At 44.6% G+C, this 144,179-nt stretch overlaps 1 protein-coding gene across 1 annotated transcript; it reads left to right on the forward strand.

The window, feature by feature from the left end:
* The first annotated feature begins 656 nt into the window (after positions 1-656).
* dcbld2 (discoidin, CUB and LCCL domain containing 2) lies at positions 657-115,613 on the forward strand. Its single transcript, XM_086006989.1, has 15 exons — positions 657-1,135; positions 20,337-20,564; positions 23,284-23,421; positions 64,637-64,688; positions 69,619-69,691; positions 81,601-81,734; positions 88,324-88,364; positions 89,611-89,826; positions 94,410-94,534; positions 99,241-99,397; positions 101,585-101,704; positions 103,596-103,689; positions 104,151-104,200; positions 106,598-106,735; positions 108,383-115,613. The coding sequence occupies exons 1-15, from the start codon at positions 1,042-1,044 to the stop codon at positions 108,829-108,831; spliced, it is 2,109 nt and encodes a 702-aa protein (XP_085863115.1). The 5' UTR covers positions 657-1,041; the 3' UTR covers positions 108,832-115,613.
* The last annotated feature ends 28,566 nt before the right edge of the window (positions 115,614-144,179 follow it).

Below are 144,179 nucleotides of genomic sequence, written 5' to 3' on the forward strand. Positions count from 1 at the left end.
TTTTACAGGAAGTAATTCATTTTGTCATGCCTTGTACAAAACAAAAGTTTTCCTGTATTACTGTGCAACAACTGCGGCTTGATGGCAGATGGCAATTGAGGAGCTATTGGACCATATCTTTCCAAATATGACTTGAGTTCAGTTATTATGAGATGACGTAGAGCATTCAGATCATGGTTTTTTCAAAATCCAACACTCTGTGTTCCCCACCAATCAGGCTTTGTTATTCTTCCTCTCTTAATATAATTACTCATATTGGAAGGATGATATTCAGCAGCCTTTTCAATCAGAGGGGCTTCACACATAAGTCGCATCCTATCCACGTGTGCAACTCTCCAGCAATAGTACTGGGAAGAAATTAGGAATGGGAACCCTTTCTGATTTCCCCTGCAGAGCCTAAGGGTACTGAGGCTTGTTCACTCACTGTAGACCCCAACAAGCTATGCCAGAAACCAGTCCCCACTCCCACATTGAGGCCAATAACATCTGTACTTTGTCCTCATGGTTTCTACTGGCATCTTGACCATCCCCACCCTCCCCTCCCCGCTAGTTTGTCACATATTACTGACTATATAAATATAAATAAAGCAGCACAGATATTATAATGCGTTTATGTTGTCCAAGAAAAGTTAAAAGTGCAGCCCCAACTGGGCGAACATCTCTGCACAGTTCCCAAAGTGCTCAAAGATAGGCTTGCAGCAGATCCCTGTTACAGATGAATGGCGCGAATGTACCAAGGACAGGGGGAAAGGGTGCAGAGCTGAGCGGAGAGAGAGGTGGTTGGGGTTTTTTGCGGGGTGTCTCGGAGCAGCATGTCCACCCAGGGGGCCGGGCAGTGTGTCCAGCAGGCGGCCTGCATTGTGGGATGGGCGGAAGTGGTTGACCAGTGATTGAGGATTTGTGGCCAAACTGCAGCTGCGGCAGTGAGCGAGAGAGAGCGCCTTTCACTAAACGGCGGGGGACAGACTTGAGTGAGTGAGAGTGCCGGAGTGCGATCGCTCAACAACGCCGCCGCATTATGCCTTCCCTTCTCATCTCGGCATGGAGGCTGGAACGGTGAGAGGAAAACGCATCAGAAAGATCGGCATCCTGTTCTGCTTGGTTGCAACGTTTAGCAGTGCGATCGGACAGAAAGGTGGGTCTCAGAGAGAGAGAGAGAGAGAGAGGAGTCTGCTGTGTGTAAAACTCTGGGCTTTTCTCTCTACACTAGTTTCTCAGTCGGTAGGGACAGGGGCTGTTGGTGAGCTTTGATGACTTCTCTGGAGTTGGTTTGTGGTCTTTACGAAGTGTTTAGTATTTCTACACCCGCCCCCCCCTTTCCATGTAACAGTGAAGTGAGGTTTTCTGGAGTAGTTCAGAGATTAAGTAAAAGCTGGGGATGGGGGATGGGATCCACCGGGGCTCTTGTGAACATTTAAAGAGGTAGGATCTGGTTTTTTCTTGTGGCCTACAGGCCAATTTTCTTTCTCCAGTTGTTAAGCTTTCTGCTTTAATCTAATTCGAATGCTGTAAATTGGTTAGATGATAAAGAGATGCATTTTTTGAACAATTCGGTGTTTCGTGGTTTGCAGTTGTAATTTTTGAGTTTGATACTTCATTAATGTTACTTCCTCATTAATTTTATAGCTGTATCTGTAGGAGATACTTGCCTTCCTTTTCGGCAGTGTCAGTTCGACATAATTCTGGAACTGAGAGGTTTTTTAGTGGACTGGTTTTGTAACATAGGGAGGAGCCCTAAGAGAATATGTTCCCATATTGGGAGATAAATGACACCCTCCAAGTGTGTTCAAATGTATTCTACAGTCAAGAATATGCAATCTGTATATAAATGTTGCCCATCTTCACCTTTTGCTTGAGTTCTGCCAAGAGTAGGGTTTCTGTTTAAGTTTTGTCCCAAAAAGACTAGGTAAGTAGCTTTGTTCTGCTTTAGAACTGGATCCATTGTCAATAATCAGCAACCCATTGTCATTGATATATACAATAAACAAGATAGTGCTCGTCATGCAATTCTAAAAGCAAAAGTATGATGGCATGTACAAGATAAATTTATCATGTATCACTATGTTTGTGACATTTAGTTACTAACTGATAACATGGGTAGCTTTTTGAGTAAACTGAAATATCAAAAGGGTGAAAGTTTGCCACTCACTTTCACGGCTATAAATATCCATTGATTTAAATGTTACCTTGCTGCCAATTCTCTTCTCTTGCTCCTCCTGCCCAATCCAATATGCCGAAGCTCTCTTCTTGACTTCAACACTCCAGTCTCCGTTCCTATACTTGTACGTAGCTGTCAGCCATGGCTCAGTGGGTGCACTCTCACCTCTGAGTCAGAAGGTCATGGGTTCAAATCCCACTCCAGAGACTTGAGCACAAAATCTAGGCTGACAGTGCAGCACTCCCTCAGCGTCGTTTGTGCTGTCTTTCAGATGAGACGTTAAACCGAGGCCCTATCTGCCCTCTCAGGTGGACGTAAAAGATCCCGTGGCACTATTCGAAGGAGAGCAGTTCTCCCCGGTGTCCTGGTCAATATTTATCCCACTAATACAGATTATCTGGTCATTATCACTGTTTGTGGGACCTTGCTGTGTGCAAATTGGCTGCTGCGTTTCCTACATTACAACAGTCACTACACTTCAAAAGTACTTCATTGGCTGTAAAGTGCTTTGGTGTGCCCTGTGTACGGTGCTATATAAATGCAAATCTTTATTTTTCTTTTACATTTTTACTCCCATTCTTCCATAACCACAGTTGCTTTCTGATACTCTCCCTATCCAGCTCCACTGCAGGTACAACACCTGCTTCTCTCCCACTCCCTGGCTCCCAGTAGGCCTGACAGCTGCTGCACTCCTACAGATAGTGTCATCAACTATCTCTCTATCTTCATACCATTGAGCTACTGGGTCTCCCACCCCCACACTTCAGCCTTTGCAGTCAGCCAGAGCCAGTTCAACTGCAACCTCCACTAAACACCGATGCCTCAATCCATAGAAAATACAATCTATCCCCCAGCAGCCTCCCCTGTTTTTGATCCTTTTACATTACTGCAAATGTGGCGTCACTATCGCAGACCTGCACCAGCTCCCATTTACAATACATCAGTTGCCCAGTGCCGAATTAAACTCGAACAACCTGAATTTGAATACGCACAAGCAGCTACAACTCAAACATCAAAAACCCTTGGATTTCAACTGTACTGTGCCGTGTAGCTAAAAGTCTTGAGCAGCGCTCTGTTATGAGAGACCCTGGCATCAGTGACCAAGAGGCAGCAGGAGCCACTAATCCAGAACGCCCTGCTGATCCCACTCACTGCCCCCAGGGCCAGCAAAGTATAAACCTACTTTTTGCAAATAATTTCACCTCTTAAAACATTTTGAGAGTATTATTTCTCTTTTTAAAAAAAAAATTGTTCTGAGCCACCACACTTAAACTGCATGCATAAGATTACAAACTTAGTATCCATTAAAATCAGCCCGATCCGTAACATCCGCTCTATATTGTTCCTCCTCTCCCCAACACAGCCCAGCTCTGATTTGAAGGTGCTCAGGGAATTACCTGTATCCCACTACCCTTGTGCAAAATTCTTAAAGTCACATCAATAATTAACTCAGTTACTAACTATATTGAAAATTAATTAAATTACACATTGCAATCCAACAGTTTATATATTCAATACATTTAAAACTCCATACATGCAATATATTGGTCCAAAAATTCCTGTAACCGGTCAGTGAACAGAGTCCACCATTAGCTAGACTTGCCCTTTCCCATTTAATCGCCATGAGATTTTGCCCTGCAAGTTGCTGGAAGTGCAATATGGAAACAGCGCACCGCCCTCTACAGCGCATCCGACGCCTGTGTGAACAGGGCAAGCAACTGTGTATCTCCTTAACCAATCAGATTAAAGGATTGTGAAATGAAGAGAGCACGGTCTGAACAAGGAAGTGTAAGTTAGAGGGGGTGAATTTAATGTTAAATCGGGTACAGAAAGAGAAATAAGGAGAGGGAAGAAAAGATTGGATTAAGAGAGAGACAAAGAGTCAAAAAGTAATAAAAACATTGTAATTAAAAAAAAAAAATCTCTTAACAGCAGTTAAAACCTGAAGGAATGAGACTCCAAACTTGTAATAGTTAATTTTCAGTGCGAGAGGTTGACTGGCAACAATTAGCACTTCTCGCGGTGTTAAGAGGATACTTGGACCTGACTTGACTGAACTTTCTGTGGCGAGTTTACTTCATATCTACCGTGCAAGTACAGCAACTTCACGTCGCTCAATGCATTTGAATGGGGAGCAACGGTGCCCAGCGGTGGACAAAGCTAGCGGTGGAGCGGCGCATCTCCGACAGCAACTTCTTGATTTCCGGTTTTAATTGCGCATCTGCCCTTGCCTGAAATTGCTGTGGCATTTGCACTTAAATAACGGCGAGTGCTATTAGCCTTGCCATTATTTTGACAGCAGTTTTTGGGCCAACATATAAATGCAGCATTGACTTCCTCGCTACAATTTAAATGAATGAAATGAGAGAGAAATTTATCACTTCATATCTTTTTACAAACCTGCTAGTTTTCTGCATGAGTATCGTCGTGGGAGATTAGTATGTATAAAACTTGTGTGTCTGTCACTCTCCAGGCATCATACTTTGTTACAAATGAAAAATAATTTTGAAAAAATAGAAAGGCAGGCATTTAATTCTATGTTCCTGTAACTCGGTGCCTGAAATTTACAAGCAGCTACCCGCAGGGACCACTTGATCAGTGGCCTTAAAGGGACAGGCCAGATTAACAGTTAAACCTAATAACCTTGCTCCAGATTACTCATGAGCCATGCCACCGTACAATCCAGTGATATGAAAATTTAGGAACACCATTACATCTCCCGTGATCTTGCTTGCAGGCCGAGCGGTGGAGGTCCAGGGATGAGCAGGAGTGGTTTGGGGAGGGGCGCGGCAAGTGGTAGGTTATGGCAGAGGTGCTGGTGGCAAAGTGGCCAGTAAGATAATGGGGCAATGAGGAAAAGAGGTGGTAGGTCAACTTTTGAGATAAGTTAGGACCTGCCTCGTCGTTTTTCTATGTTTCCTGAGCTGGTTGTGGACATTTAAGCAGACAATTGTAATGGCAACAGAAAGAAACCTGAATTATTTTTCCTACTAATTGATGGTGTTTCTACTGTGACAAACAGAATAAATCAGAAAACTGGAACACTAGCTTAGAATGAACTGATCAGAAAGCTGGATCATGAGGCTACAGAGGCAAACATTGTTATTGGATTTATATACGCACACTAGGTGTAAAGAGGAAACTCATTAAAACTGACATCAGGTGTAAAATAAACCTGTAGTTTGATGTGTAATAAATTTCAAATTTAACTTATGTTGAAGTTGTTTTGTTATAATATAATATTGAATTGCAGCAAGTTAGATCCTGTAGCTCCTTTTCACCTATAACGTAACATTAGCTACTGAGCCACTTGGATCTTTGAGATTATTAAATGTGACGAAACTTGAGAGTATAGATTGTGTCTAGTGCAGTAAAAAATGTTTATAACGAAACTTGCCACTTGGCGAATCGGCCTTTTGTTACTTTGAGCGTTCCCAAGTATACTTGGCAGTTATAAATAAGTTTTACACTCCAGCTTTTAGTCAGAAGAAGTGAATCATCAATGGAATCAGATACATCTTTGATAAAGTCGGTAGGATATAGAAGAGCTGCAACAGGCCATGAGCAACCAGATGCAGTAGAAAGGCAGTGAGAAGCACATCGAATACCTGCAGGCTGGCAGGTTGCTTTGTTTATCAACTGATCAAAGCTGAACAGCGCCTTGTCACTCTCCATGTAGCCTGGGATGTTTTCCAGCTCTGACTCTGGCTGGTTTCAATGGCTTGATAGTGCCCTGTGTTACTGAGCATTGCTTCTGATTGCTCTGGACATATTAATTTATGATTGCAAATGCAAGAATGTGGAAGTTAACCTAACTTTACTTGGTGGGAGGAGGGCGATGCTGTTTTATATTTTGCTCACTTTTCTATATCCTTTCTCAGCTAGTATCTTCACAGGCCTTCCTCTGGCGTTTAAGCACAAGTTGCTGGGACTACAGACTAACTAACAATGAAGATTATTTCATACGGAAGCTGCAGAAAATCCTCTTTGTTTATTCTGTACGAGCCCACGTTGTTTATTCTGTACGAGCCCACGTTCTTTTATATAGTGTTTTTTTTATTTGTTTATGGGATGTGGGCGCCGCTGGCAAGGCCAGCATTTATTGCCCATCCCTAAGTGCCCTTGAGAAGGTGGTGGTGAGCCAGCTTCTTGAACCACTGCAGTCCGTGTGGTGATGGTACTCCCACAGTGCTGTTAGGGAGGGAGTTCCAGGATTTTGACCCAGCGACGATGAAGGATCAGCGATACACTAAGTCAGGATGATGTGTGATTTGGAGGTGGTGGTGATCCCATGCGCCTGCTGCCCTTGTCCTTCTAGGTGGAAGAGGTCGCGGGATTGGGGGGTGCTGCTGAAGAAGCCTTGGCGAGTTGCTGCAGTGCATCTTGTAGATGGTACACACTGCAGCCACGATACGTCAGTGGTGGAGGGAGCGAAAGTTTAAGGTGATGGATGGGGTGCCAATCAAGCGGGCTGCTTTGTCCTGGATGGTGTCAAGCTTCTTGAGTGTTGTTGGAGCTGCATTCATCCAGGCAAGTGGAGAGTATTCCACCACACTCCTTACTTGTGCCTTGTAGATGGTGGAAAGGCTTTGGGGAGTCAGGAGGTGAGACACGCCGCAGAATACCTAGCCTCTGACCTGCTCTTGTTGCCACAGTATTCATGTGGCTGGTCCAGTTAAGCTTCCGGCCAATGGTGACCCCCAGGATGTTGATAGTGGGGGATTCGGCGATGGTAATACTGTTGAATGTCAAGGGGAGGTGGTTAGACTCTCACTTGTTGGAGATAGTCATTGCCTGGCACTTGTGTGGCGCGAATGTTACCTGCCACTTATCAGCCCAAACCTGAAAGTCGTCCAGGTCTTGTTGTATGCGGGCATGGACTGCTTCATTATCTGAGGAGTTGTGAATGGCACTGAACAGTGTGGAGTCATCAGCGAACATCCCCATTTCTGACCTTATGTTGGAGGGAAGGACATTGATGAAGCAGCTGAAGATGGTTGGGCCTAGGACACTGCCCTGAGGAACTCCTGGGGCTGTGATGATTGACATTCAACCACCACAACCATCTTCCTTTGTGCTAGGTATGACTCAAGCCATTGGAGCATTTTCCCCCTGATTCCCATTGACTTCAGTTTTACTAGGGCTCCTTGACGCCACACTCGGTCAAATGCTGCCTTGATGTCAAGGGCAGTCACTCTCGCCTCACCTAGAATTTAGCTTCTTTGTCCATGTTTGGACCAAGGCTGTAATGAGGTCGGGAGCCGAGTGGTCTTGGCGGAACCCAAACTGGACATCCGTGAGCAGGTTATTGGTGAGTAAATGCCGCTTGATAGCACTGTCGATGACCCCTTCCATCACTTTGCTGATGATTGAGAGTAGACTGATGGGGTGGCAATTGGCCGGGTTGGATTTGTTCTGCTTTTTGTGGACAGGACATACCTGGGCAGTTTTCCACATTGTCGGATAGATGCCAGTGTTGTAGCTATAATGGAACAGCTTGGCTAGAGGCATGGCTAGTTCTGGAGCACAAGTCTTCAGCACAATAGCCGGGATGTTGTCAGGGTCCATAGCCTTTGCTGTATCCAGTGCGCTCAGCCGTTTCTTGATATCACGTGGTGTGAATCGAATTGGCTGAAGACTGGCTTCTCTGATGGTGGGGACCTCAGGAGTAGGCCGATATGGATCATTCACTTGGCACTTCTGGCTGAAGATGGTTGCAAATGCTTCAGCCTTGTCTTTGCACTCACATGCTGGGCTCCACCATCATTGAGGATGGTGATATTCATGGAGCCTCCTCCTCCCATTAGTTGTTTAATGGTCCACCACCATTCACGACTGGATGTGACAGGACTGCAGAGCTTTGATCTGATCTATTGATTGTGGGATCACTTAGCCCTGTCTACAGCATGCTGCTTCCGCATTTTAGCATGCATGTAGTTCTGTGTTGCAGCTTCCCCAGGTTGGCACCTCATTTTTAGGTATGCTTGGTGCTGCTCCTGGCATGCTCTTCTACACTCCTTATTGAACCAGGGTTGGTCCCCTGGCTTAACGGTAATGGTAGAGTGAGGGATATGCCAGGCCATGAGGTTACAGATTGTGGTGGAATACAATTCTGCTGCTGCTGATGGCCCACTGCGCTTTGTGGATGTCCAGTTTTTAGCTATTCTGAATCTATCCCATTTTGCACAGTGGTAGTGCCACACAACACGATGGAGGGTATCCTCAGTGTGAAGACGGGACTTCGTCTTCACAAGGACTGTGTGGTGGTCACTGCTACCAGTACTGTCATGGATAGATGCAACTGCAACAGGTAGAGATGCGGTCAAGTAGGTTTTTCCCTCGTGTTGGTTCTCTCACCACCCGTCGCAGACCCAGACTGGCAGTCATGTCCTTCAGGACTCAGCCAGCAGTGGTGCTACCGTACCACTCTTGGTGATGGACATTGAAGTCCCCCACAGAGTACATTCTGTGCCCTTGCTACCCTCCGTGCTTCATCCAAGTGGTGTTCAACATGGAGGAGTACTGATTCATCAGCTGAGGGAGGGCGGTAGGTGGTAATCAACAGGAGGTTTCCTCGCCCATGCGACTTCATGGGGTCCGGAGTCAATATTGAGGACTCCCAGGGCCACACCTTCCCGACTGTATACCACTGTGTGCCCTGCCGGTGGGACAGGACATACCCTGGGATGGTGATGGAGGAGTTTGGGACATTGGCTGAAAGGTATGATTCTGTGAGTATGACTATGTCAGGCTGTTGCTTGATTAGTCTGTGGGACAGCTCTCCCAATTTTGGCACAAGTCCCCAGATGTTGGTGAGGAGGACTTTGCAGGGTCGACTGATCTGGGTGTAGCCGGTGCCGAGGTCGATGCCGGGTGGTCTGTCCTGTTTCATTTTTTAAAATGTTTTTTGTAGTGGTTTGATACAACTGAGTGGCTTGCTAGGCCATTTCAGAGGGCAGTTAAGAGTCAACCACATTGCTGTGGGTTTGGAGTCACATATAGGCCAGACCAGGTAAGGACGGCAGATTTCCTTCCCCGAAAGGACATTAGTGAACCAGATGGGTTTTTAGGACAATCCGATAGTTTCATGGTTACCATTACTAGTAAATATTCCAGATTTATTTAAATTCCCCAGCTGCCGTGGTGGGATATGAAATGACGTCTGTGGATCATTAGTCCAGGCCTCTGGATTACTAGCCCAGTGACATTACCACTGCACTATAGTTCCCTGTGTTTATATTCCATAAAATCCAAAGTGGTTGTGCAAACACAGATAGTTTCCGGCAATGATCTCCGAGTTGAGTGGAAGGATTCATTTACAATGTCAAGATCTCAGTCTGTCCCACTAGATGAGCTGGAAAAGCAACTAGATCCAGCAGAAAATAGGTTATAAAATCACTGCTGGCAATGGGTAGCATGTTAGTTGTAAAATTTGCACTGAGTGTTCTGTGAATTGATGGTGTATCTGTGCGACAATGACTTTTGAAATCTTTGGTCCAACAAAACTGAACAGTTAAGCGACAGCTTGTATAGCAGCTGGTATGGAAATAGTCACTGTTCAGCTTGTTTTCCTTTACCTATAAAGGTGCCCATTTACTTTAATTCTTAAATTTAATTTACTATCAAACAGAAAATTTGCTAATGGATAGAGGGAGTATTGCTTTGTGGCGCTCCATGAAAAGGCAAGGAAAGTTATACGCAAGATATTCTCTTTTCATCTACTCTAGTTGCAATACTCCCATTTATTGCAGTCTTTTTTTTAAAAAAAAAAGCAAAAACATTAAAATGTAATCATGCACAGATGCCTTAGGCTTTTTGATGTTTTATTTCTTAGATTTTTAAATGCTCAGAACTTTGTAAAACAGCTTGATTTATTTTCTCTTGCAAATCTTTCCTATGAAAACTACGGATTTTTAAAGCAAATTCAACTGCAACCTAAAAAGGCAAACCAGTTTACTTTTTTTCTTTTAAAACCATATACTTTCCGAGCCTCGGGGCTTTTTGTTTTGTGGCCAACTTGGCTCAATTTTTTTTAAAGTTGATGTATCTCACACAGCTTTTATGTAATTATTCACCATTCAGCGAAAAGATTGAGAGATATACTTAATAAGGGAGAAATGGCATTGATGTTTTGCAGAACTGTCTAGTGCTATTAAAATGACATCTTCACAGTATAGCGAGGTGAAAATATTGTTCATGTTAATGTAGTTTGGACAGGAGGAAGACCCTGGGTCACTGAAGGCTATGATGTCCTATGGTTGCTGCTCAGGAAATGTGCTTTTGCTTTTCATGTTTCGTTCTGTTGTCATTGAATCAATTTAACCAATTTTTGGTTTGGGATTTAATTCTGTTATGTAAATGGTCTGGGTGTGTGCACATTTCGTTGACTCCAGAACCATTATAGCTGACATACAAAATTCTTACAGGGGTAGATGCTGAGAGGCTGTTTCCCCTGACTCGGGAGTCTAGAACCAGGGGTCATTGTGTCAGAATAAGGGGTCGGCCATTTAAGACCGAGATGAGACATTTCTTCACTCAAAAGGTTGTGAATCTTTGAGCATCCACACCCCTCTAAGGTAGAGGATTCCTGTCATTGAGTATATTCAAGACAGAGGTTGATAGATTTTTTGGATACTACGGGAATCAAGGGATATAGGGATAGTGCGGGAAGGTGGAGTTGAGGTAGAAGATCAGCCATGATCTTATTGAATGGCAGAGCAGGCTTGAATGGCCGACTCCTGCTCTTATTTCACATGTTCTTATGACATCTTGTTATTTTGGGGGGGGGGGGGGGGCGTTATAGCTTTCATAGAAAGCTCCAGTGTACCAACAAAGCTTTGCTTAGTAATAGTGCTAAAATGTATCTTTTTTTACTACAGGTTGAGCGTCCCATATCCGGCAACTTCGGGACCGAGGCCGAGCCGGTTTTCGTGTTTTTCCGGACTTCGGAAAGTGTTTCTGATGTCCGAAGTCTGGAAATATCGCAACCTGGGCTCGGGTGTTTCCGGACTTCGGACATCAGAAACGCGTTCCGAGTCCAGAAATGTCTGGGCCCAGGTTGCGGTTTGACAGGGTGTTCGGATTCAGGAACATTTTACAGATTCCGGATGACCCTGCCACCAATTGTCCCGGATTCCAGAACTTTCCGGATTCCAGAACTCCGAATTTTGGACGCTCAACCTGTACATGAATTGTTGGAGGCCTGGGAAGTGCAGTCATGGAAAGCAGAGGCTGAATTTGCAGCTATTACAAATTCAACTCGTACAATACAAAAGATTTTTGGTGGGCTCCCAAATTCGATATGTAGCTGCCTCCATACTGATTATCCTGTGTAGGACTGATGGGAGAATCCTAACATTGCAAATCAGGGCTTCCATTCCCCAAAATCCCTCAGACTACTGACTGGAATTTGTAGATGGCTTTGGTGTAAGATTGACTTTGAACTGACAAATTCCTTGTTGCTCACCATTGCGCCAGATGTCGGAATGCAGTTCGACAGTCTGATTCCTCATTTATATTTACAGTACGATATCCAGAGGTTGCCCTGATTCTGGAGACAAAGCTTGCAGTATAAATGAGGCACCAAGCCTGCTCCTGGGGACGGAAAGCATCACACGTTGGAAGTGGTTTAGTTCTCAGTCTCCAGAAGCAAAATGCTGCCAGTGATGAATATAAATAGGTTTTTTTTCTGTCACCAACTACAGAGAGGCTGAATTGTCAGCACCCCCATTTTGAACACGGCGGCTGCATTGCATTGCTAACAATAGACTCTTGCTCTGAATATAGTCCAGGTCTTCATTAGTATTAAGACACCCAAATACTTCATATGCTCACGGCACAGTTGAACCTACATAGGAAACAATCCATTCTGTGTGTGGAGAATGGCGCACACATTGTTGGATTTATTTCAGGAGGAGGCCCAGGTAACACATTTGCCACAATAGTGCATCGAATCTAGTAGATTATTCTTATTTATTTTGTGGAGCTATTTTTTGTCAAGTATGCCTATGTTTTCTGTTGAATCTCGATGTGGACATGAGAGCACAACTCCAGTAGATCATTTGGCCCAAACGCCTCCACTCCGTCATTTGTGAGCTGTCACTGGACCACTGGATATGGTCGTTGATAGATTAACATGTATGTAATACGTTCACTTCTGTGAAATGATATGAATTTCGTATCAATAGAATAAGAAACTTTGTCTCGGGAGCCTAATGCAAGTTTAAATGCAAAAATGTTGGATTTGATTGGAAATGACCTAAAGCTGTTCCACCCTTCTCCAGCTGTATCACTGTTTTGACTGAATACTGGGATTTAGTTTGAGGACCTAGTTCTCTGTTTAGCACCCTGGCTAAGATCAGCAGTTCATTGTGTGGGAAATTTTAGGCACCAAAGCACGGCCTGTTTACCTGCTGCCCAGTGAGGCTTCTGACATAAATTGGATGATAATCCTGTGGGACATGTTCAAGTGGGAGCTAAACACTGAAAGCAATGGCATAAGGTGCTAAAGCAATCCAGATTTTAACACCTGACGCAATAGCTATTTGTGTTTCATCCCCTAAAAATGATGAATAAAGATTTTAATGTAAGTGCCCTCGTAGGGCATTAGGTACTAACATATTGTGCATCGCAGTGAGTAGGTATCTGGGAGTACACCGTTCCGAGTCCCAACATGTCCAGGATCTGATTGCTTTGGGGCTAAAATCTCTCTGGACATTAATACTTTCTCAGGACACTAAAGATGACAAAGTTCCAGTGTGTTTATTTAGAGGAAAGCAATATTCTGCCGTTCCATCATGTATTTATTTGTAATACACATTAGGCTGTGGGGGAATCGATACAAATCAGGTATGTTTGATGTAGCAAACCAAAGTGGTGCTGTCCTTCTGTTCCAGTGACTTATAACATCAGTGCAACTTTAGAGCAGGGTTATGATGAGTGTCCCAAAACCTTGTTAACTATTCATAGCTCATTTATTCCCCTACCTGTGTTCTTTTTACTATTGGTAAATTTTGATTCTGATAAATGGAGAGGTAGATTTTGATGGTTGGCAGGTTTTGGTTGGGCTGGCTGGCAAAGCACAGCCATTGGCCGCCCAGAAGTCCCGACAGGAGGCCTGGTCCATTTGGAGAGCCGGGCCTTATTAGAATTGGGCCGGGGGGCTGCGGGCAGAAAATGAGCCGGCAATATTGAGCAGCCCAGTCGGCTTCTAGTCCAGAAGAAGGTAGGTCCGGAGAGGGGGGGGGGAAAGGACTCAGTGCAGCAGAGGTCCAGCTTGTTTTTGTAGAGCCCAGAGGAGCAGTCCAAAAATAAGTTCAAACTTATCTGCTGGGCTCCTCTTCAGCTGGACCACCAGCTAATATGAGGGGTAAATAGCTCATCTGCTGAATCCCTCATCCATGCCTCTCTATCTCCAGACCCGATTATTCCATTGCTCTCCTGGCTGCCATCACACCCCCTACCCTCTGTAAACCTGAGCTGATAAACTCTGCTGCCCGTATCCTTACTTGCACCAAGTCCCATTCACCCATCAACCCTCTGCTCGCGGAGCTACATTGGCTCCCAGTCCAGCAATGTTTCGATTTTAAAATTCTCATTCTTGTGTTCAAATCCCTCCATGGCCTTGCCCCTTCCCTCTCAGTAATTTGCTCCAGCCCTACAACCCCCTGAAATCTCTGCACTCCTCCAATTCTGAGATCTTGTGCACCCACGATTTCCATCACTCCACTATTGGCGGCCATGCCTTCAGCTGCCTAGGCCCCAAGCTGTGCAAATTGGGGTCCTATTACCCCCACCGTGCGAAGCATTCACAGCACACACTCTGCCTAGTACTGTTCTAGAATGGCAATCAGGCTTTTGCTTCTGGTTAAACACAAGTTTATCCCTTTGACTCATATGGTTCAGATTAGGAATTTGGGGAGGAATAAGTATCTGCCTTAAGCATCATTCCAACTGGAGCACACCCAGTAACATCAGCATCATCATCATCATATTAAAGTCATCAGCATGAAATGTCTTATTAAATATGCAAGTACTGTTTAAACCATTCCACACAACCACAAACAACTTACTGAAGGACGCACAGCATTTTTATTATTAAATATATATATTGCTCTTATTAAAATGAAAAGGACACACTGTGACGGTCATGTTCTAAGAAGAGCCAGCCAGTCCTCAACTCGTGGGGTCAGGCACATGATTTAGTTATCCTCAGAGAGCCAGCAGCAGAATAGCCACTGCTTGAGAACAAGCTGCTCTTTCCGGAATAGGCCAGCACTGCAATACCGATTTTCATCTGGTGTAATTGGTGCCACAGTTTCGGCTGTAAAGTTGTAAATAATCGTGCAGTTAACATCAAATAATTATTTGTGGGTTCGACTGTCTCGCAATAAAAATGTAATCCCATTAAATTAAATTGTTTGGCCAGCGATCTTACAAAGGACAATAAGGTGAATCATTAAGATTATATATAATGTTAATACTGTTGGATTTGCATATCCTCAGATTTCCCACAGCAGTATCAGGCTTGTTAAATGATCAGATTTTTCCATTGCAAATAGGAACATAGGAATTGCCAGAGTAAAAAAGACCAGGGTCCATCGAATTCGCTTTCTACCATCCTGGTAGTTGCATGATACAATGATAATGGATAATCATAGCAATTAATCTCTATCAATTAGTCCACAACAGACCCAGACATGATGTGAGGAAACCCACAGTGGGAGAGAGCTCTGGGAACTATATGACCACAGTCTCCTGTTCCTCCCAAGCATGCTACACTCGCCACGTCATGTCTCAAATTACTCACATACCGAATCCCAAAATGTTATTTTTTGGAAGAAATCTGTCTAATATTCATTTGACTGAATCAATACTAACTGCTCCCACCGTCTCCCTAGGGAGCCTGTTCTACAGATTGACCACTTGCTCACTGAAATATTATTTCTGCAGATTCGTTTTGAATTTACCCCCCTTCAAGCGCTGGCAGTGCCCTTTAGTTCTACTGTTCTGGACAATGTGAAATAGCTTGTCATGGACTGCATTATCTAGTCCCTGTAGAATCCTAAAAACAGCACTTCTATCACCTCGCAACATAATCGCTCCTCATAATCTAATCTTTCCATCGCCTTAATCATTCTGGTTGCTCTCTTCTGTATTCTTTCAAAAGCTGCAATATCCCTTTTTTGTACTGTGGCGACCAGAATAGTACACATTCTAAGTAAGGTGGCAGGATAATCTCACAATTTCCGCTTATAATTGACCTTTTAATACATCTCAACATTTGATTTGCTTTACTCCGTACCATCGAGCATTTTTACGATCGCTTCAATTTATTGCCAATCAGGACCCTCAGATCTCTCTTTCATTTTCCATGCACATTATTTTCTTTCCATTTAAGTAATAGTCCCTTCCTTTATTTTTTGTCCCCACTTGAAGCACTTTGCATTTCTCTACATTGAATTTCAACTGCCACCTGTCTGCCCAATTCCCAAGTATATTCACATCCTCTTGTAGCTTATCCTGTTCAGCGTTGGAGTCTAGCGCCTACATTTGCTTTGTATCATCTGCAAATTTAGCCACTGCACTTGTGACTCCTAGGTCCAGATCATTTATAAAGATATTAAACAAAAGAGGTCCCAAAACAGACCCCTGTGGGACCCCACTGGTAACATTCTCCCAGGCTGGTGACAGTCCCTATAGGTCAACCAATTACACAGCCATTGTAAAATATTTCCACTGATTCCCACTTTCTTTATTTTTTGTACTAGCCTTTCCAGTGCAACTGTATCAAAGGCCTTCCTGAAAGCCAAGTACACCACATCCACTGCATTACCCCTATTATGCTCCATTGTCACAGCCTCAAAGAAAGCCAGTACATTAGATTGGCAAGAGCTCCCCTTCGTGAACCAATATTGGCTATCTTAGGATTTTATTTCCATCCATGATATTCCCTTAAAGGTTTCCAGAACCAAACGCACAATGGAGGTCAAGCTCACGGGTCTGTAGTTTCCTGGGTCACTTTTGCTACCTTTGTTTTAAAAAAAAAAAAGGAGTAATATTTGCTTTCTGTCACCCCCAGGCACCTCTCAAGTAGTGATACTGCGAGCTTTTTTTAGTTTGTTGTGAGGTCCTACTCTTAACTGTAGATGCAGATGTTATTTTAAAATTTTCTTCCATGCAGTTACCCAAATGTGTTTTCAGTTCCTCTCTATCTCCACTATGTCATATGTAAACCAGGAATGGTGGAGTTGAGAGAAGAACTGCCATTGATCCCAATAAAGAAGTGAGCTTGTTTCCCACCTGCAAGCAGTCTGCTTTATCCAGGGAAAGCAGACTGAACATTGAACTATGAGCACTCTACTCTATTGACAGTATATGCTGTCTCCTGCTATGGCTGTTTGAGTCCTAATGTAGCCACACTAGATATTACTGCTATAGGCCGGCTATAATGTTACATTCGGGGCAGCTTCTTTGTCATTTATACAGCATAATAATCAGTGATATGTGTATCCTGCACTAATAGATGCCCTATTTTCTGTATTCCACTGCCACCTGGCTATAGACGTAGTCGGTGTCCCTGTCCTACTGTCCTCATTTTAAAAGGTTTTAGCTGCATTTTGTTCACATTTCACAAAATTGGAGGGGTTAGTTGCTCTTAACTTAATGCTGTTAGTCCCGCAGTCTGTTATAATGCAGTGTCACTTGAACTGATGTATTTAATCAACAGGACCGGCTCTCGCATTGGCAAGTTCTATAAAGTTACAATATCAGGTAGAGAAGGTAAATCCTGAATATAACACTTTAAAATAAGGCAAAATAGTAGCACCCAAGAACATACATATAAACTAATGAAAAGTCAATTTAGAAGAGAAGGTACTTCTTGAAACACAGGGTAAAATATTGGACCGGAATTTGTGGTTGTAATGACGGCAAAACTGTCAGTGCTTGCCAAAACGGCAAAACTGCCTTGTAAAACTGACAGCAACTACAAGCATCTACACATGTGCAGTTAAAAGTGGAAATCCAGAAATTGCTGTCAGTGATTCCCCACTCCTCTACAGGGTGCGCTGTTGGAGTGCTCGCAGATAGAAATCACTTGAATTGACGTGAACTTCCACTTTTTACACTCTAATCTCACTGTAAAAACCCCTGAAAAAGTTAAGCCTTGTTGAATGAGGTGTAACTGGGTTTTTAATAGTGTACTAAGTCATAATTACTGCTGAACAACTTCTCTGGCCCTGAAAAACTAATTTTATATTTGTGGAATGTCAAATTTCTCCATTATGATATAAATTCCATAGATTTTTAAAATAATTTTTTTAAAGGTTGTTTATGATATTTCAGCCTCTACCTTATTCCAGTGTGTATGTCCCAATCTTTATTTCACTCTCTGTAAAATGTTTAAAAAGTGATGGATAACCTGTGCTTTATACTTCCTGGTTTGCTGTCTGTGAGAATTCTTCAGTGTGATTGGCTGCTTAGCCTGCTTGATGATATCACTCTTGCTGGACGCCGGAGATCCCCTATAGATGGTGCTAGAATGAAATTAACATTGGCAAAGGTGAAATCCACATCACCGAGCTCGCTAGATCTTTGTGGGCAGCTTTCTTTTGAGATCGGAGGCGAACGATGTCACTTCACCGCTGACTGCAAAGTCCGGGCCTATATGTCTGGAATAATCAACCAAGCAGCATAGGAAATTGTGGGGGTGTTTAAAACGCAGATGATGTTGGCCCAGGAGATCTAGAGTATTAGAAGGATGTGCTCGGTGGGGCAAATGGCCCTTTCTCCTCAGCCTATGTTCTTCTGAAAAAGAAATGTTGCAGAGATCAGAACAGGCATAACAAAAGATGGACACGTGCAGGAGAGGATCAAGCCATGGAAAAATACTGGGTGTAACTTAGGAAGGAAGTGAGTGACTATCACAGATGGCCAGCAAGCGATAGATATTATAGTTTTAACATTTATTAGAACTTGTGGTTTTATTTTATGGATAATTCACCACAAAAAAGGTCAGTGAACATATTTTTGGAGAAAATGCTGAAAGGCGTAAGGGAGTTCCATTGATGAAAATGAAGACTAGATACGAACGTGACCATGAAGATCTTTACATTCGTCACACTTGTAATATTTGAGCAGTGCTTCTGATTGTGGAAATGTTCCCAAAAGTTCCAATTGGTCTCATTTTAAACCAATTCAGATCAACTGGTTTGAACTGAATGATCCCATCTTTGATTTGTCTGAGGTATCATTTGTGGAATGGAGAATTAGCAGTCTAGTGTAGTAGTACTGCTAACACATTATAAGAACATCCTTTTGTCTGTCCCTTTGGTGTGAAAGGTTTCTATCTACAGTATTCAGCCTTCAGGAAATTTGTAAGAATTCAGTTTTCCCTACTGTTGGGACGTGGCTCTGCTTCGAGCCTTCCAGCTGCAAACAGCAACTTAACATGGAGAAAAAGGGGCACAAACTGGCATCCTAGTACTCTGTGGCACAGCCTGGAATTTGTATGCCCAATCCACTTGTGTCATCGTGAGGTAATGCATTAGATTTGACCTGTGCTGTATCTGTTCTTTATAGTTCATGTTCAGTCAGATCAGCTAGCTAGCGGCCATTATAAAATATCTGTCGTATAAATATGAAATAAATACAATGTTGTCACTGGGCTTATTTAGCTTATTAGTACCAATGCACTGTAGGAAAATTGCTTTTAAACTAATATACATAAAAGTTGTACAATGTACTTCATTTGTGATACTCTTAATTCACCATCTCAAATTGCATAACACCTATACTTTCATATTGCTCAAGACGCTCTGTCCAGCCACAACCCAAGTTTGGAAAGCAAAAATCTATAGTTGTGATACTATTTCATTTCTGCAGTATGATCCTAGTGATAAGAGCAGGTCAGAGGCTGGGTATTCTGTGGCGAGTGACTCACCTCCTTTCCACCATCTACAAGGCGCAAGTAAGGAGTGTGGTGGAATACTCTCCACTTGCCTGGATGAGTGCAGCTCCAACAACACTCAAGAAGCTCGACACCGTCCAGGACAAAGCAGCCTGCTTAATTGGCACCCCATCCACCACCTTAAACATTCACTCCCTCCACCACTGGCGCACTGTGGCTGCAGTGTGTACCATCTACAAGATGCACTGCAGCAACTCGCCAAGGCTTCTTCGGCAGCACCTCTCAAACCCGCAACCTCTTCCACTTAGAAGGACAAGGGCAGCAGGCACATGGGAACACCATCACCTCCAAGTTCCCCTTCAAGTTGCACACCATCCTGACTTGGAAATATATCGTCCTCCTTTCAGTGTCGCTGGGTCAAAATCCTGGAACTCCCTCCCTAAGCACTGTGGGAGCACCTTCACCACATGGACTGCAGCAGTTGAAGAAGGCGGCACACCACCACCTTCTCAAGGGCAATTAGGGGATGGGCAATAAAATGCTGGCCTTACCAGCAATACCCTCATCCCGTGAATGAATGGGGGAAAAAAAGAAAGAACTTGCATTTATATAGCACCTTCCATGAGCTCAGGACATCCAAAAGCACTTTATAGCCAATGAAGTACTTTTAGAATGTCGTCGCTGTTGTAATATTGGGAAACATAGTAGCCAATTTGCACACAAGAAAGGTCTCGCAGAAAGCAACAAGTAATGATTAGATAATCTGTTTTTCAGTGATGTTCGTTGATGGATAACTATTGGCCAAGGCACCAGGAGAAGTTCCCTGCTCTTAGCATTTTTTACGTCCACCTGAGAGGGCACACTGGTCTCGGTTTAAAATCTCATCCAAAAGACAGCACCTCCAACAGTGCAGCACTCACTCGGTACTGCACTGAAGTATCAGCCGAGATTGTGTGCTCAAGTCTCTGTAGTGAGGCATGAGCCTACAACTTTGAGGCAAGAGTGGCACCACTGAGCAATGACTGAAATATATTCTGCACAGTTAGGGGCTACAGATCAGTCACTGGATTTCCTTTACTATATAAGGCTGACCTGAGAGTTCTCCGTGATGCTGAGGTGTATTCGTGGCACTCTCTCTGGTAAACTCCAATCCCTAAAAGTTACAAAATATTTCTGTATTGAGGGAACTTATGCTACGTTGTGAGGCAATTTTCTACAATTTGTAATTTGCTTATTACAACTTTTAAAAATATTTATTATTCTTTTCAGGTGATGGTTGTGGACACACTGTTCTTGGTCCAGGGAGTGGAACTCTTGCTTCAATAAATTATCCCCAGACTTACCCCAATAACACCGTTTGTGAGTGGGAGATCCGGGTACAGCCCAGTCAGAGAATTATTTTTAAATTTGGGGACTTTGATATTGAAGACTCTACCTCTTGTCACATGAGTTACTTAAGACTGTACAATGGGTTTGGTCCAAGCCGAAGTGAAATTGGTAAGTAAAGCGTCACTTTTTAGTTGTAGAGTAATGGAAGAGTGACATTATTTATCTGGAGTATATTGAGTACATATGGTTTACTTAATAGTGGTGTGATTAGAAAGTCTGAACAGTTTCACTCTGATTGGGACTAAGTCATCAAAATAGTGAAAGTCTTAGAAGGATAGAAATTACTGAGAGCAAGATTTTATATCATTATAAATGTGTAATATCTCATCAAATTCCCCAATGCCATTTTAATGGGGGAGTTAACCATTTTTTAAAAAATGGGCTAATGTCATCATTAAAATAGCGAAGAGGAATTTGAGAGTGTGCATTAAGCATTTGTATGGTAAAATTTCATCGTCATTTCTACTCTTAAAAACTTGATTTGTAGAGAAAGCTTGTACTCTTCCATGTGTAATGCTCTTGATTTCTAGTTAGGAAGAGGGCACTGATGGACTGTGACATCAGGGCACAAGATACCTTGACCTAGTTGCCGCAGCAATCCTTATTTCTCCTTCCTCCCCCTTCACATACTATCTTGTGACATATTTTATGAGGGGGAGATTAGAGCAGCGAGTGTGATAGAGAAACAGATAGGGGGCTATAACTGGGATCTTCAAAGGATTTGGCATAGTGTGGTGATGGAGGGAATGTAAACGTAGAATGCTGAAATGAATGTCAACCAAGTGGAATGTCAGCCAAGTGTTGCAAAACCATCTAACAGTGGTTGGTTATTATCACCCCTCCAGCAGGTGGTCTCATAGCATGTTCCCAAGTATGCTTTGAGTGACTTTACCTCCAAATTACAATACTTTGTTTGCACTGGCATGAAGTTGAAACTGTTCTCATTGGCACAAGCTGTGTATAACTGGTCAATGATACATCAGTCTACAGTGTAAGCCTTTAAGAGGGAACAGTAGCATGGAAGACTGGATTATTATGTCCCCTGTGTGTTTGCTCCTTTATAAAAATTGTTGCCCGATGGTTTAAGAGTTAAATACGGTGGTCCCCAGGGCTCCTTTGAAAAATGTGGGAATTCTGTTGCATTCCTGTGAATTCTGCATGGTGTTCATGATGTGTGCATTGAATGCAGTTAGTTAGCTTGCCTCATCAAATCTCTGAATAACAAAGCAGAGCATCTGGTACCAGCACTGATCTTATCGGTTATGTTTATTATTAGGTTAGAGGCAACCAAGATCTTTACTCAATTAAAAAATGAATAGCTCAGTACAGTGTTGCCACAAAGTAGATGAGAGTGCTATCAGGAATCGAGTTGGAAAAGTGGATTAAAGCAATAAATTGTTTTAACTCTTTAGAAGATGACAATAGTTAAAATTTATTTGCATTTAGTTTTGTGCTCTTTTGACGATAGTTATAATTTATTTGCATTTAGTTTTGTGCCCCTTTGACGATAGTTATTTATTTGCATTTAGTTTTGTGCCCTTTTGACACATCGCATATTACAAATGAAATTGGGTTACTCAACGAATGCAATTAATTAAAAATGACTTTTGGGGGGGCATTTGCTAAGATGATTTTGCTGCCTCTTTTACATACTGAAATCTGGTTGAAAGATCTCCTGGGAACTGGGTTAGAGCACTCTCCCTCGACTGTAAGACTAGACTTTGAATACAGCCCTGTCTCGACTTTGAATACAGCCCTGTCTCTTTGCTGTTAAGCAAGGATCTGAAATCCAAAGTAATTTTTTTGTAACAAAAAAATTAAATTATTCAGTAATTCGAATTAAGCAATTCCAATCAAACGGCAATTTTGCTTGAAAAATAATTTGAATGAAGAGGAGCAGACTCCTACAGAATACGGCCTATACAGAGCTGACACTGCCTCATTCTGCAGCACTGCCTTGGCACTGCTTGGCTAATGGATGATGGTACATGGCAGGATGACCCCAACATGGCAAATGAGAGTTGAGTGTTTGAATAATCCCAGAGTATTTCAGCTGAGGATATTCAAGGAGAGCTGTTCAGTTCAGGTTTTATCCCATGAATGAAGCAAGCCTGAGTGATAAATTCACTCTGATGGATCGAATAAACTGGAATTATTGGTTTGCCTGTGTTGTATAGAAGTTGGTCCCCAAAGCTCACTTGATAGCCTGTTTGGTGAAAGCACAGCCCAGTGTAGCACCAAGGCATACAGACCAGAAGGTCCAGTTTCAATTCCTGTTCTATGCTAAGCAGTCGATCTCGGCTGGGGCAACAGTTAAGGCACTTCAATTGGCCCAAACTATGGAGGGTAAAATTCGGCTGAGATTTCTGCTCCTGGTTGCTGTCCAGTGATCTCTGCTTGAAAGTGTTGTGTGTGGTTGTCAAGCAAACTCCGAATTGGACTCTCCTATGATGCCTTCTGTAATTGAATACTCTGCCTGGTTTCTTGGGTGAGATACTGAAAAGCATGGAGATCCATATGGCAGAAAGAAGTCAATTCCTTTAGGCATGGAGGGGAAAAAAATTAGGATAGGATAGTTGGTGAACTCCTGCATAGCTAGTATTCTTATGTACCTTGAGTTTTTGGATGTTCCTTCTAGACCTCTTTTTTTTAGCCTGAGCTCCAGACTTGATTGGTGCAGGCTATTAGAAAAGATTTTCCACGTTGGGTTTCTAATCACTACCTATAACTAGAACTGAAAAAAACTGTTGTTTTCTGTCTATTCTGTGAAATGTAGTGTGAATGGTTTGTTTAAAAGCTGCTTCTTCATGTTTTGTTGGTTTTCCAGGTAAATATTGTGGACTTGGAATTCAGTGGGAGAAGGTTATAGAGTCAGAGAGCAATGAAGTCACTGTTCAGTTCATGAGCGGGATTCACGTCTCTGGTCGAGGGTTCCTTGTATCGTACTCGACATCAAATGAATCAGGTATTGTACAAGGATTTCATGTTTCAGCATCTCCTGTTTGAACCACTTCCAGGATATTCACTCATTTACTGCCACCTCTGTTGTGTGGTCACATCCACTCTCCACTCAGCTGTGATAAAATCTCCAGCCTGGTGTCTTCCAGAGACTACGGATTTCAGTCAGAACGGCAGTTCAGTGAATTAATAAATGCTAAGAATGGTGGGATTCTAAACTGCAAAAAATAAATTTTGCTTCGGACAGTCCGCAATAAAGTCTTTATTTTAGCGTGGTTGTAATGTGGTCTGCTGGCTCTGTGGCTGAATAGGGTCTGAGGTGATAGACAAGAGTTTTATTCAGCGCACTGTTGGCTACATACTACATTATAACTGCTATTAGATGGATCAAACATGATGGTGCTTTCAAATGAAAACAACATTCTTGCAACATGAGATCCAATCAGAGAATAAAGCCCATTTGGTCTTATTATTGAAATAGGTTAAACACATAAGGCACATTAAGGCAAATATTATTATTCCTATCACATTTAAATGTCTCAAAGTGCTTTACACAACTTACTTTTGATGTACATTGAAGTACTGTTATGTAGGCAAATGCAGTAGCCATTTTGTGCCAGTAGTATTACACAAACAGCAGTGAGTGAGATGAACGACTGACTGGTTAATTTGAGACATTTTTTTAGTACTGTTGGTTGAGGGGGACAATGTTGGCCAGGACAATAGAAAAGGTTAACTCGGGATAACTAGTCTCCCATCATTAAGGTTGACGTTCAGCACTTACTCTGACCATTTTCAACTTTCTCTTTATATGCACCTATTGAAACAGGAACCTGTTCAATTAGTTTTTGAATACTTCTAATGGGGCTTCTAATTCACTGTGCTCTTAATTCAAAGATATTTAATTCAAATTATCTGATATTTAAATTTTTAGCACGTAATTCTCACTTTGCTATGTTATTTACATTCCTTAATTCAGATGAACTGAATAATTCAATTTTTTTTTAGTGCAAAAAACCAACTTTGAATTATCAGGAATAGACTATATTCGGCAAGTTAACAGCCTTTCATATGAAGTAATTACTTCTCGGGTTACATTCTGCTCTTTGTTTATTCAGCTTCTAATTGCCCGTTCTAGGCACTGTACCGTACCATTCAGCTTGGTGTTTTATAGCTCGCATAACTCTCCTGTGTGACACTTTCGGGTAATTCTGAGCAGCAAGTTCAAGTCTTTGTGTGGATTATGGATTCCAGTGAAAGAATGCAGCAGGGGGAATGCTGTAAATGAGATGAAAGGCGGGAATGATCAGAATCAGTGTATTTTTAACTTTAGCTAATCCAGATCGCATCTAGGAATAAGATTCTTAACTGAATCATAAAAATGACAGCCCAGAAGGAGGCAACTAACGCTGTCTACCGTAATCGCATTTTGCTGCCCTTTCCATATCCTTTTGTATTCTTTTTCAAATATATATCCAATTCCCTTTTAAATTACATTATAGCCTCTGCCTCAATAGTCATTTGTGGTAAAGCATTTCATGTTCTAATAACCCTCGGTGTGAAAAAAATTCTAACCTCCCCCTTTAATCATCTAAAAATTATTCCTCTCTGTCGCTAGTTGCCAATTCGCCAACCACTAAAAAACAACCCTTCAACATTTACCCTCCTGAAACCTTTCAGAATTTTAAAAACTTCCCCCTTAATCTTCTCTGTTCCAGTTTTTTTTTTTTAAAAGTCCCAATTTATTTTTCAAGGCTAACTTCGTAACTATAACTTTTTATTATTTATATCATTGTAGTAAATCTTCACATTACCCTTCCTATGGCTGTGAAATCCTTTCTATAAGAAGCGCACACACTACTCCAACAGTGGTCTAACCAATGTCTTGTACAAATTCAGCATCACTTCCTTGCTTTTATATTCAGTTCCCTATGTATAAAAGCTAGAATCCTATTTGGGTTTTTTTATGGTAATTTCCTAGTTATGTATCTGCACCCCTAGATGTTCCTTCACCCAGGTAATAATCTTACTGTTCCGGGTATACTTCCTTTCATAGTGCATTTCAGTCGGAAGAACAATTTCACATTTTTCTGGGGAAATTTACATCTGTCACTTGCGCTTGACATTGCCGAAGTACTTGGAGTTCCTGCTGGATTGTTGTGGAGCCCTGCAGAATAAATTAGACTATCGGCGATATTCTACAACTTTTTAATATGACCCATTTTATTAATGGAATGTACAGGCATTGATCCATGCTGGCATGAATATCTGGTAATATTATCTGTGAGCTTTGATGACTGTATCGTGGTAGAAAAGGCATTTACTGTAAACTCTCTGGTGAATGCTATGAGAGCAACGTTTACCCCTAAGCTGTGCGGCCATGCTGCGATCGGGAGGTCCTGCGCAGGCCGCACACCAGCTGTTCTGCTGGAAAAGATACTGTGCGGGACCGTGCACCAAAATTAAAAATTAGAGGGAACATTATATGATAGAAGTCGACTTTCTGCCAAGTCATTGTCTTTCTTAACTTTCTGGATGATCCTGAAGATGTTCAAACTGTGATTTGGGTCAGGACTGTGTCCTGTATATTCCAGTCAGATACCGAGCATGATCTTGTTTTCATTTACAGGTATTGCAGTGTACTCTGTTTTCTTGGAACACTGCATCCTCTTCACCAGCCGATAGTCGGTAACAGTTGCTGATTGGAAAATTTTCAGTAGATAAAAACTGTATAGGACCTTTCATAAATATAGATGCGTTGCTGCTTCTTTAACAAATCTAACAAGACTTGACTTCTTTTGTTAGTGTCTGCAATTTTTTTTAGGATTGGAGGGTTAGGGGAAAGAGACTCATTCACAGGACTCCTTCTGTGGCGATTTTCTGTTCCAATTTCAATAAAGCCTCATGCTGTTAGTCCTGCTGTAGTAACTCACCACAATGATTTGCTGCTTTTAAATTCTATTGCAGTGAATTATCAAGTCTTGAGGCAATTAAAACTAACCATGGAAGTAAAATCTACGTGAAGACAGATTGTGATTACACAGTATGTGTGCTTGAAAACATGAATGCACTTGTGGTGCACCACATTCTTATGTGGAGCTGCTGAGTTCTCTCCTTGTACTGTAACCATAGCCACAATTACATGCTGTGTTGGACTTAACTCCAGCTGCTGAGATCCAGCTGGACTTTCTACATTCACGTCCATTCCTTTCACACCCATATCCAGTTGCCTCATCACCAGGCTTCTGCTAAGGCATCAGGTCAAAAATTATGTACCAGCACCTGAATATTTGAGTCCGCAGATAGAATGCATCTACCTGTTATTAGCATCGTACCGCAGTGTTCATCTTGTGTCACAAGTTGCTGCTAGTGAGGTGGATGAAGCTGTAGTAATCTTTCTTGGCAAAACTGGATATTGGAACTCTTGGGTGAGGTAGTCTGTGTAATCCACCTGCCTTTTGGTCTTCAAAGGGAACATTTTGGAGGTAAAAAGCCAAATAATTTATTATTGGGCTTCAGGCCAGTGGGATTTTCAACATCTGGTTTAAGGTATTAAGACATTGCATCCTAGGATTTAAAGGGGCCTCAGAGTTGGAGCCTTTAGATTAATGTACTTTTAATGAAATTAGTAGATTTTATGTGGTAGGTATTCAAACCTGAGGTATGTGAGCAGATTCCAGGGAGATGGGGATCATCAGATTTCTCCTCATCTTCTTTATTTGTCAATTTGCTAGCACATTATTTCTATTGCTATATACTAATGAAAATATTTTCTGCAATGGCTGGGTTACGCTGCATTTCAGAAGTTAGGATCGGGGTTCACTAGAATGTGTCAACATTTGCAGGGGTTACTGCATGCAAACAGTTTGAAACCACACGTATATCTGTAGTGTAGGCAAATAGTTCAAAGATACAGCCTTCCCTCTGCAATGTTCTTTTTCCTGAAGGCTTTGTCACCTAGATCATGTGCTAGTCCTTTCTATTTTGCTCACTGAAGAAGAGCTCATTCTATTCAGTTTAATTGGTGTTTGAGCTCTAGCATCTTGTGACTTTTGAATCCACTTTCCGATTTTACAAAGCCAAACACGGTGATATTGTCACCACAATATTTTGCAGTATTGTCTATGTTTTTATACTCCAGTTTTCTATTCTCTACTTCCCTCTTCTTCTGAAGATGCTGACTCTAGCTGGGGTATAGTCACACTGGTGCCAGTAGCCCTCTGGTACCCTTCCGAAGTGGTCATTCTTTCCCGAACAAGCATGATGAAAATATCTATTGGGCTAATCTTGAATTTTTTTTCCTTTTTTAATGTTTTAAGTGCAACCAGAAAAATAAGGTATTTGGAATGTTCAAAATTAAAAAGACCTTATCTGACTACCTCCTTGTATCCTTCATTCCCTGCATTCTTCACCTCCTTACAACCTTGTTTCTTTCTGAGGTCTGCCATGGAAAAAACTCTTTCTCTCTCTTCCCCCCACCCCCCAAATCACTTACAACCTGACTTTTAAACTGCCTGTGGCCCTCCACTTGCCACAATAGTTCTGCAGCCATCAATATGGTCAAGCACTCCCTACCTCCACCTTTAATGCCCCTGTCACCAGCCTTTATTCCCTCCCATCCCAGCCATTCTTCCTGGTATGGCCGCCATCTTCGCTCCCTCAAGTCTAAGGGGCATGGACTTGAGTGTCTCTGGCACACAACTTGTTTAACAACTCATTGGCAGATCTGACTGAACCACATCAATACTATTGTCCCTCACTTACCTCTGCCAAAACCACCCACTACTCCTGGATTATCCTGGAGAGGGAAAATAATTCCTGGCTTATTTTCTCCAATACCAACTGTCTCCTTAAATCCCTACCCTCGCCTCCAACAACAAGTGTGAGGGGCTCATGAGCTTTTTTGTCACTAAGATTGAGACCGTGCATTTAGCTGCCTCTGCTGCTTCCCCAGTTCCCCATACCTCCTAAGCCAAACCTCCCACTAGGCTCCCTTCTGCCTGAACCCGTGTCTTTCATTAGATTTGCTCCTATCTCTCCTCATACCTTCTCTGATCCCTCCCTTGTCCATGAGACCTACCTCCTGCTCCCTTGACTCTATTCTGACTAACCTGCTGACCACCCAACTTCTGGCCCCCATCACAGCTGACATTGAAAATGGTTCTCTTTCCTCATGTACTGTCCCCTTGCCTTTCTAGTTCCCTGTCACCAACCCCTCCTCAAAAACCCACCGTCGATCCCTCTGTGCTTACCACCCCATCTCCAACCACCTTTTCCTCTCCAATGTTCTTGAGTGTGTTGTCACTTCCTAAAACTGTGCCTGTCTTTGCCATAACTCCATATTAGAATCTCAATCAGGTGCCTACTCCTGTCACAGCACCGCAATGGGCGTAGCCAAAGTTACAAATGATATCCTCTGTGACTGTGACCATGCTGCACTATCCCTCCTCGTCCTCCTCGACATAGCTGGAGCCTTTGACACGGTCGACCACACATTCCTCCTCCAGCTCCTTCTTGCCCTCCCACTGTTGTCTTATGATTTTATTTTTTGCTGTGCCACTCTTCCTTCACCTACCCCCAGCAGTAAGTCATTGATCGGTTCTCCTCCCAGACTCCTAGAACGAGCTGTTTATATGTTCTAATTGCAGTGTATTCAGCTGCACCATCATAAACACAACAGACTTCTGTAACTTTAAATTCAGTAATTATTTGCAACTGTTGCTGAGCAAACAGCTGGATTTCACTCCCAACCAAATGTCTTTTTATTATCTTTTAGTGCCTCACTTTAACCCATCTCCCTCTAAGCTGTTTCTTCTGCTATGTCACTCAGTCTTGTCTAGTGTTGGGAAGACAATGTTGCTAGGAACGTGAGACTATGCCAGTTATTTATGTTTTATGTAAAGCCCATGACACAAGGGTCAAAGCAGCTTCGGTTATGTTAAAAAAAATCAAATCAGAGGTACTTGCATGTCAATTCTCAATAGTTGACTGCCCCATGCTGCCCTTTATGATACCAATTGATCTAACAAGTTCTTCAGTTAATGGTTAGTTCCTACCACCCTGTGTAGTGGAATGCTCAGACAGTGCTTGTCTGTAACTATCACCACCTAACTACTGTATAAGAAATAGTATGGCTGCTCAATCTGCCTCAGAAAATACTGTCAACTCTTGTACAAGAGAGGGATTTCAGAGGTTATGGATGTAAGTGATCAATAATGGACGTAAGCACCTCTTGGTCCAACAGATCGAGGCCTGATTGGACAAACGGTCCTTCAAATCTTCAACTTTGCCTGATAACAAATTAAGGCCTAGAAATTCAGTAAGGCGCTGCAAGCTTTGCGCCCAGTTACCGCCTAAAGAGGGCTTCTGCGCCAGTAGAGGAGGTTGCGCTGATATTGAGCTCGGCGGTAATGGCGGCGGTAGCCGGTAGCGCTGCGCCGGCACCGATGATGTCATCGGTGTGCGCAGTGCCCCGTTTCCGCCCCGATGCCGGCCCGACGCCCATATTCAGTTGCCGCCGCCTCCTCCGTGGCGGCCGCTACTAACATCCGGAGACCAGGGCCTTACTGCAGCCTTAGTGGGGCGCATAAAGGTGGAGGTGCGGCCGGCCGCTTTTTCGGCAGCCGCCTGCCCGCACCTCCTTCCCCGGCCTCCTCCACCACCCTCCCCCCCGCGGCATTGCCGGCTGCTTTCTGTGAGCCCGGCACTTCTCCGTGGTGCCGGGCTCATTTGCCGGCACAATCCAGCGGCGATCTCCCCGTTGCAGGCACTTCCACCTTAAGAGAAGGAGGAGGCCTGCAGTACCGCAGCCTGCCGCACCGCATCGGGTGGCGCAGCGGCACTTAGAGCACTGAAATTCAGTTTCAGCACCCCAAGCGGGGGCGGGCACACCCTGGAATAGCGCCCGGTTCCGACTTGGGGCGCATAAAGTGAATATCGGACGGTCGCACATGGCTCCGCGCCCAGCGCTAACTTTTGGCCGTTAGCCAGCTGGCGGGGCCATAGTGAATTTCTAGGCCAGAATGTTTAATATTGCTGTCCCTTTTTTAATGATATTATTGCCTTTGTATTTGTTTTAATGAAATAAGAAGCATACTATTAAGTTTTTATTTTAGCATTCTGTCAATGTAGTTTTCTCTCTCCACCTCTCAAGCGAGTTGAATCAGCATTGAGGGATTAAGTAGATATTTAAGCCACTATTTAGAAGCCTCACTCTAATATCCTGAAATAAAAAAAGAAAATATTCAAAAGACACCAGTAGGTTCATCAGTGTCTTTAAAGACAAAAGACTGGTTAACATTTCAAGTGTAAATCCTTTTTTAAATGTATTCGTTTACAGGATATGAGTGCCGCTGGCAAGGCTGGCATTTATTGCCCATCCCTAATTGCCCTTGAGAAGATGGTGGTGAGCCACCTTCTTGACCCGCTGCAGTCCTGTGGTGAAGTTACACCCACAGGGGATGTCGCACAGTGACTTTGTCGTAGTGGTTTGGTACAACTGAGTGGCTTGCTAGTCCATTCCAGAGGGCAGTTAAAAGTCAACCACATTGCTGTGGGTCTGGAGTTGCATATAGACCAGACCAGGTAAGGACAGCAGGTTTCCTTCCCTAAAGGACATTAGTAAACCAGGTGGGTTTTTATGACAATCCGGAAGTTTCATGGTTACCATTACTGATACTAGCTTTTTAATTCCAGATTTTTTTTTTTAATTAACTGAATTTAAATTCACAGTCACAGTCTCAAGATACGGGGTAGGACATTTAGGACTGATGAGGAGACATTTCTTCACTCAGCGGGTGGTGAACCTATGGAATTCTCTACCACAGAAGGCTGTGGAGGCCAAGTCAGTGAATATATTTAAGAAGGAGATAGATAGATTTCTAGACACAAAAAGCATCAAGGGGTATGGGGAGAGAGCGGGAATATGGTATTGAGATAGAGGATCAGCCATGTTCATATTGAATGGCGGAGCAGGCTCGAAGGGCCTACTCCTGCTCCTATTTTTCTATGTTTCTAAATCCCCCAGCTGCCATGGTGGAATTTGAACTCATGTCTCCAGATTATTACTCCAGGCCTCTGAATTACTAGGCCAGTAACATCACCATGCTACAGTACCCCTTTGTTAGAACATCCTGCTGTTCAGTCAGAGAGCTAAGCTCCTGTTCACTAATAAGACCAGTATGGGACTGAGCAAATGTTTTATAAAAACAGCAACAAAAACGTAGGCCCCAATATTTATGGGGAGGCCGGGAGGGAGCGGGTGCGACTGTCAGCGACCGGGGAACCTGGAATGGCAGAAGTACTGCCGAATTTAATGATAGGACCCCATTAAAATTTTTGTACTCAGTTTCCCATCTGGCAGCCAGCCAGAATGAGAGACTGGCCACTGCTAGGTGAGAGAGCCTGCTGTACAAGGCTGCAGCCGGGGAACGGGAAGGATCGAGAGACCAGGCGAGGGTTGGGGTGGGGGTGGGGGGGCGGGCGGTGGCTTTAGAGATTGGATCGCGGGTGGGGGAGGGGTCTGGAAATCGGAGCATGGGGAGGGGATGTTGGGTTATTGGATCGTGGAGGTGGGGGGCATCTGGAGAGCGCAGAGAGGGAGGCAGATTGCTACAGTTTAGCTTGAGGGGACTGGGGGCAGCTCTCCTGCTTCTGCTGGCCCACAAGCAGTGCTGAAAAAGCACTTACCTGCTGCAGCTGGCAGTTCTCTCCTCCCTTTCGCTGCCGGATTTCCTGAGCCCAGGTCGCTAAATTCTGAGGCATGTAGAGAAATTGATGGGATTGAAGGCCGATAAATCCCCAGGGCCTGATAATCTACATCCTAGGATACTTAAGGAAGTGGCCCTAGAAATAGTAGATGCATTGCTGATCATCTTCCAACATTCGATGGAATCTGGAACTGTACCCATGGATTGGAGGGTAGCTAAAGTTACCCCACTATTCAAAAAAGCTGGTAGAGAGAAAACGGGGCATTATAGACCGGTAAGCCTGACATCGGTAGTGGGGAAAATGCTAGAGTCTATTATAAAAGATGTAATAGCAGAGCACGTAGAAAACAGTGACAGGATTGGACAAAGTCAACATGGATTTACAAAGGGTAAATCGTGCTTGACTAATCTACTGGAATTTTTTGAGGATGTAACTGGTAAAATAGATAAGGGAGAACCAGTGGATGTGGTGTATTTGGACTTTCAGAAGGCTTTCGATAAGGTCCCACATAAGAGATTAGCGTGTAAAGTTAAGGCACATGGGATTGGGGGCAAGGTACTGACTTGGATAGAGAACTGGTTGGCAGACAGAAAGCAAAGAGTTGGAATAAACTGGTCTTTTTCCGAGTGGCAGGCAGTGACTAGTGGGGTACCGCAGGGATCGGTCCTTGGACCCCAGCTATTTACAATATATATTAGTGATCTAGACGAGGGAACTAGATGTAATATCTCCAGATTTGCAGATGACACAAAGCTGGGTGGGCGTGTGTGCCGTGAGGAGGATGCCGAGAAACTCCAGGATGATTTGGACAGGTTGGGTGATTGGGCAGAAGCATGGCAGATGCAATATAACGTGGATAATGTGAGGTTATCCACTTTGATAGCAAAAACAGGAAGGCAGATTATTATCTGAATGGCAATAGATTGGGAGAAGGGGAAGTGCAACGAGACCTGGGTGTCCTTGTGCACCAGTCGCTGAAGGTAAGCATGTAGGTGCAGCAGGCAGTTAAGAAGTCAAATGGTATGTTGGCCTTCGTAGCGAGAGGGTTTGAGTACAGGAACAAGGATGTCTTGCTGCAGTTGTACAGGGCCTTGGTGAGACCACATCTTGAGTATTATGTGCAGTTTTGGTCACCTTATCTGAGGAAGGATGTTCTTGCCATGGAAGGAGTTCAGCGAAGATTCACCAGGCTGATACCTGGGATGGCAGGAATGACGTATGAGGAGAGATTGGATCGATTGGGCTTATACTCGCTGGAGTTTAGAAGAATGAGAGGGGATCTCATCGAAACTTATAAAATTCTAACAGGCCTAGACAGACTAGATGCTGGAAGGATGTTCCCGATGGTCGGGGAGTCCAGAACCAGGGGTCACAGTCTAAGGATAGGGGTAAGCCATTTTGGACAGAAAGGAGGAGGAATTTCTTCACCCAGAGAGTGGTGAACCTGTGGAATTCTCTACCACAGAAGGCAGTAGAGGCCAATTCATTAAATATATTCAAGAAGGAGTTGGATATATTTCTCAAGGCTAAAGGGATCAAGCGGTATGGGGAGAAAGCAGGGACAGGGTACTGAATTTGGATGATCAGCCATGATCGCATTGAATGGTGGAGCAGGCTCGAGGGGCCGAATGGCCTACTCCTGCTCCTATCTTCTATGTTTCTAACCTCATTAGCATAGCCTCTCGAGAGTGGGTTGGGATCAGGTTTTCCATTTTTTTTTTTACAATTTAACCCCCAGCCACTATCCCACCTTTCTTGGGGGGATTAAAATTCCCCCCATGATATCATGTCAGTTCCAGTATACAATAGCTGAAATATTGCAAAAATATAATGGTTTTGCCTGATCTGTTGTCGTGCTGCCTAAACAATTGAGCATATCTCCCACATAATGGCTGCATGGGTGTTTGATTCCAGTGGTGTCTCATATATTGGGGATGATCTTGACTTTGTGCGATAGTGTAAAATGGGTGGTAGTGAATCGGCAGCCCGTTTTACATCTTCCAATTTTAATTTTCATTGAAGTCAACGAGAGATGTAAAATGGGCTGCCGATTCAATCACCCATTTTGCACTGTCGCACAAAGCCAAATTTACCCCCATTGTCTTTGGTGGCTGATGATAATTGTGGCTAGTCACATGCTATTTGAATACCAAAAAGTTATTTATCAAATTAGCTGTATGGAGCTGCCCGGCAGCAGACTAGTTAAGACATTACTTTAAGTCATTGGCCCAGAAATTCGGGTCCCAACGCGTGAGTATGCACGGGGTACTCACGTGTAGGTCCAACAAAAGTACCGGTTTCGTGCATGCACTGCGCATGCGCAGGAAACCGGCACTTCAGTTCCCCTGAAAGAAGGGGTTAAGAGGTGGAACGCGTGCGCGGGAGAGGCAGCGCGTGCACATTGAGCTTGCGTTTTTTTTCTCCAGGTTTCTCCGGGAAGGTAAGTCTCCAGAAGTTAGACATGTAAAAAGCAGTCGCAAGGCCTGCTTTTAACAAGGTAAGTGGTGAATTAATAAAAAATTTAAACATTTTTTCCACAGGTTTATTATTTTTAAATACTTTAAAGAAAGGTAAGTTTATTTTTAGCCCCGTTAGAAAATGTAATTCATTTTTAAAAAAATTTAAATTATTATTTAAAATAGTTATTTCATGTAATTTATAGTTATTTAAAAAATGTGATGTTTTTTAAAATTTATTTGAAGTTTTAGTGATGTTTTGGGGCTTATAGTATTTATAGGTTTGACAGCTCTTCCTGTCAAACTTATGAATGGAGATTCCCTGCTACTATTGTCTCTCCATGGCCCACGTGATCCCAGGGGACGCATCGAACTAACTGCGCCCCTAGGATACGCAAGCACTGCGCGCCGGCAGTTGGAGCAGGCCCAGGACCGCAATTCCACGGGGGCCCACAGCTCATAAGAACATAAGAACATAAGAAATAAGAGCAGGAGTAGGCCATACGGCCCCTCGGGCCTGCTCCGCCATTCAATAGGATCATGGCTGATCTGAATCTAGACTCACGTCCACTTCCCTGCCCTCTCCCCGTAACCCCTAATTCCCTTATCTGCTAGGAAACTGTCTATCTCCATTTTAAATGTATTTAATGTTGCAGCTTCCACAGCTCTCTGGGGTAGCAAATTCCATAGATTTACTACCCTCTGAGTGAAGAAGTTTCTCCTCATCTCAGTTTTGAAAGGGCAGCCGCTTATTCTAAGATTATGCCCCCTAGTTCTAGTCTCGCCCATCAGTGGAAACATCCTCACCGCATCCACCCGATCAAGCCCCCTCACAATCTTATATGTTTCGATAAGATCGCCTCTCATTCTTCTGAACTCCAATGAGTAGAGGCCCAACCTATTCAACCTTTCCTCATAAGTCAACCCCCTCATCTCTGGAATCAACCGAGTGAACCGCCTCGAGAGCAAGTATATCTTTTCTTAAATATGGAAACCAAAACTGCACGCAGTATTCCAGGTGTGGCCTCACCAATACCCTGTATAACTGCAGCAAGACCTCCCTGTTTTTATACTCCATCCCCCTTGCAATAAAAGCCAAGATTCCATTGGCCTTCCTGATCACCTGCTGCACCTGCATACTAACTTTTTGTGTTTCATGCACCAGGACCCCCAGATCCCTTTGTACTGTAGCACTTTGCAGTTTCTCTCCATTTAGGTAATAACTTGCTCTTTGATTTTTTCTGCCAAAGTGCATCACCTCACACTTTCCAACATTATATTGCATCTGCCAAATCTCTGCCCACTCACTTAGCCTGTCTATGTCCTTTTGCAGGCTTTTTATGTCCTCCTCACTCACTGCTTTCCCTCCCATCAACGGCCGGCACGCTAGATAAGTGTAGGTCGGAGGCTTGCACCCGCGGGAAGCCTCTGGCCCAGAAATTCGGGTCGATCATTGTGATCACTGTCTTTGGTTCAGGTCTGTTAGCTGCCCACTTACTGAGCATAAACAGTTCTTTTGCTTCCAATCATTAGGCCCAGGTGTCTATCTTAATGTTGTCTTCCATCAGGAAGTAGGCTTCCTGATGGATGATAACAAGAGCAGTAATAATGGTAGAGGTGGTGAGGAAATGGCTAGATGTGTTGACATGACTGAGTTTTTTCCTCTTTTTCTCTGGAAGGGTTAAAGCAACCATTGTGTGTCTATAACCAATTGGCTCACTGCAATGGTTGAGGTAGATGTTTCTTTTGGGAATCAAGCCCACATTATTAAAGACTCTTCAGTTGAGTTGTTACTGTTTGTAATCCGGGAAAGGAGGACTCAGCTTTTAGCCTCAAGGGAAGGAGGTGACCTTTGCAGTGAGTGCCACCTCACCCACATTAAGGAATGCCTTCCGAAACTGAAGCTATAATCCATACTCTCCCAATAGAGAAAGAGCCCACAACCAACGACAAGGAAGTACCACCTCCGTGCTCCAAGTCTCATGTCGCAATCATCAGGCAGCCACCTCGACTTGCTACAACTGTAGGAGAACCAGATGGCTAAGATTGAAAGGGCACATAAGATTAGGCATCATGGTGGCCTTAAACAGCAGGAAGGTCATCATTGAACTGTCTTTGTTACTGACTGGATAAACGCAGAATGATTTGGAGCAAGGTGGCAGAATGCCTGCATGAAGGAGTTGTACGCTTACATATTAACTATCGATTGAGTTGAGCTTGGTCTCCGATCAAAATTAGCTGAAGATCTTTCATGTGAGCTCTGCCTGCAGCTGGCAGTTGTTGTTTTGTGAGGGAAGCACATCCTCTGAAGCATTGCCAAGGGTCATGGTCAACTAACCCACCTGCATCTGTAGACAGGGAAGTGTTGGTACCAGCAGGCGGGGGCCGGAGACCACCCATGATGTTGTTGTAGTCTGACACCCTGGTGGTGATCCTTTTCCTCTTGTTCCTCAAATCGGAGGAACAGGGGCGGTCCAACAGAGACCCAATGATTTCTTAAGCCCAGTCTGCAACCGTAATATTTTAAAATGGGGTAAAATACATCCAAAATAATTTTAATATCTTTGCAGGTACTTTAAAAAGTGTGAAAATAAAATTTAAAGAAAGTTAAATAATGTTCTGAAAATTTTAAGGAAACGTCAAAAACACTTTACAAAAACTTGAAATTATTAAAATTTACTTTAAATAGTGCAATTAAAATACTTAACTGCTTCCAATGGCCTTCAGTGATGGGGAGAGTAAGGGACGCTTTCAATCAAGCCCTACCACCTCTTTTGTTTAGGCGGCCTCTACTGCCGGTGGATTCAGAGTGGAAACAAAGCGACATATGGCCCTGCAGCAAACCTCACCCACCCGTTTTTTACACGTGGGTGGAGTGGGGTTATAGCAACTGAATATCTGTCCCCATCAGAGCAGAGGAGAATTCACACAAAGTTTCTGCAACGGCGCACTGGCAGTGGCTCCATTTGAGCACCCCAGGTACATCCAAAAGCAGGTGACCAAGCGGGGGAAAGCCAGCCCAGGTGTCTATTTCTAGACTCATCCATGATTGCTTTGAGAGCCTGTAAAAGAACATGATCTAAATAAATCTCTGCTGCTTATCAATAAGAGAGCAAACAGAACATCCTTGCACTTTGCACTCACCAACAGCATCAAGCACTCCTAGGTTATGTATAGCATTAGTTAAATATATAGTACAGCTGTCCCAAGGTTACTCAGACCTAAATTGATTTGACATTAGAAGGGAATCTCTGCTGTAACACTGACTTTCCCATTTCCTGTATTGACTGTCTTGTAACCTCTCTGAGCTAGACTACATCATTAGTGCTAATTGTGGCAAACTTAACCACAGTGTGATGAACTGATGTCCACTGGGAACTAGGTTCAGACTGACCAAACTCGTGTCTTAACAGCTGCAAGAGAGAAAGGAGATTGTATCCCATCTGTCGGGGCTAGGGTCAATCAGCTGTTCTCAGAGGCAAACCAATACTGCTCAAACACAAAGCACACAACATCCTTCCCTTTTTTAATTTGTTTTTGTTTCCTTTTAAATGATGCAATACCGTGAAATGCATTCATTTATTTAAAAAGACTTCAAAAAAGGTCACGTTTATGTTTGAAGAGAGCGTTGAATTGTATACGTACTTAAAAAATAAAAAAAAAACAATGGTCAAAATGCCCCGCCGATTAACCAGAACAAAGAAGATGGGTTAACTTGTCAGGTGTAAATTTTCAGCTTCCTTCAGAATTTAAGATGTCAGCCTTGGCACTCTTGCCTCCGAGTTAGAAGGTTTGTGAACACGTAATCTAGCCGACCCTTCAGGAAATTAGGAAGGGTGTATTGTACTGTTGGAAGTGCCATCTTTCAGATAAGACGTTAAATTGAGGCCCCATCTGCCCTGTTGGGTGAATGCAACTGATCCTACGGCATTTTGAAGAGCAGCAAGGGAGATTCCCCCCCCTGCTGGTGTTCTGGCCAACATTTATCCTTCAACCAGCATCACGAACAGAGATATTCTGGTCATATGCTGCCTGTGGGACCTTGCTGTGCAAAAATTGGCTGTCGCATTTTCCTACATTATATCAGTGACTACATTTCAAACATACTTCATGGGCTGTGAAGCACTTTGGGACGTCTTTAGGTCATGAAAGATGCTATATAAACCCAGGTTCTTTCTATATTAACTTGCCTTTGTCTTTAACATGCTGAGTGACTTGCTATGCATTTCCAATGTTTTCTATTATTATTTCAGGTATCCATAATTAAGGCTTTTATTTTATCTATCTTCCCATTTTTTTCTATTAATTTTCTTCCCTCATTTCCTGAAGGCATTGTCTCCTTGCTGGTTGTCCTCCAGTACCTCACCCAGTTGGCTATTCTTCATGTGGCAGCCTAAACTTGAGTGCTTGCAGACTTTGATTATGCAGGGCATCACAGCCGAGCTCGATCCAGTCCTCACTCAACAGCCAATCATACGCTTTTCAGCAGAGGTTGCTAGGTAGTTGTCAGAAGTGACAGCTCTGGCTGATATTTGACCCCTTAACCTATGGATGTTGATGCCAATTGTAATGTCCTTACTGCCAACTTGGTTGAGATCAGCTCACTCACATGCTCACCAGTATGGCACGTACTAATGTGAAAATGTAAACATTCAGTAAAAGAACAAAAGCTAAGAAAATAGTTTTGTAAGTTTTCCAGCTTAAAGTCTGACAAATACAGCCTTTCCTGTCGCTATTTATCTTGCCTTTGCTAAACTTTACTCTGTGTAAGGTACCTTTTTGCTGCTTGGCTGTAATCATGCACACAAAAAACATTGTGTCATTCTAAAAATTTGACTAGGTTGATTAGGCTGTTCACTGGAGCAGTGCATGGGCACTCCAACGTGCTGCGTCCTGGAGAAGTCGGATGAAGGGTTGAGCCATTGTTTTCCAAATGGTCAGGGAGAGGTTTTCATGTCGAGGCCAGGCGTTTCATCACTGGGAAGAAGGGAGAATTGGAGCTCTTGGACATTCCGTAATTATATTGTCGTCCACAAAATGCTAGCAAGCAGTGACTGGCGAATGTATTCTAATTCTAATTTTATACAGTTGGTGACTAGGGCAGGCTGATGTGCTGATTTTTGTTTAGTTCCCCTTACTGCTGCTTTTTAGGGTTATGTCTCAATTCTTCTTGCAGCCTTTCCAGAACGACACAAAGCAGAGACGGGCTTACTGGAGGGGGAATCAGAAGTAGAAAAACAAAATTTGTCAATCCATTGTAGCAAGTGTATTGCAGTGACAATTATTTTGATGATAATCATAGAGTTATACAGCACAGAAAGAGGCCCATCGGCCCATCATGTTCGTGCCGGCCATCAAGCCCTGTCTATTCTAATCCCATTTTCCAGCACTTGGTCCGTAGCCTTGTATGCTATGGCGTTTCAAGTGCTCACCTAAATGCTTCTAGAATGTTGAGGGTTCCTGCCTCTACTACCCTTTCAGGCAGGGAGTTCCAGATTCCAACCACCCTCTGGGTGAAAAAGTTTTTCCTCAAATCCCCTCTAAACCTCCTGCCCCTTACCTTGAAACTATGCCCCCTGGTTATTGACCCCTCTACTAAGGGGAAAAGTTCCTTTCTATCTACCCTATCTATGCCCCTCATAATTTTGTACACCTCAATCAGGTCCCCCCTCAGTCTTCTCTGGAAAACAACCCCAGCCTGTCCAGTCTCTCTTCATAGCTGAAGCGCTCCAGCCCAAGTAACATCCTGGTGAATCTCCTCTGCACCCTCTCCAATGCAATCACATCCTTCCTATAGTGTGGTGACCAGAACTGCACACAGTATTCCAGCTGTGGCCTAACTAGCGTTTTGTACAGCTCTATCATAACCTCCCTGCTCTTATATTCTATGCCTCGGCTAATGAAGGCAAGTATCCCATATGCCTTTTTAACCACCTTATCTACCTGTCCTGCTGCCTTCAGGGATCTATGTACATGCACACCAAGGTCCCTCTGATCCTCTGTCCTTCCTAGGGTCCTACCATTCATTGTGTATTCCCTTGCCTTGTTCGTCCTCCTAAAATGCATCACCTCACACTTTTCAGGGTTAAATTCCATTTGCCACTGTTCTGCCCATCTAACCAACCCATCTATATCATCCTGTAGCCTGAGGCTTCCCTCCTCGCTATTTACCACTCCACCAATTTTCGTGTCATCTGCGAGCTTACTGATCATACCTCCTACATTCATATCTTAATCATTAATGTACACTACAAACAGCAAAGGACCCAGCACCGATCCCTGCGGTACACCACTGGACACAGGTTTCCAGTCACAAAAACAACCTTCGACCATCACCCTCTGCCTCTTGCCACTAAGCCAATTTTCGATCCAATGTGCCAAATTGCCCTGGATCCCATGGGCTCTTACCTTCTTAACCAGTCTCCCATGCGGGACTTTGTCAAAAGCCTTACTGAAGTCCATGTAGACTACATCAACTGCACTACCCTCATCCACACACCTAGTCAGCCCCTTTCAAAATTCAATCAAATTGGTTAGACATGATCGCCCCCTGACAAAGCCATGCTGACTATAAGAACATAAGAAATAGGAGCAGGAGTAGGCCAAGCGGCCCCTCGAGCCTGCTCCGCCATTCAGTAAGATCATGGCTGATCTGATCCTAACCGCCAATCCACTATCACAGAACCATCTCCTGAATCTAACAGAATTAGACACACGAAATAGGAGCAGGATCAGGCTACACGGCCCCTGGGCCCACTCCGCTACCCACAGGGCCATGACCGATCCGAACCTAGACTCATGTCCAAATTCCTGCCCGCTCCCCGTAACCCTTAATTCCCTTTACTTCTAGGAAACTGTCTATTTCTGTTTTAAATTTATGTAATGATGTAGCTTCTACAGCTTTTTGGGGCAGCATATTCCATGGACCTACCACCCTCTGAGTGAAGTAGTTCCTCCTCATCTCAGTTTTGAAAGAGCAGCCCCTTATTCTAAGACTATGCCCCCTAGTTCTAGTTTCACCCATCATCGGGAACATCTTCCCCGCATCCACCCGATCCAACCCTTTCACAATCTTATATGTTTCAATAAGATCGCCTCTCATTCTTCTGAACTCCAATGAGTAGAGTCCCAATCTACTCAACCTCTCCTCATATGTCCATCCCCTCATCCCCGGGATTAACCGAGTGAACCTTCTTTGTACTGACTCGAGAGCAAGTATGTCCTTTCTTAAGTATGGACACCAAAACTGTACGCAGTATTCCAGGTGCGGTCTCACCAATACCTTGTACAACTGAAGCAATACCTCCCTATTTTTATATTCTATCCCCCTAGCAATGAAAGCCAACATTCCATTGGCCTTCTTAATCACTTGCTGCACCTGCATACTAACCTTTTGAGTTTCGTGCACCAGGACCCCCAGATCCCTTTGTACTTCAGTACTTTCCAGTTTCTTGCCATTAAGATAATAACTTGCTCTACGATTTTTCCTGCCAAAGTGCATAACCTCACATTTTCCAGTATTGTACTCCATCTGCCAAATCTCTGCCCACTTACTTAGCCTGTCTATGTCCCCTTGCAGGTTTTTTATGTCCTCCTCACTCACTACTTTCCCTCCCATCTTAGTATCATCTGCAAACTTTGATATGTTACACTCGGTCCCCTCCTCCAAATCGTTAATATAGATTGTAAAGAGTTGGGGACCCAGCACTGACCCCTGCGGAACACCACTAGTTACTGATTGCCAGTCTGAGAATGAACCATTTATCCCAACTCTCTGCCTTCTGTTAGATAGCCAATCCTCTATCCATGCCAGAATATTACCCCCAATCCTGTGATTTTTTATCTTAAGCAATAATCTTTTGTGTGGCACCTTGTCAAATGCCTTTTGGAAGTCTAAATACACTACGTCTACTGGTTCCCCTTTATCCACCCTGTATGTTACTTCCTCAAAGAACTCCAGCAAATTTGTCAAACATGACTTCCCCTTCATAAAACCATGCTGACTTTGTCCTATTAAATTATGTTTATCCAAATGTCCTGTTACTGTCTCCTTAATAATGGACTCCAACATTTTACCTACCACAGATGTTAGGCTAACCGGTCTATAGTTTCCAGCCTTCTGTCTACTGCCCTTTTTAAATAAGGGTGTTACATTAGCAGTTTTCCAGTCTGCCGGGACCTTTGCCGAGTCCAGGGAGTTTTGGAAAATTATTACCAATGCATCCACAATCCTTACCGCCACTTCCCTCAAGACCCTAGGATGTAAGCCATCAGGTCCAGGTGATTTATCCGCCTTGAGTCCCATTATTTTACCGAGTACCACTTCCTTAGTGATTTTGATCGTGTTTAGCTCCTCTCCCCCCCCTTTAGCCCCCTGTTTGTCCAGTGTTGGGATATTCTTAGTGTCTTCTACTGTAAAGACTGATATAAAATATTCATTCAGTGTTTTTGCCATCTCCATATTTCCCACCATTAATTTCCCGGTCTCATCCTCTAAGGGACCAACATTTACTTTAGCCACCCTTTTTCTTTTTATATAACTATAAAAACTCTTACTATCTGTTTTTATATTTTTTGCTAATTTACTTTCATAATCTATCTTCCCTTTCTTAATCAATCTTTTTGTTATTTTTTGCTGTCTTTTAAAGTTTTCCCAATCCTCTATTCTCCCACTAGATTTGGCTACCTTATATGCCCTTGTTTTTAGTCGAATACTATCCTTAATTTCTTTACTTAGCCACGGATGGCTGTCTTTTCTTTTACACCCTTTTCTTCTCAGTGGAATATATATTTTTTGGAAGTTGTAAAATAACTCCTTAAATGTACACCACTGATCATGTATCGTCTTACCCTTTAATCTATTTTCCCAATCCACTCTACTCAGTTCCGCTCTCATACCTTCATAGTCTCCTTTATTCAAGCTTAGCATGCTTGTTTGAGATCCAACCTTCTCACCCTCTAATTGAATATGGAATTCAACCATGTTATGGTCACTCATTCCAAGGGGATCCTTTACTAGGACATTTTTAATTAATCCTGTCTCATTACACAGGACCAGATCTAAGGTTGCTTGCCCCCTGGTCGGTTCAGTTACATACTGCTCAAGAAACCCATCCCTAATACACTCAATGAACTCATCCTCAAGGCAGCCCTGCCCAATTTGATTTGTCCAATTAATATGATAGTTAAAATCCCCCATAATTATAGATGTTCCCTCATTACAAGCCTCAACTATTTCCTGATTGATACTCCGTCCAACAGAGTTGCCACTGTTTGGAGGCCTATAGACTACACCCACTAGTGTTTTTTTCCCCTTATTATTCCTTACCTCCACCCAAACTGTTTCATTCTCCTGATCTTTTGACCCAATATCATTTCTCTGTATTACAGTGATTCTTAACATAGCCACCCCACCTCCCCTTCCTTCCTGTCCTTCCTGATTGTTAAATAACCTGGTATGTTTAATTCCCAGGCATTGTCACCCTGCAGCCATGTTTCTGTAATGGCCACAAGGCCATTAACTCGTCTATTTTGTTACGAATGCTACGTGCATTCAGATAGAGAACTTTCAAATATGTTTTGTGACACTTAGTTCCTGCTTTTGCCCTTTTTATTACTTTACCTTTTACTCCATACCTTCTGCCCCTTCCTGACACGCTCTGGTTTTTAATTTCCCCACTGCTACCTAAGTCTATGACCTTCTCTGTTGTCATTTTTATTATTTGCTCTCTAGGAACCTCCCCCCCACTAGTTAGTTTAAAGCCCTCTCTACAGCCCTAGTTATATGATCCGCCAGGACTCTAGTCCCAGCACTGGCCAAGTGAAGCCCGTCCCAACGGAACAGCTCCCTCCTGCCCCAGTACTGGTGCCAGTGTCCCAGGAAGCAAAACCCATTTCTCCCACACCAGTCTTTGAGCCACACATTTAACTCTCTAATTTTATTTGTCCTAGCCAAATTCGCTCGTGGCTCAGGTAATAATCCAGAGATTATTACCCTTGTGGTTCTGCTTTTTAATTTGGCCGCTAGCTGCTCAAACTCCCTCAGCAGAACCTCCTTCCTTGTCCTATCTATGTCGTTGGTACCAACATGGACCACGACAACTGGATCCTCCCCCTCCCACTCCAAGTTTCTCTCCAGTCCAGAGGAGATGTCCTTAACCCTGGCACCGGGCAGGCAACACAGCCTTCGGGACTCTCGCTCTCAGCTGCAAAGAACTCTATCTATCCCCCTAACGATACTATCCCCTACCACTACAACATTTCTTTTAACTCCCCCCACTTGAATGGCTCCACGGTGCTGTGGCCAGGTTGCTCATCCTCCCCGCAGTCCCTGTTCCCATCCTCACAGGGAGTAAGAGCCTCGAACCTGTTGGACAAGTGCAAGAGCTGCAACTCCTCCAACACTACCTCCTGGATCCCCGTACCTGCCTCACTTCTAGTCACACCATCCTGACCCTGGCCACGGACTACATCTGAATTAATTAATCTAATTGGTGTGAATACCTCGTGATACACAGAGTCCAGGTAACTCTCCCCCTCCCTGATGTGTCTCAGTGTTTGAAGCTCGGACTCCAGCTCTTCAACACGGAGCCGGAGTTCCTCGAGCAGCCAACACTTACTGCAAATGTGATCACCGTGAGCATCAATGGTGTTCACCAGCTCCCACATATTGCAGCAGCAACACATCACCTGATCTCCCATTCTATGTAATTAAATAAATTTATTATTATTCTTAAATACCCTCTGCCCCGATTCTAGATGGTGAATATCACACCTTAGAAACTATAAACCAAAGAGATTTAAGCTTAAAAAGGGAGAAATACTTACCAACCAATCACTTACCCGCTTTCTGGTGACGTCACACTTGGATTACTTTTTACCTCTCTCCTTCCCTCCGAGTTCCCAGACTGGAGACTGGTACGCCTTACCTGGTCTCTGGGACTTTTATAGCCCCGCCGCGGCCGCTGAGTTCCCGCCGACGCACTACCCTTGATTAATCCTTACCTCTCCAAGTGGAGGCTAATTCTGTCCCTCAGAATTTTTTCCATTAATTTCCCTACAACTGATGTTAGGCTCACTGGCCTGTAATTCCCTGGTTTATCCCTACTACCCTTCTTGAATAATGGTACTACGTTAGCTGTCCTCCAGTCCTCTGACACCTCCCCTGTGGCCAGAGAGGTTCTGAAAATTTGTGTCAGAGCCCCTGCAATCTCCTTCCTTGCCTCACATAGCAGCCTGGGATACATCTCATCTGGGCCTGGGAATTTTTCCACTTTTAAGCCTGCTAAAACCGCTGATGTATATATTCTGTCACCCAAGAAACATGGGCAGAGAGATTTAGTACAAAGTCATCACCCAGTGAGTATCCTAATTCTTTATTCAACTTTGCAAACTTTCATTTCTGACAGACCAGAGTCATGTTTTATTTGTAGCTCAGAGCTTCTCTCAGACAAAAATTTAATATGGGCTCTGCACAGATGTCAGACATTGCATTGAGGTCAGTCAGTTTGTGTCAGTCAGACAGTGATTGGCAGTTATGAAATATGAGTACATCCAGACTTTTCATGCAGCACGCACACAGCAATCCATCTTAGCCACTCTGGCATTGATCTGAAGATAGGAAATATGAGTAGATTTAAATTCCATCCATTAACAGCATAATCTCAAAGCCCTGCCTGACCTTACATTGAGAGTTATTGGTTGCCTGTCATTTTAGTTAATGTGCCTCAATTCATTAGTCTAGTCTGTGATACCTCAGCCATTCTGCTGGGAGGCTAAATTATATTGTGTACATTTTCGAACGCGGCGATGTATATGATGAAATATAGTTGAATTTTATATTAGAAATATATGATTTGTAGTTACTGAGTATGCACTAATCCCTCTTCAACACATTCCTTTTTCTTCACATGCCACATACCAGTCCCAGGATGATAATGGACAGGCAAGATATTCCTAGGCCTCGGTCAAACCTGCTCATGAAGTGGTTGCTGGGATATGTGCACCAAGTGACCTTGCATGACTGCTGTACTGCTGCTTCTCTTCCTGTACTGAGTACCTCCAATTGATGGTACAGGCAAGATTGGAAACTGATTGTGTGGGAAGTCAGGGGCCTAGAAATTGGCGCGCTGCTAAGCGACTACTAAGAGGCCTAGCGCCTGTTTGAAGTCCCTTTCTGTAAGATTGGTTTTACCAAGCCCTAGGGATTGCCTGCAACAAAGAAGGTAAGTAACTTAACTGAACGTGGTGCCGGGAGGAGCAGGAATGTCAGCAGTGCAATCAGTCGAGTGTCCCAAACCATTTTTGGTTCGAGCCTCAATTACATACCGTTGGTGAGCTGCGGCCACCAAAAGGGCGTCCCGCTGCAGCTCGCTGGCTGTGGGAGGGCAGCCAAATGGCAGGCTCTCACTCTGAGCTAGCGACTGGTTAGCTCGGGTAGGGGGATGGTAATCCTGGCAGGGACCTGTTACGGGCCATCTTTTGTGTGACCTTCAGCGGTTTCTTTAAATACCGTTGGTTAGGCCTCTCAATGCCCGGTATAAATGGGGGGGGGTGGCCGGGGGGGCGCGGGCGGGGGTGGCGGTGGGGAGTCCTATAACTGGCGTATACAAGCAGCTGTGTTATTGAGTAATTAAAGGGGGGCGCGGCAGAATTATTTGTTATAAATTTTTCAATGCTGAATCAGAAACCTGACCATTCAGTGCCAATGCTGAATGCTTGGTGGTTTTAGGCTGGACACCTTTTGTCTATCTTATGGTTAATTGTCGGCAGACCCTTACATTTGGACTGTTCTTTTTGCTTTATCGGTAAGTGGCTGCTTTCTGCAGAGTTCTGCTACCAATACAAAACCAGGAAGCGTGTGTCTGTTTCCACTCCTCGTTTGAATCAGAACACACCAAAGAAAAGCCAGACTTTGTCCTCCTGTGGTTCTCCGCTGCATGAGAATGCGATGTGGAATGAAGACAGGCTCATTATACCAGGGAATCTGCTGGCTGGCAGCCCAGCTGAAAAGTCACCAGGGTATGTGGTTCGCCTGCCAAAATCCTCAGTGGGTGTGTCTTTGTTAGGATATCAGGATTTGCCATCACTGAGGAGAAATTACATACCTTAATAGGAACAATCTTGACTCTCCACTCTCGTGTTAATAAACCTCTGTTTCCACCAGCAGAAGACGAAGGACCAGTAACACTTTCAAAATTATTAAGTAGAAAAAGCAAATTATTGCAGCTACTGGAAATCTAAAACAAAAACAGAAAAGGCTGGAAACACTCAGTGTTGTCAGTCAGCATCTGTGGAGAGAATAGACAAGTTAATGTTTTGGGTGCAGGTCCTTCTTTCACAATCTCTACTTGTTTGGTTTGGTTGTTAGAAGAAGAATGGGGGCAGGAAGGGGAAATGTGCTCAGGCCTACACCAACTTGTCAGGAAGTACCCTGGAGTGGGAGTCAGCCTCATGGCAGGCATGTCTCTTTGCCAAAACACTTCAGAGGAGGATGTGGATTAATTGATGACGGGTAAGCCCAGTATCTGAATTGGACTTGGATATCTAGAATGTAAAGTTGGCTGGCACAATCAAGCTGCCTTGTGTAAGTCTTTCCACTATACTGGTAGAAGATGATGCCTAGGGGTGAGGAAACTGAGACTTGGGATGATAGCTGCCGGAAGGCCTTATTTGGTGGCCTGACATGAGAACCATATTTCTAGGAGTTGGTTGAGTTACAAAGAGGTAAGCAGTTGCTGTTGAAGCTCTGCACCTCAAACTAGTGGAACCACTTCAATGGGGTATGGTGTGTGTGATAAATCCATGTAGTGAGACAAGGAACTCGAAGAGGCGAGGTATTAGAATTAATACGAGTACTTTATTAAACGACTGCGAAACAACCAGGCAGGCCTGCATCCAGGCATTGCACCTTTGCTGACCTTAGCAGGAAGCAAACCCCTGACCTTAGCAGCAGCATTGGCTACAGCACCATAACATCCCAGATTACTATATCCCTCCCACCTTAAGATTTCAGTATGAATTTCTTAACCAACAACCATTCCCAAGGGCCACATAAGAAGTCTCCATTCACCATGTTCCATACTTGACGAATCTAACAGGTCAGTATCAATCTCTCTGGTGGCTTGCGAGACCTTTGTGAACATCTGACAGTAAAGTCCCTGCTTGTTTGTGGTGAAGCCACCAGCTGCTCCTGAGCAGTGCTCGGAGTATCTGACTCTGCAATGATGGTTTCCTCTTGACGAATGGGTTCCTGTGGAATTGTCTCAGTCCCTGGTGGTGGCACCACAGATGCACTTGGATAACTGGGGGCAAACCTGTCCTCAGCCATTGCATCTGGAAACTTCATTTCAATTTCCCCTTGTCTGGTAAGTATCTGATCTACATGTCTACGTACTACCCTACCATCACCCAACATGACCTTGTATGATACGGGACCAGTCATTGAGTCTATGAAGCCAGGAATCCACTTGGGTCCATAACTGAAATTCCTGGTAAGGACCGCATCTCCTTCTCAAAAACTTCGGCTCCTTGTTCTTTTGTCATGGTTCTCTTTTTGTTTGTTTGTTTTGTCTGTTTTCCATTTTCCTTTTTAGGCCTGGGTGGACAAGGTCAAGAGTGGAGCATAGTCTACGACCTAATAACATCTCAGCAGGAGAGAGTCCTGTGGTGGATTGAGGTGTTATTCTGTAGCTGAACAGAACCCGTGACACTTTGGCTGCTAAACTCCCTTCTGCACTTTTTTTCATCATCTCTTTAAATGTTTGTACGGCTCTCTCCACAAGTCCATTTGAGGACGGATGATATGGAGCCGAGGTCACCTGCACTATGCCATTTTTTCCTCAAGAACTCTTTTTTGTCTCTGTGCTCACAAAACAAGTGGCATTGTCACTTAGCACGATCTCCGGTAGCCCTTGATTACTGAAGCTCCGACGCAGGCAGTCTATAGTAGTAGTGGCGGAAGCAGAATTTACAGGATAAACATCCATCCATTTGGAATGTGCATCAATGATTATGAGGAACATCTTTCCCATGAATGGACCCGCATAATCTAAGTGCAATCTTCTCCATGGTTTATCCGGCCACTCCCAGGGGTGGAGAGGAGCCCCTGCTGGTGCCTTCCGGTGTTCCTGACAAGTGCTGCATATCTTGACTAGATTTTCTATCTCCTCATCTAGCTTTGGCCACCACAAGTAACTCCTAGCCAAGGCTTTCATATGCGAGACCCCAGGATGACACTGATGTAGTTGCTCTAGGATAGACTGTCGTGCTGGCTGTGGAATAATCACTCGTGCTCCCCACAACACGCAACCATCCTGCACACTCAGCTCTGTTTTCCTGACACTGTAGGGTGTGAAGTCAGCCCCTTCCGGATACTGTGGCCATCCCCTCACCACATATTCTCGAACTCTAGACAGTACTGGATCTTTACCTGTCCATGTTCTTGCTTGCTCTGCAGTCACAAGTGCTGTGTCAGTGTCCTCCAACATCAACACTCTGTCCTCTGGAGCTGCACGGATAGGTGTGCCTGGCAGTGGAAGACGGCTCAAGGCATCTGCGTTCCCATGGTACTTGCCCGCCTTGTAGATGATGACATACTCATATGCCCTCAACGTCATGGCCCACCTCTGGATCCGGGGTGACACCATCTGTGGAACTGCTTTCATTTCATTGAAAAGAGAGAGGAGGTTTATGATCGGTGCATATGGTGAACTTCCTGCCATATATGTACTTGTGGAACCTCTGTAACCCAAACATTACTGCTAACCCCTCTTTGTCTAACTGGGAATAGTTTTTTTCCGCTGGTGTTAGAGTTCGGGACATAGACCCTATTGGTCTTTCAGTTCCATCTTCCATGCAGTGTGAAAGAACTGCCCCCACCCCGTAAGGTGAAGCGTCACAAGAGAGAATGATGTCTTTCTCTGCATTGTAGTGAACCAGCACATCCGACGACAGCATCAGTTCCTTGGACTGTTCAAATGAAACCCCCTGCTCCTCTCCCCACTGTCACTGTGTCTCCTTGTGCAGTAGTTTGTGAAGGGGTGCTAACACAGTTGACAAGTTTGGTAAAAACCTGTTATAATAGTTCAGCAGTCCCAGGTAAGCTTTTAACTCAGCCACATTTGTAGGAGCAGGGGCATCCTGCAGTGCTTGTACCTTCTCCTTGAGTGGATGGAGCCCGGTGGCGTCCACTCTGTGTCCCAGGAACACTGCCTCATTCCCCAGGAAAGTGCACTTACTCCTCTTGAGCCGGAACCCTGCCCTCTCCAATCTCTGTAGTACCTCTCTTGAGTGCTCAGATGCTCCTGGTCGGTTCTTCCCGTCACCAGAATGTCATCCAGATAGATGGAAACATGTGGAATCCCTTGCAGTACACCTTCGATTGTCCTCTGGAAGATAGCTGGACTAGATGAGACACCAAACGGTAAGCGGTTATATGTAAACAAGCCCTTGTGTGTATTTATGGTGACATACTTCTTTGATTCGTCATCCAGTGTAATCTGCAAGTAGGCATGACTCATATCCAACTTTGTGAATTTCTTTCCTCCAGCCAGGTTTGCAAAGAGACCCTCTGTTTTGGGAATAGGATACTGCTCTAGGTTGGACACCCGATTGACTGTCAATTTATAGTCTCCACAGAGTCTTACCGAATTGTCCGGTTTTAAAACAGGTACTATGGGAGCTGGCCATTCTGAACATTTCACTGGCTCCAGTATGTTCTCTCTCAATAGACGGTCAAGCTCAGCCTCTACCTTTGGCTTCATGGCATAAGGCACAGATCATTGTTTAAAAAACCTTGGCGGTGCCTCCTTGTCTACATAAATCTTAGCTGGGGGGCCATTAAATGTGCCAAGTTCCAACTTGAACACATTCACATGTTCACTCAACACTTCTTGCAAAGTCAACTGTTTGCCCGCATCTATAACATGCCTTCCCATGCTCACGTCGTGGTTTCTGACGCATGTTTAACTTGTGCACAACAACCTGACCTGCAACTTGCTTAGCATTAGCCCTGTCTGAACCCTGTATTTCTTTTACATCTCGGTTCGCTGTCTCTATGGCTTGAGCAAGTTCCAATGCTTTTTCATAAGTAAGCCCAGTCTCGGATAATAATCTGCACTGCATTCGGTCGTCCATTATTCCGCAAACTAGCCTATCTCTCAGCATTTCCTTCAGGTTGTTCCCATAATTGCAATCTTGTGCTAATTTCCGCAACACCGCTACATAGTCCATTACACTCTCTTCCTCTTTTCTGTTCCTTGAATTAAACTTGAACCGCTGTACAATCTCACTAGGCTTAGGGTTGAAATGTTCTTTTAGCAAGGCCACTAATTCAACAAATGATTTGTCTCCAGGCTTTTCAGGACTGAGCAGATTCTTCATCAAACTGTAGGTTTGGCTTCCCACTGAACTAAGCAGAATGGATTTCCTTTTTCCGGCATCATTTATTTCATTTGCTTCGAAAAAATAACCCAACATTTCACAGTATTCCTCCCAGGTTTGTGCTTGAATATCAAAAGCAGAAACCGTTCCTACCGTGGCAGCCATGCTCTCTTCCAACTGGTAGCTAACCGTAGCTCGTGATTTTGTTGTTTAAACGTCCAGGCAGACTTTTCTTCTTTATTCAGGGTCCTTTTGTTAATTCGTCGCCAAATGTGATAAATCCATGTAGTGAGAGAAGGAACTCGAAGAGGCGAGGTATTAGAATTAATACGAGTACTTTATTAAACGACTGCGAAACAACCAGGCAGGCCTGCATCCAGGCATTGCACCTTTGCTGACCTTAGCAGGAAGCCAACCCCTGACCTTAGCAGCAGCATTGGCTACAGCACCACCTGGTGGATAACCTTAATCATAACATCCCAGATTACTATAGTGTGTGTCCATGCTCTGATCAGGAGGATGGTGGCAAGGCACTCGCACATCTTATGGTAAGTTGTGCTGCTCACCATGCCACCTGGCCACATAGGGAGGTGCTCAAATCTATGCTCATCAGTTGTCTGATTACCGACTAGTGACTGTCTTCCTTAGGGACAGAAGGGTGGGGAAGTAAGCAGGGTCTCTTTGGGGGTGAAGATTAGGGTCAACACAGGTGACCTGCCTGGCCGTGGAAGCTCAAAGCAAATCCACCCTCTGTGACCGATTCGGTGGTCTGAATCTTGAATTATGCAGGTCCACAGTACTCCAGCGCACTGTTGGTGACTGACCAGCCAGCTGGCTCACTAATGGAACCTGAAGGGGTAGGATTATCACTGGGGCCAAGATTCTCCGGCACCATCCACAGCTATTGATTCCAATTCTGTTTGAAGCCTGAATCCTTGAGGATTATTATATCTCGTTAGTTTAGACTCCTGTCTTGATATTTTAGAAGAATGTTCCATTTACGTGGGTGGCACTATGTTGCATAAATTCAATGGGACATCAATATTGGTTAGGGAATCATCTCATTTACCTCCTGTTTGCTGTTTGAGTGGCACTGGTGAATGTCTGGGAGTATATACCTCGCTCTCCATTCCACACGCAGTCAGTGCGTGGTCATTGTAACCTCCCACGACGGGCAGGAGAGGGACAGTGGAGGGAAGGGTGATGGGGGGAGGGTATAATGGAAAAATGTGAAACCCGACTCCAACCTGCTACAAATGCCCATACTTCCGGATTTGGGGTTGGCCGAGTAGCCCACTCTGGAGGGGAGTGGCGGTAAATGCAACACTTAAATGAGTCTCCCTGCCTCAGATTTTAGGAGCTATTTAAATTTAACATCTGCAGGCCGGGTTTCCCAGGGTTCAGGAAAACTGGCACCTAAAGGGAGGCGGGAGCTGCCTGATCCAGCAGGCACGTGCTTTTCACGCACTGCTTGTGGGCCAGTGGAGCAGGAGTGCTTCCCCTCGGCACCTCAAGCAAACCTGCCGGGATTTCCCCATCCCCGCGACCAGCTGACCTCGCCCCGCGATCTCTTACTCCAGCCGTCACCACCCCAGCTCTCTCCTCTCTCTCTCTCTCTCTCTCTCTCTCTCTCTCTCTCTCTCTCTCTCTCCACCCCAGCCCTTTCTTTCTTTCTTTCTTTCTTTCTCTCTCTCTCTCTCTCTCTCTCTCTCTCTCTCTCTCTCTCTCTCAATTCAATTCAAATCGCTTTATTGGCATGACAAGGTACATCTTATGTTGCCAAAGCATCGAAAAACATTCATGGTTGTACACAAAAATACAGATCTATCCATACAGTGTACAAACATATATCCCTGAGTGTATAAATATACATTCATATAATTTGTATATACTCTTTTCTTATATTTAGTGGTTGTCCCTCTGTTTATGGCAAGCTGTAACGTAGTGTGCCGCTAAGGTTACACAATTTCTCTCTTCCCCTAGTAGGTATGGGAGTTTTTGGTCGTCATTCAAATTTCTGAATTCCGGGCATATTTTTGTGAATTTTGGGTAGAAATTCTCCCTTATGCCCTGATATTTTCTACAAGCTGTGAGGAAGTGCATCTCTGTCTCCTCCACTCCCTGACTGCAGTGAGAGCATATCCTGTCCTCTCTTGGTAGCCGGGCCTGCCTGTGTCTACCTTTTTCGATCGCCAGGCTATGTTCACTAAGTCTGTACATTGTCAAGGTTTTTCTCAGTTTGCTATCCTTTACCCTGGTCAGGTAATCAGCCATGTTGCATTGTCTGTTTAGGGCCAAGTAGCATTTGAGTTTGCTTTGGGTTTTTGTTGTTTCTGCCCAATATGACATATTTTTCCTTTTGCTTAGCGACGATTGTGTTGGGTCGAATTCTTTGTGTTACGCTGTCACTGTCCTGGGGCTGGTTGTTGTTAGTAGTTACTTCACTGAGTCCCAGGACTAGTTGACTGAGGGTATTCTTCTTTATGGTCCTCTCTTGGCATTTCAGGGCTTCGTAATGATAGCATTGGGGGTTGCTCATTTCTAGGTGTTTCCAAAATTTGGTGGCTCTTTTTTGGATAGTGATTATTAATGGATATTGGCCTAGTTCTGCCCTGCATGCATTGTTTACGGTTTTCCTTTGAGTCCAGAGGATACTTTTACAGAATTCTGCATGTAGGATCTCAATTGGATGTTTGTCCCATTTTGCAAATTCTTGTTGTGTTAGCGGTCCCCACACCTCACTGCCATAGAGTGCAATTGGTTCAATTACTGATTTGAAAATTTTGAGCCAAATGCTAATTGGGATTTCTATTTGGATTGATTTTTTAATGGCATAGAAAGCCCTTCTTGCTTTCTCTTTCAGTTCATTCACAGCCAGATGAAAATTTCCCGTAGAACTGATTTTTAAGCCCAAGTATGTGTAGTTAGTGGTTTGATCAATTTTGGTTGTTCCTAGTGTGAAATTTATTTTGGGTCCCTGATGTTTGGATCTTTGCTGGAACACAAGGACTTTGGTTTTTTGGGGATTTATTGTCAGGGCCCAGGTCTGGCAGAATGACTCCAGCAGATCCAGGTTCTGCTGTAGACCCTCCTTAGTTGGTGACAGCAGAACCAGGTCATCTGCATAGAGGAGGAATTTAACCTTGGATTCATATAGGGTGAGGCCGGGTGCTGTAGATTGTTCAAGTAGTTTTGCCAATTTATTTATGTAAATATTAAAGAGAGTGTCTCTCTCTCTCTCTCTCTCTCTTTCTCTTTCTCCCACCCCAGCCCTCCCTCTCTCTCTGTCCGACCACAGCCCATTCGCGCTCTCCCTCTCTCTGACCCCAGCCGTCCTCCAAATTTAGCCCCATGTTTTAACCTCTTTAACCAATTGTTAGTATGCCACCTCCGGCCAGGCCTGTACCCGTAAAACGCCAAGCCATCATTAGCCCAGCATTTCCTCAAATGTGCATTGTTTAATGTTTCACCATCGTGTTTCGTAATTTAAAAAAGCATTGATTCTAGAAGTGTAAATTAATTTTGAAATGCTTTATTCTCACAGACCAAATGAAGAGGTTTTTATTGCAATGTAGTTAAGTAATTATATTACAGTAATTATTACTATTACAGCAATGGTAGGGTGTTACCAACCACACACATTGTGGGAATGTCCTAACATCACAATATGTAAAATCACATGTTAAAATATTTTTTGTAATTATAATTACAATAATCAGTATCAGTCAGAAGGATTCATTAAACTTTTTTTTTGCTTACAAAGGTGGATCCATTTTCAAGTAAAACACAATTCATGAGATACCAAAGTAGACTGCGATTCTGACTTATCATTTTCAACCTAATTAAAATGAAATACTTATCATACCTTCAAAATGTCACACTGTGCCAGCCCTACACGTAAAACAGAAAGATGCCCGATCAAACTACTGGTCCCTTTGGACACCATCACTATAGATATCTCTGAAATCTTTGGACCTGAATTTAAATTAAAAACCATTGTAGATCCTAAACAGCTGTAATCAATCTCGAACACTGCATCAGCTTCACCGGAATACCCCTATTTTTGAAAAAAAATCCCTATGTTGCCTAATCCCACGGGATCCAGTGAAGCATGTGTGTTTCTGGGAGGCAGTTGGTTGGGCATGGGCGGGAAATGAAGACTGAGGGGGAGGCAGGGAGGAACATGAGCCACGGTCGGAAAGTTGGCATCTCTCAGCAAGGATTTTTCAATAGTTTTACATACCAAGCCCCTGACTTTTTTTTAATTTAGCTCAACCCTTTCATTTGTTAAGAAAACTGTCTAGTTAGAATGCTCATGTGGTCAGAATGTAGCCACATGTTCTGAAAAGCTTTAGTAATAAAGTTCCTACTTCAACTAATCATTACAATGTGGCCCCTATTAATTTAGTTTCCCTTGTATATCTCCGTAGCCAGGGCATGTGGTGCAGGGCAGCAGGCTTGGCCATGCTGTGACTGGCATAAAGTACTATATCAGGAGCCAAGGTAAAGTACATTATCCACATTACTGTATATGCAAAATTAACTATGCGGGGCTGGAAATCAGTGGTTTGCAAAGTTCCTGTCCTGGGCAGCACATTGGCATACTGAAACAGTGCGACGTGGCTTAAAGGGCAACCTCCAACATACCCCCAAGCTGGAAAAGATACCACGCAGCAAATTTAAAGGGACAGCACACCTAAAATAAAAATTACTGGGGACATTGGCCACCGCCCTCATCAAGATATACTGATGAGGGGGGGCCTAAGGCCTGTTTTAGGACCCTTCTGGGAAATTGGGCTGCCCTGCGCCGGGACTGCTCCACTGAGGTTTTGTTGGCGTGGATGCGACCTAGCAAGCAGCTGCCACCATAAAGGTAAGTTTAAAAAATAATGTTTTTTTTAAATTTTGATGTGGAGTCAGGAGGAGCAGGAATTATATTCCCGTCCTCTTGCTTTTGACCTCCAGGCTGGTTAACTAAAGGTGCATAATGTAGTGGCTTCCTATATGCTGAATGCTTGTCTGTTACTCATACAGGTTGAATGTCCCCGAGCCGGTTTTTGTGTTTTTCCGGACTTCGGAATGTGTTTCTGATGCCCGAAGTCCGGAAATATTGCAACCTGGGCTCGGGCGTTTCCGGACTTTGGACATCAGAAACACATTCCGAGTCCGGAAATGCCTGGGCCCAGCTGGTGGCGGAAACCGGGTGTCCGGATTCCGGAACATTTTACGGATTCCGGACGACCCTGCCACCAATCGTCCTGGATTCCGGAACTCTGGATTTTGGGCGCTCAACCTGTATCTACTTCTGTATTTGTGACAAGTAATGACATTTCTATCTGTTCCTTACAGTGTGTGCATTCCTACTGTTTCAGTTAGCTAGTACACTGTTGCTACTACAATAGTGGCAGTCATTCTCTACATTCACATTTGACATATCTGAGTACTGGAAAAGATTGCCCTCTCCTGAAGGAATTCCTTGCTGTGGTGAGCACTCCTGTGTTCTCACCCATTGGGGGCCATTGCTACTGGATGTCAGTACGTTTTTGACGGTTAGTTTGTCACTTTGCAGCAGTGGTTGGAATTGAAATCTGAAGTATGTTACGCTGGATATCCTCTTGGGTTCAGGTTCAGCGTCACCGGTCACTCTCACAAGCAAACCTCACATCCTCTGTGATCTGGAGTGCATCTTTTCCTGCCCAAAGTCCAGCTAAATGATTTTATAATCCAGGGATTGTAACAGAATGTTGCTGCGTGCTAGGGCTACGGCTCACCCGCTGTGCCCAAAAAAAGAGATAGGCAGACAGACAAACCACCCTCCCCCGCCCCCTCCCACCTTAAATCTGTGAGGTTGGGGGTTTCAATCAAAGTTGCTGCCTTTTGATGTGTTGAGCATGAGGCTCCCAAATGTCTATTGCTAAACTGTGCGAATGGAATGAAGTGACACCTAGGCCCATTAGGTGTGGCCTGAAATGCTTGGGATTATACATAACGATCCTACCTTTGTTTACTAATCAGCACTCCAAATCATTATGCAACCAGCCTGGGCTCGACTGCTAGATAATTGCTGAGAAGAAAATGCTGCAATTAACCATAGAGAAATATTATACTCTTCAAAATCTAGTTCAAACAAAGACAGTAAAATACAAATCAGTACAGCCACCTCGCATAACAAAAAAAAACAGCAGGGTACATCCAGAGACGGCTGTCTCAAGGACAGATGCATCTCTAAGATCACCATATTTGTTGTTGTGTGCAGCAGTCCCAGGGAGTTTGTACTCTGGCACCGTGGGGCAAGCTCTTAGCATTTCCGTGGCCAGTTGTATTCGTCAGTAATCCCGATGAACACTGCATTTTGAACTTCCAGTCAGTTGGTTATTTGGCCCATATTAATCACAAAACTCTTGTTGCTTGTTTGACCTACAAGCAGATGTTTTGGGCTAGACAGTGCAGGATAAATGGGTTTTTGGCCAGAGGGTGGAGCGCAAATCTGAACAGAAAAGATGCTTTACTACAGGGTATTTCACTGACCTTGTACTGACCCACCAAGCCTTTGTTTGTGTCCTGGAGGAAGAGCAAATTTGAGTTCAAGCCAAAGTTGGCAACAATTTGTTCTTTTTCAGCCTGGGGCTAAACTGTAATAGGCGTACAGCAGTATGCTGTAACTGCTTCTGTGCACTCTTCATTTCCAGTGCCTTGCCTGTGATATCCAGTGTATGAGTGCAGTCGTGATGATTTTAACCCTACGGACAGACCAGTGCTTCTATTTTGGTTGTTCGTGTTCCCGTGGCAAGGCTACAGCTCAAAATGTATCCACTGCATAACACAGTGGGGCGAATCACTGGTGACCTATCGGCTTAAAGCCTGCCTGCTCCAGGCTGATGCTGTGCAGATGTATGCTGTGCAGATGTATACAGTCCAGTTACCTTCAGCTCACTGGCCAAACTCTGAGGAGTCCAAAATGAATGCGTGCTGCAGTCTATAATATATTTTCATTCTCTCTAAGTTATAATTTAGTTAAAGTTATTTTTGCTCCCCCTTCCGTGCGCAATCTTGTTCCTGGACAACAAGGGTGGGCAGGCTTTTATCGCTTTTCAAACAGGCAAGAGCAGCACATTAATAAAATATATTTTCTGGATGAAAAATCTGGTCAGTTTTGTTTAGTTTTCTTTGGCGTAGAAATGCTGACATGTCCCTTGGTGGGAGCGTGTGGGGGAGTGGGGTTTGAGGACTGCATCCCGTTTCTGTGCAGCGCTGGACTTTTGCGTATGTGTTTAGGGAACAACTGGGTGACTATCTTGCAGCCAATCATGATGTCAACTGCATGCGAATAAGTATTACATACTGTGGCTACTGTATTGTACAATTTCAGAGAATATAACTGGGATCAGGGACATCATTTCTTTTCCTTTTTAACTTCTTGATTTTCACTGTCTAACAAAGCATTCTACCAGATGCTAGTATTGATTTTTTTTGTTTTGTGCACTGTCCTATTTGTGTTTTTCTTAAATTGTTATATTATCTCCCTATTCGTCCTTATTCCTTCGCATTATGAGCAGGATTGTCTAGTTGAAGTAAATAAGCAGCCTCCTCTGTTCCTTCAAAAACTCATTTGTACTCTCCTTTTTACTTAAGTGCCATTGATTTTTTTCTTTTTGTTAATTAATTTTCGATCTTATTGTTAATTAATTCTCTAGCCACCAACTCCATCCCTCTCCCTGGCCACTGTCTGAGGCTGAACCAGATCGTTCGCAACCTTGGTGTCCTATTTGACGCTGAGATGAGCTTCCGAGCCCTTTTGCGCTTCATCACCAAGACCACCTACTTCCACCTCCGTAACATCGCCCGTCTCCGACCCTGCCTCAGTACATCTGCTGCTGAAACCCTCATCCATCCCTTTGTTACCTCTAGACTCGACTATTCCTGGTCAGCCTCTTGCCTGTCACCCTCCGTAAACTTTGAGCTCATCCAAAACTCTTTGCCTGTACCCTAACTCGCACGTCCTTTTCACCCATCACACCTGTGCTCGCTGACCTACATTGGCTCCCGGTCCAGCAATGCCGCGATTTTAAAATTCTCATCCTTGTTTTCAAATCCCTCCATGATCTCGCCCATTCCTCTTTCTGTAACATCCTCCTGCCCTACAACCCTCCAAGATCTCTGCGCTCCTCCAATTTTGGCCTCTTGCGCATCCCTGATTTTAATCGCTCCCCCATTGGTGGCCGTGCTTTCAGCTGCCTGGGCCCTAAGCTCTGGAATTCCCTCCCTAAACCTCTCTGCATCTCTACCTCTCCTTTAAGATGCTCCTTAAAACCTTTGACCAAGCTTTTGGTCACCTGTCCTAATATCTCCTTGTGTGGCTTGATGTCAAATTTTGTTTGATAACTATCCTGTGAAGCGCCTTGGGACATTTTACTATGTTAAAGGCACTATACAAATGCAAGTTTTTGTTATTTAAAAATATCCTTTCCACTTTTTCCGCCCATTATTGCTGCAGCTCACAGTTGCAGCAGTAAACTGCGATTGGTAGTGCAGGATAGCTCTGCTGTTAACAGTTTCCAATTGATTGAAATTGGGTCCTTCGAAACATTAGCAGTCTGATAACGGTTGAATCTGATGGGGATTTGTGGATTAGTGTAGAAATGCAGCATCATTAGGATTGCTCAGTGGGGTTAATGGATGTCGTTCTAAACTCCAACATGAGGGCAGATGTGTCTCACTGTGAGCAGCATCTTAAGGCCATTGTGACCCATTGTCACGCTCACTGTGAGGAGAATGAGACTTATTGTGGTGCCCGCTGAAGGAATGTACCTGCCCTGGTTTGGAGGAGAACTTAAAAGCGACTGCTGTCTGTTAGTACATTAGCAGTTCTTGGTTAGTTTGGTGATGGCGATAGTACACACTGAAATTAAACCATATGTGACATCATAGTGACAAAAAATCTTTATTTCTTTGTATGATTTTAAAATAGCTGAGTTCAAAATGGAGGATGCTGTTGGAAGACATACTGGCTGGAATTTCCTGTGAATTACTGCCTACTTTGGGATGGAAAACAAAGTAAAATGCATATTGCCTCAAAAATGTCCATTTAATGTAGCAGCAAAGTTTCATTTTTTTTTTAAAAGCACTAGTTCTCTTTATGACCCACCAACATACCACTCCGCCAGGTACACTTAGAACTGGGGGCTAACTGAGGTAGAACTGATGGCATTTCAGATGGATGATGTCATGCCGCCAGTCTATTCCGGTGACATCTATATGGAGGGTGGGGCGAACGCACGAAACGTGAGCCCCCACTTCTGGCAAAATTTAGCAGCATAAAAAAAGGGGTGGAGACCTGGGGAAACCAAGTCCCAGATTCCGGTCTGCCCACCCAAACTGTGCTGCTGCTGCTCCTCTCCAGGCCCAGGAAGTTTGGGTAGCCTGTAGCTTTTATATAACTTGTATACAGCAGTCTAGTGGTGAGTTATTTTTCCATATTCTGAGGTGACGGGAGCGAGAGCATAATGGACATCCCACATATTCTTAAGCAAGCGACTTACTGTGATTCAGGGTTAATTTTTAGATGTGGTTTTTGGTTCGTAAAGTCTAGCTATGAGCAGAAGGAAAGTATTGGAGGGAGCAGTGAAAACCAGACTGAAGAATTCACCTTCATCAAAATGGTCTTGCATTTCATGGTGAGAACATTGTTGCAATGATTCTTATTACTGAAATCATTTTCTTTATGTATTACAATATTAAAATATATAACTCAAATGGAAATGTGGGAAAGAATATTTAAAGCATTCCATTCTACAGGATTGTATCGGTGTTCTTCAGTCGTGGTCTGTTTCTTCGCTATGTAAGTTTGCCTTTTCTCCTAAATTATTTTCTAACCTCCTAGCCCAGCCAATTCCTTTTCCCCATCTTGTTCCTAAATTAATCCACCCTTTTTCTAGCTGCAGGGACATCTAGCTAGGAGAAAGGGAGCCAGATTCCTAGCGATAGGAATAATCTACAGCTTCTAGTGTGCTTTGACCAATCTTAAACATCTTGCAAGAGCCGTTGGCATCTTACACAGGTGCTGCGCTGCCGCCAAAGCGCATTGTGGTTAAAGAGGTGCAGGAATCCCTGTAATGTAGAAGGCAGGAAGTCACAGTAAATATTTTAGTGCCTCTTCGCAAACTTCTTGCTGGCTCACGCCGTGTACACACAGTTTCAAGCTGCTTCATGCTATGTGGTAATAAGTAATAACAGTTGGACTCATTTTTGTGTGAAGCGTCCTCATTTGGATGATTTTCAGGGACTTTTTCCATGAACATTAGTTTGTGATCGTTCTAAATTTAGTCAGCCCACCTCAGAACCTGAGCTGGGACTTTCAACCCTACGTTCTGTATTCCTTCAATTAAATGACATTCTTAATTGAGGGCTTTTAAGGAGAAAAATTTGCATTCCCCTCCCAGTACCTATGGTTTAAAAAAAAAAAAAAAAAAAAAAAAATTATTATTCCATGGGGTGGGCATGAGTAAAATTTGTGCAGCTGTTCGAACACCTGCAAGGGAGGACATGGTGTAGGAATTCAGCTCGATATCACTTTGTTTCCTGTTGGCTAGCTGGTTCTGAGGTATACAGTGGCCAACATGTGATTCACACATCAGTGGAGCTCTAATGTTACTCGAGTGTAACGCTGACCTTTCGGTATCATTGGCAGTGGTGGAGCTCATTGATTAGCTGACCACAGCAGTCAAGTATGCTGCCCTCGAAGTGGGAAATTCCACTTCCTGTCAAAGCAACTGTGCTGTGTTGAATGCAATCGGCACAAAGTGGATCAGTTAATATTGTCCTTTTAATGTAAAGTCATGAGGGGTAATTTTTCAACTTCTCACTCAGGACGAGGAACCTCACATGCTAACGGTGCGTATCGGAAATTCAGGCGCATGATTTTATGGCCATTAATTTAAATGGTCGGAAAAGCGTGTGCAGCGTACGTCAAATCTTCTGATACACGGAAGAAAGTTGGAATATTACCTATTGTAGTTCAGCTTTTGATTCATGCACAGAACACTGATTGATTAGAATCAGACCCTTGGCTGGGATGTTGCTGTGGTCATGATGCACCTAATAGTCATCTGCTTGCGTTTCCTGTGACACATGCAATGTACTTGCGTTCTGTTATTGCGCAGTTTGATTTTTGGTCACACTAAATGGTTCATAGTCAGATAATTGGTTTCTTCTTGGCTTGCAATGCACACACAGTCGTGCATTGATAATACGAAGGCTCACATTCTCCAAGCTGCTAACATTCCATCTGTTGCTAGGTTTCTGTGGTGCCTGCTTCCAATCTATTGAAGGGAATGGGTGAGCCAAACAACTCCAGGTCTTTATGCAGGGGCAAACCTGCCTGGCAACCTTATTATCAATGAACTGCACTTCCTGCATGGTCTTGATCCCTCCTATTCCTTACCTACATGTGGCCTCTCGGCAGTATCAGCTACAAATGTGGGGTCAGCTTCCATATGTACACTGATGACATGCAGCTCTACCTCTCTGGCCCCCACCCTTGATTCGACAACCACCACTGTACTGTCTAACTGCCACTCTAACATCAAGTCCTGGTTAAGCTAGAACTTTTTCCTGCTCAATATTTACAAGGCCGAAGCCATCTTATTTAGCTCCTCTGAGGAGCTTTGCACCTCGGGTACTGATTCCATCTCCCTCCATTCCATGCTGCTACTTCAGATTCGATTCAGTTCACTGTGTACAGTTTAAGCACTTGTTTGACCCTGAGCTCTACAGCTTGCACAAAATCCGATGCACCCATCACACCCATTCTCACCCGCCTCCATTGGTTCCCTGCCCCTTTTGTTGTATTGACTCAAATCCTTGTTTTCCAATCCCTCCTTGGTCTCATTACACCCTACCTTTGCAGTATTCTCCAGCCCAACATCTCACCTTGCACTCTCCATGCTTCTGATTCTAGTCTACTGTGCACCATTTGCCTTAGTCCCCTCAACCACTAGTGGCAGGGCCTTTGAGACTCCAAACCCTTGCATTCTAGAATTTTCTTCCTAAACCCTTTGCCCTTGCTACCCCTCTTTCTTCCCCCCCCCCCCCCCCCCCATTATTAGGAGCTTCCTCAAGACTCATCCGTTTGATCATGGCTTTAGTCCTCCACACATCCAACCACAGCTTCCTTCCTATCCCCTGTTGGTGTCTACCTTTCCATTGGAGAGTGCTTTGGGATGTTTGGTTACCTTTCTTTCCTCCTTTAAGATGCTCCTTAAAACCTACCTCTTTGACCAAGCTTTTGGTCACCTGCCCTAATTTATCCTTATGTGGATCGGTGTCAGATTTTTTTTGTTGTCTTAAAATACTCCTGTGCAGCGTCTTGGGACGTTTTACAATGTTAAAGGCACAATAAAAATTTTAAAAACATGAAAAGCTACATATTTAAATGTAAGATGCTGTTCCTACCAACATGCCAGAGCTGTGCCCCTTGGCATGCTGTCTGACATGGGGAATCTGTTGGTAGGCGCCTTGAGAATTATGTCATGAAAATTATTTTTAATTCTGAAGTGTAATCTTGGGGATTTATTTTTAATTTTTTATATATATTCGTTCCATAAAACACAAATGACTGTTATGATTTCTGTGTTTCTGATTGACATTTGCCTAATTTTCTGTAATTTTTCCCCACAGATTTAATTACCTGTTTGGACAAGGGGAGCCACTTTTCAGAGCCTGAATTCAGGTGAGGGCTAGTTAAACTGATGGCACAGGGGATTAGGTTTAGAATTTCTTTTAGTAAAGTGAGCAAGGAACATTTTAAAATTGCCAAAGGGTTTGGTTCAGTTTTCTGTAATGTGCTTATAGGATGTTAATCTGGACACTGGATTTTTTTTTTAATAGCGAAAACCAAGTTATATGAAAGGTAAATAAGGTGCAATCTATTATTGTTAAAAAAAAAAAAAAAAATGATTGTTTACTGAAATGCATGGAATTTACAACACAGAAACAGGCTGTTTGGTTGGTGTTTATACTCCACATGAGCAGTAGTCCTAATCTCATTTGCCTGCTCTGTTCCCATATACCTTTTATTACTCTTTCCTTCAACTATCGAAATGGTGACATGTTCTCTGGGTCAGTCACTAACTCTGGTAGTGAATTCCACTGTCTCACAACCCTCTGCCAAATGAGTTTCTCCAGCTTTCTGCCCTATATCTCTTTCTTAGGCAGTCCCTTGGAACCGAAGATGACTTGCTTCCACATTAAAAATGAGTTCTCAGGTGGCTGATGAGTCCAATGCAGGACCTGCAGTCTCTGTCACAGGTGGGGCAGACGGTGGTTGAAGGGGCGGGTGGGTGGGGTGCTTGGGTTGACGTGCGCTCCTTCCGCTGTTTGCGCTTGGCTTCTGCTTGCTCCCGGCGAAGAGACTCGAGGTATTCGGCGCCTTCCCAGATGCTTCTCCTCCACTTTGTGTGGTCTTGGGCCAGGGATTCCCAGGTGTCGGTGGGGATGTTGCACTTTTTCAAGGAGGCTTTGAGGGTGTCCTTGAAGCGTTCCCTCTGCCCACCTGGGACTCTGTTGTCATGTCGGAGCTCCGAGTAGAGCGCTTGTTTTGGGAGTCTCGTATCGGGCATGCGGACGATGTGACCCGTCCATTGGAGCTGATCGAACGTGGTCAAAGCTTCGATGCTGGGGATGTTGGCCTGAGCGAGAACACTGACATTGGTGCCCCTATCCTGCCAATGGATTTGCAGGATCTTGCGGAGGCAGCGTTGGTGGTACCTCTCCGGTGCTTTGAGGTGCCTGCTGTACATGGTCCATGTCTCTGAGGCATACAGGAGGGCGGGTATTACTACTGCTCTGTAGACCATGAGCTTGGTGCTGGGTTTGAGGTCCTGGTCTTCAAACATTCTCTTCCTCATGCAACCGAAGGCTGCACTGGCACACTGAAGGCGGTGTTGGACTTCGTCATCGACATCTGCCCTTGTTGACGGTAGACTCCCGAGGTATGGAAAGTGGTCCACGTTGCCCAAGGCCCTGTCATGGATTTTGATAATCGGGAGGCAGTAGTGTGGCCGGGGCAGGTTGGTAGAGGACCTTTGTCTTCCGGATGTTTAGTGTAAGGCCCATGTTCTCGTACGCTTCGGTGAAGGTGTTAACGATGGTTTGGAGTTCGACCTCTGTGCGCAGATGCATGCGTCGTCTGCATACTGTAATTTGACGACAGAGGAAGGGACGACCTTGGATCTGGACTGAAGGCGACGGAGGTTGAACAGTTTCCCATTTGTTCTGTAAATTAGCTCCACTCCAGCAGGGAGCTTACTGAGGGTGAGATGGAGCATTGCTGCAAGGAAGGTCGAGAAGAGCGTTGGTGTGATGACACAGCCTTGCTTGACCCCGGTCCGTACATGAATTGGGTCTGTGGTGGAACTGTTGCTCAGGATCACGGCTTGCATGTCGTCGTGAAGCAGGTGGAGGATGGTGACAAACTTTTGAGGGCAGCCGAATTTGAGGAGGACACTCCATAATCCCTCATGGTTGACAGTATATTGATTGATGTATATCTCTTGCATGTATTCTTATAGCTATGTCCCCTCATTCTAGATCCCTCAATTTCTCTGTTTCTATCAGCTGTCCCATCGCGTCATGATTTTAATCCCCTCTATCAAATCACCCCTTAATTTCCGTTGTCCTAACGAAAACAGCCCCAGTTTTACAAGTCTTGTTTCTGATGAGGCTGATGAGATCAGGCGGTGCGAGGAGTGTTGTGGTGCGATGTGCCGCAGTGCGGTGAGACATGGGGACACTCCTGCAGTTGGCCACCAAGTGAGGGGGAGGGAGAGGGGCGGAGTTCAGCAAAAGTACTGGGCCTTCCTCGAGGAGGAAGGGGAAATCTTCCCTAGGCGCTCCTGCACAGTACCTAGTAATGGTTCAAGAGCAGCACTGACTGACTCCGAGAGACCCAAGGACAGAAAGCATAAACATCAAAAAAAAAGATTCATTTATATTTTAAATTAACTCGTGGACAGTGATACTGATTATATTTACAGCCTTAATTTCAGTATCATTGTGTGTTCAGTGTCCAATTATCTTGTAACTATAAAGCCATGTGTTGTCATTCATAGAGTATTGATGCCCAGATTACAAGGTGACGGTACTGAAAAGCTCAAACTCTAGTGAATTGGAGCCAGGATATCCATTGTTACCAAACAGATTACATTTGATATAACTATGTAAGAAATAGTTTGATGTTGCTCACTAATATTTCACAACTGTTAGGCATGGAACCAGAGTCACTGTTGGCAAGAAAAAAAAATATCCAGTAGATCCGTGTCTTTTTAAAAAAAAATCAACTTCTTCTAATGACATCTGCTGACATAAACTGGTAGTACAGTACTCCCCACTGAAATGTGGAATGGAAATAAATGGGGAAATTTTAACGTGATTGTACCTGTTTACTGAGATTGAGCAGTGCAGCTATTTTGCAGTTGGGCTGCGCTCAGTTCATTGGACTCTCTCGTTCCAGGTATGCAAGAGCCTCATTAAGGCTGTAAAAAATTATAGAAATTGAGCCAGCCTGCGATTTCCTACGGTTTGCTCTAGAAATGTGGAGAGAGTGCTTTAGGGCCCCATAAACTGGTCAGAGTAGAAGGCCCTTTCTAGCCTTGAACTTATTTCTCAAAACTATGTTATGCAGGTTTAGTATTGTTTCACAGGTAATTGCTGTTTTTTATGCTTTTGGGTGAAATTTGACTTTTTTGGTTTACTTGCTTTTTTACATCATAGCATTTCCGAGAGCTTAAAACTCATTTTCAACACCCTAAAGTGACAAAACGAGCATTTCTCTGGAATTCTTCTTTCCCTCGGGGAGCTTGAGGATGAGGAGGAGTTGCAGAGGAATGATCAGAGGGAGGTCCACCTGACTTAAGATGGGTTGCACAGACCTGGCATTACTTCTGTAGACCCCACCAGAGCTACTTGGGCATTTCAGAGAAGATTTGCCTTTGCCACCTGCACTTCGGCACATAGGAATTGCTGGATGAAAAAAGACCGAGGTCCATCTGATTCACCTTCTACCATCCTTGTAGTCGCATGATACAATGATAATGGCATTGTTGACTAATCATAGCAATCAACTTCTAACAAATACACCAGACCCAGACATGAGGCAAGGAAAGCCCCAGTGGTGGAGAGCTTTGGGAACCACAGGTCTGAAATCATCTGATCCTCCCAAGCATGCTACACTTATCACTTCAGCCAGGAGACATTTCTCCAGGTCAGAATTGTGCCCTCAAATCGTGTGTCCTCTTATACAAGAAGAAAAAACAATTTTCTATTGTGAATATAGGGTACGGTAGCACAGTGGTTATATTACTGGACTATTAATCCAGAGGCCTGGACTAATGATCCAGAGACGTGAGTTCAAATCCCACCACTGCAGCTGGGGAATTTAAATTCAGTTAATTAAATAAATCTGGCATTTTTAGACTGATACCTGGGATGGCAGGAATGACTTATGAAGAGAGATTGGGTCGATTAGGCTTATATTCGCTGGAGTTTAGAAGAATGAGAGGGGACCTCATTGAAACTTATAAAATTCTAACAGGACTAGACAGACTAGATGCAGAAAGGCTGTTCCCGATGGCAGGGGTGTCCAGAACCAGGGGTCACAGTCTAAGGATAAGGGGTAAGCAATTTAGGACTGAGATGAGGAGGAATTTCTTCATCCAGAGTGGTGAACTTGTGGAATTCTCTACCACAGAAGACAGTTGAGGCCATTTCATTAAATATATTCAAGAAGGAGTTAGATATATTTCTTAAGGCTAAGGGGATCAAGGGATATGGGGAGAAAGCAGGGACAGGGTACTGAATTTGGATGATCAGCCATGATCGTATTGAATGGCGGAGCAAGCTCGAGGGGCCGAATGGCCTACTCTTGCTCCTATCTTCTATGTTTCTATGTAAAAATAATTTTGAGATGCTGCAAGTTGAAGGAGTACATGCTCAATGACAGATATGTGCCCAACTTTTGTGCCAACCTGGGTGTCCGTATATAATCATGCAACTAGATTGTGCTACACTGATGTGTGGTGTGATGCCCTTGGAAGATGCAAGTGTGGCAAAGAACTCTCCCCAGGGCTTCCGCCAGCTTCTCCGGGATCGTAATGTTTCAGCACAGAAACAGGCTATTCTGACCTTTAAGTCTTTTGCTGGTGTTTTTCTCTACTCAAGCAACTTAATTTAATCCAACTGGCTTTCTCACTCCCCATACCATGTAATACTTACCTTTTTCAAGTAACTATCTAATTCCCTTTTAAGAGAGTTAATTTATTCTGCTGCAACAATAGTTTGTGACAGTGTATTCCATTTTCCAACCACCCTCTGTATAAAGAATATAGAAACATAGAAAAATAGGAACAGGAGTCGGCCATTCGGCCCTTCGAGCCTGCTCCGCCATTCAATATGATCATGGCTGATCCTCTATCTCAATACCATATTCCCGCTCTCTCCCCATACCCCTTGATGCCTATATTTTTCTAATCTCCCCTTTCATTCTTTTTGTGATTATCTTAAGCTTGTGTCCTCTCATTGTTGTCTCATTGACTATCTCCTTAACACAGTAATACACTAGATTATATTCACTACCTGGTTTATATTTTATTTCTTATTTTCAGCAAGTACTGTCCTGCAGGATGCTTGACCCCTTTTGGTGACATCTCTGGAACTATCCCTCACGGCTATCGAGATGTAAGTAGCGAGAGAGTGAGACAGCAAACTTATTGATGGGATTAGCCAAGTGAAATTATCTAACCATGATATACCGCATGCATATTCATCTCTGCTCTGGGATCTGCAATTGATTTGGTGAATATTAAGAGAATTTAGACTAACGATAACTAGGTGAAGTGGATGCTTCCACCCAGGCCATTTGTATCATAGTTGTGCTTTATGGGAACAAAAGAAGTACTGTCAAATAAATGCTACTATCCTCGCGTTTAAATTTATCGCAAACTTATAATGACTGCATTTATCACAAATGTCTCTCGGCAAAATTAATTTTGCATGAAAGTGTTGGCAGCCTCAGGTTGCATGAAAGATTCTTTGTGCTAATATTTCCTAATGTACAATATTTCTTATATTGTGGGATACTTCACAAGTATCATGTAGAGTTGTTACCTGCAAACATCCTCAAGACCATTCTAGATGCTTCAGTTCCTAGTTCCTCTAGTTGCCTCTTGCAGCGCCTTGGAACGTTTTATTATGTTAAAGGCGCTATATAAATACAAGTTGTTGCTGCCTCTAGTTGCGGGTGCAAGAGTAGTTGACTCCAGCCACTATTTAATTTGCTGTCTAAGTGCTTTCTACATTGCAACAGTGACTGCACTTCAAAAAAAAAAAGTACTTAATTAGATGTAAAGCGCTTTGGGACATCCTGAGGTTGTAAAAGGCACTATATAAATGCAAGTCTTTCTTTTCTTTTTCTAATTAACCAAAACAAGGGGGAATTCTAACATTCCCCTTCATGTCAGAATCGTAGATTGAAGTGGATATTTGAATTGAAGTGTTTTTCGTAATGGGAGGGTCTGGAGTTCACTCTGTGCCTCCGGCAAGTTGAGATCACTCGGCTGTGGGTAAGGCAGTGGGTATTCACTGCTGGAGATACTGGAATCACATTGGTCTCCAAGATCAGCATGTCCAGAGTTAACCGCAGCAGCCACAGTCCTGTCAGCTGGTGCCGAGCTTGGCAATTAGAACATTTATTTAAGCTATGCAGAAGTATTCACTTGATGATGAGGTTTAACAGGTCTCGCCTCAGAGCTTACACAGAACCAGCTGGGTTCCAGCAATCTGCAGGCATGAGTCAGTGAAGCCGAGGGCATAGAGTGCACCCAGACACTCGCTCCTTGGCTTTTCAGAGTGCTTACTTCACACATTCCACACAGTGGACACGTCGGGCTGATATCATTGAATACCAAAAGAGCACACAAAGGTTAATCAAATACCAAACCAGTAGTGTCATTTTAATAAAGTCTTTATTCAGAGGCTCTCTAGAATACCCCCACTGAATTCATTTAGTGGTGCTAATTCTTTAGGAATGAATCAAACAAAAACTAGCCAGACAGTTCCTTTTGGAAAACCATTAAAAATCCTAAAATCTTCAACAGTGAAATATAGATAGTAAAATCGATTTAAATTTCTGCCCTCCTGCACTGTGCTCATCTATTCCTCTCCTTCACACCCACTCCCACGAGCCCTTTCACCTCCTACAACTTCCTGCAGCTGCTGACTGGGTCAAATCACTGACTTGCATATAATCGCAGTTCACTCTGCTCCTCAGCCAATGGAGAGTTCACTTCTAGCAAGAATATATTGGACCTCTCCTCAAGTGGGATGCACTGCACTGCACTGAGAAATTTACTGCAGTTCAGGTGGTGATTCCGAGTATCGAACAGTCCTGCCATTGTTTTCGGTCCCCTCCACAAATTCCGTTCCCTAGCCACTGACTCCATCCCTCTCCCTAACATCTGTCTGAGGCTGAACCACACTGTTCGCAACCTTGGTGTTGTAGGAGTCTACGTACTCCTAGCAAAAAATACTGAACTCTTGAGAGGTTCAACAGAAAAGGTTTAATTGTTGAGGCTGCATGCTGAACACAAAATGGAGTCAGAGACTACACAAAGTACAACTGTCTTTCATCAGTGCACAGCTTTGACTGCTCCTCCCCCGCTCTGGGCTTAACTATGTTGCAGATCGAGTTTCTTAAAGGTGTGATCCTTAAAGGCATGACGCCTGATTTATAGTCTACGGACCGGAAAGCGGATTGTGTCCGTTCTGTGATCGGTACGCCACAGTGTCATATTTGACCCTGAAATGAGCTTCCGACCACATATCCACAGCATAACAAAGACTGCCTATTTCCACCTCCGTAACATCGCCCGTCTCTGTCCTTGCCTCAGCTCATCCGCTGCTGAAACCCTCATCCATGCCTTTGTTACCTCTAGACTTGACTATTCCAACGCACTCCTGGCTGGCCTTCCACATTCTATCCTACATAAACTTGAGGACATCCAAAACTCGGCTGCCCGTGTCCTAACTTGCACCAAGTCCCGTTCACCCATCACCCCTGTGCTTGCTGATCTACTTTGGTTCCCGGTTAAGCAACGCTTCGATTTCAAAATTCTCATCCTTGTTTTCAAATCCCTCCATGGCCTCACCCCTCCCTATCTCTGTAATCTCCTCCAGCCCCACAACCCCCCGAGATATCTGCGCTCCTCTAATTCTGCCCTTTTGAGCATCCCTGATTATATTCACTCAACCATTGGTGGCCATGCCTTCTGTTGCCTAGGCCCTGAGCTCTGGAATTCCCTGCCTAAACCTCTCCGCCTCACTACCTCTCTTTCCTCCTTTAAGACGCTCGTTAAAACCCACCTCTTTGACCAAGCTTTTGGTCACCTGCCCTAATTTATCTTTAAGTGGCTCAGTGTTAAATTTTTTGTCTTCTAATACTCCTACGCAGCGCCTTGGGACGTTTTACTGCGTTAAAGGCGCTATATAAATACAAGTTGTTGTTGTTGCCTATTTAACTCCTTAAGTACTGATCCGCTGAGCTTGGTACTTTCCAAATAAGTTACTTGTATTTATATAACACCTTATCCTATTGAAGTGTTCAAAGTGCTTTTCATACAGTGAATTACTTTTTGAAATGCAGTGACTTATTATTGAATCATAGAATCATACAGCACAGAAGACGGCCATTAGGCCCATTGTGTCTGTTGGCTCTTTGAAAGAGCTATTTAATTATTCCTACTGTTCTGCCCTTTTCCCATAGCTCTGCAAATTTCATTTTTTCAAGTATATATTGAATTCCTTTTTGAAAGTTACTATTGAAACTGCTTCCTCCACATCTTCAGGCAATGCATTTCAGGTTGTAACAACTCGCTGCATTAAAAAAAAATCCCCTCTCCCCTAGATTTTTTTGCCAATTATTTTAAATCTGTGTCCTCTGGTTACCGACCCTCCTGTCAGTGGAAACGGTTTTACCTTATTTACTCTATCAAAACCCCTCATAATTTTGAACAGCACTATTAAATCTCTCCTTAACCTTCTCTGCGCTAAGGAGAATAATACCAGCTTATCCAGTCTCTCCTGTAACTGAAAACTTTCATCCCTGGCACCATTCTGGTAAATCTCCTCTGCACCCTCTCCAAGGCCTTGACATCCTTCCTCAAGTTTGGTGCCCAGAATTGGAAACAATACTCTAGCTGAGGCCTAACCAGTGAGGATAACAGTTTACCATAACTTCCTTGCTTTTGTACACTTTGGGCTGGATTTTCTGAATGGAGGCGAGTTGGAGGCGGGACTGCTGCTTGCCGTATCAATGTCCCGCCTCCATCCTCGCCTGACCAACCAGAGGGATTTTCCCCTGATTGACCTTGTTAAGCCCGCCCTGCGGGCTCAGCAGGCCAATTAGGGGGGAAGTCACTGACTGAGCACGTCAACGTCTGTCAAGACTTCTTGAAAGAAGAAATGTCAGTGTTTGACAGCTCTGTGAAGCTGTCAGACACTGACATTCTCTTTAGTTTGATGAGTCCTTGTGTTCAGGACTCCTCAAACCTTTCAACTTTGTAAATTTCAGATGGCTGCTGGATCGGAGGATCCAACAGCCAGTCTGTGAAATCGACAACGAGGATGTCGGGTCCCCTGATCCAGAGAGGATGAAGGCTGTAGGAAGAAAACAAGGTAAGTGAACATTTTTATCACTCACCTTACATACTTACCACTCCACACTTGCACCCATCACTCACCTCTACATCTTACTTCCAGGTGCCTCCAACAGCTGCAGACCTCCTTCACGTCTCCTCCAACCCGGCAGGGTTCTCCAAGGTCGGGAGGCCTTCACCTGTGAAGGTAAAATGGCACTAATCCTTTTTTTTTGCCTGTTAACTACCTGTTAACAGGTAGTTAAAAGTATTTAATGCCTTTCCCGCCTCCAGGAGACGGGACCCAAAGCAGCACATCTTCCCGCCTTCTGGCAAAAGGGCACGGAGGTGGGATGGGGGCGGGTTTGCCATCCGCCCCCACCTTCTGCTAATTTACCGGCAGGCCCGCCTCCATGCCCGCCTCCACAGTGCTTGGAAAATCCAGCCCTTTGACTCTATTTATAAAGCCCAGAATCCCATAAGCTTTTTTAACAGCCTTATCAACTTGTCCTGCCACCTTCAAAGAACTCCCAAGTATCTCTGCCCCTGCACTGCATTTAAAATTTTACCATTTAATTTATTAGGTAGATATATTGGGTTATGTAGGTAACTATTTGGGGGTTGTGCTCCCTTAGCCAGGGAAAGATATGCCAATGAGAGACAATGGGGGGGATGTAAGAAACAGGGCTGGGGGTGGAGATAAATTGAAGTGGTGAACTTACATACTTCCTGCCCAATCTAGCCGACTGCAAGGACACCCACCCAAAGCTGGCAGGGTCCTTCCATCCTACCATGCGGATTGGCCTCCGATGGCATCATCAGAGCCAACTTCAGTATTGACCTGAGTGAGGCAGCAGTCCTCCTGGGAGCTGGATCGAGAGCCAGAAGAGACCCAGGGAAGTTTAATCTTTCAAAGGTTTGCTTGTGGGCCAAGAGGAGAAGGATTGCTCTTCTGGGCCCCACAAGGAAACCTTGGGCATCCCCTCGACCGCAAAGCCCCTTTTCCCCCTGCCCCCCATCCACTTGCCTTACTGCTAGGTACCGTTTTGTCAGTACTCTGCGGTGGGCTCCTGCTGTCTGAATTGCCACTCCATCCCGCCAGTCAGGAGGCGATTCCCATTATGGAAATGTGGCCTCAGGCGATGCAGGAAAAATTGTTGTTGTGTAAGGTTAAAAAATAATCAGAAAGTCACAATCAGCAAGCTCAAAGCATTATAACACACAAATCCCAACTATGTGAGTGCCTGCAGTTGAGCGCTCCTTTAAATCCAGTTTCCTGTCAGTCAGGTTGTGAAACCTCATCCTGCAAAGTTTTACTTAACGGATTTTCTGCGGGTGGGACTTCGAACTCGCCCGGTTAAAACCATTACATTGTGGCGGTCCCATTGGTTGTCCTTTACATTGAGATACATAATTCCCTTTAACTTAACTTACTTATGTATGTATAACTTACTTAATTGTATGTACTTAACTTACTTATTTGTATAACTTACCAGTTGGGGCTGTGCCCCTTTAACTTACCTGTTGGGCCGTTGCCCCTTTAAGAGGCGACCTAACGCGCTGACGTCACGCATCATGTGACGCATGCGCGTCGGCCGCCGGCCCGACTCGGGTTTCCTAGACGGCCGCGGGCACAGCCCGAGCTACGGCGACTTCGGCCGCATCGGCCAGCAGGCGGGAGCGAAGCGATCCTCCACTCCCGCGGCAAGTACCGGCACAGCCCAGCCTCGCAACCTTGGCCTCAAAGGCCAGCCTCCGTACCGGGGAGATGTACCGATGCAACGGCGCAGGTCACGTGACCGCCTAAGCGCACGCGAATGTGCTGACGTCACGATGCGGTCACGCGACGCCCAAAGCGCGGGAATATAGAGCAGAACGCAATGAGGTCATGACGCTCCCCACGGGACTGGGAACTCAGTCCTTGTGGAGTCCCCGCTGGGACAAGACCTACAACATGGTGCTCCTGCAGTCAGCCATCTTACCTGCTACCTTACCTGCTGTAATTATCCTGTTCTGGTAAATAAACAACTTATTTATAGTTCATCGAAGTTAAACTCTTTCATTTAGTGGCGATTTACACGAACCGCTACAACATCATATTTACATTTGCGATTTCCATCAGAGTCAGCTCCTTTGTTAAAATGCTTTGAGGCGGTAACGATTTTTAAAATATTCGTTCACGGGATGTGGGCGTCGCTGGCTGGGCCAGCATTTATTGCCCATCCCTAATTGTCTTTGAGTGGCTTGCTAGGCCATTTGAGGGGCAGTTAAGAGTCAACCACATTGCTGTGGGTCTGGAGTCACATATAGGCCAGACCAGGTAAGGACGGCAGATTTCCTTCCCTAAAGGACATTAGTGAACCAGATGGGTTTTTATGACAATCATGTTTCATGGTCACCATTACTGATACTAGCTTTTTATTCCAGATTTATTTAATTAACTGAATTTAAATTCCCCAGCTGCCGTGGTGAGATTTGAATGCCTGTCTCTGGATCATTAGTCCGGGCCTCTGGATTACTAGTCCAGTAACATAGTTAGTTTTGCTATTTTAACTGCTCACCTGCCCCTGTCCCACCGAAGCCCATGTTTTTTGTGTACTGGTTGAACTGTTTCAGAAAAGCTATCTCACTAAATTTGACAATTTGAAATAATATCTATTGGTTATATATAGGATCCATAATATTCTATTGGAGCAAATTGAGAAATGTGGGATTCTTGCGAATTTTTAAAACATTTTTGTGGGAAGACAAATGAGAAACTTTTTAGACTGGAGCTGACTAACGCAGCAGAATAGTTACGATGTCAGGCAACAGACACCAAACGCAGCAGAACCAGCTGAAACAAGTGCTTCCACATTGATGGATGGGTCAGTTGATAGTGGGAAATGCAATAGTGTGCATTCCAAATTCTACCGTTACTCACTCCGACCTGCGGTCTCTTCTATAAAGATAAATGTGATGACACAGTGACTGATACTGTTCAGTTTAGTGATGAGGTGGTCAGACTTCCTCATATGCAGCATTCCTAGCAGAAACAGCCTGTTTCAAATCCCTGTTTGAATCATTCCCAGTGGTAAGACCCAATGCAGTCATTCAACTTACAATTTGATAGTGTTACTGCCGATTGTGGTTTGTGGAAGTTGCACTGCAGCTCACATTTTTCAACAGCGCTGTTGGTGTTCTCGCCCGATTTCAGGTCCTGTTGGTGTTCTCGCCCGATTTCAGGTCCTGTTGGTGTTCTCGCCCGATTTCCGGTCCCATTGGTGTTCTCGCCCGATTTCAGGTCCTGTTGGTGTTCTCGCCCGATTTCAGGTCCCGTTAGTGTTCTCGCCCGATTTCCGGTCCCATTGGTGTTCTCGCCCGATTTCAGGTCCTGTTGGTGTTCTCGCCCGATTTCAGGTCCCGTTGGTGTTCTCGCCCGATTTCAGGTCCTGTTGGTGTTCTCGCCCGATTTCCGGTCCCGTTGGTGTTCTCGCCCGATTTCCGGTCCCGTTGGTGTTCTCGCCCGATTTCAGGTCCCGTTGGTGTTCTCGCCCGATTTCAGGTCCCGTTGGTGTTCTCGCCCGATTTCAGGTCCCGTTGGTGTTCTCGCCCGATTTCAGGTCCTGTTGGTGTTCTCGCCCGATTTCAGGTCCCGTTGGTGTTCTCGCCCGATTTCAGGTCCTGTTGGTGTTCTCGCCCGATTTCAGGTCCCGTTGGTGTTCTCGCCCGATTTCAGGTCCCGTTGGTGTTCTCGCCCGATTTCAGGTCCCGTTGGTGTTCTCGCCCGATTTCAGGTCCCGTTGGTGTTCTCGCCCGATTTCAGGTCCCGTTGGTGTTCTCGCCCGATTTTCAGGTCCTGTTGGTGTTCTCGCCCGATTTCAGGTCCTGTTGGTGTTCTCGCCCGATTTCAGGTCCTGTTGGTGTTCTCGCCCGATTTTCAGGTCCTGTTGGTGTTCTCGCCCGATTTCAGGTCCTGTTGGTGTTCTCGCCCGATTTCAGGTCCTGTTGGTGTTCTCGCCCGATTTCAGGTCCTGTTGGTGTTCTCGCCCGATTTCAGGTCCTGTTGGTGTTCTCGCCCGATTTCAGGTCCTGTTGGTGTTCTCGCCCGATTTCAGGTCCTGTTGGTGTTCTCGCCCGATTTCAGGTCCCGTTGGTGTTCTCGCCCGATTTCAGGTCCCGTTAGTGTTCTCGCCCGATTTCAGGTCCCGTTGGTGTTCTCGCCCGATTTCAGGTCCCGTTGGTGTTCTCGCCCGATTTCAGGTTCCGTTGGTGTTCTCGCCCGATTTCAGGTCCCATTAGTGTTCTCGCCCGATTTCAGGTCCCGTTGGTGTTCTCGCCCGATTTCAGGTCCCGTTGGTGTTCTCGCCCGATTTCAGGTCCTGTTGGTGTTCTCGCCCGATTTCAGGTCCTGTTGGTGTTCTCGCCCGATTTCAGGTCCCGTTGGTGTTCTCGCCCGATTTCAGGTCCCGTTGGTGTTCTCGCCCGATTTCAGGTCCTGTTGGTGTTCTCGCCCGATTTCAGGTCCTGTTGGTGTTCTCGCCCGATTTCAGGTCCTGTTGGTGTTCTCGCCCGATTTCAGGTCCTGTTGGTGTTCTCGCCCGATTTCAGGTCCCGTTGGTGTTCTCGCCCGATTTCAGGTCCCGTTGGTGTTCTCGCCCGATTTCAGGTCCCGTTGGTGTTCTCGCCCGATTTCAGGTCCTGTTGGTGTTCTCGCCCGATTTCAGGTCCCGTTGGTGTTCTCGCCCGATTTCAGGTCCCGTTGGTGTTCTCGCCCGATTTCAGGTTCCGTTGGTGTTCTCGCCCGATTTCAGGTCCCGTTGGTGTTCTCGCCCGATTTCAGGTCCCGTTGGTGTTCTCGCCCGATTTCAGGTCCCGTTGGTGTTCTCGCCCGATTTCAGGTCCCGTTGGTGTTCTCGCCCGATTTCAGGTCCCGTTGGTGTTCTCGCCCGATTTCAGGTCCTGTTGGTGTTCTCGCCTGATTTCAGGTGCTGTTGGTCACACTATCGCTGCTCTGGAATAGGCGGACATGAAGGTAGAAGCTCCCCAACGGGTAAATTTCATGTTAGAATGCTTAATGTGCTTGTACTACATTCCTGTGTGGGCTGTTTTTATGCTGGTGTTAACTTGTTTAAAATAAGCAGGTTAGCATCTTTCCTAAAATAATGCTGGCCAGAATTTGGTGCTGGTACACTGAGCGTTTGTACCAAGCGATTGTAGATTGGAAAATCTACCCTGTACATCTTTGTCATTTAAGCCTAGAAAATACTGTAATGAACGTTTAATGCACTTGTATCATATTCCCTTTAGCTGCTTGTTTAATGGAATTTAAAATAATGCCTGCTTTAAAATAGTGGACAGACGAATGTCATCCAAATGCAGAGGTTTTTGTCTGCATCAGCAGTAGGTTCTGGACTTGAATTAAGAGAATACAAGGAAGTGAAGCCATCTTCTTTCTCATCAGGCTTCTTATAAAAATAATCAGTGAATCCATTGATCCCTGGTTAATGCTCATAGAAACTGGTCTGTGTAGCTTTGCTGCAAGCCCTTGTTCCAGCCCCAACAGTGAGGTTTCCTGGCTCCTTGCATGTGTTGTACATGGAGAAACACACAGTCAGCATATTCATATGTAAACAGAGTTGAAGTGATCAAAGTGCAAAGGACAATTAGTTGAGTGTTTTTCTTCCTTTAGCCTCTCATACTAGGGTTAACAGTGATCTCTCAGTCCCAGGAGTCCATATGTAAACAGTAGGTTGAAATAGTAATTTCAGCGGTTTCAAGAGCCCGTAATGCATGCGTTCAGGGGTCCAGTCATTTTGCAGACAGTTTGACCGAGACAATCAAGATTTCACTATAAGCAAAAAGCAAAATACTGCAGATGCTAGAAATAGGAAATGGAAAAAAACAGGAAACATCAGCAGGTTCGGCAGCATCTGTGAAAAGGACAAGAGTTGATTTTTTTTTTTAAATGATCATTTTTTAAAAATTTGTTCCTGGGATGTGGGCGTCGCTGGCAAGGCCAGCATTTATTGCCCATCCCTAGTGGCTCTTGAGAAGGTGGCGGTGAGCCGCGTTCTTGACCCGTGTGGTGAAGATACTCCCACAGTGCTGTTAGGGAGGGAGTTCCAGGATTTTGACCCAGCGACAATGAAGAAACAGCGATATATTTCCACCTCGGGATGGTGTGAGACTTGGAGGTGGTGGTGTTGCCATGTGCCTGCTGCCCTTGTCTTTCTAGAGGTCGCGGGTTTGGGAGATGCTGTCGAAAAAAATGAATTATAAAAATAAGCCATTGAAGATTAAGTGAATCAAACTAAAATAAACGCAATCTATTCCAATAGGTTGTAATATCTGTAATATCTTCTAGTTCTGAGGAAGGGTTTATACCTGAAATGTTTACTCCGGTTCTCGCCACAGAATGCTGCTTGACCTGCTGAGTGTTTCCAGCATTTTGTGTATCCAAGTTTCACTGTTGGGTTTGTCTTGAGACACAGTTTCATTGACTGTGTAACCTAAATCTGACCAGAAATTAACCGAGTCCTCTGAGAAATTTGTGGTATATAATGCTGAATAGTTTCACTGATACCTTTAAACAAACTTGTGCTTGCCTAAAAACTGAAAAAATATTACAATCTATTGGAATAGATTGTGTTTATTTTAGTTTGATTTGCTTAATCTTTAATGGCTTATTTTCATAATTCATAATTGACCCATCACATGTATGTGCAATGTGCTACTTTGTTTTATTCCAGTAGTTGCACGTACCCATAAGCCATTCTGAAGTTTTGCATAAATGAGAAGCTCTGCTGCCATCTCCTTCCATCCAGTGCCAGTGCAGTTGAGGCACTCTATGCAGCTGCTCAGTCAGAAAACAGCTAAAACCTGCCTCAACTGTGGCAGGAAGAATAGTGTGATGCACAGCTATGGGCCTAGAAACTCGAGGATTTGGTTGGAGGCAGGCACTTATCTAATCTGCTTATGGGCCACATGCAGTCAGTCAATTATTTATTTATCTCTTTGTCAGTGGCATCCCATTAAGGTGTGGAAGTTTATTTTCAATGAGTTCCAGTCCTAGGGCGGTTAAAGACAAGGCAGGAGGCAGGAAAGTCTGACTAGCCCCCAAAAACCCAAGGCCTAAACAAGTTGCTTCAACCCCCTCACCCACCTTGCTTCAGTAAGCACAGTCATGCCAAGAAACCTGGATGTATCCGTGCACTCCTCCCGCAAGCACTGTGCAATCAAAAGGTACAATGGTTTCATAAAGTATATACCAATGTAAAAAAAAAAGTTGTTTGTAGCTTCAAAAATGATAAACAAGTTTTTAAAAGCTCTTTGTGGAGGGCTGAACATTAGAGTTATGACATAGCAATATAAGCACACAAGAATTTTTAAGAACAGGAATAGGTCATTAGGCCCATCATTCCTGAGGGAAGAATTTCCATAGGATTTTCCCAATTTCCTGCTATAACTTCAGCAGAAGATTGGCAGAAACCCTGGAGAAATGTAAGTGGCCTCTTTTAGCCATTTATGCTAGTTCTTGAAGGTTCCACTAAAGTTACAGCAGGAAATTTGGAGAATCCCTGTGGAAATTCCAGGTGCTAGTCTTTCTGATTGATCTCTGCTCCACTTCTCTGTCTTCTTAACCTATCCCACAATCACTTTTCTTTCCAGAATTCTATCTAGTTCTCAAAGGTCTTCCCTGATAACATATTCCACAAATCTGTTACCTTTTGTGTAAAACAACGAGTTTGATTTCCTTTCTTGTTCCTGAATTTCCAATCTTTAACCGATCTCCCTGGTATTTGAACTTTTGGTCTTCACTATAACGAACAATTTGTCTGGATCAACTTTGTTTAAGTAAAACAAACAATGCTTTTAACAGAAAGTGAAAACAGACATGGTTCAGGTCTAAACTCTTGTATGAATCTGTAATGAGTTAGTGTTCATGGTGAATGTTGATTGTCATCTCTTTTCCAGTCCTCTTTGCTGTGTATGGCTGGTGTTCATGCTGGTGTGGTGTCAAATTTTCTGGGTGGCCGGATCAATGTTGTCATCAGTAAAGGCATTCCATACTACGAAAGCACTCTTGCAAATAATGTCTCCTCAAAACTGTAAGTACAATAATTGAGAAAAAACATTTAATGCTACTACCTTTTGCTTATAAAAGTGAAGTGGGGAGAGTCATAATCATGTAATATTTGCAAAATACAAAAAGGGGATGAAGTAAACTGTATTTGTGAGAGTAAAAGTATCATGTTAGCTTCTTTTTACTCTAGTTTCCTCCTCTTCATCCTTGCTGCCACATGCATTCCTCGCAGCTGAAAAGGCAGAGCAGGCCCAACTATCAGTGTTGCACCACAACAACTGTTGGCAGTCGTGCCAGGTCAGCTCAGTGAAGGTTCCCCATTGGATTTGCACATTCTTTCCAATATCCTTTGTGTGAGTAGGACAGGTCGGGAGGAATGACTCCCCTGCCTGATACCTCACCTACAGCAGCACAGCTGAACCTGGGAGCTGAGAAAGCCAAGATAACAAGAAGAAAAAATGTGAATGTTGGTCAGCTGAGTGAAAATGGAACATGCTGGAAACGCACAGTTGGCTGATCAGCATCTTAAAGTTAAGGATTTGGATATGACCCTTCATCAAAACTGAAAGCTCGGTGAAGTGATGGCATTTGTACTCCAGTAAAAGTATTCTTTCCTTCCTGGACCCCATGCTAGCTGACATTGTAAATCGGTCCATTTCCTTAGGTACTTTCAAAACCGCCATCGTCATCTCCCTCCTCAAAAAAACCTACCTTTAATCCCTCTGTCCTTACAATCTACCGCAATGGCCCAGAAATTCGGGTCGGGGACTTCCCGCGGGTGCAAGCCCCCGACCTACACTTACCTAGCGCGCTGGCAGTTGACCTCTTGGCCTGCATGGAATTCCTCTCCGAGGCCTGTCCCAGAGGCCGGCGCGCTATGCTGGCGTGTCCCAGGGGCGTAGTTAGTGCGAAGCGTCCCCTGGGATCACGTGAGCAACAGGCAGCCAATCGGAGCAGGGAATGCTCCATTCATAAGTCTTGACAGATAGACCTGTCAAAACGTATAAATGCTGAGGCTGTAAAACTGTACTTTACCTTCAAATAATTTTTTTTTTAAATCACACTTTGTAAATCTCTATAATATAACAGTATGTCTCTCTGTCTCTCTGTCCAGCTATACAATCAAAAGTTATAGAGCATACCTACACATACCCACACAAAGGGCAGCACGGTGGCACAGTGGTTAGCACTGTTGCCTCACAGCGCCAGGGACCCGGGTTCGAATCTGACCTCGGGTGACTGTCTGTGTGGAGTTTGCACATTCTCCCCGTGTTTGCGTGGGTTTCCTCCGGGTGCTCCGGTTTCCTCCCACAGTCCAAAGATGTGCGGGTTAGGTTGATTGGCTATGATAAAATTGACCCTTAGTGTTAGGGGGATTAAATACGTGGGGTTACGGGGATAGGGTGGGATATGTGTTGGTGTAGGGGTTACGGGGATCGGGTGGGATATGTGTCGGTGCAGGCTCGATGGGCCGAAATGGCCTCTATCTGCACTGTGGGGTTTCTGTGATTTCTGTGATATGTTATATCAAAAGAAAGCTTATCATTAGGGGACTCTCGTAGGCGTATTTACTTTTTCATCACACAAAAATTGTTAGGACAATATACAAAAAAGGTTCAAAAATCCTACCTGTCATTAGCGTTGACTGACGTGCTGCTTGACCAATCCTACAGTTCATTCACCTGATGGTTGACCAATCAGTGCGTCACGGGCGGGTCCTAATCCTCCAGTCTCCCTAAACTTCGCTGCCATTTTTTCCATCCCCACAGGGACAGCAGCACCAAAACAAACCCCCACATTCCGGCTCCCGATCCCGCTCCCGCCCCGCCGGAGCGGCAGATAAGTTGGGCTCACTCGGGCCGTGCCTCGCAACCGCTCGGCCCGACACACACAGCGGTCGGGGGAGCGGCCGGCCGTCAGCCGCGCGATCCGCGGGGGAGCTCAGCTCAGGTCTGTCTCGGCCCGACAGCCCGGCCGCGCCTCAACCGCTAGGCCCCGCACGGCCGCTATCACAACGGCCTCGGGCGCTAGGCAGGGAGAGGGGAGGGAGAGGACAGCACAAGGAGACCAGGAGAGGGACAGACAGGGGCACCGAGACCGCGCGGCCCAAAATTGCCCTGGCAACGCCGGGCTCCCCTGCTAGTAAACTATAAATGACATTAAATAACTATTTTAAACAGAAATTTAAATTTTTGAAAAAAATAATTTTCTAAAAAAACGGGGCTAAAAATAAACTTACCTTGCTTTAAAGTATTTAAAAGTTAAAAAAAACCTGTGGGAAAAAATGTTTTAATTTTAAATAATTGACCACTTACCTTGAAAATGAAGTCCTTAGGCTGCTTTTTACATTTCTGAAATGTACAGACTTACCCGCACGTTAAAACCTGAAAAAAAAAGGAAGTTCAACGCACATGCGCAGACTCCCGCGCGCACGCGTTCGACCTCTGAACCCCTTGGTTCAGAGGATCGGAAGTGCTGGTTTCCCGCGCATGCGTAGTGCATGCAAGATTCTGGCACTTCCATCGGGTCCACGCGTGAGTACTCCGTCCGTACTCACGCGTTGGGACCCGAATTTCTGGGCCATTATCGCCAGTGTCCATTTCCTGAAAAATCCTTGAATGTGTTGTCACCTCTCAACTCCGTGCCCATATCTCCCACAAGGCCCTATTTGAACCCCTCCAATCAGGGTTCCCACCAAACCAAAATGGTGCTAATCAAAGACTCAAACAACATTCTCGTGACTGTGGGGAAATTTTAACTCCCAAAAACAGGTGGGTTTGCATCAGGTGAGATGTGAAAATTAAAAAAAATTCAAACCCAACTCCAACCCACCCACTTCCGGTTTTAATGGCAGCGGGGCAGGCAACTAACCCACTCCCAGGAGATGGGTTGATCATTTAAATATTTTAATGAGGCTGCGTGCTTCAGATTTAACCTATCTTCCAGGTTTAACTCTTGCCAGGCGGGTTTCCCCGGTCTCGGGAAACCTGGCAGCTAAAGGCAGGTGAGACTGCTTTGTGGAGAAGTTAAGTGCCTTTACAGCACTGCTTGTGGGCCAGAAGGATCAGGAGTCTTCCCGCACCCCCCAGCCCACCAAGATTACCTCCTTTCCTGTCCACAGTCAGAAACCCCTCCCCCACCCACCCCCAGGATCGGAGATTGGCACCCTCGGGATTGGAGATCACCCTTCCCTCAATGCTACCACTAACCCAGCTGCAGGCTCCCTACTTGCTCCTGGCCTGCGGCCTCCTCTGGAGTGTTCCTCACCCGGCAGGGAGCCACGCCTGTCAACCAGGCTGGCTTACGGGCAGGAAACCTGCAGGAAAGAAAAGACACGCGCTGTGACGATAAAACCGCACAGCGTGCGGGGCCTGACCAAAACTCCTCTCTTCTCCCCCCCCCCCCCCCCGCCCGCCCCCATAAATATTGGGGCCTGTGACCGTGGTATATTTTCCGTCCTAAACCGCTCTGTCACTTTTCACAAGGTTGACCACATTATCCTCCTCCAACACCTCTCCAGGTTGTCCAGCTCAGTGGTACTACCTTTGCATGGTTCCACTCTTGCCTATCCAGTCGTAGCCAGAGCATCTCTTACCAGTGACTATTCTTTCCACCTTTGCTAATAACTACTGTCTGGAAAGAGCTCAATGTAGCTGGTGCTTGTTGATAACACCGTAACCTCTGTGCACCTGCCAGGCCAGCAAGATGCAATTTCCTTTATCTGTATAATATCTGAAATGCATACCAGTCTGGAGTCATTAGCACTCATCCCTGTTGGTATCTTCCATGACAATGAGACCAAGGCCCCGATTTTCTGCCAGCCATCGGGCGGGTTTTCAGGCGGGCGGGGGCTGAAAATCGCCGAAATAGGGGGTCGTGACCCCCGCCCCCGCCTGATTCCCTGCCCCGTCCGACTTTTGGACCGCCGTTTCTCCGCGACCCGAATCAGTCCCGCCCGCCGCTGGCGGGACTGGCCATCGGAACACTAATCACCAATTATTACCATGTTTAAACCTATTTTCAGGGGCCGTTGCGATTTTGTGGCTTTCCCCACATAAAACACGCCTTGTGGGAACACCGCTGATGAAACCTGGCGTGAAAAGAGTTGGCTTGCTTGCCTTCAACTGCAGGTCAATCAGGACTGAATCAACAGGCAGCATTTGCAGGCTGCAGGACCTTGTTGCTGAAGGCTTGGGGGAACTTTTTGAAGGCTTAGGCACAGCTGTGGAAGGTTGGAGCCTCACACACTTCTCCAGTGTGAGCTCCTGGGAAGCCCCTTTCACCACCCTAACTCAGCGCCTCCTCAACGGAGGCATCTGCCAGAAGCATGGGAGGCCTTTTGTACCTTCCCTTCCTGGCGTTAGAGGATCTCCAACAGCAGAGGAGGCTGGAGCAACTCCAGCAACAGCAACAGCATCACCAGCAACAACAGCAGCACCAGCAGGAGCGGCAGGCTGCGGCTCAGCCACCTGGGGCAGCACAGGCCAGAAGGGGCCAGCGCATGGAAGGCCGTCGACGCAGGAGATACCCCCCAAACAGGGTCTACAGACACAGGGTCAGCTACCTCAACATGACTGAGCAGCAGTGCCAGAGGCGGCTCCAACTTTCGCGAGAGGCTGTGACTGACATCTGCGCAATGCTGCAGCAAGACCTGGAGCCCAGAGCACCAGGTCCACACTACTTACCAGTGGCCATCAAAGTCACCACCGCACTCAGCTTTTATGCCTCAGGCTCCTTCCAGGAATCAGCAGCAGACATCAGCGGCATCTCCCAGGCGGCCGCACACACTTGCATCACGCAGGTAACCAATGCACTCTTTGCCCTCGCGCACAATCACATCCATTTCACCAGGGATCGCGCAAGTGTGACGGCGCGAGCGCGTGGATTAGCTCAGCTGGCAGACTTTCCAAGGGTGCAATGCGTCATTGACTGCACACATGTGGCCCTTAGGACACCCCACCGCAATCCAGGAGTTTTTGTCAACCGCAAGGGCTTCCACTCCCTTAACGTTCAGCTGGTGTGTGACCACAAGAAGGTGATTTTGCATGTTTGTGCCAGGTTCCCTGGCAGCTGCCATGACTCCTTCATACTGCGCCAGTCTACTGTGCCTCCGCTATTCAGTCCGCCAAACGAACTTCAAGGATGGCTGCTTGAAGACGAGGGATATCCCCTGAGGAGCGCTACAACTCCAGCCACATTACCACCAGATGCATTATCGAGCAAACCATCGGATTGCTGAAGTTGCGCTTCAGATGCCTCGATAGATCAGGTGGAGCCCTACAGTACTCATCAGCCAGGGTCTCCAAAATCGTTGTGGTGTGCTGTGTGCTTCACAACATGGCACAGCGTCGTGGCTTGCCGATTCCGCAGAACCAAGCGGCTCCTCACAGAGCCGCCTCGGATGAGGATGATGCTGAGGAGGAGGAGGAGGACGGAAACGAGCATCCTGCAGAGGCCCGCCAACCAGCGGCACCAGTGCGCGAGAACATTGCTGGGCGGAATGCAAGGAACGCACTCATCCTGGGCAGATTTGCGTAGCCTGGTACATCAAACACTGCAGCCTCACTGCTTCTTAACTGACAGTGGCCCATCCCTACACTTTCCAACATCTTTGACCAGCTTGCTGTCATCTGCAAGTTATCCTAAGGCCTCTATGTGATATCCCCATTTGCCAAATGACAGACGCCATAACTGCAGCAGCTGCCACCAGATTTTTTATGTACAGGAAAATGATGGCATTAAAACTATTTACAAGACTGGATGGTGGAATAGTTATGTGAATGTGAGCATAGAGAGCGACGGAATGGGTAAGGGTGCATGGATGTGACTGTGAAGTGGGATGTGGAGGAAGAGATTGCTGAAGCTGAGTGCTGTTGGGGAAAGGCAATGGGGATGAGGTTGAGGGTGATGGAAACGTCGTACTTGCTTTCCCTGTGCGGTGAAGGTCATGGAAGCGCTTCCTGCACTGCAGCCAGGTGCGATGGGTGACACCCAGAGAGTTTACCTCTGCTGCCACCTCCATCCAGGCAGCCGTGGACTCTTTGGGGGGCCTCTTCCTCCCTGAGCGAGGGTAGAGGACCTCCCTGTGGGCCCTTACCCCATCCACCAAGGTCTGCAGTGACGTCTCGGTGAATTTGGCCGCAGCTCGGCCTCTGCCGCTGGCAGCAGCTGGTGCAGGCTCCTCTGCCATTGTGCAAGAGTGGTTGAGAAGCCTGCAGAGGTGGAGAAGCTTGCTGGACACTTTGAAAGCACCACGAATGATGACATCATACTGTGGGGCTTTCTGACTGGAAATGGACAATTAGCAAGGCTGCCCACACGCTGGAAATTAATTGGCCACTTGAGGGAAAATTGCGTGCAGCTGGCTGACTTTTTTTTGTGGGTCAGAACCCCAGATTCGGGGAATCCGACCATTTCCCACACAATCCACAAAATCGGGCCCCAAATCTACAGAAAACGCATTCAAACGGAATGGGATTGTTTTGAACACAGTATGATCAACATTCAGTAGCTCACATCTGAATGTTTAAATAGACATGTGTATGGATAATTCTGAGAATTTCTACTTTACAATGCTGTATAATTTAATCTTATTAGTCTCTTTAATTTTACAGTGGACCATTATCAGCTAGTCTGTTTACATTCAAGACCAATGGTGAGTATCCAATCAAAGAAGCCAACTTTGATTTTATTTTGTTACATGTAGCCTTAAGTATTGAGTTTCTCTCAGTTTAAACGCTCCAGCCATTTAGAAACTAGTGCTTGTGCCTTTTGTGAAAGACTGATATTTCCTGTTGTCATACTACACCAGCTCCTCCCTCCAACATGTATATATCTATAATAATTGCAGATGTAATTTTCCCATTTATCTTCTGACCACTCCAGAAGCCTGTAACTCGTGCTGGGTACAGTTCCAAGGGTTGTGGCAACCCTCTAAGTACCTCACCTAAATGACCATTATACATGTATAAGCCTCAACAGTGAGCATCAGGAAACAATCTGGCATCTCAGCCCAGTCCAATCCTGCCCTCAATCATTGTCCACTACATACATGTTCCAACAAAGTATGATTAGTTGGAACCTGACAAACTTTTCTTTCCCACTCTACAGCACTGAAACACAGAGGCCAGTTACAGTGCTGTGACCGCTCCCTCAGCTGAGATCAGCTGAAACAGAACATTGGTCATACCTGAAAGCTTCCAAGTCTTTATAGGTCAGTACCAGATCAAATGGTGCATTTACTCACAGAGCTGACAGGGGAGCCAATTTTTCCTTTTTTTTTTCTCCTGCCAACTTTTCAACTTCATGTGCCTTTTACCAGGGAGGGGAGGACAGCTGCTGGCACTGTATCATCAACTGACTGGATTGAAGTGGAATGTAAATGTATTTAAGAAAACTGGAAGATTGATTCTTGCTTGGGAGTTCTCACCTCACCTCACCTCAATTCAAATCGTTACCTCTTGCTCCATGTTACAGACAATTTGGAATTAAAGAAGTTCCAGAAAATAAGCATACCTGGAAGACATTTAACACTTCTGAGGTGTCTATGTCCCATGGCCATTTGAAGGATCAGTTTAAATGGGATGACATGGGAGAGGACATTGTGATTTTAACTGGGATGACATGGCAGGTTTTCTTAGAACTAGGGTATTTGCTTCTCTCTAGCCTCTAACCAGAATGTTGTCTCGGTTAAATGAAATGGTGTCCTATCAGGTAACAGCTTACCTTGTAACCCAGCTAAGTAACGGGTATTCCTGGGACTAAGCTGTCATCATCGGATATGAATATAAGCTACTGGTTGGTCCTGCTATTTCTTTTTTAATTGTGTGTGGCTCTAGTCTTTGTGTGCACATGGCAGCTTACAGTCTGATGATTTCAGGTGTTTGCTGTGTGGTCTGTAGGTTGCTATGGGACACTGGGAATGGAGTCTGGTATCATTGGAGACAGCCAGATCAATGCATCTTCAGTTCTGCAGTGGCACGACCCTTCAGGACAGTTTCACATCTGGGGGCCAGAAAAGGCTCGTCTGAAAAAACCTGGCTCACCCTGGGCTGCATTTCACACTGATGAACCCCAGTGGCTACAAATAGACTTGAAGAAGGAGAAGAAAATAACAGGTAACTGACAGTAATAGTCTTGTTGTTGGCACAGATTGATTTTATTTGCAGATCTATCAGAAGTTTCAGACTTGGCATTCTGGTGATGGAAACCTTGTGGAACATTCTTCAGTTATTCCATCTCGTGGCCCTTAACATTCAATCCCAGTATGGAGAGCCTGGCTACAAAATGTGACATCTGGATTCCAGTTCCTTTACATCTTATTGGTGTGAAAGCTATTTTCTAGAGGAGGAAACATAAGGCTGGATTTTCCAATCGTGTAGAGTTTTGTCATCCCAGATCTCCACCTACTTTGCAGCAGGCACAATTTCCTATGAGCGGGGAACGCCAGCAGTGGACGCATCTGTCTCAAATAAGCGAGAGCTTAATTTAAATATTAATATGGGGGCGGGGATATTATGCATCCCATTGTCCAATATTTTGGGGTGCAGGATGTTGACTTGAAATAGTGCATTTATAAAATGGAGTGCCTTCAGCTGCCTGTCCAAAGCTCTGGAATTCCCTTCCTAAACAGCTCGCTTTACTACATCAAAGGTGCTATATAAATGCAAGTTGTTAGGTTGCCAGTAAATAAGCTGTTGTAGTTGACTTAAAGGGCAGAGTAATGAAATAGATTCTGCAGTTTTAATGCCATTTTTTGTTCCAATTGTTTTATTTCTCCCACCCCACCCCCGCAACACTAATAGAGAGATTTCCATTGGAAAACCCATTTGAGGTGTTTGAAATAAGAGGAGGACCAACAGGGGAATGCCAGGCAGGTCAGGCTGCATGAGAGATGCTCTATGCCCAACCACCCACCAGTATCCAGATAGACCACATCATTGCACAAGCAGATATTAACATAACTTGCTTTGGCAAATGATACCCAGCTCTACCTCACCACCACTTCGCTCGACCCCTCTACGGTCTCTAAATTGTCAGACTGCTTGTCCGGTATCCAGTACTGGATGAGCAGAAATTTTCTCCAATTACATATTGGGAAGACCGAAGACACCCACCATAAACTCCGTTCTCTATCCATCAACTCCATCGCTCTCCCTAGTATCCGTCTGCGGCTGAACCAGACTGTTCGCAACCTTGGTGTCATGTTTGACCCTGAAATGAGCTTCCAACCACATATCCGTGCAATAACTAAGACCGCCTATTTCCACCTCCGTAACATCGCCCGTCTCTGCCCCTGCCTCAGCTCATCTGCTGCTGAAACCCTCATCCATGCCTTTGTTACCTCTTGACTTAACTATTCCAGCGCACTCCTGGCTGGCCTCCCATGTTCTACCCTACGTAAACTTGGTCCTCCAAAGCTCGGCTGCCCGTGTCCTAACTCGCACCAAGTCCCATTTACCCAACATCCCTGTGCTCGCTGACCTTCATTGGCTCCCGGTTAAGCATCGCCTCGATTTTAAAATTCTCCTCCTTGTTTTCAAATCCTTCCATGGCCTCGCCCCTCCCTATCTCTGTAATCTCCTCCAGCCCCACAATTCCTCCTCCCCCCCCCCCCCCCCCCCCAAGATATCTGCACTCCTCTAATTCTGCCTTCTTGAGCATACCTGATTATAATCGCTCAACCATTCGTGGCCATGCCTTCAACTGCCTAGGCCCTAAGCTCTGGAATTTCCTCCCTAAACCCCTCTCTCTCTCTCTTTTCTCCTTTAAGATGCTTCTTAACACCTACCTCTTTGACCAAGCTTTTGGTCATCTGCCCTAATTTCTCCTTATGTGGCTCGGTGTCAAATTTCTTTGTCTTATAACACTCCTGTGAAGCACCATGGGATGTTTTACTATGTTAAAGGTGCTATATAAATACAAATGAATAGGTATATATGGCTGCCACAAGCAGGTTTATATTTTGCACAAATTGGTGATGCAAGTTGTTCAGTTGATAACTTTATCAACATAGAAAAACATACCATGGCCGTTCATAGAGGCGTAAGGAAACAAATAGATGCTGGAAGAAGAAGTGATTAGAAAGGGTGACCAAGAGGTGGGTTTTAAGGAGGGTTGTAAAGGAGGTGAGGGAGATGGAGGGTTGGAGGGGTTTAGGTCTGAATTCCACAGCATAGGCCTAGATGACTGAAGGCATGCAAGAAAAAAAGAAAAAGACAGAAAGACATTCATTTATATAGCGCCTTTCACAACCTCGAGACGTCCCAAAGCACTTTACAGCCAATGAGGTACTTTTGAAGTGTTGTAATGACCCCTAATGGTGAGGTGAGGGGAGGGGTTTGAGTAAACTAGGCATCTCAACCACCTGAAAATACCAGCATATTACCTTGGATATATACTTAATATCAAGCCTTGGTCTAAATAAAAGCAGAAAATGCTGGAAATACTCACCAGGCCAGGCAGCATCTGTGGAGAGAGAAACCGAGTTAACGTTTCAGGTCGATGACCTTTCACCAGAACTGGAAAAAATTAGAGCGCTAACAGGTTTTTAAGCAAGTGTAGGGGCAGGGAAAGGGGGGAGGGGAGGAAAGAACAAAAGGGAAGGTCTGTGATCGGGTGGAAGGCAGGAGAGATTAAAAGACAAAAGGGATGATGGTGCAAGGTAAAAGGAGATAGTAATGAGAGAAATAAAGAAACAAAAGATGTGTCTAGAAGAGGTGTAAATGGGAATAGCAAAATCATCAACAGCTGCTGTCTGGAAAAAATGGAGGTAGAGGTTATGATCTGAAATTGTTGAACTCAGTGTTGAGTCCGGAAGGCTGTAAAGTGCCTAATCGAAAGATGAGGTGCTGTTCCTCGAGCTTACGTTGAGCTTCATTGGAACAATGCAAGAGGCCGAGGACGGAGAGGTCAGCGTGGGAGTGGGGCAGAGAATTAAAGTGACAGGCGACCGGAAGCTCTCTATTGATCTGAATATTGGTGTTCATAGAATATTGTTGTATAGATGAGGATCAGACTTTACAAACAGCATCATTAAAGCAGTCTCAAAGCACCACCACATTGGCTATGACCAAACAGGTAATTTGTTTAACAATAGCCATTTTTGGCATGCAATGCAACTATTAAAGGAGCTGATGGCTGCCTGAAATTCAAGAATTTAAAATGACATGTAGGTTTTTGTTTTCATTGAATTGTCTTCAAATGCTAGTACCAATGCATCAAATCAAATCAAATCAACTTTTATTGTCATTGTTAGTGCACAAGTGCAGTAGAACGAAATGTAGGCTTGCGGCTCCCGAGAGTGTACATTTGGATTAAGACATTTAAACATTCAACATACATTTGGCTTGTAGTATATTAACATAAATATGACCATAATAAAGTGCATTGGCAGATGTGCAGGCTTTAGAGTTTATTTGTGGAGTTCAGTAGGATGACAACCCTGGGAAAGAAACTGTTCCTAAATCTGGTCGTACGGGTGCGAAGGCATCTGTAGCGTCTCCCAGATGGTAGGAGGGCAGACTGTGGCTGTAAAATAAACCACCTCTAAATAATATGCCCTACTATTTTCTTCTGTGCGTTAGTTTTAGCAAATTCCTAAACCTTTTATGGGAGATTTTCCTGGGTCTACATCCAAAATGGAAGAAAATTGGGTGGGTTCCTTTACTGACCCCTCTCAATTTCCAATATTTGCTGTTTCCAGGCAGTCCAATGCACCTGGGCACAGATTCAAGAAAATGTCCTCTTATGAATTTGTTAACACTAACAAAACATAAAACTATTGGCAATGGTTTAATAAAATGGAAACTTTTTAACCATGCAAATATGAGAGTAAATATTTCATGCTAGTGGGGTTTGGTACAATGAATGAGCAACTTTTGCAGCCCATGACCATTAGAGGTCATTACGGACATATGTTATAGTGGCCCCCTTGACAAAGTGTAGAAATCGCACAGTTTAGGTTTAAAATCTATACAGAGCATTTTGTCAGCACTGATGTATTTGTATACGCACAAAGGGATGAGTCTAGTACTAATATCTATCACTTGTTTTCCTTAATTGTTAATATTGTTTAAGATCAAAATGTTCTCCTCCGACTCTCTATTTTAAAGGCCTTTAATGAAATGATTTTTCAGCCATTCTCCAACAAGTTCCCAGTACAGGAAACTTTGGTTTATCCGGAGGTTGTATGTCCGGAAACCTTGATCTACCGGCAGAAATCGGGAGCCGTTTTGTTAGTTTTTTTTTCTTCTCGTGGCTTTTTTTTTTCCAACAGTCAGGCTCTGCAAAGTCTCTCTGAAGCTGTTGCTAAGCTACAGAGACGCTTCTAAGGTACGGCCGACTGTTTAGAAGCTGTTGCTAAGCAACAGTGTTTGTTGCCAGATACGGAGCTGCAAATCTCCGTATGCTTCAACATTAACGCTGGTATGTCCGGCAGTTTTGATAGATCGGCAACAGCTCGGTCCCGTCGGTGCCGGATATAACAAAGTTTCCTGTAGTAGGGAATGGCATGAAGGCAATAATATTAAATGAATGGCAGTGCTATGAGCTGGCTTTGGTGCAAGCCAGTACATTATTTAAGTTCTTTATATAGACTGATTGAATGATGGTGTAGACCAAGGACTAGTCGAGTCTCATTAACTTGAGGATCGAACACTTGGAGCCAGTTTATGTCTAAATGTACTGTTTCCATCCTCAGGTATAATTACTACAGGTTCCACCCTGGGTGAATATTCTTTTTATGTCACTGCTTACCGAATCCTCTCCCGTGATGATGGGAAGGAGTGGAAGGTGTATAAAGAAGCCAACAGTGACCTGGACAAGGTTAGTACACTCAAAATGAGTTGCTGTTTGTAGAGCAAAGTCCTCAATTCTATATAACCGTACAATGCCACTTCACTACACTGAGTTTCAATGATATTTACATCTCCGCAATAGTTGATTATTCATTTTATTTGCTGGCCAATAGACATTAGGATGCCTCAATAATAAAAGTGCTATCGGAATTTGAAAGCAGTCTTATATATGACTTTGTGTAGAATATATTTATAATGTTTTGTAAAATATAACATTTTGCATTTTTAAATCTACATAAGGCATTGTCATTAATGATACATTCATGAGTGTGCAGGAACAATAAGGATATTTCAAAGTATTGACTCTCAACTACTTTTCACTGATCATTGGTGGGTTAATATGTACCTGTGACTTTGGGTGTGTGAAAACAACGGGTGGGACTCTCTAAGACCCAGTGCCACTGATGGGGTTTTGCATGTAGCAAGCGACTTACCAGAAAATCAGGGTGCCTTGACTGCAATTTTCCATCCATTGACATTAATAGGAGGGAAATCGCAGACAATAAACCTGCAATTTTCTGATAAACCAGTGTTGTCCAATACGTCCAAAGATGTGCGGGTTAGGTTGATTGGCTATGATAAATTGACCCTTAGTGTTAGGGGGATTAAATACGTGGGGTTACGGGGATAGGGTGGGATATGTGTCGGTGCAGGCTCGATGGGCCGAAATGGCCTCTATCTGCACTGTGGGGTTTCTGTTCTGTTCTTAACCACATGTGACTAATTTGGAATCCAGATGTGGCTAGTTGCATTTTTGATTTGTAAATGAAAAATGAGTAATAAACACCATCGTTGGGCGTGTGATCTCCATACTCATATTTGCACATCATATGCACATGTACTTTAGCCTTTTTGTGACTTTGTTGGTAAAATAGTAAGACGGAAAGCAGAGTGCAAGTGTCTTTTTGATAGTGTGTGTATTACTTCCTTGGTTACTGCTTATTGGTTATCTGCTAAAATGCTGTGTAACACGGGTGAAACAGCACCATGGGGACACCAGCAAGCTGTCAGGGAGGGCGGCTGGACCAATCGGAATAACCGCTCTAGGTAAGCCCAAGCAATAATGAGAAGCTCCAACAGGGCACATCATGGCAAAGGCCAAGCAGCATCCAACCATGATCTGGATGTAGAGCAGGCGTGGGTCTGGTGCGTCTCGTTATACGAGTCAACATTCTCAACAATCATTCTGATGAAGTCAAGAAACCGTTCACAACTGCTGGGCAAAAACATAGAAGCTTCACTAAGATGTGATGTGTTTGATACATTTTTGCCAGAATTCTGAACTTTGGTGAAAGAGAAACACTGCAAAATTTTGTACTGAAAGATGGTAGATGTTTCTTAAGTAAATATGCACGTGAAGTACGTTTGCCTGTATTGTATGTAAGGCGTTTTATGCTAAAATGAGTGCATGTGGCTAAAATGGTGCCGCCACAGGTCGGTGATTTCTATCGGACAGCATTAGGATAAATCATCCAATGTGTGTGAGGCCCCAATGATGGTACAGGGCTTCGGAAAGTTACGCCTGTTTCTCTCTTCCAGCAATGGCCACTGCTTGCCCCCACGCTCTTTCGTTTTATCTCCCTCTTTGTCATTTACTCTTTCTGTTTCCCTCTTTGTCTCTGTGTGCTTCTCACATACTTGTTCTTGTTTTTCTGTATCTCTCTGTGTCCCTATTCATTTTGAGAAAAAGAGGAGATTGTTTTTTAAACCCATACCTTAAATGGGGAGTAGAGCTAACTGGTTTTATTAACTGGCGTAATGTCAAAATACTGAATGTGAAAGAAGTCAGATGGACATTCTCAGAGGAAGCCAGGCCCAATGAAGGGACACCCGCTCATCAAGCTCAGAATTAGTTGACCAGGAAAGGTTAAGTGAGCCTGCTAGTAGGGATAGTGTGTGAGAAAATGTTTTTTATCTTGCTCTCAAGGAGGCTTCTGTATTTAGTTGAATCAAGGTGAAATTTGATAATAATTGTTAACGCCATCCATTCACTTGCTGTCTATAAAATAAAGTAGCTTAAAGATTCATATTTGGCCTTGTCTCACTAAGTGTTTCAGTCTGCGGAAAGATTGGAGAAGTGTGCGAAATACATTGGGCTGAAATTTGCGCTCGGAGGCATACCTCCGGAGACGCCTGCGACCTGAAAAATAATCTGAAACTATCTGTTAGCTCCCGGGCTTCGGCGAGTTCGGGTCCCGGGCCTGCGGGCGTACGCCTGTGGAAAGGCCCAGGGACGCAGGCAGTTCGGAAGCTTCCCTGGAATCACGTGGACCAGGTCCTCCTATCAGAAAGGAGGATTCCATTGCTGTCATTTCCGAACCAAATCCCCTAATGACAAGAAATGGAATCCCCAAATAATTAAAGAATTTACACAATTCTAATAAAAATAAATGTTCCCATTTTCACATTTAATTAAAAGTCTTTTTAATGAAGCATTTACACTAGGGTTTATTTGTAGAGGGAATTCATTGAAAAGTAGTGACGGTATGCTAAACCTGTATCGAACCTTGGTTAGACCACACTTGGAGTACTGCGTACAATTCTGGTCGCCATATTATAAAAAGGATATAGAGGCACTGGAGAGGGTGCAGAGAAGATTTACAAGGGTGATACCAGAAATGCGAGGGTATACCAATCAGGAAAGGATGAACAGGCTGGGTCTCTTTTCTCTTGAAAGGAGAATCCTGAGGGGTGACCTAATAGAGGTCTTTAAAATTATGAAAGGTTTTAATAGAGTGGATACAGAGAGAATGTTTCCACTTGTAGGAAAGAGCAAAACTAGAGATCATCAATACAGGTATAAGATAGTCACCAAGAAATCCAATAGGCAATTCAGAAGGAACTTCTTTACCCAGAGAGTGGTGAGAATGTGGAACTCGCTATCACAGGGAGTGGTTGAAGCGAATAGTATCGATGCATTTAAGGGGAGGCTGGATAAGCATATGAGGGAGAAGGGAATAGAGGGTTATGCTGATAGTTAGATGAGGAAAGACAGGAGGAGGCTGGAGTGGAGCATAAACGCCAGCATGGACTGGTTGGGCCAAATGGCCTGTTTCTGTGCCATATAAAAATGTTTAAATTTTTTGAAAAATAATTTTAAATATTTTAATCCGGACCAAAATTTGCATAAACTAATTTGAAGGGCTAGATTTTCTGAATGGGGAGCTTTTGGAGGCGGGACTGCTGCTTGCTGGCTTTCAATCCCACCTCCATCAGCTTCTGGCCAATCAGTGGGATTTTCCCCTGATTGACCCAGCGGGCTCAGCAGGCCAATTAGGGGGAAGTCAGTGACAGAGCACGTCAACATCTGACGTGCCATCTGTCAAGATTTTTTGAAAGAAAAAGTCAGCGTTTGACAGCTCTGTGAAGCTGTCAAACATTGACATTCTGTGTAGTTTGATGAGTCCTTGTGTTCAGGACTCATCAAACCTTTCAACTTTGCAGAAATCACCTGGCTGGATTGGAGGATCCAACAGCCAGTCTGTGATATTTACAATGGAGATGTCAGGACTCCGGCTCCACAGCGGCTGTAGGCAGAAACAAAGGTAAGTGAACATTTTCTAACACTTTTCACTCGCCTTACCACTCCACACTTGCGCCCATCACTCACCTCTACAATGCACTTTCAGAGCCCTCCGACCCCCGCAGACCTCCTACTCGGCTCCTCCACCCTGACAGGGTTCCCTAAGGTCAGGAAGCCTGCACATCGAAACGAAAAATGGGGATAATCCTATTTTCTGCCTGTTAACAGGCAGTTAATGGGCTTTAATCCCTTTCCCGCCTCGGAGACGGGACCCAGGGCAGGATGGCTACCCGCCTCCTGGCAAGAGGGCACGGAGGCGGGATGGGGGTGGGTTTGCCACCTGCCCCCAAATTCTGCAACTTTACCGGCAGTCCCGCTCCATACCCGCCTCCTCGGGGCTGACAAAATCCAGCCCGAAGTGTTTGTGGATGATTTTTTATCTTAATTTTAATTTAACATTTATATTAACCCTTGCGCTGGTGAAAGCAAGCCCTATGCCTGCTTTCACCAGGCGTAAGAGTTTCACGCCAGCGAAAGTGATTTTTCTTTCGGTTCAGAGGATCTGTTCCGACGAACCTTGACAGATCGCAAGTTCCAGGGTTTCGCGTATGCGGGGCCTTTTACCAGGCTTATGACAGCGTATGCCATCATTGGCCCTGCAAAATCCAGGCCAACACATCCAGTTTAGATCACAAGGAAGTACTAGTGCTACAGCTTTGTGTTATGCCCTTATTTTATTATATATACTGGCAGTAGGGGCACACTACTGAACACAAGATGCTCAGACCACTTATGGGAGTGACCAACACTGCTTGCCCAGAGAGGATATGTAAGGTAAGACTGAAACTTGTACGTTTCACCTCAACCTGTCTTGTGCTTTAAAGCGACAGTCACATCTCTGGGTAACATTGCAGTTTCATATACAACAAGCTCGCATTTCAGGCATGCTTTTATTGAGGTGTCAAACGAAAGCCAGATGCTTCCCCGCCGGGAGAAAAGAAAGAAATGTTAACAGGTAAATCATTCTGGCTCACTCTTGCCCAGCCAGCTGGCTGGGAAGTGCGTTGGTAGAGAATTGACTGTGGGTTCCCCCCACTTCCCTCCGTCCCTCTCAAATTTGTGTGGTATACCTTTTTTTTTAATTTCCTCAGATATTCCAAGGAAATTCTAACAATTACCAGGAAGTTCGGAACAACTTCATCCCACCCATTCTGGCCCGTTACATCCAGATTAATCCAATACAGTGGCACCAGAAGGCAGCACTGAAAGTAGAGCTGTTGGGCTGTCAGCCGTTCCAACCTTCTTTGGGTAAGACTCCCTTAAAATACAAGGTGACCTTAAAGTACATGGAACTAGCCACTTGTTTAGATCGATGGTAGGATCTTTTCTTGTGATTGAGATTGAGACAATGTCCTTCAGAGTTGAAATGCAATCAACATTTTTGTTAAGATACCTATATTTGTTTAGAAAGAAGCCCAGATACAGCAGCCCATCTTTGAAGAGTTAGGCTCACAGTTTACAAGGTTTGATTAATACCAAGTTACTCATTTGAATGGATGTGCCTTAGTTGGCTGAGGTTAGCCAGTTCCAACTGAGATGCAGCTCTGGAAAGTAGTGTATTCCTAGGCAGGAGGGGACTGGTTAGACTCGTTCCCCATTTTGTCAGATTACATCCTGCATTAGCCAAGCATAGGAATTGCTAGTCAACAAAAGACCACGGTCCATCTAGTTCGCCTTCTACCATCATGATAGTCGCATGATACAGTGATAATAGGGTTGTTGACTAAACATTGCAATCAATATCTACCAATGAGTCTACAACAGACCCAGAAATTACACAAGCAAAACGTCAGTGCTGGAGAGCTTTGGGACCCATGGGTCCAATATCACCTTTTTCCTCCCAAGCACGCTACACTTACCACGTCATTTCTCAAATCACTCATATACCGTATCCCTAAAGGTAATTTTCTGAAAGAAATCTTTCTAATTTGAATTAATCAATACTTGAATCAATCAATACTAGAGTAGCACAAATTGCTTCCTTGACTTCCCTATCAGGAGGCAGCAGTTGGGATCCAAACTGAGGAAAAGTAGGGAAGATACAAATGTATTATATTAGCTCTACATTCACAAAGTCTTGCTTAACTACTAAAATGCAACTTTCTGCAAATGCTGAATTTTTACCGGAAAGAGAAAAGGCAATTGTAGAAAACATTGAAATGGTGCTTTGCAATGCAGTTTGGTAATGCCATGTGTGACATGGGAACACTGAAAATCAGCTTCCCCAATGTACTCCCACTGTAACTGGCAGGAGTATGCGGAAACTAGGCCAGGACCTGGATACTCCAGGTCCCAGCCTTGCATTGTGGATTCTGAGATCACCTATTGGGTGCAAAGCCTCCAACCACCCCAAATATAGCAATCAATATAAGAGGATGCAGGGGCGGGAATTACCTATGTTGGGACCTGGCATCTGGTTGGTGGACATATTCTTGGCAAGGCGGTCATGGGGACTACTCGAGGGGGTCCAGGCTGGAATTGAGGCCTGGATCCCTGAAGAGAACTGGCATTTTAAAAACAATTCAATTAACCCCACACAATGCCAATTGTGCACACCCATCGCACTGGGGCCCCCAGTTGTGCCCCCTGTGCCACAGGTGCAGACCATTGGCATCAAACTGTGAGAACCTTCCCTTGACCTAACCAGCTTTGGTGGGGTCAGGAGCAGAGGTCCCAGGAAGACACATCCCAGCACTTGCCCCAGATGTCTTCACAACGCCCCCCCACCCCAAACCCCGCAGATTTTCTAGGCCTCACTGTCAGTGTTCACATCTGAATCAAGTGTTTTATCGTTTGGTCCCAGATGAATTCTCTATAGAGTAAGACCTAAAATAAGTTTCACACATTTCCAGAGCCCCACTAGTTGTGAGATATATTGATGAGCTCCATAAAATACAACCAGATTCTCAGTGCTCCTCATTTGCAGATTCCTTCATGAGGCACTTGCTGTTGCATCTAAACTTTGTCAAGTTGCACTTTTTTTTATTAGTTTAAAAAAAAGATAACCCAGGGATTGGAATTTGATTCTGTTTTTCTCTTAAAATCTCTTTCTATTGCCAATGTTTTGGCCTTGGCAAGCACGGTATAGTTACTGTGGGTGCGCTCAGTTCTTCCACACTCGGACTCTTTACTCCAACTGTTTCCAGACAACAGTCACTGTTGCGTCGAGACATTTGCGAGCAGCAGTGCAGGAAGCGTTCTCACTGTTGCGTGTACGGTTTAGTCTAGGAGTACGCATATTGTCTCCAATCTGCAGGAACTGGTCCTGCGGTTACTTGTTTCTCTAGGGGCGAAGGTACAAACCTATAGTCTTAGGACTGATTTCCAGTGTACAGGAAAGGAGACTGGTCCTTTAAAGAGAGTTATCACAAGACTTAAAACATTTCTTGGCTAATTCTCCAAAGTTACATCATATTTCTGATATTTGTTTTGCAGCTCGTGCTCCATCTCAGTCTCTGCCTCCTCGGCTCAGCACAGAAATCCCTCCAAAGTTTGACGAAACTACATTTGCGCCAGACGTCAAGAACAATTCAGTGACTCCTAATGTAACTAAAGGTAAACCAAATCCACCTGTGAGGTCCTTTACTAACTGAAACATTGACTAATATCAATATCTGAGTGGCTACCAGTCACATTACAGGGGTGGGGTCATTTTACACCCAGCTGGAAATATTAATAGAAAAGTAAGAAAGTTGTTTTTTTTTTAAATGGAAGCCAATTTAACTTGTAAAATGAGATGACTGCAATAATAGCATTATTAGACCCGAGGAAAAAAATGTCACGTCTGTAACTGTGTTATGACTCCTTTAACTCCCCTGTCATGAGTTCTGAGTTAATTGATGACTGAATGGTGTGAGAATCGCTAATATGTAAGGTAATGTGCAAAGCTTATTCTTAATTAAGGTCAGATGATAGAATTAGACAAAGGGGCTTTGTAAATAGTTGTTATTCTATACTCCGGCAGTGCACAGTGCACTCCATTACATTTGGAGCAAGGCCACTGGTTTTCAATTTTCACAGAAAAATGGATGAAATTGTGGAATGGTAACTGGTAAAAATCCAGAAATCTCACTCAATTAAAACAACATTTGACTCATTTAATCAAATCAGTGGTGCTGATTATAGGAAATATCAGCCCCTTTACATATGATAGGCAAAGCCCCAAGTTTCCGGCACTGACACGATGGGCCGAACGGCCTGCTTCTGTGCCATAAATTTTTATGATTCTAAGTTTTCTGGTTTCATGGAAAAACAAATAGAATTACATAATTCAGTCCCCAAAAACCAGTGAAAATCCTGGAAGTACATGCGAGATTTAACTTACTCAGTCATCATAAACCATTGGCCCTGGACATGATTTATTTTAATTTACATTGTTTGCAAGGAAAAATACGTTCTCTGTCTTTCATCCTTTAAACCTCCTCTCTTGAAGGTGGCAGTCTGTAGATGTGTATGATTCCACATGGAATAGCGCTCTAGACCCTCCCAGGTGGCCATTCTTGAGCCATCGGGGGACTTAATTCAGAAATACTCCCATACCCCATTATTAATCCTTGTGACCTGGTTGCCAGGCAGAGTCCTGAGTGGCATTCCATTACTTACTGTTAACCCACTACTTTGACAAATTGAGTGTTTAAATGCCTTTATGTACAAAGCTCTACTGATCCTAGGGTTGGCAATACAATGACAGAAGTTCAGATGTAGAGTTAGCCATTGCTTGTTGGACCGCATTGACTGGAGTTTGCTTCAGCCTGTGACTTGCCCATTGGTACTGCAGGCCAAATTTCACCAAAGCTTTCGGAGCCCCTAGAAAATACCAGGATAAAGTTTGAGAGACTTAACTCCTTTTTAGAGTCATCTCCCAGCTACATTCTGTCACTGTGCCACCTAATCTACAAGACAACATTCTTAAAAAATCGATTCTTCAGTTATTTACATGTGCACCCAGCTCATTTTAAATGATTAATTCACTATCCACTTGAAAGAGAAGTTAAAGATGATTGAGGTAAACGGGAAGAATTTTCTAAAAGACTTGCACATGTGGAATTAGTATTACCAGTCAGGTTTATAAAAGTTCAAAGATTTTTTGCATTGTGCTTCAATGCTCAAGATTACACATGCCTATTCAGCCCAAGAGTATAGATTTGTGTAAAGCTATAGAATATCATCAAATACCTCCTTGAGTGAGTGTGTATGTATAATACCTGCACAAATACAGCTGATATTATTGAAGGTTCCACTGCAGTGTACAGTGAAAGTTTGTGACTGTAAATGTTACTAGTTTGCCAGAGACTTTCAAAGTATTTACAAACACAAACCGTTCAGTTTCGCATTTTAGATTTAAACATAGAAATATGAGATTACTGGCCTAATGGGTCTTTTTTTTTCAAAAAGCTAGTCAGTGCTTGGCTTTAGCTGAACTGCAGCTGTTTTCAATGGGTTTCAGATGTGGCGTTGGCGGCTGTCCTGGTGCCTGTGTTAGTCATGGTGCTTACTGCCCTTATACTGGTCCTTGTATGTGGCTGGCATTGGAGAAACAGGTGAGCAAGTGGTCAGCCAAGGAGCAGGGATTACAGAAATAAAGTTTATATTCTTTTGAAAAAAGAATGAATAGCCTTGTTTAAACTTTTGAAATATTATTCCCGCTGTCCCAGTAATTCAATGATGAGATGTAATTTTTCTATTAAATTGGACTTTTGTATATTAAAAAATGTTAAAGCTGACTTGCTGAACTTGAGAAATGCATATAATAAAGCTCTGGATAATGTTTTTTCAGTCATTATAATAATTTTATTTATTAATTTTTGAGTTATGGTAGTTGGGCAGTCTCCATTCTTTCTGGATATAGACCCTTGTTGCTAAATGCCTTCATGCTAGATATACAAATTGTTTACTGGGGGTAATGTGCATGTATTTTCCTCTCTGGCGCCGTAAGTGCATTGTCTATTGATGTATTGTGTCCCATCCGTGCAGCTAATAACTGAAGTTATTTCCATTACAGAAAGAAGCCTGTAGCGGGGCCATATAACCTGCCCTATTGGGATCGAGCAGGTAGGTGATGCTTGGGACTCTTTGCATCTGATGCCTCCATCTGAGCAGGCAGATAGGGAGTCTGCTTTAGCATCTCATCCAAAAGACTGATAATACTGCACTGACCTGTCAACCCAAGATAGGTGCTCAGTTCGGCAGTGGGGCTTGAACCTGCAATCTTCTGATTGGCAGTGCTACTAACTGAGTCAAGCTGACATGGTACAAAAATGACTGCATTCCTGTGTAACGATACAGTATTTTCCTTCAGTGAAATCCCATGTCTCCAACCTCTGAAGTTTATCCACATGAGTGCCGGCACCACTGTTTTATTTTTAAATTAAGAAACAAAGGTGCAGGGACAAGGACCACAATGCAGGCACCAAAAGGATGAGGTATATCGGGAAGTAGTGACCAGGAACTAGATGACACCAAGCTTGTATTTTGAAAGTGTATGCAAGAGGAGGGAAAGAGTCATAGAGTCATAACAGCACAGAAGGAGGCCATTCGGCCCGTTGAGTCCGTGCTGGCTCTCTGTAGAGCAATCCAGTCAATTCCATTCCCCCGCTCTATCCCCGTAGCCCTGCAAGTTTATTTCCCTCAAGTGCCTATCCCGTTTCCCCTTGAAAACATTGAGTGTGTCCGCTTCCACCACTTCGAGTTCCAGGTCCTCACCACTCGCTGCGTAAAAAAAGTGTTTCCTCACGTCCCCCCTGTAACTCTTGCCCAAAACCTTAAATCTGTGTCCCCTAGTCCTTGTACCATCAACTAGTGGGAACAGCCTTTCCCCGTCTAGCCTATCCAAACCCGTCATAATCTTGTACACCTCTATCAAATCACCCCTCAACCTCCTTTGCTCTAATGAAAACAAATCCAGCTTCTCCAACCTGTCCTTGTAGCTAAGATCCCCCATCCCCAGAACCATTCTGGTAAATCTCCTCTGCACCCTCTCAAGGGCCTTCACATCCTTCCTAAAGTGTGGTGACCAGAACTGGATGCAATACTCCAGTTATGGCCTAACCAGCACTTTATAAAGAGTGAGGGATGCATGTAATAAAATCCTAGATAATGTTTTTCATTCATTATAATAATTTCATTTATTAATTTTTGAGTTATGATGGAGGATTGGGCAGCCACAATTCTTTCTGGATATAGACACTCGTTACTAAAAGCCTTCATTCTAGAGATACAAATTGTTTACTGGGGGTAATGTGCATGCATTTTCCTCTCTGATGTTGTAGAGTTCCATAGTTATATGGTCCTAGGAAACAACGAGCTAGAGTAAAAGGCTGCGCAACGAATCTTGATTTCAACGGTGAGGATGTAGGGAGGAGGAAAAGCCTGTAGGATGGCATAGTTGGAGTTTAGAAGCCACAAGAGAAGACAGTTCAGAGGTACACTGACCATAGTGTAGTGATTTTAAAAAGAAGAAAAATTGTAACGGGGCTACAGATGAGAGAGAGCTTGCATATCAGGTTTAAAGATTCTGTCTATAGCAAAACATAATTTAAAGTTAGTGTCACACTAATGCAATCCATATTGTAACTTTATAAAGTCAGAAAGTGTAGTTGTTTAACAAAAATGGCTTTAAGTGTAATGAATGCAGGGAGACGGACATGATTTTATCTTATGAAGCCTGAATTAGGCCTAAATTAAAGAGCACTGTTGGTTTAAAATGAGAGGCCATATGAATAGGTGATTATTACATAGGCCTATGTTGCTGATTCTGCACACACACAAATGCAGGGCCGTACGGAAGTGTGTTCGCTGCCAGCAAATGAATCACAAGTGGAAAGTCCCGGGTGATCCAGACCCTTTTACCTTCTGTTAGCTTTTTTCCCTTAGCACTTTTTTTCTCAATTTTTATGATCTTCCTGAAACCTAATTGGACAAATGAGTACCATGTCACTGCCTGAAAGGGCGGTGTAAGCAGATTCAATAGTAACTTTCAAAAGGGAAATGGATAAATACTTGGAGGAAAAAATATACAGGGCTTATAGGGAAAGAGCAGGGGAGTGCAACTAATTGGCTGGCTTTTTCAAAGAGCCAGCTATGGCACGATGGGCCGAATGGCCTCCTTGTGTGCTGTATCATTCTCTGACTGGAATCGGTAGCTCAGAAAGAGTAATTTAAATAAATGATCTATGCATACAAGAAAATGCTGGAAAAAATGTAAAATAAGCCAAGTTTCCCACATTTACGGCTTTGGAGAAGGAAATGATCCTTGGATTAGGTGGGATTGACTTGAGAGCTGGTCAATCTGCACCAATATGTTTGCTTGCTGCTAAGTGGAACTCTCTTGGATTACTATCTGGCTATCAGTGTTACTGATAATATTCGGAGAGCATAGATAGCCTGTTTAGTTCTTCTGCCCAACAATACTGTGTGCGACTATGTAACTAACTGGGAATTATGGTGCAGGCTGGTGGAAGGGAATGAAGCAGTTTCTACCTGCGAAAAGCGCTGAACCTGATGACACTTCTGTGCGCTACAGCAGCAGCGAGATGACCCGCCTGAGAGCCCGAAATGCCAGCACAATGATCCAGACAGAACCTGCAGGTATTCCACAGAAATAAACGCAGAGCCTGAACACTCACTAAAAGGCACAGTGCCACAAAGACACTCACTATAACACAGGATCAATAGTATCAAAGTTATGGTCACAGCTGCAGAATGAATTGTTATGTAGATAAACGGCTGCAAAGTTTTCAAACTGCTTTCTCTTTTCCACCAGAAACTTTACTGTTGTAAAAATCTGGCGCATATTAACTCTTTCTGGGACCTGAATGTGCTGGCCAAACAGGTTGATATTCTGGTTGTTGGAAAGTGAGCCGGACTGGTGCCTTTTGCCTGTACTAATTACTGATTATGTTTTCATGGGGTTTTTTTTGCTTTGACTTTCCCTTCAATATTTCTCCCTTCTCCAGAAGATGCTGCCTCATGCAGGGGTACAGATCCACAGATACCAGCAGATTAAGTCAACAGTCTGTTCATTTGTGAGGTGAGGTAGTCTCACGGCAAAAGCTGATCCCATCCTCCCCCATCAACTCGCAGTGTAATAATGGGACACTGAATAGTGATCAGAAGCAGGAGCCCTGGCTGATTTTTTTCCCACTTCCTATCCCAGGGCCATTGGGCCCTCATTACTTCCTGAATTTAGATCAGCTCACTCTCTACAGAGCCGGGTGTTTCATTTTACTAAACGCTTATTCAACTGCTTCCCTTTCAATCTAAAATGATGTATGCATGTGACATTTTATAGTTTAAACAAGATTGAAGTTCAAACAAATATGTATTAAATATTGGTGACAGTTTGTTCAAATTTAAACATAGGTTGTGGTAAAACATTCAAATTCTGCCCAAAATATTATGTAACATAAACTGGATGTTGCATACTGGCAAATGACTTATGGTATAGGCCAGAGAACAAGATTAGTTCTCACTAAGAGTAAATTTACAAGATAGAAGTATTTGTTTTAAGCCTGTCCTCCTTCTGAGCCCCAGTAAGTTGATTTAGCTACAAAGTTCATGACTGTGTCCTTGAGCTTTATTTTTCCTCCTGAAGGCAATTACTCTTGCTTGATACTGTGGCGTGGGCCTTATCCAAGTATCCATTCTTCAAGTATGAGCTCACACAGTTTAAGATCATTTTTTTTCCCTCTGGTAAATAACTGATTTTCAGAGGACTCTTCTGGGGCCCATTATTTAGATCCATGATTCCTTAGATTATGCGCTCTTCATGACATGAAACTACCGAGTACTTCATCTCCAACCCGCACCCTACACGTGGGCATGGAGCTAAAGTCGGAGGTCAGGGCACTACACAGGCATTGTCTCACAGATTCAGCAGCTACTTACAGGGCACCAGAGGCTAGAAGCACATTGCTATCCTGCTCCCTCTCAACTTCGAAGTGAGGTATGTAACAGCAATCCAGAGAAGAGTGGGGAGAAAGCATTTTGCTTTAACTGGAGTGTGAACGGAGGTTTATTTAAAACGACCCTGCATCTTCTTTTACCCTGGAGAGTGGCTGGTCTGCTGTCAATACTTGCTAGTTTGGTAGGCGTACCACAGGGAGAAAAGGTGTCATGCAGGAAACTGAGAATAATATCCCCTGATCAAAAACTATTATTACTTGGACAAAAGTGAAGAAAGGTAAAATAATGCCACTACATCATTCAGAGGGATGTTTTTATGTGTGTTTACAGAATATGCCCAGCCGCTCGTGGCAGGAGTTGCAGGGACACTGCGACAGACGTCCACTTTCAAACCAGAGGAAGAATCGGAAGCAGGATACAGTGACCCAGATGGGAATGGTCACTACGATGCTCCTGTATCAGAGATTTACCATGCATATGCAGAACCCTTGCCAGCCTCAAGCCCTGAATACGCCACTCCAATCATAATGGAAATTTCCGGTCACCCAACAGGAACGTTGGGATCTGCGGCAGCCTCCACCTTTAAATCAGTGGGGAGTACAGGGCCTTCAGTGGTGGGTAGTCTAAGCACATCGTTACCCAGGACTGAGGGTGCCTCTTCTGGACAGGCAGAGTATGATACGCCAAAAGGAACAGTAGTCCCAATGCCTGCAGAGGAACTAGTATACCAGGTACCACATAGTGTACCGCAGCTACCAGCAACATCAGATGCTGAGTGAACTTAAGAAAGGAGACAACATGCAGAGGGTATTTTGGTGGGGAGAAGAGAATGAGTTCAAAAGACCATTGCTGCAGCGAAAGAAATGATTGTCCAAAGCTAATGGTTAGGCATGTTACCATGGTAAGTGCTAAGAAACTGTTGCCTGTAATGGATGGAATATGGAGTTTTCTTGAATGTTGCCGTTCAACTGCATGTGCCTGGAATGTAGAGGTTGATTCATACTGGTGAGGTATTTAATGTCATCTAGTACCAAAGGGTTAGATAGTGCTCCGCACTAAAAGATGGAAAAGATTTTGATTCTGGTCAGTCCATTCTGGTTCACTTCGGCTCATTTTACGCTGTTGACTACCAAAACATATTGTACTGAAATCTGCATTAGGAAAACAACTCTCAGACTTGGTTACGGCAAGTGGAGGTTAAATCGGAGAGACACATGCCAACATTTAATGTCCTTAACCAAGTATTGTGACAAACTGAACAAGTGTTAACTGGGAGAGCTCCTGGGTTTTCAACTAAGGAACTTGAACCGATCACTCAACACTGAGTTGTTTATAAGGCAGGAAGCTTTGCCAGTCTGAGCTTGGAGGAGATACGTGGAATTGGCCTGGAGAGGTAATCCTCTCCCAAAATACTGCAGCTCATTTTAATAGTGTTGCTGAGAACCAGGTCAAATAGCTTGAGATGTCAGCCCTGAAGTTCCTGACACATTCTACCAGCCTCCCGCTGTAATTCACAGGGGGAACGCTGCAAACAGCTGACAAAGGCGATCTATGCTGTTTCCCTGGGGCTCTGCCTATCTCCTACTGGAGTAACGGCAGGAGACCAGTAGCACCCCCGTGGAATTTCAGGGCATTTATTTTAATGCTACTGCAAATTGGAATTAGTCTTGACATCACACTTTTGATGGTGTGATAGTGTTCTATTTATTCTACAAGTTGGTTTTTAACTTTGTTCTGAAACATGGTGCAGTCTATTGACCATAGTTTGTTTGATCAGTATATTTTCACTCTCTAACTACTCCCTGGGACGCTTACAGAATTAGTGCCGAACTCGCCTCGGTGATGGTGTTTCCCTCTGCTCAGGTTTTTTTTAATGTAGGCTGAGCTGTACAGCTGTCTAGACTAATTTCTGATTTGTTTTCCAAACCCCTCACATTCCTGAATGAAATGGGTGCCATAAGGGGGATATTTTATAGTTGGGCTGATGGAGCTGCAACTGTTGCACATATTATTTTAATGTTTTTATCCACGGTTTTATTGCTGGCATTGGAGACCAGATCTTATTGCAAATTTGACTTTCAGTATTGCGCCTTGAGAGAGAGAGATGGCACTGTCACTGAGGACAGGTGGTTTCTGTTGTAAGTTTTTTCCTGTAATAAATGGGAACCCTTGTCCAAGTGATCCAGCTTACATTATTAATAAGTTTTATATAAGATGATAAATAAAGGTTGCAACATCACGGTTTGGGGTGACTGCTAATATAACAAATGCAAAATATATTTACTGTTACAAGGAATCTCCCCACCCCACTCCCATATATCACATTCCTGAGAGTCCAGCGTATCCTGGGCAGGCTGAACACCAAGTACTGACCAGAAATATCCATGAACTTTAAGCTGAAACATAGTCAGGTGAACATTCCGAGACTCAGTTCCTGGCACGTAGTCTTGCTCAACAGAAGCATAGATTGGAGGCCAGCATGCCCATTTCCCCAATCTACACTCCCATTGGGTCAGACTCCATCTCGGGAGCAGAGTTGCTAAAAAAAAATTACTCTAGTTTTCCTTTTCAGCATTTTATTTATATTCTCTCTATCTCATTCCCCCCCCCCTCTCTCATTCTTCCCCCCACCACCCCCAATCAGCCATTAATCTCTCTTCCTCCCCTTGAGGCTGTCCTTTATAATGATAATAAATGGCCATTTGAACATATTAGATATATCAATTTCTGATATGTTAGAACTAATGAGAAACACTGTCCGATCCAACTGTATGTTTATTCCTATTGAATTTGATATAAAATGTTTCTCTAAGCACAGTGGGAAAGAAATGTGAAAAAAGACAAATTTATCTTGCACTCCTGCCATTTGCAATTCCCATCTTGTTAGAAAAATGAATGTAATAAATTTCCATTTAGCATTGCTATCCTTATTTGTTCTTCTTTGAGCAACTGCTTTTGTGTCAGATTACACCTTAAATAAGGATGTTTATTCTGGCCCAAAATGGCGTTTGCCATTAAAACCCCCTGGTATGAGTCAGATCTCTACAAGAATGTACTTTTTTGTTGTCTTACCTCGGCATGTACTGTAGTCAGTTTATTATTTGTATATTTTGGTAGAATTTAGAATGTATACATAGAATGGAAGAGATTTTTTGATGATCTGTTGATATGTGATTGAAATATTTGTACATAGATTACCAGATGAAAGTAACTGGTTGGTAGAAAATTAATGGAACCCTCAAGTCTCAGTGGTATTGTTTACCTGGCTGAATCTACAATGGTTCTCAGCTCACTCCTGCTCTGTTCTAACAGCTCGAACTCCAGCAAGCCCTGCACGGTCAATTGATTCCACAAATGGTGTTAGGCTTGACTGTTGCACATTTCATGACATAATGGGTTGAGGCCATTTGTTTCAAAACAAAAATCGAGGATTATTGTGAGTGTTCTCAGTATCTGAATTTCATTGACATTTGACCTTTCCTTTTTAAGATTTCATCAAATTTTATGTATGTTCCCAATGTATGGTTGTTAGCTGTGAGATAAGGTGGACTATAATATTGAGGTTCGTGCCAGCCTAATAAATAGGCTATCTACAAAACTGATGCTAAGAAACGTCGGAGACAGCCACTTGCTATCAGTGAGATGAAACATTTGCTCCTCCTTCAGTTCATCTAAAGGTTAACCCTCTGTCTGCAGCTATGGATGAGCTGGAAGGTTATTTTCTGACCCATGTGACCAAAATGTGAAGCATTACCTCAGATTGCTGAAGGTAAAGTCAGATGATTTTTAAAAATATTTTCGGTAATGAAAATGTTTTTTCTGCCCAAGATGTTGTCATTACTTCCTGATGAGCAGGAAGTTCCCCTCTAAACAATTATTTTACTTTCTCTTTTAATTGACTTTTTGCAAGTATAAGCAGTTCTCCCTCTGGTAGCTAGGATGTGAGAATCATCATTGAGAAAGACACGCTAAAGACATCATCCTAGGCTTCAGAAATGGTGCCTTTCATTTTTGACACCGCCAGCTCTACCCATAAACATAAGGATAAACTCATCATACGGGGGCATACTGTGTATGAGGTAGTAAATGAGCCCCTTAACATAGCAAAATAATTTAAATATTACAAGTTGGAAAAACAAAAGCAAATATGTAAGTAACATTTCCATATTTTCCAGAAAATTGTGTATGCCAATTAATTGGATTGAGAACTCCTTTGGTTCTGTTGCACTAGTGATGCAGTAATGAAACGTGCCCTGCAGGCGGTGCTGTTAAGATTCCTGGCTGAGTTCTGCACTTTGTTCTATTATATGCATTAACATTCTCCCAACAATGGCTATGGTAAGCCTTTAAAATTCACTGTTTAGACCTCAACTCGAGTATTGTGTCCAATTCTGGCCCCCACATTTAGAAAAAGATGTCCAAGGCCTTGGAGAGGGTGCAGAGGAGATTTACCAGAGATGAGGGAATTCAGTTATGTAGAGAGACTAAGGAAAGTTGGGATTGTTCTCCTTATAGCAGAGTAGGTTATGGGGAGATTTAATAAGATGTTCAAAATTATGAGGGGTTTTGATACGGTACATAGGGAGAAACTGTGTCCACTGGCAGCAGGGTCAGTAACCAGAGGACACACATTTAAGATAATTTGCACAAAAAAAAAGCCAGGGGGGAGATGAGAAGAATTTTGTTTTACTCAGTTGGTGGTTGTTATCTGGAATGCACTACCTGAAAGGGTGGTGGAAGCAGATTTAATAGTAACTTTCAAAAGGGAATTGGATATATACTTGAAAAGGAAAAATTTGCAGGACTGTGGGGAAAGAATAGGGGAGTGGGACTAATTGGTAGTTATTTCAGAGAGCTGGCACAGACACGATGGGCTGAATGGCCTCCTTTTGTGCTGTATGATTCTATCTCTAACTTAGGTTTTCCTAGTCTTGTATGAATCATTTGGGGTCTAGAAACCTCGATGAATAATGACATTATAACTTGTTACCCAGCACAAAATATTTTCCAGCTATCCTGTGAGTATTAAAAGTCAAACCCAAAATTTGATTGCAGAGTTTCTAACATGTCCTTGCAGGAAACCCGGCCTTTAATTTTGACACTGTACTTGCTCAACAAATACAATACAAAATTAGCTAACATTTCCATATTGTGAGAAATATCTGCCTTAAACTAACTTTAATTAGTATGTTTAGACCAACCTAGAGGGTGATCAACAACTGCAACAGGTTGCCAAGAACAGTGGTTGAAGACAGGCCACTGGACTCAGTAAGTAACAGCTAGATATTATAATACTGTAGGTAGGTTTTATATTCTGAAAATATGCCAAATGGACTGAATGGCCTTTTTAACCCAAGTCTATCTTATGATCATGTCAAATTAAGGAGTAACCAGGAAATGGTTCCAAGTCTGTATAGAGATATCATTCTCTCTCTATAACCATTTATTTTAGTCACATTCACATGTTCTATACCAACTACTGTCTCTGGGACGTTAAACCGAGGCCTCGTCTGCTCTCTCAGGTGGACACAAAAGATCCCATGTCACTATTTCGAAGAGGAGTAGGGGAGTTATGCCCGGTATCCTAGCCAATATTTATCCCTCAAACAACATAACAAAAAAACAGATTATCTGGTCACTATCACATTGTTGTTTGTGGGAGCTTGCTGTGTGCAAATTAGCTGCCGTGTTTCCTACATTACAACAGTGACTACACTTCAAAAAGTACCTCATTGGCTGTAAAGTGCTTTGGGGCGTCCAGTGGTCATGAAAGGCGCTATAGAAATGCAAGTCTTTCTTTAACATTTCAAACCCTTGAGGCAGAATGCAGTTTTAACCTTTGCCCATACACGCTCAACACTGCCACCAGCTGGAGCTTGGTGTTTTTCAGCATTCATAGACTGAGATTTGAAGGATATATACATTTGAGATGCAAAACTTATTTTAATTTAAATTTTCCCTACACGATTATAATAGTGAAAAAGAAAATCTGGTTTAAAGTGAGAATCATTTAAGTGAACAGAATGGCCCTGAGATTAGGGTTGACACTATTTGTCAATCCAAAATCAGATTGGGGTGGGATCAAGGCTTCAATTCAGATAATGATGAAAATTTATTGAAATGTTATAATCTCGATAATGCTTCCAGAGTGAGGCACAGAAGTAAATGGGGAAAATTGAATTTTATTTAAAGCGTGTCCAGTTTACATTTTTTAAATTTCCAGACAGCCCACTCAAAAAGAAAAAAACCCACTGTCCGATCCAAAACCATGTGTGGCAACCATAACCGAGACAGCTGTTTTGTCTGGTCTTCAACAGCCCCATTCAAGGACAGAAGTCTAGTTTGGAAACAATGTGAAAATGAGCAAATCTAAAAGAACACTGGTGGCCCACAGCTTGCTGGGTAAATTCAGCCAATGGGACTGAGGGTATAGTAAATAAGAATTAGAATATATGTGTGCAGCCTATGTTTGTTACAAGGTACGTGTTTCTGGAGAATTGGAGTTCCTACTGAAATGTCACAGAAAGACAGAACTGCTGTTACCACAAGAGATGCTTCTTTGTTCTGCAGTGTTTTATGAATCTTGCTGTAAGGAGTGATAGATCTCTCAAAATGATTTATTTCTGTGAAATAATAGTTTGAATTAGTATTTGCTCCACAATATTACACTGCAAAGTGCATTCTTTCATTAGGGTGTGATTGCCAGCACAGCAAAATGTTTTCTTAATTAAAAAAAAAAAGACTTTTTGAATCTGTTCATGGGAGAAGGGGTGTTAACTAGCAGTAATTTCACGAAAATAACTCTTCCCCGCCCCAGAATTGAATCTGCCTATTTCGAGAAGACAGTAACTCATCCCATCACAATATATCCCGTTACTTAGAGAGTAGCTTTACAAATTATTAATTTTCCTTACCATTGCCGTTGTTTTTAAGCCAGCTTTGTGTGTATTTTGGTTTTATCTTTTAAAAAGTTGCAACAACTAAAAAATGACTGGAGCTGAGCTTATCACAACCGGTCAGTGTATGTCGCACAAAATTTGAACGAAACTTTAGCTCGGAGACGACGTAACTCTAGGTCTGTGCATAAAAAGAGGTCCAGTACAAGGGATCACTGCTCTCACACCAACACTTAATAATAATGAACATGCAATGCATGTATCCCATGTACAGTGAACTGTCACCCTATGTAGAGACTATTGTAATATGCACCTTGAGTTATTCTCGTGATAATCACTGTATTTATGCTGAAACTGCGAAAGCTACTTCCTGATAGAAGCTTGTGTGAATTCTACAGTTGCAGCCCTGTCACCACCTCAATGTGTTTAGTAAAAGAAAACAAAATTTGTATCAAGTTTTCTACATTCATTTTGTATGTGTCAGCAAAACTGCTTTATTTGAATTTATTGCAGACAGTTCTACACGATGTAGAAGCCACTAAGTTTATTCATTTTTACTTGTAGTACTTTTTTAATAATTTAGTGCGAGTACTGTACTGACGCAGTTAAAAAGAACTGTCGATTCAAGTGAAGTTCTATCTATAATAAAATAAAACTGAAACAAGTATTGCTTTGTGGTGATGGTCTTCGTCGCTTCACACCAGTCAGACAGCAAAAGGGCAGTTTGCCTGTTGGTCTTAAATAGGAACTCAAAAAACGCCCCGAGGGCTCAATTGCTAAATACATCATGTGGTGTAGAACTGAGCCATAAAGAACAGGAAGGTGTTGGGTTCAATCCCAGGTCTGAGCTGAGTTAACTAAGCTCTAATATGGTAGTACTAGAGGTACTACAGGTGGACTCAGTGCTCCGGGCTAGGGAGGAGAAAAGTCATGCAGACTTCCTGCCTTTGATCAATACTCAGTGGCCCCTGAGGAAAGTGGAGAAGAGGACAAGATCAGGCTCAGCTTTGATGTCCTCCCACTGTTGAATAGCATTGCCAACACATACAGGGCTCGCACGTTACAACAGCGGCTACACTTCAAAAAGTACTTAATTGGCTATAAAGCGCTTTGGGGACATCCTGAGGTAATGAAAGGTGCTATATAAATTCAAGTCTTTCTTTCATGTGAAGAATAGCTAATTGTGTGGAGTAGAGGGCAGCAGGCACTTATCGAGCCATACTCAACAAGTCGACACCCTCAACAAAAGAAAGGAGAAAATTACAGAAATCCTAAAGGGAGGGAGTCAATGCAGACATCGGGTGCAAGGGGCTGAAAGTATTCTCTCTCCTACCGCTCCTTCAGTGTTAGTTAATTTTCACTAATTAATTAAGCACAGCTTTTGGCCTTGCTCATTTTGAATCAAATTGGACCAGATTTCTGGGCACAAGGGTGGAATCAAGAAGGGGAGGCCTGGTTCTGCTCAACCCAAAAAGTCTTGGGGCTAGAAATGGGCAGTATAATTAGAAAAGTTGGAGAATTAGCGCAAGGCGCTATTGCTTTAGACTGCACGCAAAATTCGTGCTCACTGCTCAAAGAAATTATTGGAGTGCTAATTCAAGTCTTTAAGCCCAAGCTCATTGGCGTTAAGGGTGGAGCAATATCAAGTGCAGTCTAATCGCAAGTCATGATTGCCACAGGCTTTTTTCAGTTCTTAAAGGGGAGGTTTATTGATGCTGAAGAACCTCATTCTCAGCATTGCTGGCTGTACAGCTGCCTCAGCAAGCAGCAGCAGGTCAAGGAGGAGCCGAAGAACTGAAGCAGCTGTACTCATGGCAGATCCACGCCCTCATTCTGCGACCAAGCATTGGAGGTGTTGGTGTTTGCTGTGGAGAGACGGAGGGCGGTGCTCTACCCGGCAAGTGGCAGGAGGCCCTCGCCACAAGTCTTCCGCACCACGTGGAGAGAGGTAACGTAGCATGTCTCGGGCACTGTGGTCCCCAGGACCCGCACACAGTGCAGGAAGAAATTTAACTACCTCACTTAGGTGGTCAGGGTGAGTGAATGCTTCAACAAATGCTACATACCACTTTCTGAATCACAGTCTTCACTCACTGCCCAAAACACCACACCACCAGCACTCGCCCACCAACAATCTCTACCTACCAACACTCACACCCACATTTCACACCTTGCACACAATGACAACTATTCAACTATGGCCGGCACATCACCCAAATACACAGGGGAATATTCTGGGGGCTCAGCGGACGCAATCGGTGGTGGGTCGGGTGGGAAAATGTTTTTTTTCCCCCACAGCGGGTCAGGACCCCGCTGCCACATGCCTTTCCCAAATGTCGGGTCTGTCAGCGCTGAGCAGACCCAACACGCAGCAGCGGGGGAGGCAATTAAGGTCATTATGACCTTGTTAACAGAGCATTAAGAACTATTTTCAGCTCATCTTCAGAGTTTACCAGGTCGCCCACAGGGTCCACGCTGCTCGGGAATCACGTCGGGTAAGCAGGGCAGGAGTTGAATGGCCATGGAATCATCTCTCTACTTCACAGCTGCAAATGTGCTATAAAAGCTCCCATCTCACAGCTGTTCACTTTCCAAGCTCAAAAGCTGTTGCTTACTGCATTTGGAAGACAGATTGAGCTTTATGAAGGTGGCAAGTGTTTGGAGCAAGCTCTCTATCCAGTGTCACCTCATTGGAACAACCTCTCTCACCATTGACAGATTGCTTCTGTCATCTCTTCCATCAGTATCAGTGCCCTTGAAACTAGCTCACCTTGGTCCTCAGAATCCCACCACGATCAGCACCAAGCACACCAGAAGCACCAACAACAACACCACCCTTCTCCGCAATCACCTGATGCTGAACAGAGCGCACGGCATCAGCACCCGACCACATTGCTGCCCGGGAGGCCAGGGATGGCCTCACCATGGCCAGATTTACTTCACTTGAAGCTATACACCCTGGCTGCCACATGATGCACCAGGTTGGTACCAACACCATAAAGCATCCCTACAATGCCCAAGCCATTCCTTTCACACTCATCACCATTGCGTTATGTCTCACCATTCACTACAACTCACTAAGTAACTTCCAAAGGTGCACACACATCTGTCCAACAATGCAAAGTGTTGAAAATAAAGGTTTCAATGTTTGACAGTACATTAACAAAAACTTTACATGGACATTGCATAAAACACCCAAATGGCTACCCTGTGTGTTGTTAGTTGGTATGATTGCACTAGGATGAGGGTGAGTGTGAGGGGTGGCTAGTGAGATGGGGAAGTTATAATGTAGATAGCGAGGGATGGGTGGAGGTTTACGGTAAGTTGGTGTAAGACTGTGCAGGAGTAGGGTAGGGAAGGAAGAGTGATGGGGATGTGATGAATGGCATAGCAGGATGAGGTTGAGTGTGGCTTTGTACCAACATTTTGTGATCATCTGAGATTATTGAAAGGTTTCTGCCACTGCAGTCTGGTCCTCCTGACGACCGCCCTGCTTGTGTCCTGTGCAATGTGCAACGAGGCTGCGTTGGTCTCCTGGGGAGATCTCTTCCGCCCATTGGAAGAGAAGAGAACCTCCCTGCATGCTGTGACTCCCTTCATAAGCATATGGAGGGAGTCCTGGGAGAGCCTGGGTGCAGCCGTCCACCTCTGCAGTGCTTGTCAGTGTTTGCAGCACCTCAATGCTGTAGAACACTGACAACACAAATGTCAAAATTAATTTGCGCACGGTCCCTTTAAGGAAACCAGCAGACCCGCTTCCTTCAATTGGCCGGCAAACACGCTAGGCGGGCTTAGCCAGCCCAATATGGAGGAAATCATTTTGGACTGCGGACTGAAGCTGGCAGCGAGGCTGGGACCCGCCACCGACATGCCGAGGTTGGTAAAATCCAGCCCATTGCTCCACACTCACACACACTTTCCTTTCTCTTGCAGGCCAAGGTGGCTCTCAACAGGAGGGAGCAGGAGTGCACAGGCGGGGGACAAGCCAAAATCCAATCGCCATCTGCGCTGGAGAATAGAGTGCTGCAGATTATTTTGCGCCAGGTGGTGGGCACCATGGCCACCGGTGACGTTGACCCCCTTGAGGACAACAACAGCATGTTCATCCCTACTCCTTCTTGCATCCCACTTCCCCCTCACTCCACAAGTGTTTTGCAATTTCCAGCTAATCATGCTGTATGCATGCATTTCTCCCTTTCTGCCCTGTCCCCTCACCTTAACCCGACTCTTGTGCCTTTATGCTTTCAGATAATGTGCAAGCAGCTGAGCAGCCTGTCCCTGATGGCACCGCAGAGTGAGGTGGGAGAAGAGGAGGACAAAGAACACACCACGTCACTGCATATCTCACCTGCAGGCACCAGCTCAGATACTGGCACTACGCGTTCTTTAGAGGCCAGTATAGTAGCGGGAAATGCACAGGGTGAGGCACCGGGGACGAGTGGGCCGCAGCAAGGCCAGGGGGAAAGGGTAGTTCGGGGGCCAGCTCCCCAGAGGGCAAGTTCGCGCATGAGTTCTGCTGCACAGGACTCAGATGAGGACCTTGATGGGGAGGCATTTAGAAGAAGGGTGATGGACAGGCACATGGAGATGCTAGGTGCAATGGCAAGGATGAGGAGTGTGGAGGAGTCCACCATCAACATTGCACAGAGCTCTGCGCACACCACAGAGCCCATCATTTCCAGTCTGCAAAGGATGGTGGACTCCCAAAGAGACCGTGGCGACCCAGACCTGATGCCGTGTGTGATGGACGATCTGGCAACTTCCATTGCAGCACAGGCGGAAACGACACCATGTCTTAGAGCTGTAATGCAGTCTATGCTTGGTGGCATCCAATCTCAGACTGCTCTCATGCGGTCTCAGCTTGATGCCACGCAAGCTATGACTGCTGCCATCGTGGCTGGGTCTACCACTGTCGACCGGGGCTTTCACGGTGTCGCAGCAGGCCAGCAGTCTGTGTTCCAACAGTTTGCTAGGGATGCTGAGGGTGCTGCCCTGGGGAAGTGGCAGTGGGTCAGTGGAGCAGGAACCTGCTGTCCTCTCTCAGGATAACAGCAGTCCTGCTCCCACCACTGCCACTCCCACTCCCACATTGCACTTGTCGCTGCCCGTCATCCAGCCAGCCCAGACTGCTGCCGCCCATGCTGCGGTGGTGCAGACTACAGCTGGGCCTTCCAGGCCCAGAGCTGATTGAGGGCATCTTGCAAGTCCATCTGAAGTCTCCTGCACGGCCACTCCGCAGCCTTCCACAAGCCCTGCTGCAGTCACTGGACCAACACCTCATAGGAGCACTAGAGTAGGCAAAGGCACAGTAACGAGAGGCACAAAGGTGAATAGTTAATATTTTTGTGCAAATATGTGTTCACTGATTTTTGATAAATGTATTAATTCAGTTTGGATTCTTTTGTGTGGTCTCTCATTTCAGCTTTGCGCTGTGATATGACTTGCGACAGGGATGGAATGATGGGAATGTGGTGAGCAACAGGCATCTGGGGTTTAATTTATTGGAACTGCAATCTGATGAGGCGGTTACGGACCGCCCATCCGGAAGGCCGATTGAGTGGCTGCCTCCTCCCTCGCTCCTCCTCGTCCTCCTCTTCCTCTTCCTGAGGTGGACCCACAATCCCTGGGGGCAAGGGCTAGGCCTTCATGATGGCAGTTGTGGAGCATGCAGCAGACCACCACAAAATGGGACACCCGCTCAGCCGAGTATTGGAGGGCTCCTCCCGAGTGGTCATGGCAGCAGAACCGTTGCTTCAGCAGGCCGATGGTCTGCTCAATGATGTTCCTGGTGGCAGCATGGCTCTCATTATATGAGTGCTGGGCAGGAGTGTTGGGGTTGCGTAGGGGAGTCGTGAGCCAGGTGGAGCGTGGATAACCCTTGTCTCCGAGCAGCCAGCCGCGAGCTTGACGTGGTGGCTGGAAGAGTGCTGGCACACCGGTCTGGCACAGGATGAAGGCATCGTGGCTGCTGCCAGGATAGCAGACATTCACATTGAGGATTCACTGTCTATGATCGCACACCAACTGTACATTAAGTGAATGGGTAGCCTTTGTGGTTATGGAAGATCTCAGGATTGTTATGCGGTGCCCACAAAGTCACGTGGGTGCAGTCAATGGCACCCTGCACCATGGGGAATCCCGCTATCTTGGCAAAGCCACATGCACACTCGTCCTGCTTTTCTCTGGTGATGGGGAAGGAAATGTAGTCCCTTCTCCTACTGTAGAGAGCCTCTGTGACCTCCCCGATGCAGTGATGGACGGCGAACTGCAAGATGTTCGCTATGTCTCCTGTTGCAGACTGGAAGGATCCACTGGCGAAGAAATTGAGGGCAACGGTGACCTCGACTGCCACTGAGAGCGCTGTGGTCGCCTTGATCTGAGGCTCGAGGTCTGGTTACAGGAGGTGGCAAAGTTCTGTGACCACCTCCTTGGTGAAGTGGAGACTTTTAATACACTGCTCCTCGTTTAATTGGAGGTAGGAGAAGTGCTCTCGGAGGGTAAGGCCTCCTGTTGAGAGCCCTGATGGCCCTCCTCCCTCTGGGCACATGTTCTAGTCTTTCTCGCTGCCTCTGCTCCCTCCGTTGTAGAACCTGGAGGGTGAGGTCAACTGCCAGTAAAGCCCCCATTAATGTAACCAAGTGTAGCAGTTTGAATTTTTAAAGAAAAAATGTAGCTACTTTTTAGTTGCCACAACATTCCTCGTACAAAGTAACCTTGAAATTACTGAATGAACCTGACAAGAAACCACTGAAACTCCACTAACCTGACAGCTACTAGTCATTACTAATGATGCCTTTAAATAACATCCCTGGAGCCAGCTTCCTGCTGCTTCACACCAGCTCTCCCTGTCGCTGTTTACTCCAAGTGTGAAGGTAGGTGGCGACAATCAATTTCACAGATCGGGTGCTCAGTGAGCGTTGCAGATGGTGAGAGATACAAAGTAGTAGTGGTAGATTGCCGAGTCTATGATTGAGAGCATGAGACTAAAAGGTACTGCTGTATCCTGGAATATTGGGTATACTGCATATGCTTACACTGCACAACCTGCATTCAGGTCACAGAGTCACAGCTTTAGGAAGTACTGAGGCCTTCAAGTAAAAACCTTAACAAAGACATTAAAAGACACAAGCATTTTTTCGCTTTTTAAAAAATATTTTGTTCAGAGCTTTATATAGAAATTTCAGTTACGGAGGGAAAAAGGTCAACAAATTTTTTTCAGAAAACATACTGAGAAAATATAACAGCACCATCTAGCGGTGTGACTGGTAATTGTTAGCGATCAGTGTTGACATTTAACATTGGAATTCATATTACAGCACCACCTAGTGGCTGCACTGGTAATTATTTTAACATTAGAATTAGCATAGGGAATGCTCATATAGCAGGGTTTGTCCCACTTACCTGCCAAAACCTCAGCAAAAGAGCTGCGGAAACCACAGAACAAGCGCACGCACAGTGTTTACACCATTTTTCCAGAGTTTCCACAGCTCTTTCTCCGAAGTAACAGTGGATGAATGGGAGAACCCCCATGGAAACTGATCCCCAGGTTACAATGGAGCGTGAGGCTCATGTGAGAATTTGAGTATCTTGTAGATAATGATTATTCTCATCAACATTGCCAAAGACTCATTAAAGAACCAGCAGGGGAAGGAAATTCTATTGTGAGGCTTTTGAAATGAGTGGGATCCCAATTCCTCAAGCTGAAACAGATATGTGTTCTCTGTGAGTTGTTGAAGAAAGAGAGGATAGGTATATAACAGAATATATTATCTAACAGGAACTATCACTCAGTTTCTAAGCTACGTTTTCAGTGTTAGTTCTTTTCTTTAGGTTATTCAAGTATTTTATATATTTTGATTACTGGCATACCAGAGAAGTGATTCGAGAAACCACTGGACTGTACAGCAAATGCTATCTCCACATGAAGCTAAAACGCCCAATAATAGAAAAATTGTAAGGAAAGAATATAGCATTGGTATTGTTGAATGAAGCTTGTTTCTGTTACATCCAATGTGATAACTATCAGCAGAGATGCATTCCTCTTTGACAGCCTCCATTTGAGTCCCGGCTAGAAAATCTACATTCATTGATTGTGTGGCTGGATTTCCAATGAAATTATATCATCGGAACAGGCATGAACCAACAGTTACTACTTTACTATTGACTGTGATTAATTGACGATTTCAACACAACATTGTGTTGCATTCAACAAGCCCAATTCAATGAAAATGAGGTGTGAATCCTATTTATTCCCATTGATGCAAAGCTGTAAGGATGATCAAAGGTTCCTATCTCTGATTAGATTCTGTATGCAGGAATTCTATTCAAGCTCACTCCAGAACTGTAAGAAAGGAGGACTTGCATTTATCAAACATCTTTCATGTCCTCAAGACTTCCAAAAGCAGTTAAAAACCAACAAATTACTTTTGAAGTGCGGTCACAGTTGTTTCGTGGACCTTGCTTTAACATGTCATCTGAAGGACAATGCCCCTGATAATATTACATTACGTCAGCTTAGAGTAATGGCTCAAAATCCTGGTAGGGAGCTCAAATCCACAATCTTCTGTTCCACAGATGAGACTATGGAAAGAAAGGAAGACTTACATTTATATAGCGCCTTTCACGGCCACCGGACGTCTCAAAGCGCTTTACAGCCAATTGTTGTGTATGTAACCTGTTCCACCTTAAGAGAGCTTAAGCCTGTTCCACCTTAAGAGATGTACTACTTTCTCAGGCTGCTGTAGACGTAATACCGGGGGTGAACACACCGGTATATAAGCACTGTGCAGTAATCTTGTATTCAGTATAGTCCCTACCTCCAACCAGTAAAGACCTGTTTTTATTGTTACTCATTAGTCTGTGTCTTAATTAACTAAATAATTCACAGACTTAACACTGGCGACGAGTCAGGTTCTTACCCTGCGGCAGTTATTCCACGGCGGTTGAAGAGAGGTTTCAAACCACACCACCCCACTGGAAGCGACAGGCATTAGGACCCTGAAGCCTCCATCAGCTTGTGAACCGGAGTAGAAGACAGGGCTGGGGAAGACAGAGGTACAGGGCGCTAGCGATCGGCAGATAAGGGCCGGGCCGCTTTGAAGTGAGGGGCGCAGCCGGGCCATCGATCGCAACCACCGATAAGGGCCGCACTCGGGCTGAAAGGGCAGCGGCTGCAGAAATTGAAGGCGCGAGAGCCGCGGTGCACAGCGCGGGCCATCGATCGCGATCGGGAGATAAGGGCTTTGGAGTGCGAGGCGCAGCCGGGCCATCGATCGCAAGCACTGATAAGGGCCGGGCCGCTTTCAAGTGCGAGGCGCAGCCGGGCCATCGATCGCATCCGCTGATAAGGGCCGCACTCGGGCGATCGCGGCGAAGATAAGGGCCGCACTCGGGGGCTGAAGGGAGACGGCGTCGGGGGACGGGTGAAGACCGCCAAGCGTGGGAAAACCGCCATTTTGTGGGCGGAGGACGACGGCAAGAGTGGGAAGCCGCCATCTTTGATAACAAGTAAAGAAAATAAAATCTGAGAAATTGCAAATCTACAATGCCTAAACACGGGAACATTAGCACCTTTGATAGTGACCTCGAAGATTGGGCCATATATGTTGAAAGAGTAAAAAATTATTGTAAGGCCAATAAAATTCGTGACCAAGATAAAGCTCTAACATTATTAAATTTAATGGGTGCGAAGACATACGGGCAATTGAAACACCTGTTATCACCAGATGAACCAGCGGATAAGACGTTCGATGAGATTGTTACTGTCCTGAAAGATCATCTAAACCCCACGCCGCTGATGCTAGCGGAACGATTTAAATTTTACGACAGAAGGCAGCTACAGCATGAAAGCAATGCTGAATATTTGCTGGAATTGCGTAAATTAGCGAAATATTGCCAGTTTGGAACGGGACTGACAGATGCACTATGAGACAAATTTGTGTGTGGTTTATTTAAACAGGATACACAAAAGCGACTGCTCGAGGAGAATGAGCTGACGCTTGAGAAGGCGGTCACTATGGCAGCAGCACACGAAGCCGCAGCGAGAGGCACGGCAGTAATGCAGCTACGGTCACCGGAGCTCAGTGCACACAAATTGGGTGTGAGTTCTGTTAAATGTTATCGTTGTGGAAAGACAACGCATGATCAGAACCAGTGTTGGTTTAAAAACCAAGAATGCAGAACATGTGGTAAGCTTGGACATATAGCTAGAGTATGCAGGTCAGGGAAGAAGACCAGCAACAAGAAGTCACCGCAAGGGAAATACGCAAAGGTACACAAGGTGGCCGAACAGGAGTCCGATTCAGACGCTAGCAGTAATGAACTGGCTGGCTTAAGCAGTATTGAACTGGCTAGCTTAAGGGTACTCAACGTTGGTAAGGGTGCAGACCTCCAGACAATTTGGGTTACTCTTCAGATAGAAGGAGTCCAAGTAAAAATGGAATTGGACACTGGATCGGCATTGTCGGTCATGAATAAGAAAGATTACAGAAGGTTATTCCAACATATTCCCCTACAGGATACGGAGATTATATTGACAACCTACACGGGGCAGAGAGTGTACCCCATCGGGACAATAAAGGTTGCAGTGGCCAACAAGGGCGAAGGAAGTCAAATAATGGACTTATATGTGCTACCGGAGGGAGGTCCACCACTACTAGGCCGGGAGTGGTTTAGAAACATAAATATGGACTGGCATTCGCTAAAAGCCATAAAGAGTGAGAACTCGGTGCAGATAATCAGCCCAGACTCTAGAACTGATGATGATAAGACCAACCCATGTGCAAAAGACAAAGTTTCAGCACAGAATTCCACTGAGCAACAACAACATAGTTTAACAGAGAATTCTGAGTCTGTCAAGTCTACTGATATGCACATTTTTGAGGGACACTGGGCTCGAACTCAACTCCATTTCAAACTACAACAGCAATTAGAACAAATGATTCGCCGTTTTGAGCAAGAGATGAATGAAATAAAAAAAGTTCTTTGTTACAGAGTGGGAGAATCTGGAAAGGCAACAGAAGCAACTGATGGAGAAAATGGAGCAGGAGCACACCAACCATCTGCGCGAGGAGGCCGAACAAATCAAAGCTGATTCAGGTTCTGAAGGTGCGTGCCATAATCTGGTGTCAGAAGAGTTAACGGTCAGCCAACTCCTTCATATGCTGAGGGACAAGACTCTGAAATGGGAAAAACTTGAACACGAGCTGCGATCTTCAAAGGAAAAGGGTTCGGAGCTCTCAAAAGTCGTTGAGATGGCTGATGTGACGACACAGACTGAAACGACTGCAACAGAGCAGCCATTGGATGCCAAAAGTACGCTGACTCACGTCAATGTAGAACAACAGACCGCTGAAACAGCTGCTCCGGTAGAGGGATTGCATAGTCCGATCAATCAATCTCCAAAGGAAGTTGAAGTATTAAAATCACAAATGAGGTCACTAGTAAACGACTTGCTGAAAGCCCAGAAAAAGCTGGATGCAGAGGTACACATGAAGAAGTCTCTTCAGGAAAGATGTCTGGATTTGGAACAAGAGCTGGCTAACATCCAGCTGGGTATGGAGGAAATAGACGACCCTCTCACTGGTCTAGCTCAGGACGACACCGAATATTACCATGACCTGGTGGACGACACCGAATATTACGATGTCCTGTCCTGCCCAGCTTGTAACTTCGACTCCCAAAGTGCAGAAATCATGGAGGAGCACCAAAAGTCTACGGAACATCGGGAGAAGCTGGCTCTACGACGGAAACAGGAGGAAGAGAAGGAGGAACTGCGCATGCAGGTGGCAGCTGACAATGGAGCCCAGAGAGTCTCCAAGAAGCAGAAAAGGAAAAGTAAAAACAGAAGATGACCCATCTGAACCATTATCACCTCTACCAGATCACACACGTGGTCCCTCCGAACGGAGCCAAATCAGTTCGGAAGTTCAAGCTGTTAAATCCATGAAAGGACTATTGAATGAGTAACGTGAACCGACTACACCACAGAGATTGAATCTGTGAACTGTTTTCCGCAGAGACTGAATCTGTGATATGTTACGTTAAACATGAAGTTATATATGTATATATGTTATTACGTTATGTTAAATGGGGGGATGACTATAAAGCTAAGAAGGGAGGAGTGTTGTGTATGTAACCTGTTCCACCTTAAGAGAGCTTAAGCCTGTTCCACCTTAAGAGATGTACTACTTTCTCAGGCTGCTGTAGACGTAATACCGGGGGTGAACACACCGGTATATAAGCACTGTGCAGTAATCTTGTATTCAGTATAGTCCCTACCTCCAACCAGTAAAGACCTGTTTTTATTGTTACTCATTAGTCTGTGTCTTAATTAACTAAATAATTCACAGACTTAACACCAATGAAGTACTTTTGGAGTTCAGTCACTGTTGTAATGTGGGAAACGTGGCAGCCAATTTGCGCACAGCAATCTCCCACAAACAGCAATGTGATAATGACCAGATAATCTGTTTTTGTTATGTTGATTGAGGGATAAATATTGGCCAGGACACCGGGGATAACTCCCCTGCTCTTCTTCGAAATAGTGCCCTGGGATCTTTTACGTCCACCTGAGAGCGCAGACGTTTAACGCCTCACCCGAAAGACGGTACCTCCGATAGTGTAGCATTCCCTCAGCACTGCACTGGAGTGTCAGCCTAGATTTATGTGCTCAAGTCCCTGGAGTGGGGGCTTTCTGACTCAGAGACGAGAGTGCTACCAACTGAGCCACAGCTGACACTAAGCTGTGATTAAGCTGTCGTGAATTTACTTGGAAAGTGTATTAACCACTCTTTGTGTGATGTGATTAGCTTAAGGTTATTACTGGGAAATAACTCAGTTGTCAATCAAAAAGATCATTAACAATAGCCCAGAAGCAGAACACCCACCCACCTCTTGGCTGCAGAGTCATGAGGTGTGGAAAGACCAGTGAGGGGATTACAGGAGGAAAGGCTTCACAGGTGTATGTCCTTTATGAAAGGATAAATAACTCTAGATAAAAATGCTAAATGTCTACCCATGATATATCATGATTTGCCTTTCCTATCATGTCCCTTTTTTTGTGTTGGATTGATTTTTCTACTCCTGGCTCTCTTAATGCTTGTTTATCCCCTCTTTATTTATCCATCCTCCTACTTGGCTCTTGTTGTGACATTGAGTCGAAATAAAAGTTTAAGTACCAGTGCCGATCTTGTTAAAATTCTCAGCTGTTCCTGCCATTTTTTTGCAGTCGCTTATGAGCTCAGGGGAGTGGGCTTTGGGCTTGTGTGCTGTCACCCCACGGTAGACAGTGCTGAAAGTTATTTAAAGGAAGCCCAGCTGTGTGATTCCTCCAGCCGGTGAACTTCAGGGTTTGGCTCATTACATTCCCGACTCTGACACAGGATAGCAGAGAGTCAGATGGAAACCATGTAAGAGAAAGACGGTCACTGTGCAAAAGCTACCAGAAGAACAAATGGGCCAAAAATAAGAAAAGCATAATTCACTACTCTCCCCGTGTTTGCGTGGGTTTCCTCCGGGTGCTCCGGTTTACTCCCACAGTCCAAAGATGTGCAGGTTAGGATGATTGGCTATGATAAATTGACCCTTAGTGTTAGGGGGATTAAATACGTGGGGTTACGGGGATAGGGTGGGATATGTGTTGGTGTAGGGGTTACGGGGATCAGGTGGGATATGTGTCGGTGCAGGCTCGATGGGCCAAAACGGCCTCTATCTGCACTGTGGGGTTTCTGTGATTCTGTGATACTGACGGTTAATGGGAGCTTACATTTTAATTTTTCCTGTTAATAAGCCAGTTACAATACAAAATTTGTATTGACAATGACGTGGTTTGAGCTTCACATAGAAAAGGAACTATATTGTCAGACTCTAAATTATCAGACTGCTTGTCTGACATCCACTATTGGGTGTGCAGAAATTTCCTCCAATTAAATATTGGGAAGACCAAAGTCTTCGGTCCCTACCACAAACTCCATCCCTCTCCCTAACATCTGTCTGAGGCTGAACCAGACTGTTCGCAACCTTGGTGTCATATTTGACCCTGAAATGAGCTTCCGACCACATATCCATGCCATAACTATGACCGCCTATTTCCACCTCTAACATCACCCGTCTCTGCCCCTGCCTCAGCTCATCTGCTGCTGAAACACTCATCCATGCCTTTGTTACCTCTAGACTTGACTATTCCAACGCACTCCTGGCTGGCCTCCCATGTGCTACCCTATGTAAATTTGAGGTCATCCAAATCTCGACTACCGGTTTCCTAACTCGCACCAAGTCCTGTTCACACATCACCCCTGTACTCGCTGACCTACATTGGAACCCAGTTAAGCAATGTCTCGATTTAAAAATTCTCATCCTTGTTTTCAAATCCCTCCATGGCATCCTCGCCCCTCCCTATCTCTCTAATCTCCTCCAGCCACACAACCCCCCGAGATATCTGCGCTCCTCTAATTCTGCCCTCTTGAACAGCCCTGATTTTAATCGCTCAACCATTGGTGGCCGTTCTTTCAGCTACCTAGGCCTTAAGCTCTGGAATTCCCTCCCTAAACCTCTCCACCTCTCTTTCCTCCTTTTAAGATGCTCTTTAAAATCTACCTCTTTGACCAAGCTTTTGGTCATCTGCTCTAATTTCTCCTTATGTGGCTCAGCATCAAATTTTGTTTTATAATGCTCCTGTGAAGCGCCTTGGGATGCTTTACTATGTTAAAGGCGCTATATAAATAGAAGTTGTTATATAAATGTAACTCTTCCTTTTAAATGTTTAGTAAGAGATGTCTAATTACCTCCAGGAGGTAGTGTAAGACTGCAGCTGATGTTGAAGACTCCAGGACATCCATTGGAAACATTTAAATTTTACATTGAATATTAGCAAAGCCGATGTGACAGTCAGCTCTCTGCCATCATCAAAATGTAACCAGTATTTGATTGCCAGTGAGCAGAGTTTTATGCATCTGCAGAGCTTCATTTTCCTTGGCTGGCTTACAATGTAGAGCCAGAAGAATGTTACTGACTCTATGGCCGGAATTTTCCTTACCTTGGCGGGTCTGGTGCGGCCGGTCTCCATGGTGGGTCCCCATCCCGCTGTACAGAATGAACTTACCTTAATGGGGCCTAGTAAGCCCGCCCAGCGCGTTTCCTGGCCCAATTAGATGGAGCGGGTCTGGTGACGTCATTCCTGACGCAGCTTGAGCCGGTCTACTTAAAAGGACCATGGCCACGTTACTTTTGACGTTTGTGCTGTCAGAGTTCTACAGCATTGAGGTGCAGCAAACACTGATGACTGCACAGAGGTGCAGGGCTGCCCTCAGGTTCTCCCATGACTCCCTCCATATGCTATCCACTGTCACCTCATTGGAACAACCTCTCTCACCATTCACAGGTTGCTTCTGTCATCTCAACTTCACCTGCCATCTATTCCATCAGCACGGGTACCGTTTATACTGTTTCATTTTGGTCCTCGGAGTCTGACCACGATCAGCCCCAACACCAGCAGCACCAGGCAAACCAGCAACACCAACCTTCTCTGTAATCACCTGATGCTGCACAGGACAGAGGGCATCAGCACATAAAAACATAAGAAATAGGAGCAGGAGCAGGCCATTCGGCCCCTCGCGCCTGCTCCGCCATTCAATGAGATCATGGCTGATCCGATTTTGGCCTCAACTCCACTTTCCTGCCCGCTCCCCATAACCCTTTAGTCCCCTGTTGCTCAAAAATCTGTTTATCTCAGCCTTGAATATATTCAATGACTCAGCTTCCACAGCCCTCTGGGGTAAAGAATTCCAAAGATTCACAACCCTCTGAGAGAAGAAATTCTTCCTCATCTCCGTCTTAAATGGGCGACCCCTTATTCTGAGATTATGTCCCCTCGTTCTAGATCCCCCCACGAGGGGAAACATCCTCTCAGCATCTACCCTGTCCAACCCCCTCGGAATCTTATATGTTTTAATAAGATCACCTCTCATTCTTCTAAACTCCAATGACTATAGCCCCAACCTGCTCAACCTTTCCTCATAAGACAAGCCTTCCAACCCAGGAATCAACCTAGTGAACCTTCTCTGAACTGCCTCCAATGCAAGTATATCCCTCCTTAAATAAGGAGACCAAAACTGTACGCCGTACTCTAGGTGTGGTCTCACCAGCGCCCTGTACAGTTGTAACAAGACTTCCCTCCTTTTATACTCTATCCCCCTTGAAATAAAGGCCAACATTCCATTTGCCTTCCACATTACGTGCTGCACCTGCATGTTAACTTTTTGTGTTTCATGTATGAGGACACCCAAATCCCTCTGTACCGCCGCATTCTGTAGTCTTTCTCCATTTAAATAATATTTTTCTTTTCTATTCTTCCTACCAAAGTGGATAACTTCACATTTTCCCACATTATACTCCATCTGCCAAATTCTTGCCCACTCACTTAACCTGTCGATATCCCTTTGCAGACTCTTTGGGCTGGATTTTCTGAATGGGAGGCGGGACTGCTGCTTGCTGGGTTTCAGTCCCGCTTCCATCAGCTTCTGGCCAACCAGCGGGAATTTCCCCTGATTGACCTTGGTAAGCCCGCCTGCCGGGCTCAGCAGGCCAATTAGGGGGAAGTCAGTGACAGAGCACGTCAACGTATGACGTGTCATCTGTCAAGAACTTTTGAAAGAAGAAATGTCATCGTTGTGAAGCTGTCAAACACTGACATTCTGTGTCGTTTGATGAGTCCTTGTGTTCAGGACTGATCAAACCTTTCTACTCTGCAGAAATCAGCTGGCTGTTGTATCGGAGGATGCAACAGCAAGTCTGTGATCTCTACAATGGAGATGTTGGGGACTCCGTCTCCACAGCGGCTGAAGGCTGTAGGTAGAAACAAAGGTAAGTTAACATTTTCTAACACTTTACACTCACCTCACATACTTACCACTCCACACTTGCACCCATCACTCACCTCTACATCTCACTTTCAGACCCCGCAGACCCCACACAGACCTCTCACTTGCCTCCTACAACCCGGTGGGGTTCCCCCAGGTCGGGAAGCCCGCACTTCAGCACAAAAAATGGGGATAATCCTATTTTCTGCCTGTTAACTACCTGTTAACAGACAGTTAATAGGCTTTAATCCCTTCCCGCCTCCAAGGAGATGGGACCCAGGGCAGGACGGCTTCCTGCCTCCTGGCAAGAGGGCATGGAGGCGGGTTGGGGGCGGGTTTGCCACCCACCCCCAAATTCTGCAACTTTCCCAGCAGTCCCACCTCCATACCTGCCTCCTCTGGGCTAAGAAAATCCAGCCCTTTATGTCCTCCTCACAACTTGCTTTCCCACCTATCTTTGTATCATCAGCAAATTTGGCTACAGTACACTCGATCCCTTCATCCAAGTCATTAATATTGATTGTAAATAGTTGAGGCCCCAGCACTGATCCCTGTGGTACCCCACTAGTTACAGATTACCATCCTGAAAATGACTCATTTATCCCGACTCTGTTTTCTGTTAGTTAGCCAATCCTCTATCCAATCTAATATATTACCTCCAACACTATGAGCTCTTATCTTATACAGTAACCTTTTATGTGGCACCTTGTCGAATGCCTTTTGGAAATCCAAATACACTACATCTACTGTTTCCCCTTTATCCACCCTGCTCATTACCTCCTCAAAGAACTCTAGTAAATTTGTCAAACACGATTTCCCTTTCATAAATCCATGTTGACTCTGCTTGATTGTATTATGATTTTCTAAATGCCCTGCTACTACTTCATTAATAATGGATTCCAGCATTTTGCCAATGACAGATGTTAGGCTAACTGGTCTATAGTTTCCTGCTTTCTGTCTCCCTCCTTTTTTGAATAAGAGTATTAAATTTAAATAAAAGCAATTACAAAGGTATGAGGAGAGAGTTGGCTAAAGTGGACTGGGAAAACAGATTAGAAGGTGAGGCGGTAGAAAAGCAGTGGCAGACATTTAAAGAGACATTTCACGACTCTCAACAAAGATATATTTCAGTGAGAAAGAAAGACTCGAAGAGAAGGATGAACCAACCATGGCTAACCAAGGAAGTTAAGGATGGTATCAAATTGAAAGAAAAGGCAAACAATGTTGCAAAGATTAGTGGTAGGCCAGAAGATTGGGAAAATGTTAGAAACCAGCAAAGGATGACTAAAAACATAATAAAGAGGGAGAAAATAGCTTATGAGAGTAAACTAGCAAGAAATATAAAAACTGACAGTAAGAGCTTCTACAAGTATATAAAAAAGAAGAGAGTAGCTAAAGTAAACATTGGTCCCTTAGAGGACAAGCCTGGGGAAATAATAATGGATACAAGGAAATGGAAGAAGCATTGAACAAATATTTTGTATCTGTCTTCACAGTAGAGGACACTAAAAACATCCCGGTAGTAGTAGAAAATCAAGGGGCAAAAGGGAGGGAGGAACTTAAAACAATCACTATCACTAGAGAAAAAGTGCTAGGCAAACTTATGGGTCTAAAGGCTGACTTGATGGCCTGCATCCTAGGGTTTTAAAAGAAGTGGCTGCGGAGATAGTGGATGCATTGGTTGTAATCTTCCAAAATTCCCTTGACTCTGGGAAAAGTCCCAGCGGACTGTAAAATCGCAAATGCACCTGACCACATTGCTGCCAGGGATGGCCTCATCATGGCTAGATTTACTTCACTTGATGTTGTACACCCTGGCTGCCACATGATGCACCAGGTTGGCACCACCCCACATCAACACCATAAAGCATCCCTACAATGTCCAAGCCATTCCTTTCACACTCCTCACCATTGCGGGCAGTACCGTTATTTCTCACCATTCACTGCAACTCACTAAGCCACTTCCAAAGGTGCACTCAAATCTGTCTAAGAATGCAAATTGTTGAAAATAAAGGTTTCAATGTTTGACAGCACATTAACAGAAACTTTACATGAACATTGCATAAAATACCCAAGTGGCTACCCTTGTGTGTTGTTAGTTGGTATGATTGTACTAGGATGAGGGTGAGTGTGAAGGGTGGCTAGTGAGATGGGGATGTGATAATATAGATAGAGAGGAATGGGTGGAGGTGCAAGGTAAGTTGGTGTGAATAAGGATGTGAAGGAGTAGGGTAGGGAAAGCAAAGTGATGAGGATGTGATGAGAGGCACAGCAGGATGAGGTTGAGAGTGGCTTTGTATTCACATTTCCTGATCTAATGAGATCATTGAAAGGTTTGCAGCACTGCACCCAGGTCCTCCCAACAACATCTCTGCTTGTGACCTCGTCTGCAATTAGGCTGTCTTGGTTTCCTGGGGAGGTCTCTTCCGTCCATGGGAAGGGACGAGGACCTCCCTGCGTGCTGTGACTCCCTCGATAAGCATATGGAGGGAGTCATGGGAGAGTCTGGGTACAGCTGTGCATCTCTGTGCAGTGATTGTTAGTGTTTGCAGCACTTCAATGCTGTAGAACACTGACAGCACAAATGTCAAAAGTAAGGTGGACAAGGTCCCTTTGAGGAAACCAGCTCAAGACGCGCCATGAATGACGTCACCAGACCCGCTCCATCTAATTGGGCCGGGAAACGCGCTGGGTGGGCTAAATAGGCCCCATTAAGGTAAATTCATTCTGTACAGTGGGATGGAGCCAGCAGCGGGTTCGGACCCCACCATGGAGATCGGCCGCACTGGACCCGCCAAGGTAAGGAAAATTCCGGCCTTGCAGCCTGCATAAAGCTTAATCTGTGTTCCAAATGGAGTACGCAACAGCTTCTGCACTTGGAAAGTGAACAACTGTGAAGTGGGAGCTTTTATAGAACATTTCAAGCTGTCAACTAATCAGCTGATTCAATGGCCATTCAACTCCCGCCTCATGTTAACAGACATGGTCCATGACTAGCGTGGACCCCGTGGGCGAGCAGTTAAAGTGAAAAGGTAAGGTTAAAACCATTATTAAGGGTCTGTCAACAAGCCAATAATTGCTTTAATTGGGTCGCCCACCTCTGCAGGTCGGGTCCAATTCAAGATCACGGACATGCCATTGTGAATGGTGCATTGCGGTGGGATGACGGCGGGTTCCTGACCTGCTGTCAAAAAAAAATCAAATTTCCCACCCGACCCGCCACCGATCCCGCTCACTCCCCTGGAAAATTCCGGTCCATTATTGCTCAGAGACCAGTAGTTGTAATATAATAATGCCTTTACTTTAGGGAATTCTAAAAATACTGAAGGTTGTCCAGTCAAACGATCTTAACCTGGGTACCAGTCTGTGGACAGCTGCAACTTTCCCTCTCAAGTAAAGGAAAGCCAACAACATTAGTCCTGTCACAAGTTCTACATGTTTTCATAATTTATAAATCATCTCTTTTTGTATCAGGTCCTTTTCTGGATTCTAAATTTCCTAAAATCTTATTTTAAAAGGTATCAATATATGAATGTAGTTTGATAAAGCAAGCTGTGCTAAATATTGAGTTTGTATGAAATCTTTTTGGTTTCACTTTAAATCAAAATCTGTCGTGTAACTTGGGTACGAAGACACCAAATTGAATGTACTTCTCATTTTAATAAATGGCGTGAAACCATCTCCACAATATAATCTCACACCACTTTGGTTCTTCACAATAACTGTGTAACAATGATGTTCTCAAACTGTAGAGCATTTCGTTAGTCTATTTGGTAACTACTTAAAAAGAAAGTTTAAGATTTTGTTTAGTGGGCACATGCTTCCAAATGTGTACCAAGCTCCAGATGTCGTGATTAAATAATGACACCGAGCTAGCAGTACTATTGTGGTTAGCAGCTTCACATTGCTGAACCCTTTAACTATGTTTTCTAGAGGACACTGAGATTTGAACCCATTGTCTTAAACTTCAAAGCTTGAATGGCTTTGGTGCACTAAGGCCTGCACTATATTTATTATATCAGAATAATAAAGGCATCCACAGCTGACAAATAGTAAGTATTACTGACCCAGTTTTTCTCAAATAAACATATTGGCCTGGATTTTGCAGTCAGCGGTGAAGTGACGGCGCTCGCCGCTGACCTCGAAGAAAGCTGCCCACAAAGATCTAGCGATCTCTGGCATTGATTTCACCTCTCCCGACGTTAATTTGAATCTGAAGCCAAGTCTAGGGGATCTCCGGCATCCAGCAACAGTGATACCATCAAGCAGGCCAAGCTGGCTAAGCAGCCAATCACCTTTTAAGAATTCTATCAGATAGCAAACCAGGAAGTAAAATGCACTGATTTTCCTTCACTTTTGAATAACTTTACAGAGAGCGAAATAAAGATTGGGACATACACATGGGATTAAGGTAGAAGATGCAATATCGTAAACAAACTTTAAAAAAATTATATTAAATACCATGGAATTTTATCATAATGGAAAAATGTGATACTCCACAAATATAACATTAGTTTTTCAGGGCCAGAACACTTGTTCAGTACTAATTATGACTCAGCACACCATTAAAAACCCAGTTACACATCATTTAACAAGGCTTAGTTTTTTCAGGGGGATTTAAGAGCGATATTCCAGCATAAAAGGGGAAGTTTTCATCAGTTCAGTTTCAATTGATTGCTAGCTCCAGGGAGATCCCCCTGTGGAGGAGCAGGGAATGACTAACAGCAACTTCTGGATTTCCGCATTTAACTGCACATGTGTGTACTCCAGAAGTTGCTGTCAGATTCACTGTTGAAATGACGTTGAACACTAACAGTTTTGTTGTCATTACAACTGTAAATTCTGGGCCATTGCTTTTTTCCCACATTAAATCATTGGCTTCTCTTTTCATTCATACTATTTAATACTTAACATTTCCTTTTCACACCGAATTACATACTAATATTTTTATCAACTGAGATTTCACTGTGCCAGAAGACAATCCAATTGTGTGAAGTTTACTAACATTAAAAATTTTCCATTAAAATAATGACACAAATTTCATGTCCCACCTTTTATGTTACAATAATTACATATTATGATTTGGGGAGGAACATGACACTGGATGAAAATGATTTGACTCGACATGCGTGCCCGAGCTGCCTGTACTTTGAATGTACCATTTGGGCAGCAGTACTGTGCACATAACAGCAATATCCTTCAGGGAGCCTCTGGGACAACAATCCATATTCAGTCTCTGCTTTACATAGCTAGAGGGCAGCATTGGTTCACATCTATCCCATCAAATCTATTTTCAAGGATTCATTCCTTTTCCTTTCTGAGGCTTTAATGGGCATATTTTCAAAGTAAAAATGCACCAGCTGCCATGTGAACTTCTGTGATTATCACTAAGACTGGCGCACCTACCCAGTGGCTACTGTAGACTGCCTGTCTCACCCTCCCCAATTCAATCTTAAGTCACTTGCCAAGGAGAGGTTTCAACCCTGTTTAATCATAATGCCATGTAAATGTATGCAATTGTTTGTACACCTGTCTCTATATATTTGTGAATGTCGCATGATCCTATATACGGCCCGTATCATCTGGATATGTAAAATCACAATGTATGTGAGTGCAGTATGATCTTTTATGGGCCAAGATGGCTGTTCCAAGTACAGTATGTATATCCTGCAGATAACATTTTATAGGTTATTTGGAATTTTAAATGCAGCAAAACATTCACTGGTGGTTTTGTGTTACACAGACTTGAATGGTTCTGAATTTATTCAAAATAAACTGCCCAGTCCGGCACATAAATGGAAAATAAGTGCTGTATTTTTAGAAGAGTTTGTGACAATTGGAGGTATTGCTTCTTGAGGGGAGATTTTCCTGGGTCTGCACACAGGTGCAGGGGATTGCCTGGGTATAGTGACTATCGGAAAATTGGCGGATTGAAGGGTACGTTTGTAAAGGAACTGACCTGGGTTTTCCCCACTTAAATTAATAGGAGAAAAATTAGGTGGTTCCTTTACAGGCGTGTGCTCCAGCCCACCTGATTTCCAATACTCACTGTGCCCAGGCGATCCAGTGGGCCTGAGTGCAGACCCAGGAAATCTCCCCTTAAGTGTTTTCCACAGTTCGTAACACAGGAAACTCTTTTTTAGTTACCTTATCAATCATGTTAAAGACAATTGAGAAGTGCTTCACTTCTCTGCCATGGTGCCACCTTGTCAAAGCTTTGTGTGGGTGCGGTCTGCTTTGCCCCAAACTTTCAATGTCACCCAGTCTAACTTTAAACAAGATCATAAGATGATTACAGATGAGGATGGCCATTCAGCCCCTCTTAATTTATGTAGCCTACTTTGCTCCCATTGCATTAAACAACTGGGGGTTGAATTTCCAAGGGGCTTCTCCCAATTGAGCATCATAACTTCGGTTTACCCCATTCCTCTGGGATTTCCGCGGATCTTCTGCCAAAGCTACTCAGACGATTGGGAGAACCCCTCCAGAAATTCAACCTCTTCGTTTTGAAATGATTCCAAAGTTTTTGCCTCCCCTATTCTACCTGAAAGTCCATTCCAAGTGTTGATCACTCTTTGTGTAAAGAATAATTTCAATAAATCAATCTTTAGTTTGCCTTTTACTAGTTTGAACCCACGTCCTCTTGTCCTATTCTCAAAATTTAATTTAAACTAATATTCCTTTTTCCATTCTGGTAACTATCTTGTATACCTCTGTAAGATCACCTCTCAGATGCCTCCTTCCAGGTTAAGAAGACCAAGTTAATCCAGTCTTTCCTATTAATCCAGCCTTTTAACACCAAGGGGGCGATTTTCTGATGTCGGAGGAGGCGGGTTTGGAGGCGGGAAAGGCGGGAAAATCAGAATCGAAGAGGTCGGGTTCGGAACCCGCCTCCGTGGGGTTTTGCCGGTGCCGGTTTAGGAAGTCGGGAAATGCTCCCACCTCCAGCTGGCTATTGCGCTATTAAAGATCCTTAAATGCTCGTTAAGGGCCTCTGTAAGCCTATTTTGAGAGGCCCTCGTGACTTTTTCAGCTTTTCGGCATGATCCACACACCTAAACCACGTCAGGTAAACTTGGCGGGTTGACTCATGGGTGGCCTCCTCACTGCTGCAGGTCTAACAAGACATCGTTTACTGCAGCAAGGATTACCTGCAGGTGCCAGACCTTGACTTTTAGAAGGTCTTCTGAAGTCGGAGGTGCTGCAGCTTGACTCCATCAACTGTGGGACCTCCTTGGAAGACCCTCTCCCCGCTTGCAATGAGCGCTTCCCCAAAGGAGGCATCTACAAGCAGCATGTGAACCATTCGTTTTCTTTCTGCATGGACCTCAGTTGGGGATGAGGAGGAGGAGAATGATCTGGAGGAGGAGGAGGTCAGAGCGCCAGTGTATCGGTCAACGGCAGCGGCAGCACGCGAACACATGGCTGCAAGGGATGAACTTATCATGGCCAGATTTGCATAGGTTGCCCAAGTTGGCACATGTCCTTGGCTCCATCCTAGGACATCATTGACAATGGACATGACTCTCTGGCCTCCTTTCACTGAAAAAGCAAGTGTGGCGGTGCCCGCAATGTGGAGCTGCCTAAGGCAAAAGAACAGATGGCATAACGCCAACATTTATGGCTTCAAATCATTTTAATGCTTTCCAACAGGGATGGCATTTCATCAATACACAGAAACAGTCTCCCAATCTGCACACAGGTTATATCCCTTGCCAGCTGTACCCACACTCGGTAAAATAATGGGACTCAAGGCGGATAAATCACCTGGACCTGATGGCTTACATCCTAGGGTCTTGAGGGAAGTGACGGTAGGGATTGTGGATGCATTGGTAATAATTTTCCAAAACTCCCTGGACTCAGCAAAGGTCCCGGCAGACTGGAAAACTGCTAATGTAACACCCTTATTTAAAAAGGGCAGTAGACAGAAGGCTGGAAACTATAGACCGGTTAGCCTAACATCTGAGGTAGGTAAAATTTTGGAGTCCATTATTAAGGAGACAGTAACAGGACATTTGGATAAACATAATTTAATAGGACAAAGTCAGCATGTTTTTATGAAGGGGAAGTCATGTTTGACAAATTTGCTGGAGTTCTTTGAGGAAGTAACATATAGGGTGGATAAAGGGGAACCAGTGGACGTAGTGTATTTAGACTTCCAAAAGGCATTTGACAAGGTGCCACACAAAAGATTATTGCTTAAGATAAAAAATCACGGGATTGGGGGTAATATTCTGGCATGGATAGAGGATTGGCTATCTAACAGAAGGCAGAGAGTTGGAATAAATGGTTCATTCTCAGACTGGCAATCAGTAACTAGTGGTGTTCCGCAGGGGTCAGTGCTGGGCCCCCAACTCTTTACAATCTATATTAACGATTTGGAGGAGGGGACCGAGTGTAACATATCAAAGTTTGCAGATGATACTAAGATGGGAGGGAAAGTAGTGAGTGAGGAGGACATAAAAAACCTGCAAGGGGACATAGACAGGCTAAGTAAGTGGGCAGAGATTTGGCAGATGGCATGCAATACTGGAAAGTGTGAGGTTATGCACTTTGGCAGGAAAAATCGTAGAGCAAGTTATTATCTTAATGACAAGAAACTGGAAAGTACTGAAGTACAAAGGGATCTGGGGGTCCTGGTGCACGAAACTCAAAAGGTTAGTATGCAGGTGCAGCAAGTGATTAAGAAGGCCAATGGAATGTTGGCTTTCATTGCTAGGGGGATAGAATATAAAAATAGGGAGGTATTGCTTCAGTTGTACAAGGTATTGGTGAGACTGCACCTCTGGAATACTGCATACCGTTTTGGTGTCCATACTTAAGAAAAGACATACTTGCTCTCGAGTCAGTACAAAGAAGGTTCACTCGGTTAATCCCGGGGATGAGGGGATGGACATATGAGGAGAGGTTGAGTAGATTGGGACTCTACTCATTGGAGTTCAGAAGAATGAGAGGCGATCTTATTGAAACATATAAGATTGTGAAGGGGTTGGATCGGGTGGATGCGGGGAGGATGTTCCCGATGATGGGTGATACTAGAACTAGGGGGCATAGTCTTAGAATAAGGGGCTGCTCTTTCAAAACTGAGATGAGGAGGAACTACTTCACTCAGAGGGTGGTAGGTCCATGGAATATGCTGCCCCCAAAAAGCTGTAGAAGCTACATCATTACATAAATTTAAAACAGAAATAGACAGTTTCCTAGAAGTAAAGGGAATTAAGGGTTACGGGGAGCGGGCAGGAATTTGGACATGAGTCTAGGTTCGGATCGGTCATGGCCCTGTGGGTAGCGGAGCGGGCCCAGGGGCCGTGTAGCCTGATCCTGCTCCTATTTCGTGTGTCTAATTCTGTTAGATTCAGGAGATGGTTCTGTGATAATAGATTAGCGGTTAGGATCAGATCAGCCATGATCTTATTGAATGGCGGAGCAGGCTCGAGGGGCCGATTGGCCTATTCCTGCTCCTATTTCTTATGTCCTTATGTTCACACAGCCTTGGTTTCTTTGGCAGGCCTCTTCCTTTGAGATGAGTGGAAGAGCACCTCCATGCTAGTTCTCACCCCTCAAGCAACATTTGCAGCGCCTCATCCGAAATCTGAAAAAGAATCTCATCTGAGTCAGAAGGTTGTGGGCTCAAGTTCCATTCCAGAGATTTGAACACATAGAGGGAAAAATTCGGTATCGCCTCATATGGGGTGCCATTATTGGCGGAGTGCAAAGTTTAGCGTCTGGCGCTAATTATCGCCTCCGACAGCAAACTTGGCTTTTATCGCCCCTGGAGGTGATTGGAGCGCTAAATCAGGCGCTACACACCTCTCTTAAGGCGCTAAGGCCGAGGAGCAAGGCGCTACCTCAGAGGGCGGGCGCAGCGCAGGTGCTGTCAGTTAGCGATTGAACACAGACACACTGGCGCCGGTCAGTTCTTAAAGGGGAGGGTCAATCTTGCTCTGCAGCCACTCCCTGCTCATTGGAGCCTTGAATCTCGGCCTGGGCAGACCTGTGGCTAAACCTTGCAGCCAAGGACTATGGAGAGAGCCAGGGAGCGAGCACAGCGCTTCAGCGAGCGGGCCTTGGAGGCTCTGGTTGGCGCGGTGGAGCACAGAAGATCTATTCTGTACCCAGAGAGTGGCAGGAGGCCTTTGCCACGCGAGTACAGAAGAGTGTGGAGGGAGGTGGCTCAGAGAGTCTCCTCAAGCAGCATGGTGCCTAGGACCCATATCCAATGTAGGAAAAAGTTCAACAACCTCACTCGGATCGTCAGGGTGAGTGCCTTTTTTTCAAAACCTCTCCATCCCTCCATCTCAACCTCACTTTATGGTCAGAGGGTCTTAAAAGCCCCAATGCCCAACACTCATCCAACACTTATGGCCCTTTCATTAAACACACACACGCACATTCCACACTTTGCATACAGTAAGGGTTATTCAACTACGGCAGGCATTTCAGGCAAGACCATGGCTGCATACAGTAAGAGTTATTCAACCATGGGAGGCATTTCAGGCAAGACCATGGCTGTATATTTACTCAGACACCGTCCTTTTTCTTGCAGGCCAAGCTGTCTCATAATAGGAGACAGCAGCAACGGATCGGTGGAGGGCGGCCTCAGCTGCAACCCCTCGGCGATCTTGAGGAGCGTGTCCACAGGATTGTGGCAAGCCGGGTGATTGGTCCCGTCGCCACTGGAGACGCCGACCCTGTTCTGGACAGCAATGGTAAGGTCATCACCTATTTGTCCTCTCTCCTTCCACTTGTTCCTCACAACAGCATCCTTTGACATTTTCAATCCAAATCACTAAATCACTGCACTCATGCCTCCCTTGCTGCCACCCTGTCCTCACGCTAAAGCCACTCTTGTACCTCCCTGCTTTCAGATTCACCAGGTGAGGAGACAGGCTCTCAAGCTGCCAGTGGGAGTGAAGCTGAAGGCGAGGAGGAAGAGGAAGCTGGAGCATCAGCGCCACCCTCTACCGAGGCAGCCCATGCCCACACTGGGAACACGCCTTCCCTGGAGGGGAGCAGGGGCCAAGGGGCTGATGAGAGTGAAGCTCCAGGACCCAGCGGGCTGCAGCAACGCAAAGGGGGTAGGGAAGCTCGGGGGCCTTCTCCCCGGAGGGAGAGTATGGCTTTGAGTCCTGCTGTACTGGACGCAGAGGAGGAGTGGATCCTCGCTGAAATGAGCACGCAGGCAGAGCACAGGCACACTGAGCTCATGGCTGCAGTGGCAAGGGTGCCCGAATCCATTGAATCACTGGCAAGGAGTGTGGAGCACTTCGGTGTAGCACAGGCGGCTGCCACGCAAATGTTTAGTGCTGCAATGCAGTCAGTGGCTGGTCTCATGCAGATGCAGATTGAGGCCACGTGAGCACTGACTGCTGCCACCCTTGCTGGATCGGACACATTTCCCCGGGGCTCTCACCGTGCCGCAGCAGGCCAGCAATCTGTGCTCCATCAGATTGCTCCGGATGCTGAACTGCTGCCCCGTGGGAGTGCTAGTGTGTCGGTCGAGCAGGGAGTTGCTGTCCTCTCTCAAGATGACAGCATTCCTGCTGCCACCACTGGCACTTCTCCACTGCAGTTGCCACCACCTGTAGGACAGACTGCTGCCGCCTATGCAGAGTTGGTGCAGTCAGCAGCCGGGCCCTCCAGGCCCAGAGCTGGTCCAGGCCGTCCTTCAAGGGCATCTGCAGTCTCAGGTTGTGACAATCAGCAGCCTTCCCCCAGCCTTGCTCCAGCCACTGGGGTCCCATTATGGAGGAGCTGCAGGGTGGGAAGGGGGGAATTTCGCAAGGGAAGGAGATCACCCTCGAAGGGCAAAAAGTAGGAGGTGTGACAAAATGTTTTTCATTGTTTTATTAAAGGCCGAGGTTCGTGGTCAAATTTTTGTAGCTGTTTTGGACATTGTCTCCAGGTTGTGAGAGCCAGTTACGTTAATGACTTTTTTTTGTGTTTCTTTCTATTAGTTTGTCATGCGGAAATGAGACACACAGAGTTTGTCAAATAAAGAAGTGTCTGTATTCAAAATGTACATGTTTGGTCTTTGCAATCCTTGTTGCCTTGACTGGCTTAGGGGTTGCGGGATGGTTTCATTCAGGTTGTTTGAATGGCAGAAGCCATTTCCTCAGAGGGGGCCTAGAAGTGACTTGCTATGAGCCTTTGATGGACAGCCCTTCCACTTTGTGCCTCCCTCCCGCCTTGGTGCTGCTGATGATCATCCTCCTCATCTTCCTCCTCCTCTGCTGGTGCTCCAATGCCTGGTGGCATTGGCTGGGTCCTAAGGATTGCAAGGTTATGCAGCATGCAGCACACAACAACGAAGTGGGAGACTTGCTCAGGCAAGTACTGAAGGGCTCCTCCAGAATGGTCCAGACAGCGGAACTG

Source organism: Somniosus microcephalus, chromosome 14 (assembly GCF_052327205.1).
Source record: "Somniosus microcephalus isolate GS21.2 chromosome 14, FLI_Smic_1.0, whole genome shotgun sequence".
NCBI classification, from domain to species: domain Eukaryota; kingdom Metazoa; phylum Chordata; class Chondrichthyes; order Squaliformes; family Somniosidae; genus Somniosus; species Somniosus microcephalus.

Bases quoted from the DNA above. Each gene is read 5' to 3' on its own strand.
- dcbld2 (XM_086006989.1), top strand. From the start codon at position 1,042: ATGGAGGCTGGAACGGTGAGAGGAAAACGCATCAGAAAGATCGGCATC. The intron at 69,692-81,600 runs GTAAGTAGCGAG...TCTCTTTTCCAG, and splicing joins TCCCTCACGGCTATCGAGAT to TCCTCTTTGCTGTGTATGGC. The intron at 106,736-108,382 runs GTATTCCACAGA...GTGTGTTTACAG, and splicing joins GATCCAGACAGAACCTGCAG to AATATGCCCAGCCGCTCGTG.